The sequence below is a fragment of the Chanodichthys erythropterus genome, chromosome 15, assembly GCF_024489055.1.
Source record: "Chanodichthys erythropterus isolate Z2021 chromosome 15, ASM2448905v1, whole genome shotgun sequence".
NCBI lineage: Eukaryota > Metazoa > Chordata > Actinopteri > Cypriniformes > Xenocyprididae > Chanodichthys > Chanodichthys erythropterus.
This window is the reverse complement of record NC_090235.1, coordinates 37,884,836-38,000,590: the sequence shown is the minus strand read 5'-3', so window position 1 is coordinate 38,000,590 and position 115,755 is coordinate 37,884,836. Positions and strand designations below refer to the sequence as shown.

At 42.6% G+C, this 115,755-nt stretch overlaps 1 protein-coding gene and 1 long non-coding RNA gene across 2 annotated transcripts; both read right to left on the bottom strand.

Moving 5' to 3' along the window:
- Positions 1-21,306: 21,306 nt before the first annotated feature.
- On the bottom strand, positions 21,307-110,729 carry LOC137037183 (SH3 and cysteine-rich domain-containing protein 2-like). The gene is made up of 5 exons (XM_067410995.1): positions 110,718-110,729; positions 105,597-105,676; positions 100,445-100,496; positions 57,166-57,303; positions 21,307-21,405 (listed from the first exon to the last, which is right to left on the bottom strand). Exons 1-5 carry the CDS (start codon positions 110,727-110,729, stop codon positions 21,307-21,309), a joined length of 381 nt encoding a protein of 126 aa, XP_067267096.1.
- Positions 80,815-83,685, bottom strand: LOC137002174 (uncharacterized). Its single transcript, XR_010891782.1, has 3 exons — positions 83,347-83,685; positions 81,383-81,545; positions 80,815-80,839 (listed from the first exon to the last, which is right to left on the bottom strand). It is a non-coding gene; the product is annotated as an uncharacterized lncRNA (long non-coding RNA).
- Positions 110,730-115,755: the final 5,026 nt, after the last annotated feature.

Here is a 115,755-nt window from a genome sequence, read left to right as displayed (position 1 = left end):
TCAGGTCATTTCCTCAGGTCGTGTCCAGTAAAAGACCAAGCCCGGTAGTAAATCAGAGGCTACTATCGGGTGGGATCTCCGCCAAGAAGTCCTCACCATCCACTCTCCTGCCGGTAAGACTGAGATGGGCCACTCACAACATCACCTGCCAGGCACTGATCGACTCCGGGGTAATTTCATGGATACCAGGTTCGCACGTCAGAACAACTTACCCATCATCCCACTCAATCACCTGATCACCGTCGACGCACTCAATGGCCAGCAACTCCCCAACATCTCACACTCCACGGACTACGTCACTCTCGTCACTTCTGGCAATCACAACAAACACATCCAGTTCCTGCTCATGGACTCACCTCTGGCACCCATCATTCTCGGACACCCCTGGCTCACCAAACACAACCCCAAGATTGACTGGCAGCAACATACCATCACCGAGTGGAGCACTCTATGTCACAGGTCTTGTCTATTGTCTGTTTGTCCCATTGTGTCTGCTTCTGTGTTACAGGAAGAGGCGGTGGATTTGTCATACGTGCCGGCGGAGTACTTGGACCTGAAGGAAGTGTTCAGTAAGTTCCGTGTTGCTTCTCTTCCTCCGCATCGTCCCTACAGAGGTTTCTGGGGTTCGCCAATTTTTACCGCCGTTTTATTCGCAATTTCAGCCAACTAGCCGCGCCTCTGACCGCCTTGACCTCCCCCAGAACGACCTTCAGGTGGTCTGATGCAGCGGAAGCTGCATTTGCCAAACTGAAAAGTCGCTTCGTTTCGGCTCCCATTCTCATTGCCCCTGATCCCTCACGTCAGTTCGTGGTGGAGGTTGATGCGTCAGAGGTGGGGGTAGGCGTAGTGCTATCTTAGCGTTCTCCCACAGTCGATAAGATGCACCCTTGCGCATTTGACATTGGTAACAGAGAGTTGTTGGTGGTCAAATTAGCGTTGGAAGAATGGCGACATTGGTTGTAGGGTTTGGGGGTACCCTTTATCGTTTGGACAAATCACAAGAATCTAGAGTATATTCGATCGGCTAAAAGACTTAACTCTAGGCATGCTCGGTGGGCACTTTTTTTCGGACGTTTAGATTTTTCTCTCTTGTACCGCCCGGGCTCCAAAAACATCAAGCCCGACTCTTTATCTCGCATTTTTGGCCCTTCCGAACGCCCATCTACTCCTGAGTGTATTCTTCCCGAGACATTAGTTGTCTCCATTCTTACATGGGAGGTCGAATCGAAGGTCCTGTTGGCCTTAGAAGGGGTAACGCCTCCGCCCGGATGCCCATCGAATCGTTTGTTTGTGCCGGAGAGGTTAAGGTCCTGCGTTATCAAATGGGGTCATTGTTCAACGTAGCTTGTCATCCAGGGGTTAATCGGACCAGGTTTTTGGTTAAGCAATGATTCTGGTGGCCTGCTATGGCTCGTGACATTCGCAGTTTTGTTTTGGCTTGCTCGGTTTGTGCCACTGGTAAGACGTCCAATCGACCTCCAGATGGGTTACTCCAACCGCTGTCTGTCCCTTCGAGACCCTGGTCCCACATTGCGTTAGATTTTGTTACCGCCCTCCCATCCTCCCAGGGGTACACGGTCGTTTTGACCGTTGTGGACCGGTTCTTGAAGGTGACTCATTTCATCCCCTTAACCAAATTACCTTCTGCTAAGGAGACAGCGGTAACTGTCGTGGACCACATCTTTCGGTTACATGGCCTCCCGGTAGATGTGGTGTCCGACAGGGGTCCCCAATTTGTGTGAGTTTTGTAGATTGCTGGGGGCGACTGTCAGTCTTTCTTCTGGGTTCCATCCCCAGACTAATGGACAAACCGAGAGAGCCAACCAGGATTTGGAGAGAATGTTGCGATGTTTGGCTTCCAAGAATCCTTCCTCCTGGAGCCGACAACTCTCTATGATTGAGTATGCACATAATTCGTTACCAGTGTCTACCACGGGCCTCTCTCCATTTGAATGTAGCGTTGGTTACCAGCCACCTGTTTTTCCCAGTCTGGAGTCCGAAGTCGCGGTCCCCTCTGTTCACGCCTTTGTCCAGAGGTGCCACCGCACTTGAAGTAGAGCCCGTGAGACTCTGCTGCAAGTGAGGACGCGCACCAAGGCTAAGACTGATCGCCACCGGTCAAAGCCTCCCGTATATGTCGTGGGTCAAAAAGTGTGGCTTTCTACTAAGAATATTCCACTCCGCTCCGTTTCTAATAAGTTAGCTCCCAAATTCATCGGCCCGTTCCCTGTCACCAAAATCATTAGTCCGGTGGCAGTCCGACTCAAATTACCTCCAGCGTACAGGAGAATTAATTCCGCCTTTCATGTCTCCAAAATTAAACCTGTTTTTCATTCCCATCTTAATCCGCCTACCCCGGTTCCCCCACCACCGCGACTCGTAGATGGGGAGCCTACGTATTCGGTCAACCGTATTCTGGACTCTAGGTGGAGGGGACGCGGATTCCAGTACTTGGTGGACTGTTCCTGCTAGGGACATTCTGGATCACTCCCTTATCGATGATTACAATCGACAGGTAAGGGGTCCTGGGAACGCCGTGAGGCGTTAACTTGATTAACTTGCATCGGCATCCGTCCTTCTTTCCGTGACATATATAGCCTACTGATACAGCAAAGACAACGTCGGCAGTATTGACGGCAAAATAGGCTACAGCATATTTCGTTCTGTATTGACAGGGAGTTTTTTTAAGCAGAATTTGATGAGAATTTGATGCAGTTGCAGATACCATAGAGAGTAACGTAAAAGAAACACTAGGTGGGAGGCACCGAAAAGCGTGCTGTTTTTGCATCCCTGATATCTACAATTTCCCCTAACAACAGCCATGTTATCACATAAGCACAATTTACCCTTGAAAAAAGTCGATCTTTCTTTTTTTTTCTCTTTTTCTCTCCATGTGCAGGATTCTAAATTAAGAAAAATAATATGAGCTTCCTAGATAGCTTAGCAAGCTCTCATGTACTGTACATTCATGCTCAAATCACATTCACTTTAATCAACTCACAGACTTGAATTAAGCCCTGATTTATCTTTCGTAATCCCTGACTGGACAAGTAGGTTGTTGTTAAGCTAGCTTTGAATAACTAGTCTAGCTGCAAGGTCTGCTGTTAGCTGGCAGATCATTTGGCTTCATACACATAAGTTACAGCTAGCAAGAAATGTTGGCAAATGTACTCTTCTAATCATTACACTGGGTATCTAGTTAATGCAACTTGATATAGTAAAATATTAGGAGTTCGAGTTCCTATAAGCAATTATGAAGATATAAACACAATCGAAGCCCTTACAGGATTTTCATTCAGGATTTCACTCTTTGTGATGTCTCGTTTTGCCGCGTTTATCTAGTACATGTCTGCAGGAGCACCACAACAACAATCAGTGACGCTGTACAGGAACTCACTCAGCTAATAGCTGTCCTGATTGCTGCCTCACGCTAGGAAATAAATTAATTACTGTTATAAATACAAAACGTCACTAAAACCTATAATTTTCACAATCATTTTTAATGTTAAAATATATTTGTCAGGGACCCCCCAAAATCCCAAAATGAATTCTTATGGGGGGTCCCTAATGACTTATGGAGGGTCCGGGACCCCCCCAGACCCCCCTCATTTCAAACCCTGGGTTAGATATATGAATATGATAAATCATAAAGCTTTGATTTATGATGATGCATATACCGATCCAAGAAGCTATGTTTGTTCAGCAAAAAGTTAACTTCTCATAGACTATTATAAACGGAGTTATTCTTTGGCCACAAGAATAACTTCCTATTATAGCATCAAAGCATAAAGCGATCGAAAAACGTTAAAGTGACCTGGTTTTGTTGAATGAGCAAAGAACAAAAAAGCATGAATACAATGTGTTTAATATACGAAACGGGTAATACAGAGGTTATATATACTTGTGTAAATTTAGCCGTATAAAGTGAAAGTAAAGGCAGGAGAGAGATGATCAAAGAATGGCAAATTACAACCAGCAGTAAAACCCTTTTGAGAGCCAACGAGGAAACTCAGTATATATAAAATCTTGAAGTTAATACTTGCATTTGGTTCGGTGCGTGGTTTAGAGTTTCAGAGCGCTCAGTTTGGTGATGGTCCTTTGTCAGGAGGTTGTTTCTCCGGCGGGTTTTTCGAACGAGGGTTTAAACTGAGTAATTATGACTGGAAAATAAAGAAGCGAGTTGGACTCCGGGGATGGAGCGTCGAAAGCTTGACGACAGGAAAACTTGTGCAACCAAGAGATGCGTGTCATGGTGTTTTAAAGACAACAGACCAGAACGCCTTCTTGATAACGTCCGCCAATGATAGCGTTGCAATTTTGGTGGTTTTCCACTTTCCTTTGTCCTGTCTCACGGATTAATTTGCATAATTTATGGTATGTCAAATCGGGTGTATTTTCTTCATAATTCTATTAAAAATTGAACGATGCAGCATACAAGAGTGAATGGCTTGGACTCACAGCTTTACGGAGAGTTCAAACTCGACAGGTGTCGCCCATCATCTAAAGAAGATACACTTTATACTCTAGTACTATCGTCTAGCATGAAAACTAACCTACTACAGTCAATTCTACGCTTCTACACTAGTAACACATACATGCAACAACCACTACAATGGCAGATACATTCATATTTGCAGGTACAATCATATTTGTGCATACAGTCTTTATGTAGGTCTTTGTGTGTGTGTCTGTGGGTGCGTGCGTGTATTTTCTCTTTATTGCTGTTTAGAATGCGGGCCTGTCTCGTAGCAACCCGATCCGTGGTGTCCGCATCCCCTTTGAAGTCGTGAAGGAAATGTTCAGGAATCTATCGAAGCAGTCATAAAAGAAGTCTCGTGATCCGTTGGTGTGCGCCAGGCCGGAGCCAAAGTGAGATTTATGGACCAAAGTTTCTTTAATTGAGGCTTAAACACAGTTTATGGGGGGAATATGCTCACTTTCGACACTGTGCAGATGCTACAACAGATAGTCTCTTTCTTTGAGGCCTGATGATACCAGTTCACAAAACTAATGAAATGCATAGCTGAATTATAAAAAAAAAAAAAAATCTGGATGGCTAACAGCTACAACTAACCATATTTGTTGTAGCAACGTTAAGCTCCTGTTTCTAAGTCAGTGCTTAGGACTGCTTGTGTGCATTGGCTGGTCCAGCCTGAAAAATGCTGTGGTTTTTGAAATTTGAGACCATAGTTGTAATTCCATTGGTGATCGCAAATAGGAAATTTAATTGTAAGCTTTGGAGAATTTGGTGTTTCCCCATTCAAAGAGATAGCTGCACTCGCATGACAGAAATGGCTGCCTAAAAGGGACTTCGGAAAAATTCATTTTCCAAACAATCTCTGCTGTAAAATAAAAATTACCTTCTAAATTTATTTGTTCACTTCATGCATTTATTAATAAATCAGCATTTATTCAGTACTACTTTGTACAATTACTAAGCCAATACATTTTGAACATTACCAATTCTTTAAAGGTGCCCTAGAACCAGTTTTTACAAGATGTAATATAAGTCTAAGGTGTCCCCTGAATGTGTCTGTGAAGTTTCAGCTCAAAATACCCCATAAATTTTTTTAAATTAACTGCCTATTTTGGGGCATCATTAACTATGCACCGATTCAGGCTGCGGCCCCTTTAAACCACATGCTCCCTGCCCCCGAGCTCTCGACTATAATACAGTGCATTTACAAAGTTCACACAGTTAATATAACCCTCAAATGGATCTTTACAAGATGTTCATCATGCATACTGCATGCATGCGTCAGATCATGTGAGTAAAGTATTTATTTAGATGTTTACATTTGATTCTGAATGAGTTTGACAGTGCTCTGTGGCTAAAGCTAACATTACACACTGTTGAAGAGATTTTATAAAGAATGAAGATGTGTTTATGCATTATATAGACTGCAAGTGTTTAAAAATGAAAATAGCAACGGCTCTCTTGTCTCCGTGAATACCGTAAGAAACGATGGTAACTATAACCACATTTAACAGTACATTAGCAACATGCTAACGAAACATTTATAAAGACAATTTACAAATATCACTAAAAATATCATGATATCATGGATCATGTCAGTTATTATCGCTCCATCTGCCTTTTTTTGCTATTGTTCATGCTTGCTTACCTAGTCTGATGATTCAGCTGTGCACAGATCCAGACGTTAATATTGCCTGCCCTTGTGTAATGCCTTGAACACGAGCTGGCATATGCAAATATTGGGGTCGTACGTATTAATGATCCTGACTGTTACATAACAGTCGGTGTTATGTTGAGATTCGCCTGTTTTTCGGAGGTCTTTTAAACAAATGAGATTTACACAAGAAGGAGAAAAAAATGGTGTTTGAGACTCACTGTATGTCATTTCCATGTACTGAACTCTTGTTATTCAACTATGCCAAGGTAAATTCAATTTTTGATTCTAGGGCACCTTTAACCATATAAAGTGTTATATAAACCATATAATAGTGTTATATAAAGTCATGAGTTCAGAAAATTGAACATCAAATCATAATTTAAACAATGAAATCAATGAACAATGTAACCAATTAATAAAATGTTTTTATTGAATTATTTTTATTGAAAAAGTCTCATCATTAGGGATGGGTATTAGTGAAATAATGATTTTATCACTGACACTCTTTTTGATTCTACTCTCCATTATTTGGCACAAAAAGTAAAGAAATGACAAAAAGATATGAAAAAAGATATGAAAACATTCATCAGTTATTTTATCGTTACTTTTAAGAGCAGAAATAGGTTGAATTGTTTCCTGAGTGTCCTGTATATGAGTCAACTGCTACAAATGTCTGGGTGAAGATGGGCTTTAACACTGATGCATGGCCAGCACCCTTCTCTGGCAGCTGACCTTGTTAATGTTGCTATTGCTAATCTGTTTTTTAATGCTTTTGAAATAAGTCTCTTCTGCTTACCAAGGCTGCATGATAGAAGACATACAGGTGAGGATTCATCAATGCTTTGTGTTCTTTTATTGGCATTAACTGAATAACCATTGTTTATTTATTTGATATGGCAAGTATGGGTACTGTCAGTTTCAGTATTTATAAAACCAAAACAAAGTAAAATGCAATATGGAATGGAATGGACTATTGTATGTAACTTGATGTACAAACTTTGTAAGTCTCAACTCCAAAGCATCTATAATTTAATTTCCTGACCATGCTACTGAGGCAAGACACTGTAAATATGGTAATAATAGAGCTTAAATAAAATGGCTTTTTACTGAATCACAAAGGGTTCTCTAAATCAAACAGTTGTGACCAGGACTATCTGGGTTTGGCCCAACTCAGTTCTGACAATGTGCAGTTTCTGCCTTTTGCCATTGAAGGTTGTTAAACTTAAATTGATTTTCAATAGTAGGTTACTCTATTGGTACTGTAATGAAGTACAATTACTCAAGAACACCTCTGCCAGACAGAGACTACTTTATCCGACACAGTTTTACAATGGCCACCTTTTCAGGTTATCACTGTCTTTATGCTGAATGCCCCATCAGTGTGCACACCTGGAGGAATTTACAGAAACACATGGCGAGTCACCAAGGTATACCAGTGCAAATATTTGTGTTTAGTTATTGGATGTAAACTTCCAGTAACTTTCAATTTCCCACAAGTGCTATGCATGCTCTTTGTGCCTGCAATAGTTTACACAAAAGCTCTAAAGTCAACTAATATTTACTTAATTTTTTTTTTTATGCCAAATTATGGACATTAAAATTAATTAAGACATGACAAAAAGATATGAAAAGATTCAGCAGTTACTTTATCGTTACTTTTATTTGCAGAAATAGGTTAAATTGTTTCCTGAGTGTCCTGTATATGAGTCAACTGCTACAAATGTCTGGTGGTGATAGGCTTTAATACTGCTGCATGGTCAGCACCCTTCTCTGGCAGCTGACCTCGTTAATGTTGCTAATCTGTTTTTTAATGCTTTTGAAAGAAGTCTATTCTGCTCACCAAGGCTGCATTTATTTGATCAAAAATACAGTAAAAACAGTAATATTGAGAAATAATATTACAATTTTAAAGGGGACATATTATGCCCTTTTAACAAGATGCAATAAATTCTGTTTCCCCAGAATGTGTCTGTGAAGTTTCAATTTAAAATACCCCACAGATCATTTATTATACCATGTTATTCCCATTTTGGAGTGAAAGGAAAAACATGCTGTTTTCGTGCATGTATGTTTAAATATAAATGAGCTGCTGCTCCCCACCCCGCTTTCCAGAAGAGGGTGGAGCATGTAAAACTTCTGCCTCAGCTACTCTGTGAAAAACTTTTTGTTTTGATTATCATCTATATTGCAGTCATGCAGTTCTTCATCACCATGAAACTTAATTATTTGTATGTTTTTAAAGCCATAACAGTTTAAACTTCTGATATGGTTTTCTGAGTGCACACATCCAAAGCACGCAAACAGAAAGCTGGCTGTCAGACGGGGCATCCTGGGTGGGGATTTCTCTTACACGTCTTAATGCACTTAAACTGTCAAATACACACAAAGTTATGTCAAAACACAAAGTTCACAAATACAGTCAGTTATGTTTGTGAACGTAAACAGCAGGGGAAAAAATCACTTGTGTAAATTAGATCATACGCTGTTAATATGAACCAAACAAAAGAAATACAGAAAATAAAAACAGAAAATCACTCACTGCTCTTGATTAAATAACTTTGGAAGATTTAATTACTTGAACGCTGCTCTGGCGAGGTGATAAACATGGCAGACTGTGTACAACTTACTCAGGGAGGAGCTAAGATAATAGGGCAGATTCCATCACTAATAAGATGGGAAGTTTGGGTCATTTTACTGACTCGGATCTTTGAATCTCATTTATCAAAATGAACAAATCTTTTTTTCAAGTCGTTTAATTAATTTCAGCAGAATATAATAAAAAAGGTTACATGATATTAGCCAAATTCCCCAACACATCTACAAGTGATGTTTCAAATAGGAAATTTCAAATAGGAAAAAAAAAAACTATAATGTAGCCAAGGCCAAATTATGATTCAACAGAAATGATTAATTACAGTATAATATATAATTTCTAAAATAATGGGTCTTCAGGCTATGGGTTTGTTTGTCTTTCCCATGGCAGCCCCATAGGCTATAAGGCTATGTAGTCTACCTGAAACCGAAATGCTTAGTTCACCTCATGAAACTTAATTACTTTTGTCTTCTTTTGTCACGTAACTGTTTCACAAATTCACATTTACTTATAATTAAATATAGTAAAGTTATGTGTATTTGGCATGCTCTATGGGCTATGAGCTCTGGATTTTGGAACCCATACTCCCCCAAAAATAGCCGAAATCGGCCAATCTGGAAGGCTCTTGCGACATCCAGTGGGAGACCAAGGCTCACAGCACTCACAGTCCGTACATCGCCGGGCGGATGGGCCCTACCTGCAACATGATGACCTAGCAGAGCTCTGGCCATTTGAGGCCTCAATAAAAAAACTCTCTGTAGCGAGAGGAGGTGTGATGACACTCGCAGTAGATGGCCTAGCTCTGGAAGCGGAGGTCTCAGTATGACAACTCTCCAAAATGAGAGGAGGCTTAACTGCGCCCCACACTTAGGACATCCTGTAAGGAGACTAACAGAGAGTCTACAACTCGCAGATGCTGTCCTGACAGAGCTCTGACGAGTGGAGGCCTCAATAAAGATAAATCTCTGTAGCTAGAGGAGGCCTGACGACGCTCACAAAAGCTCCACTCGAGAGAGGGCAGGACATGCCATGACACAAAGGGCAGCAGCTAAGGAGGCTCAAGATAGCCTATTACCTGGCATACTGTCTGCTATACATAATGCATTCACACCCAGCCTCTAATGCTAAACCATCAGTAAGGCAGATGATGGAAAAATGCATACTACCAAAAACATCATAGGTCCAGCTTCAGGGCCAGATGTAAAAGGAAGGGGAATGTGAGAGGTGGTGCTTGCCTTCTGGTCTGTTTCCAGCCCTCAGACAGGGACAGACCAGCTCCCTTCGTGGTTTGAGGCATAGGCCTGGACCGGCACAGTAATCAGGTTTTAAAAGCTGCAAAGCATGCCTTTGCCTCCCAAAACTTCCTGACCACCATCTCAACAGCTCGGAAGGCAAAACCAGCGCATCGAGGAGAAAGTTTCTCTCTTCCTCCCTGATGTCAGCCAGGTTTACCCAGAGATGCCTTTGTGTAACCACCATGGCCGCCATAGACCAACCGATCGCGATGGCAGTCTGTTTAATGGTATGGAGAGCCAAATCCATGGTACACCACAGCTCCTCAACCACCCCAGGGGGAGCCCCTGGCCCTGGTACAGGTCCTTCAGCAGGTCAGCCTGGTAAGCTTGCAACACCACCATTGTGTGCAAAGCCGATCCTGCCTGACCCGCTGTTACATATGCTCTGCCATTCAAGTGTGATGTAAGATGCGTCTTCAATGTGGATACTTCGCCTACTGAAAGACAGCTCGTGAGCCTCTGTTCGCGAGCCTCTGGCGGCATTGACGCATAACCATATTCCTGCACCCCTTCCATATCAGCATAGTTTGCCTGTGAATGAGCTGGGCGGTTATGTCCCGACAGGAAGCGTTCATCAAGGTGGCTAAGAGGGAGCTTGCACCTCTTTCGCTTCCATGGCAGATCTAATATTTCAGTAGCGTGAGACATAATGTCCAACCGCTCGTCATATGTGGGGCAGGCAGGCTGCGAGTGCTCAGAGACATCCTTGATCTCAACAGCCTCTGCCTGCTCTTCTTGGCTTGAGGCGAGGAGTGCCGGATCAGATGATGTGAGAGATAATACATCATCGCTCTCGCCAGCCACCGACGACAGAGAGATATCCATATCTCTATAAAATTTGTCAGCGAGCCCTGTGAACCCCACGAGTGCAGTTTCCTACTCTCCTCGGTTGCAACAGGTCCTGAACCGCAAAGTGCAGATGCCTGCCCCAATTCCCTCGAGAAAAGGGACAGACGAGAGCGCACCTTATTTAAAGGGAAGCGCACGCAAACAGCCCCCTCAAGGACTAATGCTGCATTCCAGGCAACCCGTAACCCTTGTTTTTCCAACCTTCTACCTGTGAAAGTGTACTGGAACGGCAGTCAAACCTGTGACTTCCCACCCGTAAGATAACAGAAGTTTGCACCATCGTGCTGTTACACGCAGAAGGCGCTTTCTTCTATGCTTTCTTCTATGCCTGCTTTTTTTTACATTTTTTGTCTGTGCCCAGCCCTGAATCCTGATACAGAGACCTGTGTACTTTTTTGCGTTCTTCAGTTAATATTAAACTTTACTTGCCTTTACTTGTAATAATTGCTTTAAGGAGCTCATTGATTCAGCATAAAAATAGTACATGTTAGCTAACTGCATGATTATTATCTTAAACTGTACATTTTTGAAATGGACATTACTTTCACAGTCACATCTGATAACATATTACTCTAAATTGTGTAGACATGTATTTTCTGTAAAGCTGCTTTGAAACAATATGTATTGTGAAAAGCGCTATTCAAATAAATGTGAACGTACACTGTTTTAATGTTTATTTAATATTGAAAAAATGTTTATGCAATAAAGTATGTATATTTTAAAGGGTCAAGCAACACATTTTTTTCATTCGTTATTCAGTAATCTCCATTACAGAATAATATTTCTTCACACTAAAGCATAAAGAAACCAATGGCCACAAATACCACAATCACTATAGGTTCACAGTAGTGATGCATATTTAAGCTTACTGAAAAGAATCAAACAATCAGCAATTTTGTTGTCGAGACCAGGTATGTGGGTGGCACGGAGTGTTAAATGGCGAGTGATGCTTGTCCACATGAGACGTCTCAGAAACCTATTAATAAAGGGGATTGAAGAGCACCCTTTATTGATATACACAGTGGGCTTTTTATCACAGTAGACCATAACATTTTTCTTTGACCATTGATTACCCCATAGCAAGCAGGCTACGATTACTGGATATAATTCTAGCAAAGCTGTTGATGAAATATTTTGAGGTAAATTGAGCAATTTGGAGGGCCAAACATTTGCAAACCATTAATTATTGAAAAAAAAAATGCTGTATCTGACAGAAGGCATGCCTTCTGTATAGAATTTGAGATCAACAGAAGTTTTGATGTAATCATTATAGAAAAAGGAAATGCTGTTCCACTTATCACAAAGAATGGACCAGAAGCGTAGTTCAGACCAGCATCTGGCATCTAATTTAATGAGATCATGTAGTTTATCTCTTGTTTTTGTGAAATTGAGTAACCTTAATATAAATGAGTGACCTTGAGGAATTCGCATGGCAAAATTGAGATGATCTAAAAGAGAAAGCAAGGATTCTCATGCTAAACATGTCCAAAGTTTCAAAACACGAGTTGGATGTATGACGGAGTATTTCTGTGCCAAAAATACTCTTCCAAATCCTCATAAACTTCACTGTCTTTTTTTTTGAGTATGGGGCTGTGTGACATCATAAAGGTCAGATTTCCTTGTACAGGCACTTCTCCTGAAGAGTGTGCATGCACACACGCCGACCAGAGCAAAGAGCAAGAGCATCCCATTGACGCATGTTCGGCTTTACGGAAGTCGTCGGCAGCGCTGCACAGGTCAAAGGACTTCACAAAATCAACAATGTCACCAAGAAGTAGATTATGAAAAATATACAAAATAAATATTAAATTATAAAATACAAGAATAAAAGGGAAAAAAGGAAAACTTCTCTTTGTCTGAATTACGTTTTCTTTTCAATTAAATTTTTCAAAAAGAGAGAAAAATCTTTCATTTCTCTCCCTGGCCTCCCTTTCCTGTCTCTCTTCTGCTTCTCTTTGGTGAGCAATATCTTCTTTAAGCAGTGACAGAAAGGTAATTCTCTGTGCACTTCCCACTTTACGTGTGACTGTGCCCTGGTGACCGATCTTCTCTAAGATAAATCTACTCAAAAATAGTAAAAAAAATATAAATTTGTCTGTCCTATCATGCACCTAAAACAAAGGGCAACAGCCATTCAGAGCAGAGTTTCTTCCCCCTGTGAAGACACTGTCCTTTTCTGCTCTGAAACGTATAAAGGTCTCTGTTTGTTCTTTGGTCCCATGTCAAGTTCATTGTCATGTTTAGACTCATGCTTCAGACAATGGTCTGCCGAAGACGTTCCCCATAGCGCCCTCTAGGGGACGCAGCATGAGTTCCCATTCGAAAGGGAACAGTGACAATCTTCCAGATGCATGTTTTGTATTTCTTCAGTTTGAAGTTGACAATGTTTAATTCAACTTTTTATTTCATTTTGATGAAACTGTTCTACTGTTTTTCGTACAGTATTTTAAATGTTAAATATATTTATTTTAAAATTTGTACTGTATTTCTTCTGACTTATTAAATTTAATAAGTCTTTAACTGACTTATTCAATTTTCAGTTTTACACAGACAGTATTTGTACAGACTTTGTATTTTGTCTTCCAAAATAAAACTGTTAATTTATATTGAGCATGCTTTAACACTTTATTGAAGTTTTTTTTATTGTACTAATCTGTAAAAAAAACTGTAAATAACTGTAAAGTTCTACAGAACTTTTAGCACTGTCATTTTATTGAAGCTGTTCGATCATAATCTAGGAAAAATATATAAAATAAAAGTGTTTCTCTGTAGAACTTTTAGTGCTTTCACTTTATTGAAAGTGTTAGTAATAATCTAGGAAAAATACATAAATAATAAAGTTTTACACTGTAAAAAAATCATTAAAAAAGCGGTCAAATGACTGAGCTGGCTGCCAAACAAAAACCATAACATTGAAGTAAAATATCTTAATTCAAACAAGGAAAAAATCGTAAAATAACAGTGTTTTTTTTTTTTTCTTTTCTAAAACCTTTAACAAAATTTTCAGTAAAATTATTGCTTTTACACTTTATTTGTATTATGATTTTTAGAGTTTTTGTTTGGCAGCCATAGCTGCCAGTCATTTGACCATTTTATTGTTGTTGTTGTTGTTGTTGTTGTTTTACAGTGTTGTTTTTTTTTTGTGCTCCTCCCCAAATGGACAAGGCGTTTCTACTTTTCTTTGAAGTGACAGGGGGCGACTCGGAGTTAACTGTTCTCTAAACCCTCAGTCCTGGACTGCTTTGAAAGGCTATTTTGTCTGCCTACCAAAAGGCAATGAATGTCTTGATATCAGTCAGGCATTTTGGAGAGTGTGGCACTTTCCCAACTGTTTAGGATCCATGGATTGGAAACACATCTTAATCAAGGCACCACCAAAAGTGACTTGTACAATTATAAAGGAACACACTCCATTGTTTCACCATGGTGGAAATTGGCTTGTACATAAAAGTGACAGTTTACATAAAAACTGGTGTCAACTTAATTTTGTATTGTTAAAAAGTGCTATATAAATGAAGATGACTTGACTTGATTTGAACGATGCCTGTATATGCCTTATGCCTCATAGATACTTCCGGGCCAGGCGAGGCATTGGGAACACTTTTAGCATGCTGGGTGACCACTGGAAAAAGCAGTGGATGTTGGGAAGGTTTGTGTGGATGCAGATGATGATCACAGATGCTGCAACATCACCTGTAATAAAGTACACTCCTCCAAATTTTGCAGATGGTATCACAGCATCAGGGGAACACATGCTAGGTGAATGGAGAAGGCTTGTATCTTGGTTGCACAAGGAAAAATGTCAAGTGCATGAGCATCCCAGGCTGCAGATACACTGAGAAATGAGCTAAAGTCATTTTTTCTCACACAACAGGATCTTGTACCTTGGCAGGAGTCTGTCATCAGAAGAGGCTGTCTACATTAGTGCTGCAAACTGGTAAATTACAGCAATTGAACAGTGTTGTTGTTTTGTGTGTCTATGTTTTGTACTTTAAAATATTTTCTTTTATTTTATTGATGTATGAGTTACAAAAACATTTGTAAAAGCAATAAAACTTAAAACACAGTTGTTGTATTTATTCTTGATATATAAAAAGTACCAAAATATGATTAGGTTGTGAGTCAGTTTGGAGGACATTACTTGATGATTATTATTTTTTTATTATTATTAGAGGATTATTACTTGTGACATTAGAACAAAATACATGGATATGAGAATATATATATATATATATATATATATATATATATATATATATATATATATATATATATATATATATATATATATATATATATAACTCAAATGAGCGATCTCAAATAATTATGTGGTCATTTCATTAAACATTTTCATTAATAACATTTTGGTAACGCTTTACAGTGAAGTCTCATTTGTTAATTGACATTAACAGCAATACATTTGTTACAGTATTAATCTTAGCTAATGATAGTTAATGGAAATTGTTCATTGTTAGTTTGTGTTTGTTCACAGTGCATTAATGTTAAGAAATACAACTTTTAAATTTACTAATGGTTAAATAAATGTTGAAATTAATATTACATAAGACATTGTTTATTCTTAGTTCATGTTACCTATGTAGTTAATGATGCCTTATTGTAAATATTTATGTTATTCTAGGCTCATTTTGTAAATGTAAGCAATTTTGACAAATGCAAACTGGGTGCTTTATGCAAATGTAACTGGTCATTCACAAAATAGGTTGATTATGCTCATCCATCTATGCAAATGTATCTCTATGGATAGAGACAAAAGAATGAGGTTATAGTTTTAAGACTGATGCTAGCAAGATGACAGAAGTAATGAACACATATCTAACTGCACTATAGTGTTAAGAACATTTCATCATTTCTGAAATCTGCCCTACTTTAGTGTCCTAATTACAAAATACGCAAGGTCTATCAGAATGAGGGCAGGCAAAAATAGACCTGTGCAGCAGTTATAGTGTAAAATAGGTTGTAGTCTATATAAATCTCTTTCATCTTTATCATTGATTTAGAAGAAATGAAAGCCACCTTTAAAATGAAGATAACCTGTTTATGACTAGAAAGTCACGTGACTTGGGGAAAATAAAGTTCCATTAATATTTATTTTTTTGCTAAGCAAGCCATGTTCTATAACCACATCTTATAAAACAGCAAGCAACTATTTCAGTCCATGTACTAAACTGATGAACATTTTACAGTGTTTTAATAGGTATACAGTGTATTACATGGGACAGATGATTGTTTTTTTTTCTTTCATTTGTAACTGCTTTTAAATGAGGGCATAACATACCCTTTTAAATGAGGGCAAAATCCAACCTCTCACCTTATGCAAGTATATTATTTTAAAAACACAAATTAATTTTTAATTGTATCTCTTTATGTCTCCAGATTGTTTAAGACAGTAAATGTGCTGTAATTTCCTTGTTTTCTTGTTGGCATTTAATTGTTTTAAAGCTGGTGCTTTCAGGTCTTCTAGTGAAGGCACTTGTCTGACACCTCATATGACAGGTTTTACTGTCCTTAGCCCTATTCGGACAGGATTAGTTTTACATGGGGAGGTAGAGTAATATAATTTTACCACAGGACATCTGTAATATTAATAGCCAATTTGCAGTAAAAGGCATCTCAGTAAAACTAGCAGAAGTGGGAGGGGTAACTTAATTTACCCACCACCATCACCTCCCTGTCGTCATGTGGGTATACGTTGCTTCCTGATACCATGTGCACAAACACATATAATTTAAATATATAAACTATATATAACAATTAGTTCTGGTCAAATTATTTATTAATTAAATTCTGATTGGATTCTTATGGTAATAGACAATTAGCTAAAGCTAAAATTAGTTTTGTGCCTCTGACAAGTGTTTTCGATCTTCTTTTTGCTCTGAATGGTATGTTGAAAATACTTGTGTTACAGATCCCGTGTTCCCCTGGACTCCATTTCCCAAGATCCTCCTGTTCTCCACACCTGCACTCACTTCCCTCGTCAGCTCCTCATCGTCACTCATCACCTGCACCTGGACTCTATTGTCAGCACTCCCCATATATTGCACTCACTCCCTTCACTCCTGGTCCGTTCTCTATTGTGTTATGTGTATGTTTGGTGATTCCCTGCCGTTGTTGATTAAAGAGTGTTTATGATTGTGGAAATCTGCATCTGCCTCATCTCTACACCAGTACCGTAACAGAAGAACGGACCAATACCGTTGGATTTCCACAAAAAAGGGATGGAGACTTTCCCCGGCTCCCTGGCTCCAGCTCCTCCAACGCCTCTCACCCTGTCATCCGGCGATCGCCTAATCGGGCTCCTGCAGGTAGGTCTGACTGGCCTGAAGCTTGTTTGATCTCCTTGTTTTTGGATGGACTAGATGATGACACCATCCGTTTTGGTGAACCTGATTACCGATTCTCCTTGAGCGAAACTATAAATTCCATTTTATGGTTAAATGACTCCAAATTCGTAGTTGATTGGGTTCTGGATGGGTGTCTATCTCTAGTCCATCCAGAAACACGGCTGGCCGGGCCAGTCAGACAATCTCCGTCTTCCTCCGCATACACCTTCAGCAAACTCCCTGCCTGCCCCATGCTGGACCCTCATTCCGCTACTGGGCCCAGTAAACGGAGGAAGAGGAAGAAGGGCGAGCGCTCTCCAGTTTCCTGCACTCCAGTGTCTCCAGAGCCCGCTCCAGTGTCTCCAGAGCCCGCTCCAGTGTCTCCAGAGCCCGCTCCAGTGTCTCCAGAGCCCGCTCCAGTGTCTCCAGAGCCCGCTCCAGTGTCTCCAGAGCCCGCTCCAGTGTCTCCAGAGCCCGCTCCAGTGTCTCCAGAGCCCGCTCCAGTGTCTCCAGAGCCCGCTCCAGTGTCTCCAGAGCCCGCTCCAGTGTCTCCAGAGCCCGCTCCAGTGTCTCCAGAGCCCGCTCCAGTGTCTCCAGAGCCCGCTCCAGTGTCTCCAGAGCCAGCTCCAGTATCTCCAGAGCCAGCTCCAGTCCCCACAGAGCCAGCTCCAGTGCCTGTGGGGATTTTAATTGTATATGAGGGGATGGATAGTACCCATCTTCCAGCCTCACACAAGCCGCCCAGTCATGCGGCCTGGCTTATAGACTTTTGGGCCGAGCCAAGTTCTCCAGTCTCCGCCGAGCCAAGTTCTCCAGTCTCCGCCGAGCCAAGTTCTCCAGTCGCCGCCGAGCCAAGTTCTCCAGTCGCCGCCGAGCCAAGTTCTCCAGTCGCCGCCGAGCCAAGTTCTCCAGTCGCCGCCGAGCCAAGTTCTCCAGTCGCCGCCGAGCCAAGTTCTCCAGTCGCCGCCGAGCCAAGTTCTCCAGTCGCCGCCGAGCCAAGTTCTCCAGTCGCCGCCGAGCCAAGTTCTCCAGTCGCCGCCGAGCCAAGTTCTCCAGTCGCCGCCGAGCCAAGTTCTCCAGTCGCCGCCGAGCCAAGTTCTCCAGTCGCCGCCGAGCCAAGTTCTCCAGTCGCCGCCGAGCCAAGTTCTCCAGTCGCCGCCGAGCCAAGTTCTCCAGTCGCCGCCGAGCCAAGTTCTCCAGTCGCCGCCGAGCCAAGTTCTCCAGTCGCCGCCGAGCCAAGTTCTCCAGTCGCCGCCGAGCCAAGTTCTCCAGTCGCCGCCGAGCCAAGTTCTCCAGTCGCCGCCGAGCCAAGTTCTCCAGTCGCCGCCGAGCCAAGTTCTCCAGTCGCCGCCGAGCCAAGTTCTCCAGTCGCCGCCGAGCCAAGTTCTCCAGTCGCCGCCGAGCCAAGTTCTCCAGTCGCCGCCGAGCCAAGTTCTCCAGTCGCCGCCGAGCCAAGTTCTCCAGTCGCCGCCGAGCCAAGTTCTCCAGTCGCCGCCGAGCCAAGTTCTCCAGTCGCCGCCGAGCCAAGTTCTCCAGTCGCCGCCGAGCCAAGTTCTCCAGTCGCCGCCGAGCCAAGTTCTCCAGTCGCCGCCGAGCCAAGTTCTCCAGTCGCCGCCGAGCCAAGTTCTCCAGTCGCCGCCGAGCCAAGTTCTCCAGTCGCCGCCGAGCCAAGTTCTCCAGTCGCCGCCGAGCCAAGTTCTCCAGTCGCCGCCGAGCCAAGTTCTCCAGTCGCCGCCGAGCCAAGTTCTCCAGTCGCCGCCGAGCCAAGTTCTCCAGTCGCCGCCGAGCCAAGTTCTCCAGTCGCCGCCGAGCCAAGTTCTCCAGTCGCCGCCGAGCCAAGTTCTCCAGTCGCCGCCGAGCCAAGTTCTCCAGCCGCCGCCGAGCCAAGTTCTCCAGCCGCCGCCGAGCCAAGTTCTCCAGCCGCCGCCGAGCCAAGTTCTCCAGCCGCCGCCGAGCCAAGTTCTCCAGCCGCCGCCGCCGCCGAGCCAAGTTCTCCAGCCGCCGCCGCCGCCGAGCCAAGTTCTCCAGCCGCCGCCGCCGCCGAGCCAAGTTCTCCAGCCGCCGCCGCCGCCGAGCCAAGTTCTCCAGCCGCCGCCGCCGCCGAGCCAAGTTCTCCAGCCGCCGCCGCCGCCGAGCCAAGTTCTCCAGACGCCGCCGCCGCCGAGCCAAGTTCTCCAGCCGCCGCCGCCGCCGAGCCAAGTTCTCCAGCCGCCGCCGCCGCCGAGCCAAGTTCTCCAGCCGCCGCCGCCGCCGAGCCAAGTTCTCCAGCCGCCGCCGCCGCCGAGCCAAGTTCTCCAGCCGCCGCCGCCGCCGAGCCAAGTTCTCCAGCCGCCGCCGCCGCCGCCGCCGCCGCCGAGCCAAGTTCTCCAGTCTCCGCCGCCGCCGCCGCCGCCGAGCCAAGTTCTCCAGTCTCCGCCGAGCCTGCCGCTCCAGCCGCCGCCGCCGAGCCTGCCGCTCCAGCCGCCGCCGCCGAGCCTGCCGCTCCAGCCAACTTGAGGTTTGCAACAGATTTGTCCCACCACCTACAACACAACTGAATGTTTTTTTCAAGTGCTTCCATGCTTGAAAAACGCACCGAAAACTACTTTTAAACTGATGACGGAATTTTACCATACATAATTACAGCGGGTCTACTCAAATGGGATTAGTACTACCTGAGGTAATTTTTCCAGACCTTTTTACAGAAGGTAAAAGTCACCGTAATCTTTACTGACATTGGCCGTAATGATTACCGAGATGGCACATATGTGTGGGTATGTGTTCATCACATAAAATCACTGAGAAGCTCTGGTAATAATTATTTTACCACACCAACCTATAGCCCTATTTGGATGGGATTAGTTTTACATGGGGAGGTGGGGGTAAAGTAATTATTACCAGAGCTTCTCAGTGATTTTAGTCCCGTCCGAACATGCCATCTCGGTAATCATTGCGGACAATGTCAGTAAAGATTACGGCGACTTTTACCTTCTGTAAAAAGTTCCGGAAAAATTACCTCAGGTAATACTAATCCGTTCAAATAGACCCGCTGTAAATATGTACGGTAAAATTCCGTAATTTCCTGTTTAAAAGTAGTTTTCTGCGCATTTTTCAAGCATGGAATCACTTGAAGAAACATTCATTTGTGTTGTAGGTGGTGGGACAAGTCTGTAGCAAACCTCAAGTTTTTTCTACATACCATTCAGAGCAAAAAGAAGATCGAAGCAATTGTCAGAGGCAGAAAACTAATTTTATCTTTAGCTAAGTGCCTATTACATCATAATCCAATCAGAATTTAATTAATAAATCAGACCTAACTGTTATTTATAGTTTATATATTTAGATTATATGTGTTTTCACACATTGTATCAGGAAACAATGTATACACATGACGACAGGGAGGTGACGGCGGTGCGTAAATCGAGTTACCCCTCCCACTTCTGCTAGTTTTATTGAGATGTCTTGTCCTGTGCGAATTGGCCAATTAATATTACAGACATCCTGAGGTAAAATTACTTTACTCCACCACCCCACGTAAAACGAATCCTGTCCGAATAGGGCTCTTTTGGGGACATTTGTTCCTCACAATGTAGGTTAAACAAGTACACACACATGCATGCATGTAGAGAAGAATTAAGCACATCAGCACATCAGCAAGTGTGTATGAGAAGTGGTCACCCCTGACAAATTCAGGCTGTGTTATTCATTTCTTTTATGGAAGGAAATGCAACCTTTTTGCCTTTCTTTGAAAGGTGTATGTGCTCATTACAACTCTTATAAATCTTAACATCTTATCTGCAGGCATCTTGTAGTATTGTCACATGAGGTAAAGGCCTTTTCTGGGAAGGATCAAACCTTAAACCTTCTCCTTTACATTTCTATGCCATTATGCTCTAGGAATTAAACATGGTACCAGGAAAGAAAATTAAGATGAAGGTCTGTGACATCCAGTATGCTATAGAAACATAAATTGTAAGTATCCAGTGCAGCTTACATAACATTCATGTATACATCTGGCACAATACAAAAGGGTTATGTTATACAATATTACAGCATCATGATCAGTGTTGAGATGCTAAAAGCAACAGCTGTTGTTGACTGGGTTAAACGACCTGTTATACCTCCTCCAGTGAATCAGTCGGCACCAGACCTCTTTTCTTACCGCTGCTTAGCTTCAGAAAGCCATCCGTGTCTTCATTCTTACCAACACAAATCTATGTGAGGTGACAAAAAAAAAAAAAAAAAAAAAGTGGTTTTAAGATGAAAAAGAGAAACCGTAAAATTAATTAAAGCTGTAAGGTTTATATTCTGTTTTGGTAGCGTTATTTTGATTCCATTTTAGTTCTATGTTCTCTATGTTCCTGTGTTTATTTCCTGTCAATCTTAGTTGAACTAGGTTCCTAGTGTGTGCCTGTTTGTTAACATTGCAATGTACTGTGTCCACGTGTCCTTTGTTAATTGACTCATTTAGTCTTTGTATAAATATTCCTTGTTTAGTTTAGTCCGTTGTCCGTTTTTACATCTTTACTATGTTGATTTGCCATTTCCTTTTGCTCCAGAGTGTTTTCTCCAATGTCTATTAGTTTTTGTTTCTTTTTGTAAATAAATACTTTTTGCTGCTGCAAGATCCTGACTCAACCTTTCTTGGCTCCCGTAGCAATCAACACAATGACAAAAAAAACGGGCTGACCATAAAATGTAGATCTAGCAGCAGTTCTTTCACCCGTCACCCCCTCTCTCAAGATAGCTGTACCTTGGAAGACTACATGGAGGTGTTCCTCAAGCTCAGCCACCTAGTGTCCTGGAATGACGGTACCTTGAAGATCTGTTTTTGGAGTGGGCTGTGTAGGGAACAGCACATTCCAGGGCCCAGTTTATGGCCGGGTCCCTCTCTGTCCGTAACAGTGGAGAAAGGTTTACTACATTTTGATTGGGTCTTGGTGGACTAACACAAACAAACTGTCCAACACCATCAGATAAAGATGAAAGGACAACATCCAGACACCTCTTAGAGGGCAAGAGGAGGACCTCTGGTACCAAGCCTAGGAAGGTCAGGACTTCTCATTGGTCCACATGCAGTTTCTGCCCTTCACCCATCTGGAGACTAATTCCTAAGGTTGGCCAGTGACTGCCATACAAATTCCTCAGGACCTCAGCAGCAGTGGGTGAAACAAAGAGGGATCACACTGATCCATCCAAATCCATTCATAACTATGTTTGAAAACCTTAAAACCAATGTAAACTACACACATCCATTTCATACTTATTCACAGAAATAAGTATTCTCAGTGACAGCTATTTGTAATGCAACATCTTACACAAATTCAGCTGTTAATGTACAACTGAATGAATGCATGACAGTTCACTCTTTTTCCATCATGTTTAGTCTCTGTTTGTTTAGAATATTGCCAAAGGTATTCTGGTGGTGGTTTGGAAAGTGAGAAATGCATTGATAAACTTTAAAGACACTTTAAAGACTTCCAACTTTGTGCTTTATGCAAATGAGTTCCACAGGGGAAAGAAGGGTGGGCCACACTGTATGTGTCCCCTCTGATGCCGGCAGCCAATTGCAGCACTCGAATGGAGAAGCACCAAACTGCAATCTCCTCCTCATCGGAAAGGGATAAAGATACCCTTTTTAGCAGACACTCCTTGTTCTGAGTCTCCAGTCTGCGAAGGTGAGACAAAAACAGATCAACACAATTCTGAGTCTCTGGTTGATCCAGTGAGACATAACAGATATGCCTCAGACATAACAGTTCTGAGTCTCCCTTCGGGTGAGACATAATAGATATGCTGTCCTGAGTCCTGGCCTGCAAAGCTGAGACATAACAGATATACCTTTCTGACCCTCTGGTTCGTCCAGAGAGACAACAACAGATCCCATGATCTGAGTCTACAGCTGGTAAGGCAGCAACAGATACGACCATGTTCTGAGCCTCCAGTTTGTGAGGAAAGTGACATTAACAAACACTATGTTCAGAGTTTTCAGATTTTAGGACCCTTTGGTGCTCCAGTAGATCAGCATCCCACAGAGCTTCGTGTTCAAGGCTGTTGAAACAGATTCTGACTCCTCTCTCCACTGCATTGTCACCGAGAACAACGAGTGGAAGACATCACCGTCATCGGACTCAACAACGTGGAACGTAAATATCACTTAACCAAACCTCTTTCTAGAGACCTTGGCATTGTTGTATATTATCAGTATATGATTTTCTAATTCACATTAGTTGTAATATAGCTGATGCTAGTTAATAACAAATAATCTTTTGTTTATTTGTTTAGTGCATAATAAGGTTCTTCACATTATTTTCAGAGAAACAGTTTATCTGTCACAGAGACGAACTCCGTGATTCCCTCCTCTGGTCATCGGAGGGAGCCCTCACCCGAGTACTAACACACACACACACACACACTACATTTCCCATAAACCACCACCTTGGACTAATCAACGGCCAGCTGAAGCTCACTGTACTATAAAAGACTCTCATGCACATCAGTTTAACGCAAAGTCTTGTATTGCCTAGGTGTACATTTCTGAGCGTTCTTCTATTGTCTGACTGCTTACCTGTTGCTGAACCCGCTGATCATCGTTCTCGAACCTCTTCTGCCTACCCCTGACCTGTGCTTTGTATTCTGATCTGTGAGTGTTATCTGCCAGCCCTGACCTCTGCCTGTCCTTTGATTATGATTCTGCATGTCTCTTGCTATTCCTGTTTGCTCCAGAAATACCCTGCCTGTATGACCACGAGAGTGTTTAATAAAGCATGCAAATGGATCACAGCCTCTGTGACGATTCATTACATTATCTTTCCATAAGATAACGTAACTCTTCCATAGCCACACCCAACTTAATCACTTGTATTTTATGTATCTTATGCACTTTATTCCTTTATCATTCATGGTATTCATTCCGGTGTGTTAGTTATACTTGTTTAGCAATCTCACCAGTCTTTAAAATAAATCAGTTGATCATTTTACATTAATTCTAAATTAATGAAAAGCCCCTGTTGAGAGTGTTCTCATACTGACAAGGTAAAAGACCTTGACTGGTGCCCTGAACTAGGAAAAGGGGTGGTCATCTGATGTACTCATAACCACACCATCCAAAAATCACGTCAGCGGTGACGTGAGTACCAATCCCTATTTTATTTAGCGTCCTTGGATGGGCGAAGGTAAAATCACTACAGCTGGATGATCATCTTTTCCATTTGCTGCCAGCAGAAGCTACCTGAATGGCTTACCATTCACTGTCAGTGAGTTGAAAGAGGAGGAACATTTTAAGCATCAATGCTCCTTCATTAGAGCTGGTCCTGCCTAGCCTCAAGCCTCTTTATTCACTACTGTTCCCACCTAGCCTCAAGTCTCCTTCATCGCCGCTGGTCCCACCCAGCCTCCCGCTCCCTCCTCCTCTGACAACTCTACCCAGGTCCTCAGCCCCGTGAAATTGAAAGTCAAATTGAGACCCTTGGGGTAAGATTACCCCCTCGGAATTGGGAAGTATAAATAAAAAGTATCAGGGCCCCAGAAACCCAAGGTATGACCCTGTCTTAAAGGATTAGTTCACTTTCAAATAAAAATTTCCTGATAATTTACTCACCCCCATGTCATCCAAGATGTCCATGTCCTTCTTTTTTCAGTCGAAAAAAAAAAAAAGGTTTTTGATGAAAACATTCAAGGATTATTCTCCTTATAGTGGACTTCAATTGGCCCCAAACGGTTGAAGGTCAAAATTACAGTTTCAGTGCAGCTTCAAAGGGCTTTAAACGATACTAGACGAGGAATAAAGGTCTTATCTAGTGAAACGATCGGTCATCAAAAAGCTTATGCTATATGTCCTACACCTTTCCTATTCAACTTATGAAAAAAATGGAACTGGTGCCGCATTCATTCCGTAAGTTGAATAGGGAAGGTGTAGGATATATAGCGTAAGCTTTCTGAAGAATACGGAAGGAAGTCTGATGGAAGCACTTACGAGGCGATCATTTGTGTTTATAAAGCGTATATATATATATATATTTTTTTTTTTAGAAAATTACCGATTGTTTCGCTAGATAAGACCCTTATTCCTCCTCTGGTATCATTTAAAGCCATTTGAAGCTGCACTGAAACTGTAATTTTGACCTTCAACCATTTGGGGCCAATTGAAGTCCAATATATAGAGACAAATCCTGGAATGTTTTCATCAAAAACCTCAACCCTCATGTGGTGTTCGGGTCAATTTGACCCGGAGAAGATTTTATTTTTCCCGAAAATACTAGTTAATGTTATCGCTTTGGAGTGAAACTTAGTGACTTTGTTCCCAAAGGGTATAACTAAATCCCAGTTTTTTTTTGGAAATTTTCTTACTTTTTTTGTGGGGGTTTTGTTACCTTGTTACACTCGTGGTGTTCCCGGTCAAAAATGACCGGCCCATAAAAAAAAGCTTATAAATCACTCATTATTGTCACGACCGTCAGTGAGAGTGCCCGTATCAGTCACTAGAGGGCACTCCATCCTGGACTCTTGTTTTCACCCCATAAACTACATTACCCATAACGCACTGCCGGACTCATTATCTCATGATCACTTCATTGCACACACCTGTTTTGTATTATGTTATTAGTGTCTGTCTATTTATACTGAGTTGTTTCTGTCCTTGGTGTGGTTCGTTGTCTTCACGTTATGTGTACTTCTGATTCCCTGGTTTTCTTGTTTGGTTTTCTTTGTGTTATTTTTTGTTCTTGTTTGTTTGGACTGTCTACATGGATTTTGACCCTTGCCTGGTTTTGGATTATGTTTCCGGATTTCCCCAATAAATGCGTATGCTGCGATTGGATCTACCATCCTTGTCTTCATGTGTACCGTGACAGAACGAACCACCAGAAAATAGATCCAGCGGCATGGAGTTCCGGATCCCTTTCCCGGTCCACCGTAAGGAGCGGATGGCTCAACTTCGGGCATTGAGGGCCCTACGGCAAGACGGATGGGAGGTAGGCTGCTTTGCCAAGGTCTTTTGGGCGATGGCGGTGGGGCTGGGGTATAATGATGCGGCTTTAAAGGATTTCTTTAATTGCTGCCTTGACGATCCTCTGCCTCAATGTGAGATGGAAGGGCTACGGATTTTAGACTTCTGGAGATTCGCCGCATATCTCCGCCATCGGAGAGAATGGACCTCACCGAGTCGACCAGACAGTGTGCATGCTCCAGCCCAGGAATCCGTTTCAGAAGGCACAGGGGAGGTGGGCACGAAGCCTCAGCTTCACCCCGGTAAAGGGAGGAGGAGAAGGAGGAAGGCGTCCTTCATCATTCAAGGCCCAGAGCCTGCTTCAGTCAGTGAGTCCGCTCCAGCCAGTGGGTCCACTACAGAGTCCACTCCAGCCAGTGGGTCCACTACAGAGTCCGCTCCAGCCAGTAGGTCCACTACAGAGTCCGCTCCAGCCAGTAGGTCCACTACAGAGCCCGCTCCAGCCAGTGGGTCCACTACAGAGCCCGCTCCAGCCAGTAAGTCCACTACAGAGTCCGCTCCAGCCTGTGAGCCCGTTCCAGCCAGTGAGTCCACTCCAGAGCCCGCTCCAGCCAATGAGTCCACACCAGCCAGTGGGTCTGCTCCAGCCAGTGAGTTTGCTCCAGCCAGTGAGTCCACTTCAGAGCCCGCTCCAGTCGGTGAGTCCACTTCAGAGCCCGCTCCAGTCGGTGAGTCCAGTTTGGGTGAGCCACTGCCTCACTCTCGTAAGCGGAGGAGGAGGAAGAGGGCTTCCTCCGATCTGCAAGACCCTCCGACCATAGAGACTGCTCTGGCCTCACCGAAGCGCCTTGCCCTGCCGGCGCCAACGAAGCGCCTTGCCCTGCCGGCGCCAACGAAGCGCCTTGCCCTGCCGGCGCCAACGAAGCGCCTTGCCCTGCCGGCGCCAACGAAGCGCCTTGCCCTGCCGGCGCCAACGAAGCGCCTTGCCCTGCCGGCGCCAACGAAGCGCCTTGCCCTGCCGGCGCCAACGAAGCGCCTTGCCCTGCCGGCGCCCAGGCCGCCAGCCCTGCCGCCGCCGCCCAGACCGCCAGCCCTGCCGCCGCCGCCGCCCAGGCTTCCTGCCCTGCTGCCACTGCCCCGGCTGTTGGAACCGCTGAAACCCGCCTGGTCAGTTCCTCCAGCGCCGCCCTGGCAACCAGCCAGGACTCCAGACCCCAGGGAACCCGCCTGGTCAGTTCCTCCAGTGCCGCCCTGGCATTCAGCCAGGACCCCGATCCTCTTAGAGCCCCCGTGGTCTGTTCCACCGGCTCCCCCCTGGCCTTCGGTTGGGGGCTCTGGTCCTGGCCCACCATCCCTCCCCCTGATCCTCCTCCGGTCCACCTCCCTCCTGAGTTTTGGTGTTTTTTTTTTTTGTTTTTTTTTGGTTGTCTGGTGGAGCGTCTGGTAGCCGCTCCTTTGAGGGGGGGTAATGTCACGACCGTCAGTGAGAGTGCCCGTATCAGTCACTAGAGGGCACTCCATCCTGGACTCTTGTTTTCACCCCATGAACTACATTACCCATAACGCACTGCCGGACTCATTATCTCATGATCACTTCATTGCACACACCTGTTTTGTATTATGTTATTAGTGTCTGTCTATTTATACTGAGTTGTTTCTGTCCTTGGTGTGGTTCGTTGTCTTCACGTTATGTGTACTTCTGATTCCCTGGTTTTCTTGTTTGGTTTTCTTTGTGTTATTTTTTTGTTCTTGTTTGTTTTGCACTGTCTACATGGATTTTGACCCTTGCCTGGTTTTGGATTACGTTTCTGGATTTCCCCAATAAATGCTTAGGCTGCGATTGGATCTACCATCCTTGTCTTCGTGTGTACCGTGACAGATATATCATATTTTCACCCAATCTTGGATTCAATCCTTTTGTCAACTTGTTCTCTTTCAATTAGGACTGGTTTTATATTTCTGTTTGCATCTGATTAATCGTGGGCCTCATTTATCTGAGAGTAGGCATCTAATTTTTTGAGTATTTTTTTTTTTTTAAATTTTTGAATAATTTTGGAAATATTAAATAAAATCTGAAGAAAATTGGTATTGTTGATCACACTAGTCTACTCTAATGTTTCACCAGGAATTTGGTTGTGAAACTTTTGTTTTGTAAAAAATATGGCACATAGTCACACTTGTGGTGTTCCCGGTCAAAAATGACCGGCCTATAAAAAATAGCTTATAAATCACTCATTATACCATATTTTCACCCAATCTTGGATTCAATCTTTTTGTCAACTTGTTCTCTTTCAATTAGGACTGGTTTTATATTTCTTTTTGCTTCTGATTAATCGTGGGCCTCATTTATCTGAGAGTAGGCATGGTCAAAAATGGTCACAATGGCCGACCATTGAAAGTGAATGGGAGAGACTGAAAATAACAGAACAATTTAGTTTTCAGGAGCATGTTCATTATTTTCATGTACACATATGAGCATATGTGCTTGCAAACATCGAGCCCTTGGACCTGTCCATGTATCGATACATTTATACACACGCTACCCAGACACACACACGTTAAAACACAACTTTTTTATACACACACTTTAGTATTACATAATATTTTATAAACTTTAGTATTACATGCATTCTTTTCCACAGAGAGAAATTTGATCCTACCCTAACCTGCATCTAATATACATTTATCCATCTGACATTACCACACACACACACACACACACACAAACAAAAACTGGCCGTGACTGCAGTGACCCGGCTTCAAAAGAATCTTTCTTTCATGTTCCTGTTTCATCACAGCTTCCAGACAAAAAATTATAACATTTTGTTTTGGAACTGTGAGGTTTTCACACAGAACTAGACAATATTTACAAATATACATCATGCGATACCACAGGCATATATAAATGCCTCACAGCACCTTGCTTGTCATTCATTTGAAGCCGGGTCACTGCAGTCACGGCCAGTTTGTGTTTGTGTGTGTGTGTGTGGGGAAATGTCAGATGGATAAATGTATATTACATGCAGGTTAGGGTAGGATCAAATTTCTCTGTGGAAAAGAATGTGTGTAATACTCAAAAAAGTTTGTGTGTTTTAACGTGTTTTAACAAGAACATGAAAGAAAGATTCTTTTGAAGCCGGGTCACTGCAGTCACGGCCAGTTTGTGTTTGTATGTGTGTGTGTGTGTGTGTGTGTGTGTGTGTGGTAATGTCAGATGGATAAATGTATATTAGATGCAGGTTAGGGTAGGGTCAAATTTCTCTCTGTGGAAAAAAATGTGTGTAATACTCAAAAAAGTTTGTGTATTTTAACGTGTGTGTGTCTGGGTAGCGTGTGTATAAATGTATCGATACATGCACAGGTCCAAGGGCTCGATGTTTGCAAGCACATATGCTCATATGTGTACATGAAAATAATGAACATGCTCCTGAAAACTAAATTGTTCTGTTATTTTCAGTCTCTCCCATTCACTTTCAATGGTCGGCCATTGTGACCATTTTTGACCATGCCTACTCTCAGATAAATGAGGCCCACGATTAATCAGATGCAAACAGAAATATAAAACCAGTCCTAATTGAAAGAGAACAAGTTGACAAAAAGATTGAATCCAAGATTGGGTGAAAATATGGTATAATGAGTGATTTATAAGCCATTTTTTATAGGCCGGTCATTTTTGACCGGGAACACCACAAGTGTGACTATGTGCCATATTTTTTACAAAACAAAAGTTTCAAAACAAAATTCCTGGTGAAACATTAGAGTAGACTAGTGTGATCAACAATACCAATTTTCTTCAGATTTTATTTAATATTTCCAAAATTATTCAAAAATTTAAAAAAAAATTACTCAAAAAATTAGATGCCTACTCTCAGATAAATGAGGCCCACGATTAATCAGATGCAAACAGAAATATAAAACCAGTCCTAATTAAAAGAGAACATGTTGACAAAAAGATTGAATCCAAGATTGGGTGAACATATGGTATAATGAGTGATTTATAAGCTTTTTTTTAATGGGCCGGTCATTTTTGACCGGCAACACCACGAGTGTTATAGGGTTTTGAACACCACATGGGGGTTAACACTCTCGGGTCGGCGGTCATGCCGGCGTGATCACCACGTTTTTTTTTTCTAACCAGTGTGAAAGAGACTCAAAATACTCTGTCAATGTTGCACATACAATTAAGAGTTATACACCATTTTAATCTGTGGAATATCTTCTTTTATTTGTGTACACTCAGAGTAACAACAAAATGTTGTGCTTTTTGTAAAATAAAGAAAACTAACATGATGCGTGATCTCTCGTCTCCCTCTGAACGAAGTCCAATCTGATAGTTCTCAGAAAATGAACTGTAACTTAGTGAATACTAATGACAAAAAAATTAGACTTACAGTATGTCTAAAAAAACTTTGAAATGTCAGGTTTTAAATCGTGTAAGTCAAATCGAAAACAAACATTCTGTGTTTATGTAATCTGTATGAAAAGAGATCCATGTCAGAAGTCTGTGATTCAGCTCATTATCCACTAATGCGGCCACGCCCACGGAGCGAGCGCTATTCAGACGCAAATTCTGAGTCAATGCATGCATTCATCGTCTCAATCGTGTATTTATTGTCTTGAAAAGTGTTTTGAATAGCCATAGTTAGCGATCTCTGGCCTCTGTTAGTTCAGTTATTTCCTGGATTGCCTATTCTTCTTTAGTGCTAAGGCATTTGTGGACTAAAGGTGTACAGAGCGCCCTCCGGCTGCAAAGTATGAATTCAAAACACAGTATCCAGCACTCATAGTAATGACTATAAATCCTGAATAAATATTACTCCTCTGTATAGAAAATTGACAAACATATGAGAATCCATCAGTATTTCTCCAAATGTGCATGCTTTTAAGCTAAAAGCCTATATGAAATGCCATAGAGGTAACATAATTGTTCAGAATGTTCAGAAGAATATAATGGAATACCATTATTTTAAATTGTAGTAATATTTCACAGTATTGCTATTTTTTCTGTATGTTTGATTTACACCATGATGAGATTTGAATCATGATTACAGAGGGTTTTTTCACAGCCTACCTGTCTGAAAGAGCTCATTATTTATGCAGCTCATTAGAGCTCTTTATGGAATTCTTTTGTCTTCTCAGGTGAGAATCATCCATTATTCATGATTATTCACGCCTCCACGCATACTGTGTTTCTTGACCAAAGATGTTTTAGAAAATTTAAACCTCTATATTGTTTTATATGAACAAGCAGGCAGCATAATTTTTTTACCTCATTTTGAAGCAAAAACTCTAGTCTACAACCTCAAATACCCAGAAGTCTTGTGAACAAAGATTTAATATATATTTTTTGGCTTTATTTCAGTGACTTTTTCAATAACCACGCATAAACGTTATTCCTTCAAAAACACAAACATGTACATACATGTTCTTTACATATTATTGTAGCCTAGTTTGTGCTGAATACAGTGTAATGCCACTTTTTCCATTAATATGTTTATGAACAACTGAAAAAAGCACAAATGTCAGGGCATGTCAAAACTTCTCCAAGGCCCCCAAAATCCTCAGACCCAGGGTTAATTTCTTTTTGACTGAAGAAAGAAGGGCATGGGCATCTTGGATGACATGGGAGTGAGTAAAGTATCAAGAAATTTTTATTTGAAAGTGGACTAATCCTTTAACAAACTGTTGGGACAAGATGGCCACCTCTAATGGTTTTCAATGCTGTGTTAAAACAAGAAACTTAGCAAATGTTCAATTTATGTCCCCTAAAATATATTGGATGATGCATTATCCTGAATGTGTTAAACTCAAGTTTGGAAAGTATATATATAAAACAGTATAAAACATAATAATAATAATAATAATAATAATAATAATAATTAAAGCTGCAAGCAGCATTTACGGGGCCAAGCACAAAAGCGGCACAACAAGCCAGCCAACACAGCCGTGAGCTTCAGACCAACTGCAACAGTGAGCAATTAAAGACCTATTAAGATAATTTTAGGCAAAAGAGCTGAAAAATCAAAAATACAGTCAATAATAAAGATTTACTGGTTTATCACTTTCCACCAAAAGGTGGTGCTGGGACCAAATTCATGCGGTATGGTCAGAGTGAGGTGACAATGACAATCGCAAAGTTTGGTGTCAATATGTCGAAGCATTGCATAGATACAGCCTCAAGAGTCATTTTGGCATAAAGTCTCTAATTCTTCACTGTGGTATATGAGTACGGTTCCGTCTATCAACACAAAATCTATAACTTTTATTTAACATGGTCTGAAGATGATACGATTTGATTTTGATGAAAATTGGACAAATGGTCTAATGGTGCATTCAAATCATGTCGTAAAGATCGTATTTACGAGCAGAACCGACATGAACGGCACCACAATGTCGTAAATACCAGTGGGAAGCTTGTAATTTTCTTTAAGCTCCGATCTGTACGAGTTGGGGGCGTGTCAGTCAGAAACATGGCGGAATCAATGGATGCCACTTCTGTAGTTGAAGGTAAATTTTTGCTGAAATTTAATGTTTACTCGTCCTAGAAACTGACATTTATCATGTGCTTGTTATATGTAGAAGTTTAATGAAATACAACAAAAAATGCTATCATTTGTGCACCTAGAGGCGAGAAATGGTTTGATTTGCGATGATGCACAGGCATTTTATTAAAATATTTGTACTTTTATAGCATTTCTTGATACTGAAAACCAGTTGCACTGGAATTGCGATCTGACAATACCAGTGACCCAGGTGCTGTACCAAACCGAGGGTTCCCCTTTACTTTATATTTGTCACAGACACGTCAGGTTCCACCTCACTCCCTTACCCACGCACTCAATCACCGGAGTTCTGATCACCGCCACCTGCAACTCATTACCACAATCATAACCACGCTATTTAAACCCCACACTCACACACACACATTGTCCGGTCTCGTTTGTGATACACATGTTGTATACCTACCACAAGGACTCCCAACACGATACTTACCTGTCTCCATACTCTCCATCGTCTCCTGGTTTCCTCGTGTCTCTACCCACCTGTGTGTGTGAGTGTTCCCGTCTGCCAGCTCCAACGTCTTCATCTACCTGCATCTGCAACTTAAACAAAGGACAGTATTACCTCTCTTTCACCTCCAAGTTCATCATATCCATCATTGCACTTACCTGTCGCTCTGCTGATATTTCAAATAAACATCCAAACTGCTTTCACATCTGTCTCCGGTGTCTATACTGTAACAGAAGACCGGACCATAACAGCTACCTATCAGCATGAGCCGCCAAGACCCTTTCCAAGAGCTCGTGGACGCAGTTCATCGAGCACTCACTCCTCAACCACCGTTGCCGTCACCAGCACCAGTCACCGCTGCTGCCACCGCCTCCACTGTCACCTCTCCACCGCCAGTATTCACTGCCAGTCCCATGGCCAAACCGGCGCCCTACTCAGGATCGGCGGAGGATTGCAGCGGATTCCTCCTTCAGTGTGAGTTGGTCCTGGAGATGCAGCCGCACTTCTACCCCACCGACACGGCGAAAATAGCGTTCGTTATATCCCAACTGCAAGGTAAGGCCCTGCAATGGGCAGATTCCCTCTGGACTCAAAACGGATCAGTTGTTAAATCCTACACGGCATTCGTCACCCACTTCAGAGAAGTTTTCGGAAAACCCTTGGCTGATTCTTCAACTGGTGAGAAATTGTACAATTTGAAACAAGGAAATAAGACTGTTAACGATTATGCCTTGCAGTTCAGAACGCTCGCCGCAACCAGCGGATGGAATGAACAAGCCCTCATCACCACCTTCCGACAAGGTCTGGAGCCTAATGTGCGGCTGCATCTCGCTGCATACGAGGACTCCATAGGACTTGAAAGATTCATCCAGCTCGCCATCCGCGTGGGTTCTCGTATGCAGTCGTGTCTCCTCGAGCACCAGGGCCAGCCACAAACCACACCTCTCCTCCGTCGGTCCGAACCCGAACCCATGCAAATGGTTAACTCCCGTTTGTCACCTACAGAAAGACAGAGAAGGCTGACCCTGAATCTGTGCTTATACTGTGGATCGCCTGGGCATGTTACCTCCACATGCCCAACTTGTCCTCCTCGACCCGTGGTGAGTGCTATCATTCCCTCTCTCCAAAAGATGAAACCACTCACCACTGTAGTAAACCTTACTGCTGCTAATGCTTCCATTCCAGTGGTGGCGCTCCTCGATTCAGGGTCAGCAGGAAATTTCATCTCCGGCGCCCTCTGTCGACACCTCGGGATCAAGACCTCGCCTTCTCCGATTAACTACCAGGTCCACTCTATCACGGGCAAACCCCTGAGTCGAAGATGATTCGACGCGTCACTGGACCTCTTCAACTGCACGTGGGTATCTTCCATCTTCCGCTCTCTTAACAAAATAACTGTGAAATTCCGGTATCCACTTCCCCTCGTCCCAGCGGCCCTGGAACATCTCCGCGGTGCCACTGTGTTCACCAAGCTGGACCTCCGCAGCGCGTATAACCTCATCCGGATACGCGAGGGGGACGAGTGGAAGACCGCCTTCGTCACGCCCACCGGCCACTATGAATACCTAGTCATGCCGTATGGCCTGGTCAACGCCCCCTCCGTATTCCAGGATTTCATCCATGAGGTGCTCCGGGAGTTCCTCCACAAGTTCGTTCTCGTGTCTATTGATGACATCCTCATCTACTCCCGGAGCCTGGCCGAACATCGCCACCACGTTGCGGAGGTCCTCAAGCGCTTACGGCAGTTCCATCTCTTCCTAAAAGCAGAGAAGTGCTCATTCCATCAGCCCTCAGTCCACTTCCTGGGATACATGATTGACCACAGTGGCATCCGGATGGACGAGGGGAAGGTTTCTGCCATCCAGAACTGGCCTACTCCAAGTACCATAAAAGAACTCCAACGTTTCCTCGGATTTTCCAATTTCTACCGCCGGTTCATCAAGAATTACAGCACCATTGTCAGTCCACTCACCAACCTCCTCCGTAAGCAGCCCAAGTCTCTGTCCTGGTCCCAGCCTGCCACGGAAGCTTTTGAGATGCTCAAGAAAGCCTTCACCACCGCTCCCCTCCTCGTCCACTCCAATCCAGACCTGCCATTCGTCGTGGAGGTGGACGCCTCCACCACCGGAGTGGGAGCGGTACTATCGCAGCAGCAGGGGAATCCAAGTAGGCTCCATCCATGCGCCTTCTTCTCCCGCAAGCTCAACCCGGCGGAGGTGAACTATGATATCGGGGACCGTGAACTCCTGGCTGTCAAGCTCGCCCTTGAGGAGTGGAGGCATTGGTTGGAGGGAGCAAATCACCCATTCCAAGTTCTAACTGACCATAAGAACCTCGAGTATCTGAAAGCTGCTAAGCGACTCAACCCTCGTCAAGCCCGATGGGCAATGTTCTTCTCACGATTCAACTTCACCATATCATACCGCCCTGGTGCCAAGAACCTCAAAGCCGATGCTCTCTCACGTCTCCACGCTCCCGAGGAAAAGAATGACGAACCTGAACCTATCCTGCCTGAATCTATCTTCGTGAGCCCTATCGAATGGTCAGAAGAGACCTTACCCTCCTCCAATGCCTCCTCACGCACTCCGCCGGGTTGCCCCCAAGGCTTGCACTACATCACCCGGACACGACGCACTCCACTCCTGCACTCCGTTCACTCTTCACTTGGCACTGGTCACCCGGGGGTCAATGAGACCCTCTCGCTGCTGAAACAGCGCTTCTGGTGGCCCAACATGGCCAGCAACGTCAGAAGGTACGTGCAGGGTTGCAGGGAGTGCGCCATCTCCAAGAGCCCACGCCATCTTCCAACCGGCAAGCTCAATCCTCTGCCCGTTCCTGAAAGACCCTGGTCACACCTGGGAGTGGACTTCGTCACCGATCTCCCCGAGTCTGATGGTCACACCTGCATTCTGGTCGTCGTAGACCGTTTCTCCAAAGCCTGCCGTCTAATACCCCTGGAAGGTCTACCGACTGCCATGGCCACAGCGGAATTAATGTTCAACCACGTCTTCCGTCACTATGGAATCCCCGAAGATATTGTCTCTGATAGAGGACCTCAATTTGTCTCTCGAGTCTGGAAGGCGTTCTTCTCCCTCCTCGGTGTGACCGTCAGCCTATCGTCTGGATACCATCCTCAGTCGAACGGGCAGATGGAACGGAAGATCCAGGAGATCGGCCGCTTCCTGCGTACCTTCTGTCACGGCCACCAGGACTCCTGGAACCAGTACCTGGGTTGGGCCGAGTATGCCCAGAACTCCCTCTGTCAAGCCACCACTGGATTAACACCCTTCCAATGCATACTTGGTTTCCAACCCCCACTGTTCCCCTGGGACGGGGAACCCTCCAACGTTCCAGCTGTCGACTACTGGTTCCGGGAGAGCGAGAGGGTATGGGACTCAGCTCACCACCAGCTGCAGAGAGCCCTGCGCAGGCGCAAGACGACAGCCGACCTTCGGCACTCCCACGCTCCAACCTATCAACCGGGGCAGAAGGTCTGGCTGTCCACCAGAGACATCCGGATGCGCCTGCCCTGCAAGAAGCTGAGTCCCCGCTTCATTGGCCCGTTCACCATCCTTCGACAGATCAACCCCGTCACCTACAGACTCCAACTTCCTGCACAGTACAAAAGAATTCATCCCACCTTCCACGTGTCACTATTAAAACCTCACCACCCTTCTGTTCTTCCTTCCACAGAACCTGACGTGGCAGCCGCCGAGCCCCCCTTCCACTCATCCTGGACGACGGAACTGCTTACGTGGTGCGAGAGATCTTGGACTCCCGGCGCCGTGGTGGTCTATTAGAATACCTGGTGGATTGGGAAGGCTATGGCCCCGAGGAACGCTCATGGGTCCCCAAGAATGATATCCTTGATCCTACTCTGTTACAGACTTTCCACACCAACCACCCAGACAGACCTGCCCCACGACCTCGAGGACGACCACCACGACGTCGGGGTCCTCGGCCCTCAGGAGCGGGCCGTGGGAGGGGGGGTACTGTCACAGACACGTCAGGTTCCACCTCACTCCCTTACCCACGCACTCAATCACCGGAGTTCTGATCACCGCCACCTGCAACTCATTACCACAATCATCACCACGCTATTTAAACCCCACACTCACACACACACATTGTCCGGTCTCGTTTGTGATACACATGTTGTATACCAACCTCAAGGACTCCCAACACGATACTTACCTGTCTCCATACTCTCCATCGTCTCCTGGTCTCCTCGTGTCTCTACCCACCTGTGTGTGTGTGTAGCAAATTAGCTCAAAATAAATATGAATAATTAATCATAACTAGTTATAATTAATTATTAATATTTTAATCAGTCAATAAAATTAACTTAATGTAATAAAATTAATATTACAATCAATTAACCTGTTGTTCAATGAACACACAGTGTTAATTGTTTATTAACTAAGAAATGTTCATTTCCAGGTTATGGGAAATAACAATCTTATTCTACTAAAAGCCTGTAGTCAGGACCGACATGAATAGGGACTCCCGTACATGAGCGCAAAACACGGACAACCTTACGTGTGACATGAACAAGACTTTATTAACTAGACTAAACACTTAAACTACTCTAACATTCACACACATACATGCATACAGTTTACCAAGAGAGAGAGAGAAAGCAAAGTACAGGAAGCAAGAAGTTACAGCATTGTTGGACATTCAGCAGATCAACAGCCTTGAGCAAACCATCAGTTTAGTTTTAACAGGCCCTTCTTTAAAAGGGGTAAGGATACTCAATGTATCCGATAATGAGACTAAGTTTGATACTTGCATGTCTCTCCAAGTTGAATTAAAACTGTCCTGATGCAATTTGTGGAGGCTCCCGTTGAATCTTTGCTGATATTTTCTTGACGAAAGAGAACCGGCTGGATTCAGAGGATCTTTGGTGAATGGAAGGTCTAGGCCGAGGCCTGGCACAAGCTTGGGGTTCCTTAGAAGCTTCTAGCTTCTTAAAGCATCATCTTGACGTCAGCATTCATCAGTAAAAGAGAAGAAGAGGAGGAAGAGCAGGAAGAGAGGGGGTTCCTTGTGATCAGTGAATATAAGGGGTGAAGATGTCACACCCTCTTGAGGTGTCTGAGCCAATAAGGAGTTCCCCTTTCAGAGGGAAGTTTTACGAGTCTTTGTTCTGTAGCAAGATATTAGCATAAGACACTGGATTGGATGAATGAGAGAATAACCTTCTAGATTCTTATAATACTAATGTGTCACAGAGTTAGTAACATGTGACATAAATTACCAAATAGGAAATGAAAGTTGGAGTCCGTAGATACCAAGCATGCTGCCAATGTGATCTCAGTTAACTATACATTTGCAACTATGGAACATTAATACCAAAATAGTTCAAAAGAGAGAATTAATACATAGAATAAAGCCTATAAAAGGAAAGTCATGAGATGGGAAACTTGGATACATGTTTATACATTTCCCAAGTGGTTATATAGAGAATACATAGGATTAAGAGAGTTTATTTGTCCTTCTCAGGAAGAATGAGTCACTAGTCTCTCCAGAATTCTTCTGGATCATAAAAGTACCATATAACTGTAACAGGACACCTAGGTTGGCCTGTGTGCTAGCAACATTGGGATGCTGGTTACAGTTTTAGGGGGATGAGTTCAGAGAACTTTGATAGGGAGAGTGAGTTTATGGGTAATTCATTAAATACAATGAATAATTGTGTGGCTGATTGGTCCAGACGTTACATCCCCCATTTCGGTCGTTGTTGTTCTTTCTATGGACACCAGCGAGCGACGTTGAAGGTGTAGAAAGATCAGACACACCACTGGCACACAAGGCTGGAAGGCTGTGATGGGCTCTGGTTGTATGTGTCTCCTGGAGTGGTGGTCGTTCCTTTGCGGTTGATGTAGACAGTAGACAAGCTCAGGTCTCTGAGCTGGTGTTGTGTGAGTGGTCAGAAGCTTGTACTGCTGAGTACTCCTCAGGTAAGAACTGTTCAAGGAGCTATCTTACTAGCGTTAGAAGCTCCTGCAGGTCCGATGCAGGCGTGTCCAGTCGTCCTTGGGCTGCCTGCTGTTGGAGATCCTGCTGTGTCTGCAGGGAGAGGATGCTCCCATCCCTGGCTTCTCCCTGTGGTAGGTCTGGTACCTGGGTCTGTCTGAATTAATCCTTCTCCTTCTGCAGCTGCAGAGGATTTCAGGAAATTGGCTGATAAGGTGTCAAGCAGAAGGCTTTGGCTTCCCCCTCTGTACCTCTGTGCTTGGCTGGGGGAGGTTCTTCTGCTGACTCCATGCAGTGAAGTGAGATGTTTCTCCTGCAGTGGTTCTGTTTGCTGCAGGTAAGAGAGTCTCAGTTCTCTTTTCTTCTGTGTCTCTATTCTGTCAGGGTCCTTGTGTCTGTCCCGAGCCTCCATCTCTAGCTGGTCTATGTGGCTTTTAGCATGCATCAGCTCCTTGTGAGTCTCTGTGATCTGGAGTTTGAGGTTGTCCACCTCCTGTTTCAAAACAGCGAGGATGTGGGCCAAGAAAAAGTTGACTTCAGTCAGATCATTGTGATCACACCTCTGGTTTGAGTCATCTGCCTTTACTTCTCTTCCATCTTTGTCCAGTTGCTTTTGGCTCTGGTGCCGTAATTGCTCAGCAGCACTGGTTAGGAGGGTGTTCCTCACGACACATAGCCAGTCCTTTTGGTCTGCCATCTGGGCAGTTAGGCTGAGCATCTGCAACATTTAGGCACGCTTGTGGTGAGAGTAAGGGCAAGAGACTACTGCAAGATCAAACAGAATTTAGGGCTAAAGGCACAGTGAGCAGCCAGGTGTATAAAATACAGCTAGCTTTAATAAATGACTTAAGATGGTTCTTGTGGTCAGATTATTTCTTAGTATTTCTTACTGATGGCTCACAACAGGCTTGACCTCTGAACAAATGGAAAAGAGAAAGAGAGAGGAAGAGGAGAGCTTTCCTATTAGATTGTGCTTATTAGTGGTGCTCAAAATTATGCCATAGCAATCATTCAGATTCCTTTGTAACTGGCTCATAAAATTGAAGCAACTGTTGTAAATAAACAAAATCAAGAAGGAGAGTATGTCTAGTTGCTTGTGGTTATATTGGGAAATTAAACCACACAATATTAAAAAGGGAGATGTAAATAAATCACAAAGATGAAAGGAATAATACTAGTAAAAATTAATAGCTGACTGCTATTATAATTAAAATCAATAAAAAGATTTAAAGAAGTGACTAAAACAGCAGAATGACCTGGTATTGGGAATAGTCAATAGCACTAGTGATTAACAATTAGATTAGCTTTGGAAATCACTCTATAGTTGGTCACAGCTGCAGCGTGTTCAGGACCACACCATGTGTGTGTCCCTCCCAGAAGTTTAGTCAACGTGTTATTGAAATATCTCAATAAATCCTAGAATTCTTCTTTAGTTAAACAGTTTACATGTAATTAAATTTAGATTTAATCACCCTAGTAACTGCAGATTTAGCTGAACAGTGTTCAGGGAGAAATGCACCTAAGTGCAGGTGAAATTAGCTGAGAAGAATTAAAGGTAAGGAAAGAAAGAAATCAGAAAACCAGGAATGTGGTTAAGGGAAATTGGTTTAGATCAGTTCACACTGCATACACACAAGCTATAGTTAAAGGCTTCACGTAAATGATGCTAACCACTAACTGTAGAAGCTATTAGTTAGCTTAGCCTGAGGTGCAGGGCTGCTAGGTGAGGTTAGCTTAGCCACCTAGCCTGGTTTGTTTACAATATGGCATCACAGGGTGATGAGTTAGCACTTCCTGTGACAAGTCGTTGTCATGGGAACCAATGCACATCAGGGCAATTCAAACAGTTTATTGAGACTGTCTGCTCATTTCAAACAAGTTACGTATAGAGTTACAATGTGACGCTTATACTTTCAGATTTTCAAAAACTTGATATTACATTCAGTAAACTGCAAATATGTTTTGGCATTTGCAAATTTTACTCATGTAAACTCTTCTCTCTACTTTAAACAACGTCTTGTACTTGTTTAAAGGGTAATTACACAGTTTGCTGTAAGTCAAAGCTTGTTTAAGCATATATAGTTAAGTCCGTCTTGTGCATGAATACTGATATTCCTTTCAGCGAGTGAAACACAGTTTTGGTCAAAAGGTAGCTATGCTTGTAGGTGCAGGCAAAGTTTAGATGAATGACATCAATCTTAACTATAACAGGGGAGCATTACCCAAATCTACATTTATATAACACTGTACTGAGATTCATTCATCAGAAACAGGTTAAGCAATACTGCAATTGGTATTTCTCCAACAAAAGCAGAATAATCAATTCTGGTACAGTTTACATGCCGCTGAGCTGAGATTCCTTCGTCAACACAGGCTTACGCTCTAATACTGAGATTAGGATTTCTTCGCTAAAATCAGATTAACTTTACACTGATACTATTTGAACATATGCTAAAATGTGTCAAGAGTAGACTCTTTCAGTTACAGTAGAGATGTCAATTCAGGCCATCACTTTATCAGCATCTAACAAGCCAGCAATTAGTGACCAAAATGTGCATCGTCTGACATATTCTGACTGGAATTATCAAATGCACACTTTTAAGTTGACAGTGGTTTAAGCTCATAACCTTTGTTTATTCATGCCCGCATTCTCCACCATTTGTAGCAAATTAGCTCAAAATAAATATGAATAATTAATCATAACTAGTTATAATTAATTATTAATATTTTAATCAGTCAATAAAATTAACTTAATGTAATAAAATTAATATTACAATCAATTAACCTGTTGTTCAATGAACACACAGTGTTAATTGTTTATTAACTAAGAAATGTTCATTTCCAGGTTATGGGAAATAACAATCTTATTCTACTAAAAGCCTGTAGTCAGGACCGACATGAATAGGGACTCCCGTACATGAGCGCAAAACACGGACAACCTTACGTGTGACATGAACAAGACTTTATTAACTAGACTAAACACTTAAACTACTCTAACATTCACACACATACATGCATACAGTTTACCAAGAGAGAGAGAGAAAGCAAAGTACAGGAAGCAAGAAGTTACAGCATTGTTGGACATTCAGCAGATCAACAGCCTTGAGCAAACCATCAGTTTAGTTTTAACAGGCCCTTCTTTAAAAGGGGTAAGGATACTCAATGTATCCGATAATGAGACTAAGTTTGATACTTGCATGTCTCTCCAAGTTGAATTAAAACTGTCCTGATGCAATTTGTGGAGGCTCCCGTTGAATCTTTGCTGATATTTTCTTGACGAAAGAGAACCGGCTGGATTCAGAGGATCTTTGGTGAATGGAAGGTCTAGGCCGAGGCCTGGCACAAGCTTGGGGTTCCTTAAAAGCTTCTAGCTTCTTAAAGCATCATCTTGACGTCAGCATTCATCAGTAAAAGAGAAGAAGAGGAGGAAGAGCAGGAAGAGAGGGGGTTCCTTGTGATCAGTGAATATAAGGGGTGAAGATGTCACACCCTCTTGAGGTGTCTGAGCCAATAAGGAGTTCCCCTTTCAGAGGGAAGTTTTACGAGTCTTTGTTCTGTAGCAAGATATTAGCATAAGACACTGGATTGGATGAATGAGAGAATAACCTTCTAGATTCTTATAATACTAATGTGTCACAGAGTTAGTAACATGTGACATAAATTACCAAATAGGAAATGAAAGTTGGAGTCCGTAGATACCAAGCATGCTGCCAATGTGATCTCAGTTAACTATACATTTGCAACTATGGAACATTAATACCAAAATAGTTCAAAAGAGAGAATTAATACATAGAATAAAGCCTATAAAAGGAAAGTCATGAGATGGGAAACTTGGATACATGTTTATACATTTCCCAAGTGGTTATATAGAGAATACATAGGATTAAGAGAGTTTATTTGTCCTTCTCAGGAAGAATGAGTCACTAGTCTCTCCAGAATTCTTCTGGATCATAAAAGTACCATATAACTGTAACAGGACACCTAGGTTGGCCTGTGTGCTAGCAACATTGGGATGCTGGTTACAGTTTTAGGGGGATGAGTTCAGAGAACTTTGATAGGGAGAGTGAGTTTATGGGTAATTCATTAAATACAATGAATAATTGTGTGGCTGATTGGTCCAGACGTTACATGTGAGTGTTCCCGTCTGCCAGCTCCAACGTCTTCATCTACCTGCATCTGCAACTTAAACAAAGGACAGTATTACCTCTCTTTCACCTCCAAGTTCATCATATCCATCATTGCACTTAACTGTTGCTCTGCTGATATTTCAAATAAACATCCAAACTGCTTTCACATCTGTCTCCGGTGTCTATACTGTAACAATATTGATTATATTATAATATTGAGGCAATGACAATACGACTCAACATAATCAACACCACAGGTAATTTAGTTTTTGTTATTTGCATCAGTTTACAGTTTCTTTGTCTGAGACACACATTGAATCTATTCATATTGTTGTCAGTTTATCTAAATAAAACATTATAGATTAGTTGTACTTGTTAAAAGTGATTTTGAAAAAAAATTTTTTTGAAAGAAGTCTCTTCTGCTCACCGAGGCTGCATTTATTTGATAAAAAATAGCACACAAAAAAATGCTGTTTTCTATGTGAATATATAGTAAAGTGTAATTTATTTCTGTGATCAAAGCATCATTACTCCAGTCTTCAGTGTCACATGATCCTTCAGAAATCATGATTTGCTGTTCAAGAAACATTTGATGATTATGTATTATTATTATCCGTTGAAAACCATTTTTTGCTGCTTAAAATATTTGTTGAAACAATAATACCATTCAAACATTTGTGGTAAGATTAAACAAGAGAAATTAATACTTTTATTCAGAAAGGATGCATTAAGTTATTGAAAAGACAGATGTTTTACAAAAACATCTGTCGATGTGAACACAATGTTTTACAAAACATTCTATTTAATTAATGATTTAATAAATGTAATAAATACAAATCCATGCTGTTCAGTGAACTATTCATCAAAGAATCCTACAAAATGTATCACCATTTCCATAAAAATATTAGAATGAATGATTTCTGAAGGATCATGTGACAGTGAAGACAGGTACTCTACTTATCTGTACAAATCTGCAAATATCTTGAAGCTGATTCAAAAGCATATTCGTTCATTAAAGTGAAAAAAATAAACTGTACAGCTGATCATTACACATCAGTAAGATAAATTAAAGACACCACTATAAAAAGCCAGTACAATTAACTGAACAAGAATAATTTTCCCATTAATATGTTTTAAATTGTGTCAAATGTCTTTTGAAAACTGCAGTAATGGTTTTTTAACAATTACTTGTATTGTGCAAGTTATCAGTTGGAAAAATGGTAACATAAGAGGTACATAACATGATTCTTGCATTTCTGTTTTTTTCCACACAGATTGCAGCAATGTCTATGCTTTTAGCTCTTAACACATTGCCATCCTGCACTACCTACTCCAACCCTGAACCCTCTGGCTTCAGCTCATCACCTCCTTCTACTTCACCGCCTTCTACTTCAGTACCTTCTTTGTCCACTTATCCCCCACACCACATTTTCACTCGAGAGCAAACTCTGTACCTCATTGACTTGATACGTGCACACCTTACCAGCGCTGAAGGTGAACTACCAAAATCACTGGCTGAGCTGGGTGCTAGGATACCGATGGCTCGTGGACAAAAGAAAATGTTCTGGTCAGAAATAGCCCAGAAACTGACCGAGCAGTTTAATATGCAATTTGATAAGGCAAAAGTGGCAAGAAAGTGGGTTACTCTGGAGGATGCCTTTAAGTAAATTAAAGACAATAACAAATCAACAGGACGAGGTGTCATCAAATTTGAGTTCTACACTGAGATGGAAGAATTGGAAGTAATCACGACGTTGACTTCCCAGTAATCTGTGATGCAATGGGTGTCCAAATAAAGAAACCCGAGGCACTCAAAAAGGATTCTTCAAGGCCCTCTTCTCCCTGGCCGAGTGATGCGTCTCCACAACATTCCTCCAGTAGCAGGCCACCATCTCCTGAAGCTGAAACCCAATCTTCTGATACTTCAGCCATCAATTCTAGTCGCCGCAAGAAGAAAAAGAGTGTTGGTCAGCATGAACTTCTTCATTTTCTCAAGGCATCGGAGGAAGCTACCTAGCGGCGGCATGATGAAATCATGACACAGATGATTGCATCACAGAAAACTTTAGACACACGTCTACAAACAGTTCTGGAAAAGCAGTAGAAAGTCTAACTGTATTGTTCCCTAAAATGCAAATTATTTTACCTGCATTTTAAAAATGCTTAGTGTTTGTGTTTTCTTTTGTTATAAAGGTTTAATGGAGTTGCTCTGTCATTTTGTTCAATTGCACTTCATACAAGAACCTGTTTACAAGTAAATAAGTTCTTAAAATCCAGACATTGCTTGTTTATTGAAGTTTACTTCAATTTCCTTACTTTAAACACAAAATGAAAGGAATTTTTTTGTGTAAAGTACAACAAATGTAGAATTGTACTATTGTTAAAAAAAGTAATAAAATATTTTTTTTCCATTTATCCCAGATTGTTCAATACCTTTCAGCAAAACAACAAATGATAAATATTCTTAGCTAGAAAATTAACAAATTTAAGTAAAAGCCACAGTTCAAAACAACTTAAGATAAAAACACAAAAGCTACACAATAATAAAATAGAGATGTTTTAAAAATGTATTTGTTACTTGTATTTATAAATCTGTAAGGAACACCTACAAAACAAGATTACAAGTTGTCATCCTGGAGTCGTGGGCATCCATGGGGATGCTCTTCACATACATTTGACTGTCCTTCATTTAAACTCATGTTGTGCAGTGTGCATGCTGCCACAATTATTTTCACCAAAATGTCTAGTCTCGTATTTTGGAGATCACGCAGCCTTCTCCACATGCACTTCATCCTCCCAAAGGCCTGCTCGACTGAAACCCTTCCACAGCTGATTTTCAGGTTCCTTTGCAGGTCATCGTCAGAAAGTGCACCATTGTCACGCTTGGGTGTAATGATGAAGGGATAGTCACCAGAGATATATGCTGTATCACCAAGTAGGTATTTTGTACCCATCCTTTGCTGACAGTTTTCAAAAAATGTAGAGGCTCGTAGCATTCTTGAGTCATGTACTTTGCCTGGGACACCAGTAAAAATGTCTAGGAAGTGTATAGGAATATACCGTTGAATTCACAGTTTTTGGAAGTGAAAAATAACAATTCATTGTAAAATTTACAGTGAAAAATCGTAAATTGACATTCCCACAATTCCCTGCATGACACTTCACATTTGATATATTTTCGTTGAAATAACTCTGTTTCTTCTTAGTTTTTCTCATTTTTTTCTAATCAGTTATGTACATTAGGGTTTTATGTTACATCTAATGTTGTTAAATTAATGTTTATTGCATTTTTAAAATTTCATGCATGTTACTATGATGGTGTTTAGTGTGTGTGTGAATGACACTGTGTGCACCTTCACTATATGTTAGTGTTGTCTTTCTCAGATTGTGGAAAATCTGCTTGTGATGAACTTTGATTCATCATGTGACTCTTATCACCACTGTGGTAGGTACAGATACTAATATCTGTTTTGTCCATAAAGGTACAAAACAGATATTAGTACTTCATTAGGTTGGTAAATTAACATTATATCAGTTAATGAAATACGTTATTTTACCGTAAATTTAGCAGATTATTTTTTATGGTAAAGTTCTGGTAACCACAGCTGCCGTTTTTTTACCGTAAATTTTACTGGGATTTTTTTTTTACAGTGTATAACTGCATGTCTGGAACATGACAGAGGGAGAGAAAAAGAAACAAAATTAAATATAAATTGCAATACTTAAGGTATTTAGCAGTGACATTTTCAGGCTTTTTTGTTTACAGCTAAGTAACCTGTCTGCACAAAATATGATAATTGTAATATAACAATTATAACGATATTACCGTGGCTTCACAAATTCATAAAAAAAAATAAATAAATAAAAAAGCAAAACACACCTGATGCACATTCTTTGTTCTTCATTTTCTATTAGCAGAGTTAACAATCCTTGCTGTATTTTCGTGTAATTCATTAAAAGAAGGTACAACGCCATCTTGCGCCGACGAAAGTGACTGGAACACACCTGACGTCATAAACACGACTTCCCACGTCGTCAATACGAACTTCCCAGGAGGACTTGAACGCACCATAAGAACAGTTTGAAAAAGTACATTTTAAAGAAAATCAAAATGGCAGACAGGAAGTTTGGCTGACTGTGGTAAAATTGGCATCAATGTTCTCCGCATGACCCACAGAATCTAATAAGACAAGTCTCATTAATATAGGCCACATCTACATAAAGCTACTAGAATTTTTAATAAATGTTATTACAGCATTTGACCACAAGGTGGATCTGTCTCGAAACCATTTGAGAACCTTCAAAGCCTGCTGCCTATGACATATACTGAGTATCGTAATGGTACACCAATGCATTCATATAATTCATATAATATAACATTTTATATCATAGCGCCACCAAGAAGCAAAATCCCACCACTTTTTTTTATGTGTCCTCTGAAGGAGCCCATACATATGTGTTTCAAATTTGGTGAAAATATCTAATTTTGTTTGGGAGTTATAAAGATTTATAAGTATGAGAACATAAAAAATGACCCATGGATGACTTTGTTTTGATTTTTTTGCCACTTCCGATCAAAAGTTTGACATTTGGGCTGTGACATTTGGTTAACCAGCTTAGGTTCTGTGTTCCCTAAACTGGTTTCATCTTGACTGGACTAACGGTTTTGAAGATATTCACAATCGTCTTTTAAGCGATAAATCACCATGCAACACAAACCACAAGTCAAAACCTAGCATGTTTGATATTGTTGGACTCGGCAAGGATTCAGGAGTCTTTTCACATGAAAATAAGTCAACCAAAGCAAAAGTTATAAGCATATGAATATTTTTTTCTCCACTAGGTGGCGCCGGTCCAAAACTTCTCAGGCTCCTTCAGGGCATTGTGCTGACAACCCATATCAAGTTTTGTAATGATACGCTAATGCATTCATAAAATACAGCATTTTAGCACAAAATTCAAAATGGCTTATATGGGAAAATTGTATATAACAGCACAAAAAACTTTATGGTGATATAGCATCAAGTCTGATTTTGCGAGCTTTTCGTTGAATTCATTTGTGCCATTTTCGAGAATGAGTCTATCAAAAAGCTTTTGATATCTTTTTGCAAGCATTGTCTGAAGATGACCTGGTTACATTTTTGTGAAAATCTGAGTAACGCCCTAGGAGGAGTTCAAAAAAGTAGGTTTTTCAGAAAAATCTAAATGGTGGGAAAAATTTCATGAGGGAAAATGACATCATAGGGTCCAAAAGAATTGTCTTGAGCGAAGGAATGAGGAAAAAAGAATTTTGTTTCTAACCCATATGGTTCAAAAGTTATTAGCATAAACATGAGTGAAACTTTGGACAGGTGGTGGTGATTGAGGGATTGAGTTAGAGACTCCAAATTTGCTATGTCCTCAGTTGAGACTGGCCTCTATCAGTGTGCCAAATTTCACAACTTTCCCACATACGGTTCTATGGGCGGCCAGAGACTTCTATGGTGGAAACGGAAGAATAATAATTAGAACGACACCAACAGATACAATAGGTGCCTATGTACCTTCGGTGCTTGGCCCCTAATAATATGTCATTAATCTGCTCTGAGACTGGAATCAAACTCCGGTCTTCTAGTCAGTTGAACTTCCTCTTTACCACTGAGCTATGGTGGATGACAAATAACAGATGGACCCAAGGGCAGAAAAATAACATGCAGGCTTAGATGACTGAACAAAAAGTGTTTTACTGAGAAAACCAAGTTCAGTAGTACAACAAAAAGGAAGCCATGCTTCCACAGAAAAATACAAGAAACAAAAAAGGAGTAAAAGGCACATCGTTAAACTCAACACACTTCACTTTCATGGCAAGGATAACACATGCATAGTAGGCTCAAGACTGAACACAACTGAAACAAAAAAGCATGCTTAAATAGGCAAACACAAACAAGATAATGACCTACAGGTGGGAGAAATCAAGTCCTATTGAGTAGCAATACAGTGAATTCTACAGAAGCTGGGGCCACCTAGTGGCTAGGAGAGTCATTACACGGCATAAGTGTCAGTGCCAGCTAATGGTTGGGAGAGTCATTACAAGCTGGAGCCTTACAGAGACACATAGGTTGAGGATCCAAACACAATTTATTGGAAGGGCAATCCATAATCAAAGTCCAAAAACAAGCAATAGTGAAAACACAGGGTAAAACAATCCACAAGTCACAGGGCACAGGAACACAGGCAAACAGAGGAAACCAAGAAACCAGCAGTGTTACCAATTGCTTTTAGTTGAAAGTAGCTAAAACTGGTCGCTAAATGTCACTAGATGACGTCATACTGGTGAGTCCACTGATCTATATTAATATAAATATAGATCAGTGGGTGAGTCACGGAATCTGGATAAGGTTTGTCAAAGAAATTGCGAAATTTGTCACTAGGCTTATGAAAAAAGTCTCAAAAGGGGCGGGAAATTAGCTAAATCTAGTGACAAAAACGCTAAATTGGCAGCACTGGAAACCAGGCAAGAAGTCAAAACCATGAAAAAGAGAAACAAAAGACAGAGCATTCAAAAATGCAGTGCAGACACATACAAGACTTCACAGAGATTAGCAGAATGAACCAGGGCCCTCATTTATCAACAGTGCGTAGAAAAGGTTCTATATTTTGTCCAACGAATGAAATTTAGAATGTGCCTAAGTACAAGAAAATCCGCATTTATCAAACGTGCGCAGGCAGTTCTTACACACATGAGTAAGCAATCATTGTTGATAAATCCCACATGTGCGTAAGTGCCATGCTCGTTCACCTTCACGGTCATTAGCATTCGGAAACGCCTCCAATGAACCATATATGGTGACAAAACTTCCCTTTAAAAGTCTCGTTATTGTGTTTTTTTCCACACCGCAATAATAGCAAAGAGAGCTCTTGCCAAGCAGATCAGCATGATCTTGGAAAATGTGCTCTCTGGAGCGCATTGTTTGCAAAGTCTTCCAATAATGCAATATAAAATAAAGATAAAGTTAGTTTTTGCACACATAAACTATTTAAGTAAATTTCAAATATGGGTTTAAGTTACTCTTCTTAGCTAATATAAGTAAAATTATAAGTAACTTTAACTTGATCAGTAAAAAGTTGAGTAATTTCTATTTAGTTTAAAACTCTCTTGCAACACATTTTACACAAAACAATATAACACTGAATGAAACCATGCTGTTGATGTGTATGCTTTTACTTGGAAACACCTAAGCAGATAATACGAAAGATATTGTATAGACATCATATCTACACATTAAAAGTAATGCTATTGTTGAACACAGAGACCTCAATACTTGGTACACAACACACAATGACGGTAACATACGATGGAACATTTTTAAGCGTGATTGTGGTATTTTGAGTAGAAAAATGAGCTCCAAATGTCACAAAATGTTAAGTTACTAAACCTAACCACAAAAGCAATGATAAAACAGTGTAAAAACAGCTGGAAAACAGCAAAAAATTGACCTCATTAATTATTCAAGGCCCAGTGCATTATGGGAACACCAGTATAAAAAAAGTTGAGTAGTTTTACTTAATTTTATAATGTTGATGTTTTCACTGTAATTTCTACAAGCTTAAATTGAGTACTACTAAATAACTTGCATTTGTTTTGTTTTGGGTTTTTTTGTTTTTGTTTTTCTGTATTATTTACTTAACTAAGGGGACTTCCGGTTCAACGCTGCTGCCTGCCAGCTGTCTGATCTACGCTCGGAGCTTCGTGGAGTTTATCCTAAATCCTTCTCTTTATTCCTATTCACATAATATAACTTTCTTATTTTTCACTAGATTACTTAACCTATTGCATAGTATTACTAAACGGAACGATCTATTACTAGCAATCCACCAGCGTAACCACCTAGTGTTAGCCATAGCCTGCTAGCTACCGTCTACTTTCTTTTTTTCCTCTAAACCAACCTTCCTTGTCGATTGAATGGCGGATTTATCCGATGTATGTTATTCTGATCTGTCCTCGCCAGATCGGGAAGCTGTGGAGACGTTGCTGCCCGGCATTCATCGATCCACCGCGAGGTACAGCGTCCCGCACATGACCCTCGCCCCAGGCACCGGCAAGCGACTGAGACATCCAGCCAGCGAGTCCCGTGTGCGTTGCAGTTTTTCGGACGGCGTTCATCAAACACACGGTCAGTCATGTCCGACGATTATCATGTGTAGTAAATGCAACATGTACAGCTTAGCTCTTTCTGTCAGCAGTGAGACTTACACATGTGATAAATGCAGGGATATTGTCAGGCTGACAGAGAGAATCTCAGAATTAGAGACACGCATCCAAACTTTAATTGAGGATAGTGAGAATGAAAGGGCCTTAGATACTGCTTTGGATGCGACTAGCCTAGTAAACACTACACATTCGGTTCCGGTTGTAGAAGCCACGCAGCAGGCTAACTGGGTGACTGTGAGGCGGCATAATGGCAAGATCAAACACCACTCTTCCGTTCCGATTAGAACATCAAACAGGTTCTCCCCACTCAGTGACGCACCCACTGAGAATCCTGTTGAAAGTGCCCTAGTAATTGGCGATTCTATTACACGGAACGTGAAAATAGAGACACCAGCCACCATAGTCACATGTTTGCCGGGGGCCAGAGCACCTGACATCAAAGCAAATTTACAAGTGCTGGCTAATGCTAAACGTAAATATTCTAAAATCATTATCCACGTCGGCACAAATGATGTTCGACTTCGCCAGTCGGAGATCAGTAAAATTAACATTAAAGAGGTGTGTGAACTCGCAAATTCAATGTCAGCAAAAGTAATTTGTTCTGGCCCTCTTCCTTTTCGTCGGAGTGATGAGATAGTTAGCAGGTAATCATCACTCAATGGCTGGCTGTCTAAGTGGTGTGCGCAGAATAATATAGGTTTCATAGACAATTGGAAAAGCTTTTGGGGCAGACCTGATCTGTTGAAAAGAGATGGTATTCATCCCTCCCGGGATGGTGCTGCTCTTCTCTCTAGAAATTTGGCAAATAGTCTTAGAGCTGAAACATGACAAACCAGGGCCCAGATCAGGACGCAGACAAACTGGCTAAACCGACCGTCTGCTAGCCGCCTCACGTCACAGAACTCAGATAATTCACAGCACATAGAAACACTTTCACCTAGATATTATCACATAGAGACTGTGTCTGTACCTCAAACTAGTAAATACAAAAAACTTCCGAAACCTTTTAAGGGTAAAAATTTAATTGATGTTCAAAAAATGAAAATCACAGATAAATCAGATAAACAAATGATAAAGCTTGGGTTACTGAATATTAGATCTATTTCTTCAAAAGCACTTATTGTAAATGAAATTATCACAGACAATAAACTAGACTTGCTGTGTTTGACAGAAACCTGGCTAAAACCAGACGATTACATTACTTTAAATGAATCTAGTCCTCAAGGTTATGATTATCGACACAATCCTCGACAGAAAGGCAAAGGGGGAGGTGTTGCTGTAATTTATAGTAATATATTTAGAATCATTCAAAAGAATTTCAAATATAATTCCTTTGAAGTGATGGTGCTTTATGTAACATTATGTAAGTTGACATTTGTGCTGGCTACTGTATACAGGCCACCAGGGCACCATACTGACTTTATCAAAGAATTTGCTGAGTTTCTATCAGAGTTAGTACTGGCTGCGGATAAAGTCCTTGTTGTTGGTGATTTTAATATCCATGTAGATAATAATAAAGACGCATTTGGATTGGCATTTGCAGATATTTTAAACTCTATTGGAGTTAGACAACACGTGTCAGGACCCACTCATTGTCGTAATCATACCCTAGATCTAATACTGTCGCATGGAATAGATATTGATGCTGTTGAAATTCTACAGCAGAGCGATGATATATCAGATCATTATTTAGTCTCGTGTATAATACAATTAGCCAAGGCTACAAAACCACCACCCAGCCATAAATATTGTAGAACAATCACGTCTGCCACTAAAGATTGCTTTATAAATAATCTCCCCGAGCAGTTTCATCGCCTTAGTATACCTGACAACTTAGAAGAACTCGATGCTGCAACAGAAACTATTGGCTCTCTCTTTTCAAGCACATTAGATGTAGTCGCTCCGTTACGTCTAAAGAAGATTAAGGAAACTAATCCAACGCCGTGGTATGATGAGCACACTCGGGCTCTAAAACGAGCTGTTAGAAAAGCTGAACGTAGTTGGAAGAAAACAAAACTAGAAGTTTTTCGCCTTTCGTGGAACGAAAAAATGATTGAGTACAGAACAGCCATAAGAAATGCCAGATCTACTTATTTTTCAAATCTCTTAATAGAAAACAAACATAATCCTAGGTATTTATTTGACACAGTGGCGAAATTAACTAGAAACAGAGATTCAACTGCTGACGTTTCCATAGAGCACAGCAGTAATGACTTTATGAACTTCTTTACTTGCAAGATTGATAATATTAGAGAGAAAATTATAAACATGCAACCGTCTACAGTTTCGCTTCAGACAGTGCACTGTAGTGTCCCTGAGGTAAAACTAGAATCATTCGCCGCTATAGGAGAGGAAGAATTATCTAAACTTATCAAATCATCAAAATCAACGACATGTATGTTAGACCCTATGCCGACTAAACTACTGAAAGAAATGCTTCCAGAGGTCGTAGGTCCACTTCTTGATATAATTAATTCATCTTTAACACTAGGACACGTGCCAAAAACCTTTAAGCAGGCTATTATCAAACCTCTTATTAAAAAACCTCAACTAGATCCGAGAGATTTAGTAAATTACAGGCCAATCTCGAATCTACCTTTTCTGTCAAAGATACTAGAAAAGGCAGTTTCAACACAACTGTGTTCCTTTTTAGAAAGAAATGGAATCTGTGAGGATTTCCAGTCAGGATTTAGACCATACCATAGTACTGAGACTGCTCTCGTTAGAGTTACAAACGATCTACTCCTATCATCCGATCGTGGCTGTATTTCTCTATTAGTGTTATTAGATCTCAGTGCTGCTTTTGACACTATCGATCATAACATTCTTTTAAAAAGACTTGAAAACTATATTGGCATTAGTGGAATTGCTTTGGCATGGTTCAAATCATACTTATCTGACCGTTATCAGTCTGTGGTAGTTAATGAAGAGATGTCGTATCGATCACAGGTTAAATATGGGGTACCACAAGGCTCAGTATTAGGACCGTTGCTTTTCACTCTGTACATGCTGCCCTTAGGAGAGATAATTAGGAAGCATGGTGTTAGTTTTCACTGCTACGCTGACGATACTCAGCTCTATATTTCCTCGCGCCCTGACGAAACCTACAAATTCACAAAACTAACAGAATGCATAGCTGACATTAAAAACTGGATGACAAGAAATTTCTTATTATTAAATTCAGAAAAAACTGATATCCTAATCTTTGGACCAAAAACTTCCTCACGAAAAAACCTTGAATACTCTCTAACACTTGACGGGTGCTCCATTAAACCTTCGTCCTCAGTTAGGAACCTGGGTGTGCTCTTTGATACCAATCTTTCATTTGAAAGTCATGTTTCTAGTATCTGTAAAACCGCCTTCTTCCATCTAAAAAATATATCTAAATTACGACATATGCTCTCAATGACAAATGCGGAACAGTTGGTTCATGCATTCATGACCTCAAGACTAGATTACTGTAACGCTCTACTGGGTGGTTGTTCTGCTCGGCTTTTAAACAAACTACAGTTGGTCCAAAATGTGGCAGCTAGAGTTCTTACTAGAACCAGAAAGTATGACCATATTAGCCCAGTTCTGTCAACATTACATTGGCTCCCTATTAAACATCGTATAGATTTTAAAATCTTGCTACTTACTTATAAAGCTCTAAATGGTTTAGCTCCCCAGTACCTAAGTGAGCTCTTAATGCATTATAGTCCTTCACGTTTATTGCGATCTCAGAATTTAGGCCAGTTGATAATACCCAGAATATCAAAATCAACTGAAGGCGGCAGATCCTTTTCCTATTTAGCACCTAAACTCTGGAACAATCTTCCTAGCATTGTTCGGGAAGCAGACACACTCTGTCAGTTTAAATCTAGACTAAAAACACATCTCTTTGCTCTTGCATACACATAACACATTATCAATACATTAACATTTTTCAAATCCGTTAAAGGATTGTTACGCTGCAATAATTAGGTCGGCCGGAACCGAGAACATTTCCTATAACACTAGATATACCTGTACATCAGAATAAGAATGGCATCTACGCTAATATCTGTCTCTCTGCTTATCCTGAGGTTTGCCGGGTGCTGGATCCAGGCCGTATCCAGATCAGATGGAGAACCTGCGTCTGGACCTGACTACAACGTAGCCCAGGAGACAATGGGCCTAAAGATCCAATTCTGGCTGCATCTATAATTCAGATTTTTAATCCCCGTATCCGCTTACATATATTTATATATAATCGATTTTTAATCTCTATAATAAAAATGTACAATTCAGATTTTGATCTCCATATACATTTACATATATATATCTTCCAAGGGGTTTTTTCCCTCCTAGGACTTTTTTCCCAGTGCTAGCACGCTGGGTTTTTCTCCTAGGGGGTTTTTTCCACCCCTGGAAGTCAGCCGACATTGGCTTAATGTAGCACCATCTTGTATATGTTACATATTACCACGCTTGTTTGTACAGTTTTAACCACTTCCCTTTTTTTTTTTCTGTGCTTCTAATATGTAAAGCTGCTTTGAAACAATTACCAATTGTAAAAGCGCTATATAAATAAATTTGACTTGACTTGACTACTTAACCATTTTTTTTTTTTTTTTTTTTTTTTTTTTTACAGTGACACCAATTACGCACTGTGTGTAAAACTAGACAATTTATAAATTGAGTGTTTTATAAATAAAGGAAACACAGGACATGTGGATTGCTTAATGCATACTGTGACACTCTTAAATGATTTTTGTGTGTAGTGTCACTATTCTACCACTAGATTATCTGCGTAAGCATGCTCAGAGGTGTGCCTATATTTACACACATTTCTACGTTTAAGTACAAGTTGGTGAATCCCACACTTTGCGTGAAACTGTTCTTACGCACTCACTACGCACAAATCTGTCCGTACGCACCATTGATAAATGAGGGCCCAGGTTTTTATAGGGTAAGCCAGTATTGGGGATCACACATTACAAGTAACTTGAGTTATGTAATCATCACAAGCAAGCCCAGCACAGTTGAGAAAAAGTAACGCAAAAGCAATATAACACATTACTTCTCGTAAAAAGTAACTAACTCAAATAGTTACTTTTTTAGGGAGTAACACAATATTGTAGTGCATTACTTTTACAAGTAACTTTCCCTAACACTGGGTGAGCTAAACAGGTTAATGAGACACAGCTGAAAACAATGAGTGCTGATGAGTCTGGGCAAAGGATTATGGGAAATATAGTCCATGAAAGAGTGGCAAAGGTCTGGGATGGATTGATTGTGACAATATGTAAGATGACAAAATATAAAATAATATGTATAGGCAATAGGTAATAGGCAACTTGGCACTGCAAACATGAGTATTTTATTATGAATTGTCAATGTAATAACAGTAAACATGATAATGCATCATCCAAAGGTCACCAATTGATCCTTGTGGCAAAGTGAAAAGGTTCGTAAATCTCTATCAAATACTGGTAAAAACTGCTAATTTCAAGTATGGGTAGGTTGCTACACTTTCCATGTCATGTGGTACAACTACAGTGTATATAACTATTGTTGTACCAGCTGACATATAAATAGTCAAAAAAAAAAATAAAAGAATTTAAACACTTTGAACTTTTATTTAACAACTTGTTTAAAATTGTTCATGTCTCCAAAATATGCATTACACCCGTTTTGAAAAGATTTAAAAAAAAACCACCTTTTTGAAGCTTTATTCTTCAATGACACTTATACATACCTGAGCCTCTTTAACAGTCGAGTGACCTAGATCTTTGTTGCCAAGGACGCTTTGCGTCACCTTCCAGACACGCTCACCTGGACGCACTCGCTGCACAAAATTAGCAGGGAATAGTCCAATTTTATCACCGCATTTTCCCTGCACACACAACACAGCAGAATGATTATAAAAGCAGGTGTTAATTTAGAGGGAAACCAAGGCATTAATCATCCTTTATACAGTGTCCTTGAAAGACATATACATTTGTTATCATTTTATTGGTACAGTATCTTATATAAAAGTGATTCCATATAGTTAGAAAAGCTCACTAAATTTGGTTGTAAATTGTTTTACAGTATGTGCATTCAAATCTTTAGTCCTTCTTTTGTCTGAATCATGGGCGTAGGTTTGGTCTCAGCTTTGGTGGGGACACACATCACTTTTTCTATTATGAACACTATTTACCCTCCAGTACACTCACGTTAATACCTGGGAATGTGAAATGCTGAACAACCATACGGTTTATTAACAAACAAACATAATTTACTATGTACGTTAGTAGCCTATTTATACTTACAAAAAAAACGCTGTTGCAAGAGGTAGACTTTGAGAACTTTTGGAGCATAATAATATACCAAAAAACAAAGCAAAAAGACATCTTTATTCTACTATTTGGCACTCAAAATTATAACTCCATTATAGCTAATTTCCACATTTTACTTTCCACATAAGAAGCTTGTCCCCTATGCAAATGCAGGGGACAAGCTTCTTATGTGGAAAGTAAAATGTGGAAAGTAGCCATAATGGAGTTATAATTTGTCCCCTTTATGTCCCCTTTCTTCTTCTTGGGTGGCATCTACAAAGTACAAAAAGGGGCAAAAAACGGAATATTAAAATGTTTTTACTCTGGCCTTTGTATGTGGTAGAGAGACAGTAACTTACAGTCGGCGTCGTCAACATGCACGCGCGCGCGAACACACACACACACACACACACACACACACACACACACACACACACACACACACACACACACACACACACACACACACACACACACACACACACCACCCACTCGCTGCTAGTGCAAGCACAAAAGTAGTCCCGGCCCGCGCGTGTAGCCTGTCAGATACCCCGCCGCCAATCAAATTACGGCGTTTCTTGTACTGTTGTCGTCCTGGCCGTTAGAATCGATCCAAATAGCAGTTCAAAGGAGCTTGCTAAATATTGGTGGGGACAAATTTGTCATCTCAAAATATTGATAGGGACTAGTACCTAGCGTCCCCCCCTAAACCTACGCCCATGGTCTGAATGACTACCAGAAGATTTACCTGTTGATGTCATTAAGTGAGTCTCAGAAAGTGAGAGCAGGATCCATGTTCAGAATTTAATGAAACAACAACTACACATATATAATAAGCTATCCACCTTATTCCCACACCCCAATACGCTTTGCGAGAATTATAGGTGTAACTTCCGTTAAGCTGTAAACAATCAGTGAAAGGCTCGATCTATGAATGCAAAATATGTTTTTTTTTTTAAACTGGGTACAATGAGATGACATTATTCTACTCACCCTTCAACCATCAAACATTAAAAGGACATTTAACCCTCATGTACTGTTCAATTTCTGGTTACTGCCTGTATGGTCTGGGTCAATTTGACCCTAATTGGATTCAATACAATTCCCCAAAAATCACAAAGAAAAAAACAAAAACAAACATACAATCATGTACAAATAATTAACTTTTAATATCATTCCTTTTCACACATTACAAAGAATAAATATCTGAATTTATTTTTTATAAAATCACTATTTTTAAGACTGCCCCTCCCCCCACCAATGAGACATATGGCATTATACATTTTATATTAATAATATCTTAGTCTAAACCTAAAGTAATCTTGACAAATTCTATATCATTTGAAAGAATTCAGACTCTAGTTTTCATATTTGGTGACTGATTTTTAAAAGAAATGACAGGGCAATAGTTAAAGAGCAATAGACTCTCCATTTGTGATGTGGTGCCAAACTATAACACACACTCTGATTCTTTCCGTAGTTTTTTTTTTTGTGTGTGTGTTTTAGGGATTTAATTCAAATCAAATATTAACATTATTCCCCAACTTCTTCAAAATAGGATATCTACTTCATAAATATTTTGAAAAGTATGGTAAAATATGGTTCAGATCACTTAAACCATATATGGAAATCGAAGAGTCCTTATATGGTCACCGGTGGAATATGGATGTGGAAAAGTTTGGTAATGAAAATAAAAAATAAAATCTTATTGAAAGTTCTTTTTTAAGATATCAACCTTAAATTTGGCACAGAACTTGTTCATAAATTAGATTTGATTTTCTTTAAGTTGTAATGTTGAACATGTTTTGTAAAATATATATTTTATATAAAATATAAAAGATACCAAACTTAAGTCTGTGCCCTGAAGTATTTAAGATTTATGGTAAGTGTTAAGACAACAGACAATTAACAGGTAAATAACTCTGTAAATTTTATATATTCACAAACTTTGAAAATAAAAAAAAGTTGTTAAACTCAGACAATGGCACTTCAGGAATACAGTTGAAGAGCTCTGACATACAAAAAAGACGAGGTTTGTATTTTGTATTTAAATGGCTGTTTATATGGGTCAAAATGACCCATGAATAGTAAGAACGTATACAATTCCTGTATGCACATTTCACAACACATCAACAACAGTATGTTAAATGCATTTTTGCAACTTTGAATACAACTTTACATGTATTTTCATGACCCTAAATGAGGAAAAGTCACAAAATTTCAAGAAAAACAATGTAGGTTAGATAGTATTTCAGATGAAAAAAGAAATGATAGTTCATTTTTACCATATGTGGCTGACAAAATATTTTTTTGTATTGAAATAAGTGAGGAAATGCTCCTTTATAAGCTTCATAGGATAGTAAACAACTAAAATAACAAAATATAGCCAAGAAATTTTATTATTTTGGGTCTGTACAGTTGCCTTAGAACATTAAAATATGCAAGTCAAATTGACCCACAATCATCACCAATGTAACCATAATTTTATGTGTATGTCATAACACATCAGTGTGTTGAAACTTTGCATGCATGTTCATGACCCTAAATGAGAAAAAGTCACAAAATTTCAAGAAAAATATAGCTGCAAGCAGCGATGACAGGCCAAACATTCTGGCTGACCTCCCAGAGTTAAGGCGACCATTATTTTAGAACGTTTCCCTTTATTGTTTCCATGCCAACAAATCAGAACTTTTTCAGTGGAGGTTGGCAATTTCTCTTCCTCTTCTGTACCATTAACTTGTGGTGTACCGCAGGGATCAATTCTGGGCCCGCTTTTGTTTTCACTCTATTTGCTCCCTCTAGGCTTGATTTTTCGGAAGCATAACATTCCCTATCATTTTTATGCGGATGATACTCAGGTGTACGTCCCTCTGAAACATGAAGATAATTACGATGTTGACGCTTTATTGAACTGTCTCACGGAGGTAAGATGCTGGTTGGCAGCCAATTTTTTAATATTAAATGACTCAAAAACGTCTTGGTTACAAAGGTAACCCTCGTTCCCTGAAGGAGGAAACGGAGACATACGTCGGACAGACCGACGAATAGGAATCTCGCCAGAGAGGCCAATCTACTTCGAGTGTAACTAAACGAGCCAATGCACATTGGCATGCAATCATATGCATCAACTACTTGCCTCGCAGCGCGGGTATATAATGAGCATCAGGTGCGTTGCATCTTCAGGATTTCGCTGAGGAGCTGAACCCAGCAGGCGGCAGCATCAGCAGGACAACGCCTGTGGCGACGGGACGTAAGTCTCCGTTCCCTCCTTCAGGAAATGAGGGTTACCTTTGTAACCGAGACGTTCCCATTCAGTCGGTCACGTTCGACGTACGTGAGGTCCCAAGAGGGTATGGAGGGGGGATGAGGAGGATTTAACCGTCTCGCCCCCCTAAGGAACCTGATGACCAGGTCGTGCTGACCAACAGATTTGCCATCTATGTGGTCGTGGTAACCGGAGATAGCAGCAGTATGGACTTTGAGGGTGGAGGGGGACAGCCTACGCTCCAACCCTTGCTGCAAGAAGGAAAGCACGACTCCGATCGGGCATCTTTGGGGGTCTTCCCGGCGAGAAGAGCACCACTTGACGAACAGGTTCCACTTCGAGGCGTAAGCACGTCTCGTAGACAGTGCACGTGCCGAAGTGATGGTGTTAAGTACCATAGGGGTGGAGTCACCTAGAACCTCCGCGTCCCGTCCAGGGACCAGACATGGAGTTTCCAGAGGGTGCCAAAGAGTGCCCCGTCTCTGAGAAAGCAGGTCCTTCCTCAGAGGAATGGGCCAGGGAGGGGCTGTCGCGAGGAGTGAGAGTTCTGGGAACCAGGTCCGGTTGGGCCAATAGGGCGCAACTAGCAGGACCTGCTCCTCGTCCTCCCTGACTTTGCACAGTGTCTGTGCAAGTAGGCTCACTGGCGGGAACGCATATTTGCGCAGACCCCGGGGCCAGCTGTGAGCCAGTGCATCTGTCCCGAGTGTTCCCTCGGACAGGGAGTAAAACAACTGGCAGTGGGAGGTTTCTGGTGAGGCAAACAGGTCTGCCTGAGCCTCAGCTGGACCACCTGGGGTGGAGTTGCCACTCTCCTGGCAGCGCAGCTCGTGATAGCTTGTCGGCCACATGGTTGAGCACACCAGGAACATGAATGGCGCGAAGCGACCTCGGATGCTTCCGACTCCAGAGGAGGAGATGGCGGGCGAGTTGTGACATGCGACGGGAGCGTAGATCACTTTGACGGTTGATGTACGCAACGGTCGCAGTGTTGTCCGTACAGACCAGTACATGCTTGCCCCGTATCGGCGCTTTGAGGCGGCTCAGAGCAAGGCGTACTGCTAACAACTCGAGGCAATTGATATGCCAATGCAGATGGGGTCCCGTCCAAACCCCTGACACTGCATGCCCATTGTACGTGGCACCCCAGCCGGTGGCAGAGGCATCTATGAATACCACAGCATGCCGGCACACTTGCTCCAGGGGCACTCCTGTCCGGAGAAACAAAGGGTGTGACCACGGACTGAAGGTTTGGTGACACTCCTGAGTGATTGGCACCCGGAACGTACCGCGTTGCCACGCCCATCTCGGGACTCGAGCGGTGTTGGAGCGGTCTCATATGAAGCAGACCGAGCGGTGTTACAGCCGCTGCGGCCGCCATATGCCCCAGGAGCCTCTGAAAATATTTCAGTGGGACCGCTGTCCTGCCGTTGAACGTATTCAGGCAGTTCAACACAGACTGAGCACGTTCAGAGTTCAGAGTTCAGAGAATCTTTATTGTCTATCAACAATGATAGAAATTTTTCTTTGGTTAAAAGGCTCTCATACAATACAACATACTACATACATACAATCCACAACACACAGTTCATTTTAAACCAAAACACCCTAGAATTAAAAAACAACCCACACACAATCACTTAACCTTATTTAAAATGGTTACTGCATTGGGCACAAAAGAATTCCTGTAAGCCTTCTTCCTAGCCAAAGGAATTCTAAACCGGCATCCTGATGGAAGTAACTGAAAAGCCTCATAAAGAGGATGTGTACAATCTGAGATAATATAAACTGCTTTCCTCTTAACTGCCACATAATAAAGATTTGAAAGCTGAAGCTGTGAGACCCCTATAATCTTTGATGCCTGCTTAATAATTCTTGATAATTTTTCCTTATTTCCAGCTGAAAGTAGACTATACCAAGAAACAATATTAAACGTCATGACAGATTCCACAAGTGACTGATACACTGTAGTCATGATATCCTGTCTAACACTAAATTTATTCAGCTGTCTCAAAATAAATAAACGCTGATTAGCTTTCTTATAGACACCATTCACATGTTGTGCAAAAGATAGTTGACTGTCAATCATAGTGCCCAAATACGTGAAGGATTCAACCTGTTCTACTTCCTGCCCCCCTAACCTAAGTGGTTCACAAAGTGAAGAATAAGTTTTGGGAGGACGAACCCCCCCACAGCACAGCTCTTTGGTCTTATTTATGTTCAGTTTTAAGGAACTGTCATGGAACCAGCCAACCATGGAATCAACAATTTGCCTATATATGACCAGGGACTGCTTGTCTGTCATACAGGCCACCAACGCCATGTCATCTGCGTATTTCAAGAGTGATATAACCTTAGTTCCACACATGATTTCATTTGTGTATATAGAAAATAAAATGGGTGATAAAACACAACCTTGTGGAACTCCCGTATTTATAGTAATACTACTAGATTTGTGGTCATACATTCTAACATATTGGGGTCTATTCGTTAAAAAATCCTTAATCCATTGCACAAGAGTCAAATTAACTTGCAATTTTTGAAGGCGGTCCAACAATAAGTTAATATTAACTGTGTTGAAAGCAGATGTAAAATCCATAAATAAAATCCTAACAAGCGAGTTGGGAGCATCCAAATGTCTAGTAACAATATCTAAAAGAGTTAGACAAGCATCTTCAACTCCCCTTTTTGACTTGTAAGCAAACTGAAGCGGGTCTAAACACTGACCTACACTGGCAGAGAGCTCTCCTACTACCACCCTCTCCATGCATTTACCGAGAACCGAGGTGAGTGCCACAGGTCTGAAATTCTCCATCTCTTTAACATTAGATTTTTTAGGAACAGGAATTATCATTGTCTCTTTCCATGCTTTTGGAACATGTCCAGTGTTCAATGACCACTGGAAGAGCTGAGTCACCATTCCTCCTTTTGTATTCCCTCTTGTAAATTTCTCCTCCATTCTATCTTTGTATCGGAGTTTGGCTACCCTTGTTTTAATCTTCAGTTCTTTCCTCAGTTCATTTACCCGCCTTTTGTCACCTTCAATAAATGCCTTTTTTAAAAAATTGATACAGTGTTTCATTTCTTTATCAACCCATGGCTTATTGTTTGGATACAGTTTCACCTCTTTAGTCGGGATAACATTACCAGCACTAAAAGAAATATATGAACAAACTGAGTCATTAAGTAAGTCCAAATTCCCCTCGCTGCTCCGGAAAAACATCTCCCAGTCAGTTGCTTCAAAACACCCCCTCAGAGTTTCCACAGAGTCATTATTCCAAACCTGAATGGTCTTTGTTTGAATCTTATGTGATTTCAATCACTGTCTGTAATTTGGCAATAGTAATATTACATTATGATCTGAGAAGCCAAGGGGAGGAAGGATTTAGAAACGTATGCACCTGGAATATTACCAAAACACAAGTCCAGCGTTCTGTTCAAACGTGTTGCAACTGTAACATCTGTAACATTGTTCTAGTTGCGGAAGAAATGATCCAACATCACAGCTATTATAATCTCCAAGCAAAAAGATAGGCTGGTCAGCTGCTCTGGACATAGCGTTGTTATAACTGTCCGCAATACGTTCAGCTGCAAGGACATTATCAGGGCCAGGAACATAGGCAAGAATAACAGTCACTTGAGTGAACTCACGAGGTAAATAATGAGGTCGAAACGACACGGTCATAATCTCATAGTGTCATGAGAAATCAGTCTCTCGCACCGTGAAATTAGTTGCCCATTTATCATTTTACAGCCATGCAAAGACCGCCTCCGATAGCCTTCCCTGTTTTTACAGTGTCCCGGTCATATCGTATAAAAGTAAATCCATCCAGACTCAATGAAACACCTTCAGACAACCATGATTCAGTGAAGCAAAACAAACTTGTGCTTCATCAAGACAATTCATCTGCTTTATTCCGTAATGAATGCACATTTGATAAAATAAAAGGTAGGCAGGTAAAGGTAGCTTACTTCCACGTCTTCTCACCCGGTTTCTAATACCTCCTCTTGATCCTCTTTTCCGTCAAATTCTTTTCCTTAGCAAATGCTCGGGTATTAAATCCAGAAGTGGCGAAATAGGTATTTTTGACGGAATATGTCGCAGGCTTAGAAGTTCAAGTCAATTGTATGTCATTAACCCTTTCGATCGTGAGTTTAAAATATTCTAACTGTCCCCCCAGAGTGAGTTTTTTTAAGGTGACCGTTATTTTAGAACGTTTGCCTTTAATGTTTCCATGGTGACGCGTCTTGCGTGTCATGAGCGCTGAACGCAGCAACAATAACACTGTATGACAGATGGATCGCTATTATTTAGTTTTTCCTTTTATATTTAAAATATTCGCAAAATTGCTTACCATGTTATCAACTATCTGATATTCCGATCCTCAAATATGTGTAAGTGAGTGTGCTTTGTCGTTTTAAAACCTTTATAAATGATCTTTATCTTGATCTATAATGCGAGTGTAACGAAGGCGGGACTCAGGTAGGGATCCAAATGCAGCGTTTTATTAGAAGTGAGCGTGGTCGTACAGGCAGGGTCAAACAGGAACAAACAGGAGCAATAAGGAACAGGCAGAGTCGTAGTCAGGGTACAGGCAAGGATCGAGGCAGGCAGCAATGGGTCGTAAAACAGGAATCAGGCAAGATCAATCACAGATAGACAAACAGGATACAAGGAAACGCTCAGAAATGTAACACGAGTGAAAACAAGACTTCGCGATCAGGTGATGAGTGTGTGAGTCTTTTATGGTCCAGGTAATGCATGGCAGCTGGATGTGGTGATTAGTGTAGTGATTGGTGGAGTGAGTGCAGGTGATTGGCAGAGAGGATTATGGGGAATGTAGTCCAGGAAGTGACAGGAACTGACTGTGATTGTGACATAACGCCCCCCTCCCGGAAGGCGCGTCCTCGCGGCGTAAAAGGAACAGCTAGGGAGGGAGGGTGGGTGCATTGGAGACCTGCATGCAGACAGGAACGGGGTCCCCAATGCAGGTCCAGGAACTCGGGCAACCATGGCGAGTCCGGAGTGTCGGAAAGCCACGGCGGGTCAGGTGGCTCGGGCGGCCACGGCAGGTAAGGTGGCCTGGGTAGCCATGGCAGGTCAGGCGGCTCGGGTGACCACGGCAGGTCAGGCGGCTTGGGTGACCACGGCAGGTCAGGCGGCTTGGGTGACCACGGCAGGTCAGGCGGCTTGGGTGACCACGGCAGGTCAGGCGGCTTGGGTGACCACGGCAGGTCAGGCGGCTTGGGTGACCACGGCAGGTCAGGCGGCTTGGGTGACCACGGCAGGTCAGGCGGCTTGGGTGACCACGGCAGGTCAGGCGGCTTGGGTGACCACGGCAGGTCAGGGTCCATAAATGGCCAGAATAGTTCAAAGGCCGATGACGGCAGTGGCCGAGCAGGGTCCCCTCCCACAAGCTCCCCACCCCTAGGTATACTGCCCCCCCCAAAAAAGTTCTTGGGGATTTCAGCGGGGTCCGTAGCGGGCTCGTGGGCAAGGAGTTTGGGTGGCGTCGGCAGCAGGGCAGACGTATCAGGGTGAGCGGCCAGCTCGGTGACGGCCTCCGTGGCCGTATCAAGGAGAGCAGACAGCTCCGAGACGGCAGCGGGCTCGGGCTGCTCCGGGACGGCAGCGGGCTCGGGCTGCTCCGGGACGGCAGCGGGCTCGGGCTGCTCCGGGACGGCAGCGGGCTCGGGCTGCTCCGGGACGGCAGCGGGCTAGGGCTGCTCCGGGACGGCAGCGGGCTCGGGCTGCTCCGGGACGGCAATAGAGCTTGAGTTCCTCAAAGCACGTAGGACAGCCAAGACATAAAAGGTGAGAACAGCCCTCTGGGCCAAGACAGGACTGACCAGGAGAGCAGGCTGTGCTGGAGCGGACTCACTGGCTGGAGCGGACTCAATGGCTGAAACAACCCCTGCATCCTTGAGCACCGCAGAGGCGGCCATCTTGCCCGTGGGCACTGGCAAAGCAGCCATTTCGTCCATCGCGTCCAGGGTGCTTAAGTCCACTGCAATAGGCGAACGAGAGTCCATAGCAACCGGCGAGCTTGAGAGCGTTGAAACCGGCGAGCTTGAGAGCGTTGAAACCGGCGAGCTTGAGAGCGCTGAAACCGGCGAGCTTGAGAGCGCTGAAACCGGCGAGCTTGAGAGCGCTGAAACCGGCGAGCTTGAGAGCGCTGAAACCGGCGAGCTTGAGAGCGCTGAAACCGGCGAGCTTGAGAGCGTTGAAACCGGCGAGCTTGAGAGCGTTGAAACCGGCGAGCTTGAGAGCGCTGAAACCGGCGAGCTTGAGAGCGCTGAAACCGGCGAGCTTGAGAGCGTTGCGGCCGGCGGGCTTGAGTGCGAAGCGACCGGCGGGCTTGAGTGCGAAGCGGCCGGCGGGCTTGAGTGCGAAGCGGCCGGCGGGCTTGAGTGCGAAGCGGCCGGCGGGCTTGAGTGCGAAGCGGCCGGCGGGCTTGAGTGCGAAGCGGCCGGCGGGCTTGAGTGCGAAGCGGCCGGCGGGCTTGAGTGCGAAGCGGCCGGCTGGCTTGAGTGCGAAGCGGCCACCGGGTTTGAGAGCGAAGCGGCCACCGGGCTTGAGAGCGAAGCGGCCGACGGAGACTTGGGAATGCCAGCTGCTCGGACTGAAATCAACGGTGGATCGGTCACACTGGAACGCAACACTCTCCGCTCCCGGACTGATCTAGAGACCTGACGTGACTCTGGGTGATCAGCGGCGACGTGACTTTGCTCTGGGCGATCAGCGAAGGCGTGACGTTGCTCTGGGCGATCAGTGAAGGCGTGACGTTGCTCTGGGCGATCAGTGCTGACTTGACTTGGTGTTGTTATTGTGGTGACCGCCATTTTGTGAGTGTCATCTGGCGAGGCGGCCATTACATGATCTACCATGGTGTCGCATTCCTCCGCGACCCCCACAGTAAACAGAGAACCAACAGTCAATAATGCATAATCCAGAAAGCAAGTAAGTGATGAACGCGGTCCCTCTTGTCTAAGTTTATCCTGGAGGGGTTGATTAATGCCATCGCAGAAAAAGTCTATAAGTGCACAGTCAGGCCAGTCTGCATAATAGGCAATATCCAGAAACTTCTGAATGTGGTCCTCCAGGGTACTATTACCTTGACGAAGGCGGATGAGACGTATAGCTGGGTCCATGTTGAGGCTGGAAACGTTTGTGGAAGCTGCTGGATCGTAGATGGCGAAGTCTTCTGTAACGAAGGCGGGACTCAGGTAGGGATCCAAATGCAGCGTTTTATTAGAAGTGAGCGTGGTCGTACAGGCAGGGTCAAACAGGAACAAACAGGAGCAATAAGGAACAGGCAGAGTCGTAGTCAGGGTACAGGCAAGGATCGAGGCAGGCAGCAATGGGTCGTAAAACAGGAATCAGGCAAGATCAATCACAGATAGACAAACAGGATACAAGGAAACGCTCAGAAATGTAACACGAGTGAAAACAAGACTTCGCGATCAGGTGATGAGTGTGTGAGTCTTTTATGGTCCAGGTAATGCATGGCAGCTGGATGTGGTGATTAGTGTAGTGATTGGTGGAGTGAGTGCAGGTGATTGGCAGAGAGGATTATGGGGAATGTAGTCCAGGAAGTGACAGGAACTGACTGTGATTGTGACAGCGAGATGGGCGCCGCCATCTTAGTTTGCGCTGCAGTTCACAGAGTCCTGTCAGTCGGATTTACAGCAGGTGAATTCATCACTTTCTCCCGAAATATATGCAAGTAAGTGGCTGGTGAACTGGAAGAATAATAGAGTAAACTTTATAGTTACTTAGGCCCATTATGTGTGTCTGATATGAATAAATATCGGCAAAATATATTTGTTATTGCTGCTTCCACTGATGTCGGACATCAGTGTGTATTTTATAAAACTCTTAATGTATTGTTTTAATGGTGATTATGCATATTTAAATGTCTGAAACCTTAAAAGAAACATTATGTGGCTGAAAACACTGCATAGCTGTGATATATGACAAGAGCTGCGCGCGTCCGTCTCGTAGCCAGAGCGCGTACGCACAATTTGAATCTGGCAGTTATGTGACGTCGCTGAACGTTCGAAATCCCATATGTGGTACCATACGCCCAGGGGCACAGAAATAAAAATCCCATATGTGGGACCGTACTGCTCAAAGGGTTAAGCCACAGGTCGTTGAATGTGAGTAGGCTCCCACATGCAAAAACAGGTTGAGCGCACAAAAAAGTCCACAATAGCAGTATCCATAATTTAAAAACGGCATACATCGTACAAGAAAAAAAAAATGAAAACTTAAACCAAAACAAAACAAATAAAACAATAAAACAATAAATACACACAAACAGAGCCTTAACCACGAGTCGCTCAATCATAGGAGCGCCCCGCCCCCGTTCCTCTGTGAGGCGTGCTTTTTGCTCGACCGAATCCAACTCCATACAGAGAAAAGAGATCCTCTGCACCGGGGCGAGTTTGCTGTTTTCCCAGTTAACCTGAAGCCACAACTGGCTGAGGAGACTGAGCACCAAGTCCCTGTGTTCGCACAACTGATCCAGAGACTGTGCTAGAATGAGCCAGTCGTCTAGATAGTTGAGAATGCGAACACCCTGTTCTCTCATGGGAACGAGGGCTCCCTCCACGACTTTCGTGAAGACACGGGGAGACAGGGCCAGCCCGAAGGGTAGGACTCTGTACTGATACTCTGTACTGTTGAGCCAGCGGCGGAACAAAAAAAGGCAACAAAGGATTCTCCACCCGGCCCTCCTCCGGGGGAAGGAGCGGTGCGGTCACCATCTCCTGAAGAGCAGTCCCATCCATCTATGGGTCGCCCGTCCTAGGGCCGCTTGGTGGACTTGGCCTTGCCACCCTTCTTCTTAGGGGGTGGCTGGACGGGCTGGGCACCCCGCCCGCGACCGGCTCCATGACGCCGCTTGGATGGAGGCTGCTGCTGCTGCTGGGGCGTGGGAGCGGGGGCGGCTGCAGGGGGCGCCCTCGGCGACGGGCCGTCTGAGGTGCCGTCGGCGGCGGAGGTGCAGCAGCTGACCGCCTCGGCAAGATATGACTGATGGCCTCAGACTGCCTTTGTACAGCCGAGAACTGTTGGGAAAAGTTCTCGACCGCGTCGCCGAAGAGGCCGGTCTGGGACGCGGGGGAATTACGAAAGCTGACTTTGTCGGTATCCCTCATGTCCGCGAGACACAGCCAGAGATGGCGTTCCTGGACCACCATGGTGGACATCGCACGACCCACTGAAACCACCGTAACCTTCATCGCACGAAGCGCGAGGTCCGTCGCGGCACGAAGTTCTTGCAGATCTTGCGGATCATGACCACCCTCGTGCAGTTCCTTCAGTGCCTTGGCCTGATGGACCTGCAACAACGCCATAGCGTGTAGGGCAGAAGCGGTTTCCCCACAGGCCTGATAAGCCTTGCATAGCAACGGCCCGTTCCACAGGGGGTATGCGCGTATAACCCTTCGCCGCTCCGCCATCAAGGGTGGTGAGGGAGGAGGACCCACCGACACGTTTCAGGCAGTAAAAGGTGCCATCCACGTGCCAATGAGTTCTTCATGCACCTCCGGGAAGAAAGGTACTGGGGTGGGGGGCTGAGAACCAGCCCTTGCCACCCCGAGATACCAATCGTCCAACCTCGAGGGCTCGGGACACGGTGGAGGATACCACACGAGCCCGACCCTGTTGGCGGCCCGGGAAAGCATAGCCATCATTTCCGGGTCCGAATCGGGCACAGTTGTCACCCCCGAAGGAGGCAACTGCACCGAATCCTCATCCCCCGAAGCATCAGGCTCACCCTCCGATGCAGCGATTGACATCCGGTCGTCTTGGGGAGCTCCAAAGGATGCGGATGGTACACACCTCTGGGGCGGTCCACCGCGTTCCCCCGGCAGCTCTACTGGCTGCGGAGTGCAAGAGGGGCGAGGGTTCCTAGGGGGTTGGTTCCCCGAAGGAAGCGCGCTCACCGTGATCCTCAAGTCACCGGCCCCGCTGCCCGAAGCAACCCTCTGGGGAGGATTGGAACGAGGCGTCGGGACCGGGACTCCGCCCCTTTGCAGGAACTGGAGTCTCGACCGCAGCTCCATGACGGTCATCTTCCCACAATGGGTACATTACTCGTCCACAAACGCCGCCTCAGCGTGCCTTAAGCCCAAGCACGCGATACAGCGTTGGTGACCATCCCGAGGCGCCAGGTAACGACCGCATCCAGAAACACACAAGTAGAATGACATCTTTAAAAAGACGCAAACTACTTGTGTAAGCTCTTTCAAGGACTGACTCTTTTAGGTGCTGAAGCACGCAGGGGGAAAAGCCGCTGCAACACAGACAGGGAATGTGCAGCCTGTCGTGTGCACTCTCCTTGAAGGCGCTCTCTTACCAGCTGTAATAACAGCTTTTTAGCGCTCTAGGCGCACCGTTTCACCAGCCGTGAGAACGGCCTTCAAGCTGACTACAGCTTTTTTTGCTCAAATAAAAAAGGCAAAAGGAAAAATAAAGGAGAAAATCGGCCCGCTGCTGTGCTGTCCGCCTGCACCGCAACAAAGAGACGTCTCGAGAGCTGACAAGCTCGTTTTCCAACACTCGTGCTTTCAGTAGCTTCCTTCACACTTGTTGCAGAAGTTTGGCTCCGAAGCGAAAAGCTGAAGATGCAACGCACCTGCTGCTCATTATATACCCACGCTGCGAGGCAAGCAGCTGATGCATATGATTGCATGCCAATGTGCATTGGCTCATCTAGTTACACTCGAAGTAGATTGGCCTCTCTGTCGAGATTCCTATTCGTCGGACTGTCCGACGTACGTCGAACGTGACCGACTGAATGGGAACTGAAATTGTGGTTTTTGGACCACCAGCTGCTGTTACATAGATAAATAACCAAATGGGTTCTTTATCTGTGAATTCCCATCCTTATGCAAAAAATTTGGGGTGATTTTTGATAGCAGCCTTAAATTTGACGAACAAATAAATTCAGTGGTGAAGAATAACTTTTACCATTTTAGATCCATCACTAAATTGAAACCATTTTTAACAGTCAAGCACTTGGAGACAGTAATCCATGCTTTTATATCCTCCAGGCTGGATTATTGTAACCCACTATACCTAGGTGTGGCTAAATCTGCTCTGTCCCACCTGCAACTAGTGCAAAACGCTGCCGCCAGACTTCTTACTGGAACCAGAAAGAGGGAACATATCTCGCCTGTCTTGGCTTCACTTCATTGGCTGCCGGTTGAATATTGTGTGAAATTTAGAGTTTTATTTATATGTGTATAAGGGGTTAAATGGCCAGGCTCCACAATATATTACTGATCTCCTCCTCCACCGACAATGTTCTAGACCCTTAAGATCCACAAACAAGTTGATGCTGACTATACCACGGTCTCGTTTGAAGTTAAAAGGTGATTGTGCCTTTTCGGTTGCCGCTCCACATCTGTGGAATGATTTGATGGTTCACATTAAGTTGTCTTTCAATGTTAATGGCTATAAATCCTATAAATGAAGACATATCTTTTTTCTCAGGCTTTTAAATCAATGTAAATGTAATGTTGTGATTTAATGTGTTTTTTTTGTTAGCCTATGTTTTTTATTGTATTGCAGTCTTTTTGTGTTGTTAGATTGTACAGCACTTCGGTCAGCAGAAGCTGTTTTAAATGTGCTTTAGAAATAAAATGTGACACCACAGGATATCGAGTAGGCTGACAGCTCCAGATATTTAGCATGCTAGATATTTGTCTGGCGTCTGCGAGGTGTTGGTAATGCGTCAGCGAGCCACTTTGATGCGTCGTTGAGTAGTTCACACATAAAGATTGGCAAGCGCCGATCACTCGCCGATTTTCCTTTAATCACAGCCCGACCTGTTGCCGAGCTCATTAACTTGCAAATCTGGCTTAAAATCCTGTAGTGTAAACTTGCATAAGAGTGAGATACATGACTAGATTTTTCGGCTCACTTACAGAAGTTTAATATAAACATCCACTTTTATAAAATCATGTGAAATTTACTCAGCACATGACCTTGTGTAAAGACCATGTCTAGAAAACTCACACTCCCTCCGCTGTAAAAAAACACACAGATGTTAGTCCTGTCTTAAGCCCTATTCACACGGGATTAGTATTACCTTATGTAATAGAAATTGATTAGCTGCTTCAGGTGTGTTTGATAGGGTTGGAGCACTGAAGGACAGTGGGTCTCCAAGAAAAGGGTTAAAGTACTGATCAAGATTGTAAAACTGACACACACACACACACACACACACACACACACACATACCTACTTAACTACAATGTGAGGACGTATGACTGGATACCCTACCTTTAGGGACTACCCTTTCTGAAGGGTCTAGAGACTAAAGAAAGACATCACTGCGCTTCTGGAGAAGCCCTTATTACAGATATCACTTGATTTTATCAATAAAACACTTCCTTAAAGACCTGACACTTTACCTTCACATTGGGGACAGTATTTTATATGTCCAATTTGGGGACATACACAAACTCTGATCTAGTCATCCTTTGAGGACTGTGGAGATACACAGACTCTGGTTAAGGTACACTTTCAGGACTTTGTTGTAACTTGTAATTTTGTAAGTTATTTATCCTAAGAAGACACAGAAGTGTAATATTACAATTCAAAGTTTCAATACTGGGTACTGGAATCAAGCTAGAGCAGAGAAACTAGTGTGAGAGACTAAACTGGGCTTTTTAACTTCTTCAAGAGCACTGAAAATGGGTAGCATACATTTTCATTTGATTTGCAGCTTGAGATCGAGTGCCTTTGGATTGCTCAGTTGGGAAATGACAATTAACATTCAGAAATATTATTGATTCGACTGTATTGACTATCAGAGAACAAAAGATGAACTGAATTAAGCTGAATAATGACATTATTGTCTTCTGCAGAACTGTTTTACAACTCAAATATAAGTCATGTCAATTGTTACAATTTGCAACAGTTATTTTAAGGTGTTTTGAAGTTAACTGTATAGTATAACACACTTTAGAAATAAAGTTGTCTTGACTTCAAGGCAGAGAACACTTCCCTGACCACTGCCTGCATCCCTCTAGCTAATTTAGCATTGACTGCAAATAATCATTACCCCAAAAACATCTTAAGATGTTTTCCTCACCAGAGTCATCTCTGGCTACTCACTGGGGCCTTAAGACATTAGGGATGTTTTCTGCAAAATGTAATAATAGTCAAAAAACTATATGAATAAAAATAGTGATACACACACTCCGATAAAATGACTCTTTGGGGACTCTAGTCATACACACACTACGATAAAATGACTCTTTGGGGACTCTAGTGATACACACACTCCGATAAAATGACTCTTTGAGGACTCTAGTCATACACACACTCCGATAAAATGACTCTTTGGGGACTCTAGTGATACACACACTCCGATAAAATGACTCTTTGAGGACTCTAGTCATACACACACTACGATAAAATGACTCTTTGAGGACTCTAGTCATACACACACTCCGATAAAATGACTCTTTGGGGACTCTAGTGATACACACACTCCGATAAAATGACTCTTTGAGGACTCTAGTCATACACACACTCCGATAAAATGACTCTTTGGGGACTCTAGTGATACACACACTCCGATAAAATGACTCTTTGAGGACTCTAGTCATACACACACTACGATAAAATGACTCTTTGAGGACTCTAGTCATACACACACTCCGATAAAATGACTCTTTGGGGACTCTAGTGATACACACACTCCGATAAAATGACTCTTTGAGGACTCTAGTCATACACACACTCCGATAAAATGACTCTTTGGGGACTCTAGTCATACACACACTACGATAAAATGACTCTTTGGGGACTCTAGTGATACACACACTCCGATAAAATGACTCTTTGGGGACTCTAGTGATACACACAATCCGATAAAATGACTCTTTGGGGACTCTAGTGATACACACACTCCGATAAAATGACTCTTTGGGGACTCTAGTGATACACACAATCCGATAAAATGACTCTTTGGGGACTCTAGTGATACACACAATCCCATAAAATGACTCTTTGGGGACTCTAGTGATACACACACTCCGATAAAATGACTCTTTGGGGACTCTAGTGATACACACACTCCGATAAAATGACTCTTTGGGGACTCTAGTGATACACACAATCCGATAAAATGACTCTTTGGGGACTCTAGTGATACACACACTCCGATAAAATGACTCTTTGGGGACTCTAGTGATACACACAATCCGATAAAATGACTCTTTGGGGACTCTAGTGATACACACAATCCCATAAAATGACTCTTTGGGGACTCTAGTGATACACACAATCCCATAAAATGACTCTTTGGGGACTCTAGTGATACACACAGTCCGATAAAATGACTCTTTGGGGACTCTAGTGATACACACACTCCGATAAAATGACTCTTTGGGGACTCTAGTGAGACAAACTGATTAAATGAGTCTTTAATATTAACAATATCAACACATTGTGGAGAATAACAGAAATTCAAAAAGATTAGAAAAAAAAAACAATTTACAAAGGACAACGATGCAAATGCAAAACTGGCACTAACTTGGAGGCTTCCGTACTTCCTCCATTCATCAGTCTTTAAATTCTCTCTAACTTCCTCCTTTACCTTCACCCTCCTCCTTCCCTTTACATTCACTCGCTCTTTTCATCCCCTTTACATTCGCTCCTCCCTCTTTTCATCCCCTTTACATTCGCTCCTCCCTCTTTTCCACAACCTTTACATTCACTCCCTCTTTTCATCCCCTTTACATTCGCTCCTCCCTCTTTTCACAACCTTTACATTCACTCCTCCCTCTTTTCATCCCCTTTACATTCGCTCCTCCCTCTTTTCCACAACCCTTGGGATAAATGGTACAGATTAAAGAAAAGTATTTTTGATTAGTTTATGCAACATCGCAGTACAGTCTTCTGCTAACAACTTTAATGTACAGCATTTTCAATGAGCTGGTCACTAGTTGAGCCACTCTCTTCACACAAATAATACTTTTAACACTTTCCACATCATATTATATTTTTACAGTATTATTATTTTTTTTTATATATATATATTATTTTTTTTTTTTTTTTTTTTTTTTTTACAGTAAAGAAGTTATAAAAGGCACTGAAGTGTTTTTGTGTTTGTGCCTCCTCACAAACCACCCTTTCTTTTAAGAGTCGTGATCCTGTTCCGCACATAATTTTTCACACCAGTCCATGTTCGCTGCTTCAAAGCTTCTGGCTCTGCGTGAATGCATCTTTCACAGTCTTGCTTACCAGGAAATTTGCATGTCTTGATGAACTCCATCATGTGTCTCTCTACTGCTTTTACCTCATTGTCCTCCCATTTCTTTTTTGGAGCATTTGAAGAACCTATGGAATAATTAAAAATGTAATTCTCATAACAACTAAATCAGTGAGTATGACCAAATCATACATATGTCCTAATGTGTAGATTTTTCTGAATTTTGAAAAGCTTTTGGATGGCTATTGCTGCTTGGAGCTAATTTATGGTTATTTGATGATTATTGTGTGTGTAGTTTAGAGATTTTTCTTACCTTGATCCTCTTGTGAAACAGATTGATCAGATTGAACAGGTGGATCAGTCTCTGCTGGTGCTGTTGTCTGAGATACGTCACTGTAATCCTCCTCATCACTTGACATGGAATCACCTTGAGCCTCAAGTTGCTCTAAACAATTGATAAAAAAATCAACAGTTTATTGATTATACTTAGCATCTGTAACATATGATAATGTACAGTTTTTGCAAATATATACAGCACAGACACACACAGACCATTCAAGTATACTCATACCATTTGGGTCAATTTCAATGTTGTCAAGTTTCTTTCCTTTGAAGTCAGACAGTGTTCCTTTCTCCATGGCCATTAGGACTTTACTCATTTTTGCCAACTGCAGTGTCCCCTCTGGTAACCGGTAATACGGTGACGGTGATGAGGTCATCACAGAGGTGGACACAGCACAGGGTGGTGATGAAGAGGATGCATCAGTTGTGGACGTGACTAAGGATGACTGTAACAGTTTGAAAATATAATTTGAATAAAAACAAGGTCTACAAGCAAAAGAACTAAGGAAACTATTAATTAATATTAAAATAATTAGCTGTTAATGGACTGAGGTGTTGATCACAGAGTATTGTGATGATGTTGACATATTACTCACCAAACAATCTTTTTGTGATAGCTGTTTAGCAATCGTATTGCATTCATTTTCAATTTCTGCCCTGTTAAAACGTTCATAGCAATCTTCATGATGTTTTCTTAATTTTGCCAGTCTTGATTGAAACCGCTTCTGTGGATATATAAAGAAGTATTTAGCATAAAGGGTTAGTTCACCCAAAAATGAAAATATTGTCAATAATTACTCACCCTCATGTCGTTCCACACCCGTAAGACCTTTGTTCATCTTCAGAACACAAATTAAGATATTTTAGATTAAATCCGATGGCTCAGTGAGGCCTCTATTCAAAGCAATAACATTTCCTCTTTCAAGATCCATTAATGTACTAAAAAACATATTTATATCAGTTCATGTGAGTTCAGTAGTTCTACTTTAATATTATAAAGCAACGAGAATACTTTTTGTGCGCCAAACAAACAAAATAACGACTTCGGCAATATAGTGATGGGCCGATTTCAAAACACTGCTTCGGAGCTTCACAAATCAAATCAGTGACTCGGCTCTCCTATCAAACGGCTAAACTGTTGAAATCATATGACTTTGGCGCTCCGAGTCACTGATTCAATAGGTTGTTTGCAATCACGTGGTTCTGGTGAAGCGCAAAATTCCGGTGGAGGGCAAGCAGTGAAAATTAGAATGGAAAAGATGGAGAAAAGTCCTTTCTGTGCTGGTTTAGAAAGGTTTAAACAGAAAATCACAACATATGTTGGCGATCCTTGTGTTATGAAGAGGAGAGACTTTTCCACTGAATTGAAAGACTTGATTGCCATCGCGGAGGCAGATATAGAGAATGTGAAGCTGCCGTCACGCCGCGTTCAGTTCTAGTCTGGTTTTTTTATATCGCGCTGCCTTTCTGCTAGTGAAGTCAAGTGCAGTATTTTAATTTTTGATTGTGAAAAATGTCGCCATTGTTGGTCATTTATGCTGAATCGAGAATTGTAATAGGAACTCACAGTATCGTTCGGGGAAAAAAATGGACGGTAATACAATTTTCGCCTTGGTTGAGAAGGTGAGGAAAGACGACTTTTAGCAAATGTAATAATGTCACTAAATAAACCCACTGCCTTTCACTTAAAAAAAAAACAAAAAAAACAAACATACTTTTGAGTTTTGTATTTGGTTTTTGTGCAATAATTAATTAACATTATGTTTGCGAGTATGATCACTCGCTTGTGAATGATTGTAACTTGCACACAGCCACTTCAAAACTGTTCACAAGCTTCTATGGGTTTGATTTTGGTCATTTGTTGAAATAAATACAAAAATACAGCGTGTCGGTGTCCGTCCCCTGATCGTGACCCTCCGATTCTCCTTATGGGGAAAGTGAATATTTACAAAAATAACATTAAAACTAGTTACATTTACACGCTTCCAACAAAGAAATGCATCATCTTCTGTCAGCTTGTTAAATATTTATTTTATTTGGACATTTTCTACCATACGACGGCTGAAAGCAGCAGCGCGTGACACTATTCTCGTGGTAACCAGATCAACATTGTAAACAATTCTACAAAACTGAAGGGAAAACGCCCAATTATAATTAAATAGGATAAAATATCTTCTCCTCCCTGCAAACGATAGCATGTAGAATGTTAATATTTAACCGAGTCAAAAACAAAAGGTAAGTATCCATATTAATTTCAGTATCAGCAGATGCAAAACGCTATAAAAAGGCGACAACTTTTAACGTTAAAAAATGAAAAGTTATAAAAAACGGTATAAGTTATGTAAACGATATAAACACCTTCTGGGTTCTCGATTTTAACGATTTGAGCAACTATAAACAATGCAAAACCTTTTGAGTTTTTGATAGGATTCCTATATAGAAACATCACTCCCTGCCCTCCAGACTCATTCGCGCTGCTGCTGTGACGTCATGTGCAAACAACCCATTCATAAAGCTCCAAAGCAGTGTTTTGAAATCGGCCCATCACTATATTGTTGAAAAGTCGTTATTTTGTTTTTTTGGTGCACAAAAATATTCTCGTCACTTTATAATATTAGGGTTGAATCACTGTACTCACATGAACTGATTTAAATTTGTTTTTAGTACCTTTATGGTTCTTGAGAGAGGAAATGTCATTGCTTTGAATAGAGGCCTCACTGAGCCATCAGATTTAATTAAAAATATCTTAATTTGTGTTCTGAAGATGAATGAAGGTCTTACAGGTGTGGAACGGCATGAGGGTGAGTAATTAATGACATTATTTGAACTAACCTTTTAAACAAACATAAAATGTACATTAACAATATTGAAAATAAAATTGTGACAATAACTAGGTAACTAGCAGAGGTGGGTAGTAAGGCGCTACATTTACATTCCATAACTTTTGGTGCTTGAGCGGTTAATAAACAGAACTGCATGTGTCTAAAGAACACTGTAGCTGGAGCTACTTCTCTCTGTTTATGTCTATGACGAGTCACACAGATACTGTGCTTCTCCGCAGTGGTTCCTTCCAGACCGGGAAGGAACCAATTTAACTTTTACAATTCTGACAGAATATTATTTTGTACCATTTGGAGCGTTTACACAAAGTGTGCTGGATGAAGTGGACACGCACCTACAATCAACTAAAAACAAACCTTCTAATGCATCCCATGGTCTGCCAGCGATAAAGATCTTTTCTAGTTGAACACCTGTGCATCAGCTGTTAGTAGTTGCCTGTGTTGAATAGGGTGTTCAGTATTTTGGGGGCGGAGCAATGAAGGGAGGGGTGTGGTTGTTTGGGTGTCGATTTCAAATATCAACAGTTTTTCCCAGAAATCATCTAATAGTTGCTGCATTATGAGATAGTTACCGTTTTTCTTGATGTTCTTGCTTTGCCTGACTGCTTATGTGGACCACTGCTGTTCACCTCGTCCAATCCTGGTGAAGAAACAGGAGCAGCACAATGAGGCTGGATGCCAGAAAAGGAACCAGTGAATATAAAAATCAGAAATGTTTGTATAGAACAGAAAAACTAGTAATTACTCTAGCTGTCCTACAGTAACTTTATCTATCACTCCTTTCCTTCTGTTAACACCCAGACACACTACTCACAAAAGAGTCAATAATATAGAATAATGATATAGATGTTTTAAAGTGGACTTACCGATCTCTGCGGACCCAAACTGATGGATGGCTTTTTATCAGAGGATTCAGTTGATGCTTGATTCAAAGGCTTGAGAAATATGAGACCACAATCACATGGTAACTAATCAGATAGTAAAAGATTATCCTGAATTACTGATCAATCTTTCTATCATTTTCTTGATAGTACCTTGACTCGCCATGGCCAATCTGAGTATCCGTGATTGAAAGTGATTTCTTCCCCTGGTAGAATGTCTCGCACAGCAAAGAGACACAGGTGAGGTTTCCTGCTCACTTCAAGGGTTCTCATTTTGCAAGTAGGATTTCTGTGTTCGTCATTTACAAGTCTTCCCAAGGAACCGTCTTCTTTAGATCCATCTATGCTATAAAGACATAAAATTATTACTCAATACTTGTAATCTTATATATGCTAGACAAGTAGAGTTATTTTTAAGTGGAAACCCACCGCTCTGCATAAGTTGTATGTCTCGTTTTTAATCTACCCGATTCAGACCATCAGCTGATCATCAGGACACAGCTCTATGAACTCAACCGAGTGTGTCAGGTTAAGGAGACAAACAGAATCTGCAGAGAGGAGGGTCTGAGAACCACGGATCTATCGGATAGTGTATGGCAACATCCTCTCAGCAGACAAATGCATCTAACATTCACCATTTTGTTCTCTTTTGGGAATACGGTTAAAAACGAATATTGATGACTCAAAGAAACTGCACTCAGCACCCTTCAAGTCAGTTCATGGTTGATTTTAAGTATTAAGGGTGTGTTCACACTTGGTATGTTTGTTTAGATTAAAACGAACCCTGGTGCCATTGCTCTTTTATGGCACTTTCTCACTGTGCGGTACGACTCAACTTGGCTCGGTTTGTTCTTCCACTGCAGTTAGTACCGCTTCAAAGTGATTGGGATTATAGTCTGATCATTACAGTTGTGCTGCCACCTCGTCTACTGACCACGATAGAGGCATTTCTTTTTCAAGTTGCATGTGATTGTCATTTAAAACAAGTCAATTAAAAAACACGAGACAGCAAACCCGCTAGAATTAAATCTTGCAGGTTTGCGATACAATATAGTGCCTCTACTACATCAATCCAACAGGTCTGTACTCACCACCAATTTCTGCCACACCACTGAAACTCAAACAGGAACGCGTTCTCGGCCTCAGTGTAGTGTTCAGCTCGGTCAAGACTCTCTTCTGAACTCAGAAGTTCACCTCTGTATTCAAGAGCAAAATCACCTCTGAAAAAAGCTCTAGTGGTGAAAACTCCACGCCCTGAAGAGGAGAAATGCATTAGATTCAGCAGTTTATTAAAAGTCAACTATCATTTTGATCATTACTTAAAGTTCTCTGCCATATGATGTACATTATATGTAAAAGGGAAATTACTGAATGAAAATAGTCAATAGCCAGGCAAATTTCTAAGTATGCTGTGCTTTTTATACATTACATTATACTTTAAAGTCTTAAAATTATATAGTTAAAATTTTTATACTCTTTCATACATAAGCAATATTATCTTGGCTTTATATAGTTTAGAATAGAGTGCTGCAGCGATGACGTATTTTTGCAGGTGATCCGGTAGTTCACACACCCCTGGTTCCCTCAACTAAAACCCTATATGTTGTTTTAACTGGCTTTTGTATTGCTGCAGAAACTAAGCTTAAGTTTGCCTATTAATACACCACAGTTGCAAAACTTCATCGTCCTCATGATTAAGCTTCAAGAAATCATCTAGAACATGTTTTTGTTATATTATTTTTAAAAGAAAATTCTGTGTTTAACATGCATCGCTTCTGGATAGTTTGTCTTTGTGGTGTATGGATGTTTATGGATGGTTTTTGGCTTTAGATAAAGAGTTTTTTTGTTGTTGTTGATAAATGTGCCTCCAGGAACTGTAAAACTTTAAAAATCCATCTCCCTGTGTAATAAGTATAATGTTTTGCATTCTTATAATGTATGTTTGAATGGTTGTGTACAGTGTACATCCCTAAATCTACCTCTAAACACAACGAGGCTGTGAAAGTGACTAGTGAGTAGATGACTTTATCTGTTCAGGTGACGATTTTTAATGTCCCAGACAAACCTCTGTCTCCCATTTAGACACTTGTTAGCAACTGCCTTTAAAGTAAAAGCTTTTTTTTTTTTTTTTTTTTAAATCACAAGAGGGTATTACTGATGTATATTGTGTCTTAGAAAAAAAAAAGTGAAAAAGCAGCCCTTACTTCAGGAATTTAACCAAAACCCAATAATAAAAAAAAAAATTAAAAAAAACATTGATCATGTACATGATCATGCACAACGATATACTGATAGCTGCAAAAAATAATCACCTTATTGAATGTCTAACGGGTATGGAACGGCATGAGGGTGAGTAATAAATGACATTATTTGAACTAACCCTATTATAAAAATGATCCATTGTCCTGGTTTACATACAAACCAATAACCACCTAAAAGTTCAGTTCACCCAAAAATGAATTTCTGTCATTAATTACTCTCCCTCATGTCGTTTCACACCCGTAAGACCTTCATTCATCTTCAGAACACAAATTAAGATATTTTTGATCAAATTCAATGGCTCAGTGAGGCCTGCATTGAGAGCAAAATCATTTCCTTTTTCAGTGTTCAGAAAGCTACTAAAGACATATTTAAAACAGATCATGTGACTACAGCAGTTCAATACTTTTTGTGTGCCCAAAATCACCCATCACTAGATATTATTGAATAAAGTGGTTATTTTGTTTTTCTGTGCACAAAAAAATATTCTCATCACTTCATAACATTAAGGTTGAACCACTGTAGTCACATGACTGTTTTAAATATGTCTTTAGTAGCTTTAGAGGTCTCACCGAGCCATCAGATTTTATCAAAAATATCTTAATTTGTGTTCTGAAGATGAATGAAGGTCTTACAGGTGTGGAACAACATGAGGGTGAGTAATTAATGACAGAAACTTCAATTTTGAGTGAACTAACCCTTTAAACTACAAGACTTTATTTGTAAAGCAGGTTATTCTGCATTAATGACATCAAGACCAAACCATTCGTGTATCTGGTTAGTCATAAATACTTGCCTTTATATTTGCTGATGAACTGCTCTTGAAGCCCAGGCTTATCAGCTCTACGGGTCATGTGATCCTCTGCATCCTGCAGAGGTGTTTTACGCCTTTTGCTTTTCAGCATTATTTCTGGAAAAAAAGAAATAAAAAGAAATATAAGGTGAATGGATTAAATAAGCATTTTAAAAATCTTTTTGATCTTACTGGAATTGTTCACCCAAAAATGTACATAATTATTGTACTAATCCTGTACTAAAATTGTACAAACCTGTGTTGTGTTTTTCTGTGGAACACTAAAGTTTATTTTTAAATGTAATACAGAGCTCTATGCAATGACAGCACATGTGACCAGTCTGAAACAGGCATTTAGATTAAAACAGCAATATCATTGATGCCAAAAACCATTGTGACCAGATGATTGATGTCAATCCATATTCATATTAATTTAAAAGCTACAGATTTTCAGTCAGTAACCTGATAGATTCATATGGACTATTTTGTCTGCTTTGGAGCTTGACACACAGAATAAAAAATACTATAAAGTGTCTATGTACTGTCATTGTGCAAAAAAGCTCTGTGAAGATAAATAAAAAAACATGGATACTTTTGTGTTCCACTAAAAAAAAAAAAGTGTAAATAATGTATTACATAAAATTAAAAATGACATCAAATAATAAAAAATGAAAATTAATTATTTCAAATTACAATGAGAAAAACAGGCTACCACTGATTAAATTGTAGAATCTAAAGAGATATTATATGAAATATAACAAAATTATATTTGCTGATCAATGCCTACAAATAAGCAATAAACTGTTTTTTTCCTTATTGCAAAAAAAAATCAAATGAGAATCAAACTCAAATACAATCGAGAAATAAAACATTAACAGAAAATAATTTAACCACTAAAGTAAACATACATCTTACTAACTTTCATATTTCACAGTGTATTTTAGTTATCATGCATTTTCGGGACAACACTTGATCTCACCTCTCCAGCGTCCATTGATGGGGGTTGTCGTCTTTTTCGCGTCAAGCAATGCCATGTGATTGCATTTCCCGGGAAAACACATCCACAGCTGACGTGCGTGCATGACGTAGTTACGTATTTGGATTTCACGTTGAAATTGTGACTACATTTATTTGACCTAATAAATATTTTGGCAAACACCTAGATCTTTGTTTGATTTATTCACAGTACTGGTTCTTCAAACTTAAATAAAAAAATAAAAAATAAAATAAAAACGGAGGCGTACGTCTTTCTAATGGACAGAGCACATGATCACTTTTAAACGATCTCTTTGGAACACATATCTTAATTTTTACTAATTCTGTTTAATCAAATGTTTGAGTTAAAATCAGGGAGATGTGTGGATTATTTCGAGGCTCTAAAATAAACTTTAACGTGCACTTTATTAACAGCATTTTCTTTCAATTTTTTTTTTTTAATTTATGGTATTTTATATTAAATATAAAGGAAGGAAAAGCTGCTAGATCTTGTAAAAGTGCTTTAAAAACGCATATCCACGACAGATTATTCCATCATTTGAGCAGCACTCGTGATCTCTCCTCAGAGCTCATCTCACTCTGCACTCAAGCTGCTGCGCTGCTGCTGTGGGGGATGGGCGGGAGGCGCGCGCGCGATCAGAAGCCGGTGGGGGAAGGGCGGCGAGTCACTCAGTGTCACTGTCTGCAGCTCTCAGCTAGGGCTAGGGTTAGGGTTAGGGTTAGTGTTAGGGGAGCAGGGGTTTCACATCCAGTGCCTTTTAAAATCAAAGTATGAACAAAATAAATCTGTAAACAAACATGTAAACGTCCCAGCTTGAGTCATGATTCTTTTAAACACTTTTTATACTAAACACTGTAACTGCTCTCTCTCTCTCTCTAAATATAAAACAATGTTTGCTGTAACTGCTCTCCTATTATATATTCTCATTCATATGCATCCTTAAGATGTAAACCAGTATGTGCATTTCTTAAAACAGTTCATACAAATAACAGCACACAATGGATTACATGCAATAGCCTGTAACCAGCTCATAATCCTTATATCAGTGTCATCAAAATGACAAGTCCTTGTATCATTGTTCACAAAGACACTCTGACAGTATTTTCAGAAGTAATATGGATACGATTTTGATGTCAGTGATTGAAAATACACAAGACTGCACTTTATCTGTATGGCGTACATTTCAACAGTATGAACACGTCACTCTAGACTGGATGAGACAGGATTCAGATATACTTTCTGGTGGTCTGTCAAAAAATTACAGTAGCTACAATGTCATGTGATATAATGACAGCCAGTGGCACAGATCCTCACCAAACCATCCATTCCAGCGTGATGAATATGATCCTCAACTGGTTGGAACTGGAATAAGTACTTTGACTGTTGCGATCATCCCAATCGGACTTATGATAGCTGCCTGAATTATGCTCTGTTCACTGTTGGACAGAGGAGAACTGATAACAAAGAAATGTTTCAAGGGTACCCCAAACAAGTGACGAACCTGGCTGGAACATGCTTGTTCAATGAGCACTTGTCAGTGGTGTTGTCGATTACCTGAAAGTTTTCATCATCATTGTATGTGTGTTGTCTGCAGCAAGTTTCTGTATTTGGGTGAATATTTGCAGCAAGTGTGTTGTCAAACTGATCAAGATGTTTTGTTCATTTTTTCTGTTTGCATGTGTTTTCTTCAGTTGTGCGCGGTGATCTCTCTCAGCCACCGTAATATTTACTGTATAATGTAAAATGCAAGTAGACTGCAGTAACATAGCATTACATCAGTCTACAGTTTATGTAGTGAACAGTACATAGTGAACATTATCTGATTTCACACCTGTTCTGTCTACAAACACATCTCCCATCATTCGGCTATTTTGACCCGTCTCGGCCTTAAGGTCATGACTGAGAGCATGATCTACAACAGTGGCTCTTATTTCCATCAGAAACATCTCAGTCTTGGCCTCTTCTTCCTCTTCCTCTGTTCTCCTCCGTACCCTTCCACCACACATCCTTACTCCTTCTTCTGTCTGTTGACTCTGTTTGTGTCCTTGTTGTTCATTCATGTTCAGAGTGTGTAACATTGTGTTGTGCTCTGTCTGTGCCTCCCAAATGAGATGGCATCTGAGATATTTTAGAGAACTGTTGAACATTGCTTGAATTACATTCCCCTTCATTATTGAAATTCAAAATTCATCCCTGAAATTTAATAATTCAGGACAAAAAAAGTCTAAAAGAAATGTATAGAAAATATGCTTGACAGTTTATGACTAGTTCAACCATTTTGCATTTAATGGCTTATGAAAATAAAAACTATTCGACACCTAGTATATTTTGATGAACATGACATAAGCAAGTGATAATGTAGGAAACATCTGACACTTGTACATCAAATGCATGAATGTACCAAAGCATTTACAATTTGTTCAGGAGAATGAGAAACTGCATTTATGATGTGAACAAGAGACTATAATGTGGATGTTGAACAAGTAAGAATTTTAGTTGTGATTGGAGAAATGCACCAAAGTGCGAGAAACTGTTATATATAATATAATATAAAATATAAAATTATGATATTATATATAATATTAATTATTATAAATATCAAATATAAATATAAATTATTATATTATATATAAAATATAAAGAGAATGTTTGCTGTAACTGCTCCTATCTATATAATATTATATTTTTTTCACATATCTTTATTTATTATGTGAACAAGAGACTATAATGTGGATGTTGAACAAGTAAGAATTTTAGTTAACTGTTAACTGCTCCTATCTATATAATATTATAATATATTTTTTTCACATATCTTCATTTATGATGTGAACAAGAGACTATAATGTGGATGTTGAACAAGTAAGAATTTTAGTTGTGATTGGAGAAATGCACCAAAGTGAGAGAAACTGTTATATATAATATAATATAAAATATAAAATTATTATATTATATATAATATTAATTATTATAAATATCATATATAAATATAAATTATTATATTATATATAAAATATAAAGAGAATGTTTGCTGTAACTGCTCCTATCTATATAATATTATAATATTTTTTTCACATATCTTTATTATTTATTTTTTATGTTACTATTTGTGTACTGTACTTGTCTCTTGTCTCTGATACTAATGGAGGAACAGCAGAACGCAAAGTAGGAGAAAACACTTAAAGCAAATAAAATCACTCATAAAAGCAAGCGATTTTGAAGGTTTTCAAATCTTTTTGTTGCTTGTGTATTTTATTAAATAAACTCATATGTATAAATCATCATACTTGACGGATTAAAACAGTTGTCCCTCCGCTTTTGGGAGGAAATATGTATGTTTCATATTCACATGACGTAATGTCTGTCATCCCCGCGTCAAACTCGTTCGTACATTAATAAACTGTAGTTACAGTACGCGGATATAGTCTCCGTTAGGCGGGGGCGGGGCAGCGCGATCTTTATACACACATTGATGCGAGAGCAAAACTCCGAGGATTAAAAGTTAATAATACATGCCAATATAAAGCATGAGAGCTCCTGCAAATGAGTCTATTTTTATTTAAACACAAATTATTGTGAATATTTCTCAAATTAAATGTGGATTATATGTCAATTCATTCATATTCATGATAGTTTTTGCCTCCGCCATCTTTATTGGTGACGTGTTGGTCTCTGATTGGTCAGATCACCAGTCCCGCGCTCGTAGTATCTTCCTGCGCTCTGATTGGTCAGAATCCCAAAAGTGTGTATCTTTCCGGAAGTGCAGTTCTCCTAGAGGGCGCTGTGTTATACACACTTTAGTGGGGGGGGCATACACACTTTAAGTACACAAATCACATAAAAGTGAATTTTTGGGACAAATGAGATTTTAAGCCAGGAAACCATTTTAGAGCATGCTGAATGCCACTATATGGTCAAACAAATGAGGACATACAAAATGTCCCAAGTTTTTTTGGTGGTCCCCAGTTTACTGGTGTGTATCCTGGTGAATGTACCCAAAAGTGACATAAGTAGGTACACACACACACACACACACACACACACACACACACACACACACACACATGTTTGTTTTTGTGAATTGTGGGGACTTTCCATAGGCCGCAATGCATTTTATACTGTACAAACCGTACTTTCTATCCCCCTACCCTACCCCTACTCCTAAACCTACCCATCACAGAAAACTGTGCACATTTTTACTTTCTCCAAAAAAAAAAAAAAAAAAAAAAGGGGACAAGGGGAGTTTTGAGGGAGTGTGCAATTGGCATGCTGACTGCAGGAATGTCCACCGGAGCTGTTGCCTGTGAACTGAATGTTCATTTCTATACCATAAGCTGACTCCATAGGCATTTCAGAGAATTTGGCAGTACATCCAACCGGCCTCACAACCGCAGACCACGTATATCCACAACGGTTGCATTGTATTCGTTTTCTTTATTTTATTAAAATATTTATTTATGCAATGAGTTTGAGATATGTTTTCTCTTGTTTGGTGGGTATGTCAAAAACGTAAGCCCAATCAGCAACAGCATGTATATAAACCACACAGTATTAAAGAGACAGCTCACACAATGTATTAATGTTACATAAAAATACTATACATAATTATATATTTAGCTATATTGTGGAGTGACACTTTAATAAACTTTCATAAACTTTCTATACTTTGATTATATGATTATATATACCTTTGATTATATGATGGTACATATTACAATATCAAAGCACAACAACAGTGATCAGCAATAATGATAAGCCTAACTCACAATAAAAATAATCATATCAAATAATCATAATCAAATAATCATACCTCCATAACAGTCTCGGAGGTAAGAGGTGGATTATCCTTCACCTGAATTGTTTGTCTTTTCATCATGAAATGCAAGGCAAATGTTGGATCACAGTAATTAGGAACCACAGTTTCCACAAATCCCTTCACTCGATTGGGATTTTATCTTTTATTCTGGATGGCAAGGGCAGTGACTATAACATCGAGCATATTTTGCAGTATTAAACATGTTCTTCAAAAAGAACACAAAGAATGGCCTTCTCAGCTGCCATAGTTGCAACTCTTGCGTCATCAGAACAGGGTGTTCAACGCACCACTGTTTCCGTTTAAAAAACGTTTTGCAATGTTTTGTCGGGGCTGAACGCACACTTGGTTTCTACATTCATTTGATAAATGAGGGCCACTGAATCACCTTGTCTCACACCTCTTTCTACACCAAAGAATTTGGAACACTGGCCATTCACCCTTATTCTCAATTTTGATTTTTTGTATAGCAGGTTAACCCAGGCTACTAATTTTTTCTCCAAAACCCATTTCTATTGAATGCTTTCTCAGCATCAAGGCTGAGAATCATTGCATTCCTTTTATTTTTTATTGCTATTGATTGTGAATTTAAAGCCCTTTGTTAGTTCCATGGCGGCCTTGAATAAATCCAGTTTGATCTGAATTTATTACTTTTTTATGTACATTTTTGGATTCTTTTAGCCAATATAGATTCTAATATTTTATAGTCCACACATAGAAGACTGATTGGGTGACAGATATTACATTGCATGGGATCTTTACCTTCTATATGTAAATGTAACGGTTCAACACTCGACATGGGATCCATTTTGCAAGCTTTATTAAAAGTAATCGTAGTAGTACAGACAGGGGTCAGCATCAGCAAACACAACAATGTAGAGCAGGCAGAAACGTGGTCAGAGACAGGCAGAGGATCAGGGCAACAAGCAAGATTCACAGTCCAGAGAGCAGGCACAGGGTCGATGGGCAGGCAGCATAGGGTCAGGAAACGTTAAACAGACAGGAATAGCAACGGGAAAACAAACAGGGTATAAACGCTCAGAAATGACAGCCGGGGCAATAATCAAGACTTCGCGGTGAAGTGGTGTGTGTGACAGTCCTTTATAGTCCTGGTTATGAGCTGCAGCTGGGTGTGGTGATTAGTGTGGTGTGCTAGGGTGGATGTGTCAACAGGTGATTGGTGTGATGTGAACATGTGACAGACAGGGAGGATTGTGGGAAGTGTAGTCCTGGAACTGACAGGAGCAGGCGATGATCGTGACATAACGCCCCCCTCCCGGAAGGCGCGTCCTCGCGCCGTAAAAGGAACAGCTAGGGAGGGGGGGTGGGTGCATTGGAGATCTAACGGCAGGCGGGATCTCCAATGCAGCCCCAGGGACTCAGGCGGCCACGGGGGGTCAGGTGGCTTGGGCGGCCATGGCAGGTCGGGTGGTTCGGGCGGCCACGGCAGGTCAGGCGGCTCGGGCAGCCACGGCGGGTCAGGCGGCTCGGGCAGCCACGACGGGTCAGGCGGCTCGGGCAGCCACGGCGGGTCAGGCGGCTCGGGCAGCCACAGCAGAACAGGGTCTATAGGTGACCCCAGCGGGTCAGAGTCCATTAAAGGCCATAATAATTCGCAGTTCAGAGATGGCCATAACAGTTCAGTGGCCCTTAATGGCCATGGTTGCGCAGGGTCCCCACCCACAAGCTCCCCACCCTCAGGTATACTGCCCCCCCCCCAAAAAGATCTTGGGGATTTCAGCAGGGTCCATAATAGGTTGGTGGACCGAAGGCCTGGATGGCACCAGCAGGGCAGAACGCTTGGGCGGCGGCAGCGGCAGTGCAGGCAGCCTGGCCGGCGGCGGCAGGGCTGACCAAGGGTGTTTAGTGGTCATATCAGGGAGAGCGGACAGCTCGGTGACGGCCTCCGTGGCCATATCAAGGAGAGCGGACAGCTCAGTGATGGCAGCAGGCTCAGGCTGGAGCTGCTCTGGGACGACAGCTGGCGACTCGGGCTGCTCTGGGACGACAGCGGATGGCTCGGGCTGCTCTGGCACGACAGCGGGCGGCTCTGGGACGACAGCGGGCTGCTCGAGCTGGTCTGGGACGACAGCAGACGGCTTGGGCTGGCAGACTGTTACAAAGTCCATAGAGCTCGAGTTCCTCAACGCACGCAGAACAGCCAAGACATAGAAAGTGAGCACGACCCTCTGGGCCAAGACAGGACAGACCAGGAGAGCAGGCTGTGCTGGGGCAGACTCACTGGCTGGATCGGGCTCTGGAGCGTGTTCACTGGCTGGAGCGGACTCACTGGCTGGATCGGCCTCTGGAGCGGGTTCACTGGCTGGAGCGGACTCACTGGCTGGAGCGGACTCACTGGCTGGAGCGGACTCACTGGCTGGAGCGGCCATCTTGCCCGTGGGCACTGGCAACGCAGCCATCTTGTCCATCGCGTCCAAGACGCTTGAATCCATAGCAACCGGCGAACTTGAGAGCGTTGCAACCGGCGAGCTTGAGAGCGTTGCAACCGGCGAGCTTGAGAGCGTTGCAACAGGCGAGCTTGAGAGCGTAGCATCCGGCAGGCTTGAGAACGAAGCGGCAGACTGGCTTGAGAGCGAAGCGGCAGACTGGCTTGAGAACGAAGCGGCAGACTGGCTTGAGAGCGAAGCGGCAGACTGGCTTGAGAGCGAAGCGGCCGGCTGGCTTGAGAGCGAAGCGGCCGGCGGGCTTGAGTGCGAAGCGGCCGGCGGGCTTGAGTGCGAAGCGGCCGGCGGGCTTGAGTGCGAAGCGGCCGGCGGGCTTGAGTGCGAAGCGGCCGGCGGGCTTGAGTGCGAAGCGGCCGGCGGGCTTGAGTGCGATGCGGCCGGCGGGCTTGAGTGCGATGCGGCCGGCGGGCTTGAGTGCGATGCGGCCGGCTGGCTTGAGTGCGAGGCGGCCGGCTGGCTTAAGAGCGAAGAGACCGACTGATGCTTGGGAATTCCAGCCGCACGCGCCGACATCAGCGGTGGATCAGCCACACTGGAACGTAATCCTTGCCGTTCTCTGACTGATCTAGAGACGTGTCGTGGCTCTGGGCGATCAGCGGCGACGTGACATTGCTCTGGGCGATCAGCGAAGGCGTGACGTGGCTCTGGACGATCAGCGAAGACGTGAACTGTTGCTGTTGTGATGGTAGCCGCCATTTTGTGTGTGTTACCTGGCGCGGCGGCCATTACGGGGTTCACCATGGTGTCGCATTCCTCCGCGACACCCACAGTAAACGGAGAGCCAACAGTCAACAATGCATAGTCCATAAAGCTGCTGAGTGACGAACGCGGTCCATCTCGTCTTAATTGATTTTGGAGAGGTTGGTTGACGCCGTCACAGAAAAAGTCAATCAGTGCACAGTCCGGAAGATTAGAGAGGGAAGCAATGTCCAGATATTCCTGCACATAATCCTCTAACGATCGCGTGCCCTGCGTACTCCACAATAACAACTGGTCAATGTCCATACCGTACAACTGAACTCCGGGAAAGCTGCTGGATCGTGGTAGTGGCGAAGTCTTCTGTAACGGTTCAACACTCGACATGGGATCCATTTTGCAAGCTTTATTAAAAGTAATCGTAGTAGTACAGACAGGGGTCAGCATCAGCAAACACAACAATGTAGAGCAGGCAGAAACGTGGTCAGAGACAGGCAGAGGATCAGGGCAACAAGCAAGATTTACAGTCCAGAGAGCAGGCACAGGGTCGATGGGCAGGCAGCAAAGGGTCAGGAAACGTTAAACAGACAGGAATAGCAACGGGAAAACAAACAGGGTATAAACGCTCAGAAATGACAGCCGGGGCAATAATCAAGACTTCGCGGTGAAGTGGTGTGTGTGACAGTCCTTTATAGTCCTGGTTATGAGCTGCAGCTGGGTGTGGTGATTAGTGTGGTGTGCTAGGGTGGATGTGTCAACAGGTGATTGGTGTGATGTGAACATGTGACAGACAGGGAGGATTGTGGGAAGTGTAGTCCTGGAACTGACAGGAGCAGGCGATGATCGTGACAGTAAAACTGAAATGATGGCATCTGACTACGATTTTGGTGGGTCACCTGATTGCAGCACATACATTGCAAAATATTGGAGAAAGGTAATTCATAAAATCTTTATAATACTTTACAGAAAACCCATATGATCCTGGCGCCTTATTATTTTTTAGATCAGTGATTGTTTCTTTAATTGTATCTTCTATTATAGGATCTGATAATTTACTCACTTCCTCCATCAATCATTTTGACAAATAGGTTTCAAAAATGTTATAATTTTTTCTTTTTTAGATTACTGGTTTTGTTTATAATAATCTGCAAAAAAAAAAAAAAAAAAAAAAAAAACAGCTGTTATTGCTTTAAGATGGGTCTTATTTTTTTCGTTCTAATCTTCGAAACTACATGGCTGGCTTGATCTTTTCTGAGTTGAAAAGCCATCAGTCTGCTTTATCTCCCATTTCATAGTATTTTCTTTTTATGTATCTATGGGCTTCTTCTTTTTTGTGTGTTAGAAGTTAAAGATGCCCTCGAATGAAAAATTGAATTTATCTTGGCATAGTCAAATAACAAGAGTTCAGTACATGGAAATGACATACAGTGAGTCTCAAACTCCACTGTTTCCTCCTTCTTATATAAATCTCATTTGTTTTAAAAGACCTCCGAAGAACAGGCGAATCTCAACATAACACCGACTGTTACGTAACAGTCGGGGTATACTCCCCAATATTTGCATATGCCAGCCCATGTTCCCAACATTATGAAAGGCATTAGACAAGGGCAGGCAGTATAGTCTGGATCTGCATAGGTGAATCAACAGACTAGGTAAGCAAACAAGAACAATAGCGAAAAATGGCAGATCGAGCAATAATAACTGACATGATCCATGATATCATGATATTTTTAGTGATATTTGTAAATTGTCTTTCTATATGTTTTGTTAGCATGTTGCTAATGTACTGTTAAATGTGGTTAAAGTTACCATTGTTTCTTACTGTATTCACGGAGACAAGAGCCGTCGCTATTTTCATTTTTAAACACTTGCAGTCTGTATAATGCATAAACACAACTTCATTGTTTATAAATCTCTCCAACAGTGTAGCATTAGCCGTTAGCCATGGAACACAGCCTCAAATTCATTCAGAATCAAATGTAAACAATATAACAGTGTACAATACTCACATAATCCGACGCATGCATGCCGCATGCATGACGAACACTTTGTAAAGATCCATTTGAGGGTTATATTAGCTGTGTAAACTTTGTTTATGCACTGTTCAAGGCAAGTGCGAGCTCCGTGGGGGTGGAGCAAGAGAATTAAAGGGCCAGTAGCCCTGAATCGGCTCATTTATAATGATGCCCCAAAATAGGCAGTTAAAAAATGAATTAAAAAAAAAAAAAAATCTATGGGGTATTTTGAGCTGAAACTTCACAGACACATTCAGGGGACACCTTAGACTTATATTACATCTTTTTTTTTTTTTTTAAGTTCTAGGGCACCTTTAAAAGAAAAAAATAGATGAATTACTAACTTCTTTTAATTCCCTTAGTGTATCTTTTTTGTTTTTTTGTTTTTTTTTGTGCTCACTCTCTAACCTTTTTACTCCATTTTCATTTTCTTGCCAAACATCCATTAAGCCCATTTCGTTCATCAGGTTTGACATTTCCTTGGACATTTTAGATGAAGGTTTCTATTACAGGTGATCTGTCTAGTTTGTAATTCAATATACAATTAAAATCTCCTCTGATAAGCAAAATCCCTTCACTTTTATCTGCCACTAGTGCTGCTTTTTTTTTTTTTTTTTTAGAAAAAGGGGTAATCTTCATTTGGGGTATATATATTTATAATTGTTATCTTTAACCAACCACAATAACATATAGGCCATCCTTGTCTTGAAAGTTTTTTCTTTGTTATAGAACACTGCTTTAATAAACAAAATAGCCATTCCTCTTTTCTTCTTATTTCCAAATGAAGCACTATACACTTGATCTACCCATTCTCTTTTTAGTTTTAAATGTTCTATCTCAGATAAGTGTGTTTCCTGGAGTAATACTACAGAACTTTGCCATTTTTAACTCTCCAAAATGTTCTTCCTTTTTATTGGATTATTAATTATGTTTATATTATAACTAATGAAATTCAAAAATGCCATATTCTCTGAATAGTATTATGATATACACCAATCAGGCATAACATTATGACCACTTTCCTAATATTGTGTTGGTCCCCCTTTTGCTGCCAAAACAGCCCTGACCCATCGAGGCATGGACTCCACTAGACCCCTGAAGGTATGCTGTGGTATCTGGCACCAAGATGTTAGCAGCATCCTTTAAGTCCTGTAAGTTGCGAGGTGGGGCCTCCATGGATCGGACTAGATTGTTCAGCACATCCCACAGATGCTGGATTGAATTGAGATCTGGGATATTTGGAGGCCAAGTCAACACCTCAAACTCGTCGTTGTGCTCATCAAACCATTCTTGAACCATTTTTCTTTGTGGCAGGGCATATTACCCTGCTGAAAGAGGCCACAGCCACCAGGGAATACCGTTTCCATGAAAGGGTGTACATGGTCTGCAACAATGCTTAGGTAGGTGGTTCATGTCAAAGTAACATCTACATGGATGGCAGGACCCAATGTTTCCCAGCAGAACATTGCTCAAAGCATTTCACTGCCTCCGCCGGCTTGCCTTCTTCTAGTGCATCCTGTTGCCATGTGCCTCCCCTGGCAAGCCACGCACACAGCCATCCACGTTATGTAAAAGAAAACATGATTCATCAGACCAGGCCACCTTCTTCCATTGGTCCGTGGGCCAGTTCTGATGCTCATGTGCCCACTGTTGCCGCTTTTGGCGGTGGACAGGGTCAGCATAGGCACCCTGACTGGTCTGCAGCTATGCAGCCCCATACACAACAAAGTGTGATACACTGTGTATTCTGACACCTTTCTATGAGAACCAGCATTAACTTCTTGAGTACTTTGAGCTACAGTAGCTCGTCTGTTGGATTGGACCACAAAGACCAGCCTTCTCTCCCCACGTGCAGCAATGTGCCTTGGCCGCCCATGACCCTGTTGCTGGTTCACTACTGTTCCTTCCTTGGACCACTTTTGATAGATACTTACCATTGCAGACCGGGAACACCCTACAAGAGCTGCAGTTTTGGAGATGCTCTAACCTTGTCATCTAGCCATCACAATTTGGCCCTAGTCAAACTCGCTTAAATCCTTACGCTTGCCCATTTTTCCTGCTTCTAACACAGCAACTTTGAGGACAAAATGTTCACTTGCTGCCTAATATATCTCTCCCACTAACAAGAGCCTTGTTGAAGAGATAATCAGTGTTATTCACTTCACCTGTCAGTGGTCATAATGTTATGCCTGATCGGTGTACATTCCTCCTTTGTATAAATACCTGGAGATAGAAAAAACAAAACAAAACAAAACAAAACAAAAAAATTCCCTCAATAACCATGAACTGAACTTCCATCTGTCCCATTAGACACAGCTTTCATAACATATGAAATATAATAACATAATTGCGATTACATTTTAATGTTCTTTTGGCAAAAGAGGGGAACAATCACAGCATACTTCAATTTTCAGTTCTCTCAGCTGTGTTGTTGCGTCCTTCATTGTTGTGAACGTTTTCTCCCCATTGCTAAGTTTCAGGCTTAGTTGCGCCGGGTATATGCATTTTACCTGCATTCCCTTCTTTTTTAGCTGTTTGATGACTTTGTAGACTTTTGCTCTTTTCTTCTGAAGGATAGGAGAATAATCTTTGTCAAAGAAAATTCGCCTTTCTTGGAAGTGAATCTGACCCTGTCTCCATGATTGTCTGATGATCAAGTCTTTAACTGCTGCATCCAAGAATCTTACAATGATTGACCTAGGGGTTGCTGCTGGGTCCAGTGGTTTTGATGTTAGTGAATGATGTGCCCTCTCGATCTTAATGTCTATTTCAGACGGTAGAATGAACATCATTCAGCAACTTCTTCACAAATCCTGTCATATATTTTCCTTCAATTCCTTCTGGTATCTGGTAGATTCTGATATTATTACGCCTCATTCTGTTTTCAAGTTTACTTTAGTGCCCTCTGGTGTCGCATTGTTGTATCTTCCTCCAAGCTTATTGTCTCTTCCGCCTTTTCCATTCTCTCCTCGCGTTCAATTAATTGACTTTTATATCTTTGTTTGCACCACTCTTTCCAGGGAAGTCTTAGTATTGTTGTGTCCTTCTTGATTTTCTTTATGGAGTTTCTTTAATTCCTCCACCACCCCTTGATCTTTAATGATCAAATTAGCACAGACAGTGCATTACACAGTGGCCGCATTAGTGGATAATGAGCTGACTCACGAATGATTGACATCTCTTTTCTAACAGATTACATAAACAGAATATTTGTTTTCAGTTTGACTTACCTGACATTTCAACATTTCTTTAGATATATGTCTCATGTGAGACTTCATTCAGAAAGACTGTCAGAAAAACATCATGCTAGTTTTCTTTGCAAAAAGCACAACATTTTGTTTTTACTGTGAGTGTACATAAATAAAAGAAGACATTTGATGTATTACTGTAATTGATGTATTACTTTTGTCTGTATGACAAAAAATGACAGAGTATTTTAAGTTGATTTTGCTGCTATGTGGAAAAAAATCCAGCAAAATGCGCTGGCATGTTTCCCGACCTTTGAGTGTTAAGGTGTATGTGGGGCAGCTCTGCCTGTCTCTCGTCCGCTGTTAGACGACAGCTCTTTTGGAAAGCACCATCTTATCACCCTAGACTCGGCATCAAACAAGTGCCTAGCCTTAAAAATGGCATTTTTCTCTCAAAAGAGTTGGAGACCTACAGGCCTTGTCAATTGCTCCTTCCTGTTTGGAATTTGCTCCAGGTGGAGTAAAGGCTATTCTTAGACTGGGTTACATAGCTAAGGTACCCACTAATGTGGCCTGGCCGGTAGTCCTTCAGGCCTAAGAAGGGCTGCCCGGCTACTAAACAGACTCTTAAGTAGGTGGATGGTCAAGGAAATTTCTATGACTTATGAGGTGAATGGGCTGCCTTCACCTCTGCCAATTAGAGCACATTCCACACAAAGTATGGCATCCTTAAAGGCTTTATTGTCTGGGACATCCCTCAAAGATGTATGTAACGGTGGGATGGTCTTCCCCAGATACCTTTGTCAGGTTTTTTATCCTGGACCTTCCAGACACTCCGGGGGCCCAAGCACTCATGTCCTGAGTTGTGCCTTATTTCACACTAGGGCAGGCATTTCATCAGTATGGTGAAGTGAGCATTTCTTTCCCCAAAGTGTCGTCATCGATGTAGCATGAGTTCCCTTGAAAGGGAACATTTCAGGTTAGTCATGTAATCATGGTTCCCTGAGAACGGAACGAGACGCTGTGTCCCTTTGCCATACTTCCTGCATGCCTGGGAGTGGCTTTCTTCAGTTGATCCAGATCTGCCGGCAGGCATCCCGGGATGTTGTTGCACCAATCAGGATTGGACTTCCACATGGCTTCAGATGCAGTCACGCTGAAGGCATTCCCCAAAGTGTCATCATCGATGCAGCATTCCATTCTCGGGGAACCATGGTTACATGACTAACCTGAGACGTTTTCTCAGAATCCTGAAGCCTGATTGGTTCACGTCTGTGCAACTGCACAGACAAATGGCATTTCAGCCTGCCAGAATGGACATCAGGCGCATCTCAGATCGAGGATGGGCCTGATGCCGCCATCCTTCTTGGGCGGCTCCTTTAAAGCGGCTTTAAAAGCCTGACTTGCTGCGTTCCGTGGGAGAGAGATGATTGACACTGTGTCTTTGAGGAGAGAGATGACTTTGGCGCTGAGGATGTGAGAGCTGTCGTCTGAGACCACAGTATGAATCACGCCCCTGAAAAGGGGAGGTCTGCACACAAATTAGAGTTAGTAACCTCATTGTATTATGGCTTGCTGGTGGATGGCTTGCCGGTGGACACTATGACAGTCAGAAGGGGTTTGGTTGCGCAAACTCATGGGCCAGGCCTAGAACAGGCAACAAACAAATCGGACTGGAAGATGGACGCACTTTGAGGGTGGTCCAGCCTCGATAGGTCTTAACCCGTTCCTCTTTCATCCTGAGGCATCAGCACTGCGTTGGCTGCACAGGGTCTAGCTCTAGCTTTAGGGTGAGGACCTTGGGGACCCCCTAAATAGTATTGAATATTGCTAATGTCACATACTATTTAGGATTGATAGTATGCACATTGAGACGGAGACATAGAGTATAATCCGTCATCAGACCCGCCAAACAAGACCATACCACTGGCGCAAGATAAGGGCCATTGATTCTCACGGGTGAAGGGTACAGGGGACTTGCCACGTTGAGGGGGAAGCGAGGCACTTAAAAATTCTGTTAATTTGAAATCCATACCTGCAGCTGTAAAAAATGTATTGCTTACATTTGATCTACTTTTAACACTTGAATTAATATAAACATAAATATAAGCAGTGCAGCTCAGTGGGTAATACTGTCACCTCACAGTGTGGGTTTCCTCCAGGCACTCCAGTTTCCACCACAGTTCCAAGACATGCAGCATAGGTAAATTGGCGATACTAAATTATCTGTGTGTGAGTCCTATAATGGACTGGCCATCAGTCCAGGGTGTTTCCCGTCTGTGGCCCGAGATGGTGGAACAGGCTCGAGCTATAGCGCAATCCGAGAGGATGTGGTGTGAAGAATGGATAGAAGCAATGTTCCTGGGGGAAGGTTTGAAGGATTTTTGCATAACCAAAAAAAAGTTCTCAAAACCTTTAAAAGCATGGATGTTTTGGACATTTTGAATGCTCAGAAAACATTCAGAAATAACATTTTAATAACTTTTTTTAATATGATAGAATGTAATGTTCCTCTAACATTCAAATAAAACAAGAAAGAAAAAAAAAACATTCTTTATACATTAAAAAAACAAATGTTTTGAACATTCAGAAATTACATTTTCATAACTTAATGGGAATGTTAGCAAAACCTGCCACCTGCCTAAGAGAACCTGCCACAAGAGCGAGCTGTGCTGGACTGAGTTTAAACTGCTGATGAGCAGGTGTTTTGATTGATGCTGAAAAAGCCCTCGTGCTAAGTTTATTTTGTGTATTAAGTTGTGAATGATGATTTTTTTGGAGTTTGCACACCCCTTCACACACATTTTTTCATCTGTCTGGAGTTTGCAGATATGATTCATTAAAACAAAGTCTAGTATAGAATTTCTAAAAAGAAACATTAGTATGTGATGCTGCAGAGAATGTAGAGCTCTTTACACATGAGTACCCACCTTCCACCATTCTTCATTAGAGTCATCAATCACCATAAGTCTGTCACCAGGACTAAGATAAAAACAGAGAGAAAGCTAAATGTGATATGTGTCTAAAACTTACTCGGTTACTAACGTAACCTCGGTTCCCTGAGATACGGAACGAGTACTGCATATGGGGGAAAAGTCTCCCTTTTTCCCCGCTACTGAAGCCTTTTCAGTAACGCAGTGCAGCTGCATCGTCATTGGTTCACTCATTGCAAGTCATTGAACCAATGACGGCGCAGTTTTGCTGCGCAGCCTATGGCGACAAAGCGCGTGAACTATCCCGCCGAAAGGGGCAGGGTAAAGCCCTATATAAGTGAGCATTTCGCCATAGGCTACTCAGGCCATATCAACTGAAGCGACGACACTGAGCTGCAGCCTAGTGGCATGGCAAGTTACGCAGTACTCGTTCCGTATCTCAGGGAACCGAGGTTACGTTAGTAACCGAGTAAGTTCCCTTTCGATACTTCACTCGTACTGCGTATGGGGGAACGAATTCAACCACGCCGTGCCACTGCTGGGGAATGACTGGACTTGACTGGACACCGCGAGGGGACCGAGTGTCAAGTGGGAAGGCCGAAGCCGCCGTCACCCAAAACTCCCGGGTTTTGCGTAAAACGCAGAACTAATGGCCGCGTATTTAGGGTCGGAACGTCCAATTGATAAAATTTGGCAAAAGTGGACGGCGAGGACCAGCCGGCCGCCTCACAAATGTCTTTAATGGAAATTCCACTGGACCAGGCCAAAGATGAGGCCATACCCCTAGTGGAGTGGGCTCTTACTCCTATGGGTCAAGGGGTCCCCACCGAGGAATGGCAGAGCGTGATAGCGTCGACAATCCAACGCGAAAGATGTTGCTTTGAGACCGGAAACCCTTTGGTGTGGCCGCCAAAGCAAACAAAGAGCTGATCAGACTGCCGGAGGGGTTGTGATCGCTCAATGTAAATGCGCAGTGCCCTGACAGGGCAAAGTAATTCTTGCTCCCGATCGCCCGGCATAGGGGTAAACGCAGAGAGCGAAATGATCTGCGATCTGAAAGGTGTAGAAAGCACCTTGGGAACGTAGCCCACCTTAGGTTTCAGCACGACTCTAGAGTCGTCTGGCCCGAATTCGAGGCATGCAGGGCTAACAGAAAGGGCCTGCAAATCGCCAACACGCTTGATCGACGCCAGTGCAAGAAGCAGGGCGGTTTTAAGCGTCAGGGGCCTTAAAAGGGGGGGCCCTTTAGAGCTCTGAGGACCAAGTGGAGATCCCAGGAAGGAACCGTAGGGGTCTGTGGTGGATGCAACCGCCTGGAACCCCTTAGAAACCTAACAACGAGGTTGTTTCGACCTACAGACTGCCCAGCATAAGGAGCGTGAAACGCTGCGATGGCCGCTACATACACTTTGAGCGTGGAGGGGGCTCGCCCCGCGTCCAGGCGCTCCTGGAGGAAGGACAGTATATTGGCTACGTCGCATTCCTCAGGGTCTATGCTGCGTGTAGAACACCAGCTAACAAAGACCGCCCATTTCTGAGCATAGAGGAGTCTAGTGGATGGGGCTCTAGCATGTGAAATGGTTTTTAGCATGTTCTCGGGGAGGCCAGAAGGCTCCCGTCGAGAGACCACAGGTGCAGAGCCCACAGCTCCGGCCGTGGGTACCAGATTGTTCCGTTCGCCTGAGAGAGGAGGTCTCGTCTCAGAGGAATCGGCCAGGGGGCTTTCGTGGAAAGCCTGAATAGCTCCGAGGTCCAAACTTGGCACCTCCAGAGTGGGGCCACTAACAGGACTCTGTGTCTGTCTTCCCTGACACGCCTGATCACCTGGGGGATCAGAGCGACCGGGGGAAAAGCGTAGAGAAGGGTGTTGGGCCAGGAGTGGGCCAGCGCATCCTCCTTCTTCGAAAAATAAATTGGGCAATGAGAGCTGTCTTGAGAGGCGAAGAGGTCTACCTCTGCTTTCCAGAATAACTCCCAAAGGGTGTGAACTATCTGGGGATGGAGCGTCCACCCGTCTGAGGGGACGTTGCTCCGGGACAACATGTCTGCTCCCAGGTTGTTCTTTCCGGGAATGTGGGTCGCTCTGAGCGACCGAACCCGTGAAGAAGCCCATTCTAGCAGTCGTTTCGCCAGGGCGCATAGGCGGCTGGATGAAAGACCTCCTTGGCGGTTGATATATGACACCACTGTCATGCTGTCCGATTGGACTAAGACGTGGCGATCCGTCAAATGAGCCTGAAAGGCCTGTAGGGCTCGAATCACTGCCAGCATCTCGAGGCAGTTGATGTGCAGATGGCTTTCCTCGTGGGACCACGAGCCGAAGGCCGGACTGCCCTCGCACAGAGCGCCCCAACCCAGGTTGGACGCATCCGTGGATAGCATCGTCCTCCGTGACACCGCCTGTAGGGGTACTCCAAGACTGAACCAAGAGGGGTTCGTCCAGGGCCTCAGGGCTGCTACGCAGGCCTGATTGACCTTGAGGCGCAAACGGCCGTGCCGCCATGCGTGAGGAGGGACCCGAAATTTCAGCCAGTACTGAAGAGGCCGCATTCGTAGCAGGCCTAGCTGCAGCACCGGGGAGGCGGAAGCCATCAGCCCTAGCAACGTCTGGAACAGCTTCAGAGGGAGGCCGCGAGCTGCTGAATGGTCAGAGCGCGCTCTGACGAGACTACTGCTGTCATACTGACAGAGTCGAGAACTGCACCCAGGAACGAGATACGTTGAGTGGGAAGCAGCAAGCTCTTGGCTAAATTGACCCTGAGACCCAGACACTGCAGGTGGCTGAGAAGCACGGATCTGTGGTGCTCCAACTCCGACCGCGAGCTGGCTAGGATGAGCCAGTCGTCGAGATAGTTCAGAACGCGTATACCCATCTGTCTGAGAGGGGAGAGCGCAGCGTTCATGCACTTCGTGAAAGTGCGAGGAGCTAGGGACAACCCGAAGGGAAGGACCGTATACTGGTAAGCCACACCTTCGAACACGAATCTCAAGAATCGCCTGTGCTTGGGGGCTATCTGGATATGAAAGTAAGCATCTTTCAGGTCCAGCGAGCAGAACCAGTCCCCGTGACATACTTGTGCGAGGATCTGTTTCAGCGTTAGCACTTTGAACTTTCGCTTCATGAGGGAAAGGTTCAGAAGTCTGAGGTCCAGAATTGGTCTGAGACCGCCGTCTTTCTTTGGAACCAGGAAGTAAAGGCTGTAGAAGCCCGACTAATTCTAGGGGGCACTAATTCTATAGCGCCTTTTCTCAGAAGAGTTAAAACATGAGCTTCGTCCGGTTGTACCGTAGTTTGAATCACCCCGCCAAAGTGCGGGGGCCTTCTGGCAAACTGGAGCGAGTAGCCTAGGCTTATGGTTCTCAGAATCCAACTTGATACACCGGGGATGGCTCGCCAAGCCTCGACCCGGGCAGCAAGGGGTAGAATGACATCGGATGGCGACCCGCTTAGAAGGTTTGGGCAGGAAATGTCTCATCGCTTGAGAAGACTTCTGTGTTGCCGTGAAACGCTCTGTAAAACATTCCACTGCCGGTCCAAAGAGTCCTGACGGGGAAACAGGCGCATCGAGGAAGGCCGTCTTGTCCTGATCCTTGATTTCCGTCAGGTTAAGCCATAAATGGCGCTCTAGCACCACCAGGCTGGCCATTGATCTGCCAATGGCTTGAGCCGCTGCCTTTGTGGCCCGCAGGGCTAAATCAGTCGCGCTGCGGAGATCCCTGAAGGCGGTCTCTTCAGTGCCAGACTCGTCCATTGCGCGGAGAAGTTTGGCCTGGAAGACCTGGAAGATGGCCATAGAATGGAGCGCTGAGGCGGCTTGGCCAGCGGAGGCGTACGCTCTTCCTGCAAGGGCAGAAGTGGTCCTGCAGGGTTTAGACGGAAGGGAACGCTTCGTCTTTCAGCCCACGGCCGCGGGCGGACAGAGGTGAGCGGCCACTGCTTCGTCCAGGGGCGGCAGGTGTTCGTAACCCTTCTCCTCCGAACCATCAACTGAGGTGAGGACTGAGCGGTGAGAAGTGTGCAGGCGGGCTGAATAGGGGGCGCGCCATGAGTGAATAGTAAAATGTGCTGTTTCGTGCCATCATGTGGGTAGTAAATAGAGAACATAATCACGTAATCAGTTGAGAATGATGCTCTGCCCTGTGACTATCAGGCGAGACTCATAGAGCGTATTTCACTGTACAAGAGCATATTTTCACTGGTGTTATTTTAAAATGGCATGCCTCTGAGTTTGACGCTTTCCGGGCTCCGCCCATTCCAAGCCGAGTTCATCAAAGGCAGAACACTCTCACTATAAGAGCATGAGTTTCACCTCGCTGCCCACTTCGCTACCTCTGCATTATTTACAATGGTAGCACTTCAGGTTTATTAGGCTAAGCTTCTCCATGACATGAACAGGCCTGGACCTGACCCTGCGATGTTCAAAGAGCTGCACAGTGCCACAAATTTGACCATGCTTGCTGCTAAAGCAACTGCCTAAGCCACTGACTGCAGCTATAACAGGTGCCAGTTTCGACTTGTTGTGCCCCTTAGGAGTAAGTGCCCACTCCACTAGAGGTGTGGCCTCCTCTTGGGCTTGGTCCAGCAGAGTCTTGATTGCAGTCATCTGTGCGGCAGCCAGTTGGTCCTCGCTGTCCACTTTTATCAGATTTTACAACCTAGACACCCCTGCTCTTCAGGCCAGGTGTTGATAGTCTAATTCTGAGCCTTTCCCATGCAGCTGTCAGAGGGGGGCCACATTCAAACACTTCCAAGTTGTCGGCTCACAGAGTGAACGCTCTGGTTCCTCACATAACCTGGTTCCCTGAGATAACAGGAACCAGCATTGCGCAAGCTTGCCATGCCACTACGCTGCCAGTAAATCATGCTAGGCACTGGTCAGTCAAAAGATTCTGATCTGACAGCATCCCAATGTGACTGATGTAGGAAATCAACTCTGCCACTTTTGGCAGGCTGAAACACTATTTGTGCACAGATGTGAACCAATCAGGCTTCAGGATTTGGATAAAACAGGAGTTTTCACCATAAGCATCAGCTAACTGACCAATACTCATTCCCGTTATCTCAGGGAACCAGGGTTACGTGAGTAACCAGTGCGTTATGGTGTGTGGGAGACTTTCTGTCACGCACAAACACGCATACTGGACTTACTGTAATTCTAAATCATTTTTCTCTTGAGGGAGGAACTTGTAAAGTGCCACATAAGTGTGAATGGAGTGAACTTTAGGAGCCTGTGAAGTCAAGTCAAGTCAAGTCAAATTTATTTATATAGCGCTTTTACAATTGGTAATTGTTTCAAAGCAGCTTTACATATTAGAAGCACAGAAAAAAAGGGAAGTGGTTAAAACTGTACAAACAAGCGTGGTAATATGTAACATATACAAGATGGTGCTACATTAAGCCAATGTCGGCTGACTTCCAGGGGTGGAAAAAACCCCCTAGGAGAAAAACCCAGAGTGCTAGCACTGGGAAAAAAGTCCTAGGAGGGAAAAAACCCCTTGGAAGATATATATATGTAAATGTATATGGAGATAGATATAGAGATTAAAAATCGATTATATATAAATATATGTAAGCGGATACGGGGATCCTGGGCTACGTTGTAGTCAGGTCCAGACGCAGGTTCTCCATCTGACCTGGATACGGCCTGGATCCAGCACCCGGCAAACCTCAGGATAAGCAGAGAGACAGATATTAGCGTAGATGCCATTCTTGTTCTGATGTACAGGTATATCTAGTGTTATAGGAAATGTTCTCGGTTCCGGCCGACCTAATTATTGCAGCGTAACAATCCTTTAACGGATTTGAAAAATGTTAATGTATTGATAATGTGTTATGTGTATGCAAGAGCAAAGAGATGTGTTTTTAGTCTAGATTTAAACTGACAGAGTGTGTCTGCTTCCCGAACAATGCTAGGAAGATTGTTCCAGAGTTTAGGTGCTAAATAGGAAAAGGATCTGCCGCCTTCAGTTGATTTTGATATTCTGGGTATTATCAACTGGCCTAAATTCTGAGATCGCAATAAACGTGAAGGACTATAATGCATTAAGAGCTCACTTAGGGACTGGGGAGCTAAACCATTTAGAGCTTTATAAGTAAGTAGCAAGATTTTAAAATCTATACGATGTTTAATAGGGAGCCAATGTAATGTTGACAGAACTGGGCTAATATGGTCATACTTTCTGGTTCTAGTAAGAACTCTAGCTGCCGCATTTTGAACCAACTGTAGTTTGTTTAAAAGCCGAGCAGAACAACCACCCAGTAGAGCGTTACAATAATCTAGTCTTGAGGTCATGAATGCATGAACCAACTGTTCCGCATTTGTCATTGAGAGCATATGTCGTAATTTAGATATATTTTTTAGATGGAAGAAGGCGGTTTTACAGATACTAGAAACATGACTTTCAAATGAAAGATTGGTATCAAAGAGCACACCCAGGTTCCTAACTGAGGACGAAGGTTTAATGGAGCACCCGTCAAGTGTTAGAGAGTATTCAAGGTTTTTTCGTGAGGAAGTTTTTGGTCCAAAGATTAGGAAATCAGTTTTTTCTGAATTTAATAATAAGAAATTTCTTGTCATCCAGTTTTTAATGTCAGCTATGCATTCTGTTAGTTTTGTGAATTTGTAGGTTTCGTCAGGGCGCGAGGAAATATAGAGCTGAGTATCGTCAGCGTAGCAGTGAAAACTAACACCATGCTTCCTAATTATCTCTCCTAAGGGCAGCATGTACAGAGTGAAAAGCAACGGTCCTAATACTGAGCCTTGTGGTACCCCATATTTAACCTGTGATCGATACGACATCTCTTCATTAACTACCACAGACTGATAACGGTCAGATAAGTATGATTTGAACCATGCCAAAGCAATTCCACTAATGCCAATATAGTTTTCAAGTCTTTTTAAAAGAATGTTATGATCGATAGTGTCAAAAGCAGCACTGAGATCTAATAACACTAATAGAGAAATACAGCCACGATCGGATGATAGGAGTAGATCGTTTGTAACTCTAACGAGAGCAGTCTCAGTACTATGGTATGGTCTAAATCCTGACTGGAAATCCTCACAGATTCCATTTCTTTCTAAAAAGGAACACAGTTGTGTTGAAACTGCCTTTTCTAGTATCTTTGACAGAAAAGGTAGATTCGAGATTGGCCTGTAATTTACTAAATCTCTCGGATCTAGTTGAGGTTTTTTAATAAGAGGTTTGATAATAGCCTGCTTAAAGGTTTTTGGCACGTGTCCTAGTGTTAAAGATGAATTAATTATATCAAGAAGTGGACCTACGACCTCTGGAAGCATTTCTTTCAGTAGTTTAGTCGGCATTGGGTCTAACATACATGTCGTTGATTTTGATGATTTGATAAGTTTAGATAATTCTTCCTCTCCTATAGCGGCGAATGATTCTAGTTTTACCTCAGGGACACTACAGTGCACTGTCTGAAGAGAAACTGTAGACGGTTGCATGTTTATAATTTTCTCTCTAATATTATCAATCTTGCAAGTAAAGAAGTTCATAAAGTCATTACTGCTGTGCTCTATGGAAACGTCAGCAGTTGAATCTCTGTTTCTAGTTAATTTAGCCACTGTGTCAAATAAATACCTAGGATTATGTTTGTTTTCTATTAAGAGATTTGAAAAATAAGTAGATCTAGCATTTCTTATGGCTGTTCTGTACTCAATCATTTTTTCTTTCCACGAAAGGCGAAAAACTTCTAGTTTTGTTTTCTTCCAACTACGTTCAGCTTTTCTAACAGCTCGTTTTAGAGCCCGAGTGTGCTCATCATACCACGGCGTTGGATTAGTTTCCTTAATCTTCTTTAGACATAAAGGAGCGACCGCATCTAATGTGCTGGAAAAGAGAGAGCCAATAGTTTCTGTTGCAGCATCGAGTTCTTCTAAGTTGTCAGGTATACTAAGGCGATGAAACTGCTCGGGGAGATTATTTATAAAGCAATCTTTAGTGGCAGACGTGATTGTTCTACAATATTTATGGCTGGGTGGTGGTTTTGTAGCCTTGGCTAATTGTATTATACACGAGACTAAATAATGATCTGATATATCATCGCTCTGCTGTAGAATTTCAACAGCATCAATATCTATTCCATGCGACAGTATTAGATCTAGGGTATGATTACGACAATGAGTGGGTCCTGACACGTGTTGTTTAACTCCAATAGAGTTTAAAATATCTGCAAATGCCAATCCAAATGCGTCTTTATTATTATCTACATGGATATTAAAATCACCAACAACAAGGACTTTATCCGCAGCCAGTACTAACTCTGATAGAAACTCAGCAAATTCTTTGATAAAGTCAGTATGGTGCCCTGGTGGCCTGTATACAGTAGCCAGCACAAATGTCAACTTACATAATGTTACATAAAGCACCATCACTTCAAAGGAATTATATTTGAAATTCTTTTGAATGATTCTGAATATATTACTATAAATTACAGCAACACCTCCCCCTTTGCCTTTCTGTCGAGGATTGTGTCGATAATCATAACCTTGAGGACTAGATTCATTTAAAGTAATGTAATCGTCTGGTTTTAGCCAGGTTTCTGTCAAACACAGCAAGTCTAGTTTATTGTCTGTGATAATTTCATTTACAATAAGTGCTTTTGAAGAAATAGATCTAATATTCAGTAACCCAAGCTTTATCATTTGTTTATCTGATTTATCTGTGATTTTCATTTTTTGAACAATTAAATTTTTACCCTTAAAAGGTTTTGGAAGTTTTTTGTATTTACTAGTTCGAGGTACAGACACAGTCTCTATGTGATAATATCTAGGTGAAAGTGTTTCTATGTGCTGTGAATTATCTGAGTTCTGTGACGTGAGGCGGCTAGCAGACGGTCGGTTTAGCCAGTTTGTCTGCGTCCTGATCTGGGCCCTGGTTTGTCATGTTTCAGCTCTAAGACTATTTGCCAAATTTCTAGAGAGAAGAGCAGCACCATCCCGGGAGGGATGAATACCATCTCTTTTCAACAGATCAGGTCTGCCCCAAAAGCTTTTCCAATTGTCTATGAAACCTATATTATTCTGCGCACACCACTTAGACAGCCAGCCATTGAGTGATGATAACCTGCTAACTATCTCATCACTCCGACGAACAGGAAGAGGGCCAGAACAAATTACTTTTGCTGACATTGAATTTGCGAGTTCACACACCTCTTTAATGTTAATTTTAGTGATCTCCGACTGGCGAAGTCGAACATCATTTGTGCCGACGTGGATAATGATTTTAGAATATTTACGTTTAGCATTAGCCAGCACTTTTAAATTTGCTTTGATGTCAGGTGCTCTGGCCCCCGGCAAACATGTGACTATGGTGGCTGGTGTCTCTATTTTCACGTTCCGTGTAATAGAATCGCCAATTACTAGGGCACTTTCAACAGGATTCTCAGTGGGTGCGTCACTGAGTGGGGAGAACCTGTTTGATGTTCTAATCGGAACGGAAGAGTGGTGTTTGTTCTTGCCATTATGCCGCCTCACAGTCACCCAGTTAGCCTGCTGCGTGGCTTCTACAACCGGAACCGAATCCGAATGTGTAGTGTTTACTAGGCTAGTCGCATCCAAAGCAGTATCTAAGGCCCTTTCATTCTCACTATCCTCAATTAAAGTTTGGATGCGTGTCTCTAATTCTGAGATTCTCTCTGTCAGCCTGACAATATCCCTGCATTTATCACATGTGTAAGTCTCACTGCTGACAGAAAGAGCTAAGCTGTACATGTTGCATTTACTACACATGATAATCGTCGGACATGACTGACCGTGTGTTTGATGAACGCCGTCCGAAAAACTGCAACGCACACGGGACTCGCTGGCTGGATGTCTCGGTCGCTTGCCGGTGCCTGGGGCGAGGGTGATGTGCGGGACGCTGTACCTCGCGGTGGATCGATGAATGCCGGGCAGCAACGTCTCCACAGCTTCCCGATCTGGCGAGGACAGATCAGAATAACATACATCGGATAAATCCGCCATTCAATCGACAAGGAAGGTTGGTTTAGAGGAAAAAAAAGAAAGTAGACGGTAGCTAGCAGGCTATGGCTAACACTAGGTGATTACGCTGGTGGATTGCTAGTAATAAATCGTTCCGTTTAGTAATACTATGCAATAGGTTAAGTAATCTAGTGAAAAATAAGAAAGTTATATTATGCGAATAGGAATAAAGAGAAGGATTTAGGATAATCTCCACGAAGCTCCGAGCGTAGATCAGACAGCTGGCAGGCAGCAGCGTTGAGCAGCGTATGCGTATGTGTAGTGTTTACTAGGCAAGTCATTTGCCCCCAGTCAGAAGTCAGTATCTTTTTCATCTTCAGGGACTGCTTTGTTTGATTGCGATTCTTCAAATCTGGTAAGACATTATGTCTAACAAACGTTTCAGGTAGTGTGTGGATCCGTGTTCCATATTTTTGACACCTGATGACACACACAATCTGTGCGTTTTCTGTCTAGGAGCGGAGCATGCATGGACAGTGCTTGAGGGCGCTGTCTGTGCAAACTGCCTTTTAGGATGCTCCGCTCTCGTTTGGGCCTCTTCTCGAGGGAAGAAGGGCTGGCATCTGTGCCCGGTGATCCTGGTCCTGCCCGTGCTGAGGCAGAGTGGCGACTGAAATCATGGGGCTCACAGATGGAGCTTGCAGAGGAGTTTGAGAGAGGTGTAAATCTCTCTCAACCCCCAGCGGCTGACGGGGGTGAGCTGCTGGATGATGATGATGTTCTTTTTTTGACATCATCGGATCCAGCAGCGAGTGCTCTTCTGGCTTCAAGCCCAAGAGAGCAAGAGATGGCTGTTGAAGAGGAAGAAGGTGAGCCTTCTGAAACTTCAAGGCCTCCCTGCCCCGCGTATGCAAAGCTGCTTGAGGTTATGGAGCGCGCTTCTGGCAGGCTGCAGCTGCCATGGGAGCGCATTAAGAAAGGGAACGCACACGGACGGCTCAATGAACGGTTCCTTTCCGACCATAATCCGGCAGCCACCTTGAGCCTTCCATTCCTTCCTGATCTACCTGTTGAGATCGAAAAGGCATGGAGCAACCTATACTCGGCTCATATTCACCGACATCAGCGAGCTAATTTTGCTGATGTTGAGGGGATGAGCCAGCATAGGTATGTGTAGATGCCTCCTATTGACGAGACGTCTGCAAACTATCTCGTCACAGGGCGGTCACCGACACTGAAAGCTCCGGTCCTGCCTTCAAAGCAACTTAAGATGACATCTCACTTGAATGGCAGGGCATAAACAGCAGCAGGTCAGGCTAGTGCTGCCTTACACACAATGGCAGTGTTACAGGCTTACCAGGCTGATCTGCTGAAGGATCTGGATCAGGGGCAGGGTCTGTCCCCTGAGGCGGTAGAAGAGCTGTGCCACACCAGAGATCTTGCTCTCCGGGCCACTAAACAGACTGCTGCAAATTTTTACCCAGGCGCTTCTTTCAATCAGGCCAAGGGCTGGGCCCATGATGATATTTTTCTGATGTCTTGCCTTCTGGCTTGGTAGTAAAGGGGAACTTTCAGGCTTGAAAGAACCATAGATTCCATCCGTCCTATGATGATGAGTCTCCGGTCTTCGAGCTGCAGGAAGGTGAGCATGGTCTATATTTATGTTATAAAATATATTGATCTTAGTTTCCTGTATAGTTTTTTCCTGGGTGTGTAAAAAAGGAAGGGGAATTAAGGGCACTGAAGTTCCATTAGGTTGACTAGAACGATTTATCTCTTGTGTTGGCAATATGGCCGCCTTTACAGCCACTATATGGTAGAGTAGCTTCGGCCTTCTGGGCCGCCTGACATTTTTGGCTTGGGTTGAGCATCACTCCTCTGAGCTCTTGGTTATGAGTTTATTTCTCAGAGTTTGCCTTCTCTCTATCGAGAGTTTAAATGTTTTTACTACGTATATTGCCTGTTGGAATGCATAGCTCAGGTTGAGTTTGCTTAGTGAACCTCACTTTTCAGTTTGGTTCTGATGTAGCTCCCTTTAGAGTTTGAACATTGCCACAAGATGTTGATTGTTGTTTGGAGTAGAAGGCTCTTGTTTGGGCCTCCTTCTGAGCACAATAGCTTGTTGTATCACAAGTTTTGTTGGTAGATGTTTAGTCAGAGGTTGCTCACTTAATACTAGCACTGCCACAGGTTTATGCCCGTGATCATTTGAAGTAGTAGGCCGTTTTTGGCCTCATTCAGAGCATGATGGCGTAATTTTGTACTCCTATTACTTTAAGAGTAAAAAGTGTTTTAATGAGTACATTGCCTGTTGGAATGTGTGAATAAAATTAAGCTCAGGTTGAGTTAAATGGTTAACCTCACTGGATAGTTTGGTTCTCAAATATGGCTCCCTTAGAGCTTAAACACTGCCACTGGCTGACACCACGTGTCTTTCTGGAGTTGCAGGCCCTGTTTGGGCCTCCTTCAGAGCATGATAGTGTAATTTTTGTACTCCTCTTGCTTAAAGAGTAAAAAGTGTTTTTACTGAGTACACGGCCTGTTGGAATGTGTGAATAAAATTAAGCTCAGGTTGAGTTAAATAGTTAACCTCACTGGATAGTTTGGTTCTCATGTATGGCTCCCTTATAGCTAAGACACTGCCACTAGCTGACACCATGTGTCTTTCTGGAGTTGCAGGCCCTGTTTGGGGCTCCTTCAGAGCATGATGGCATAAGTTTGTACTCCTCTTGTTTAAAGAGTAAAAAGTGTTTTTACTGAGTACACTGCTTGTTGGAATGTGTTGAGGTAGACTGTTATGTGGGCACTTTACAGTCTTATCTGCTAGTTAAACTCGGTTTCAATCAGAACGAGTTCCCATGTTTTGTGGGCTCTTGCATTTTCAGCAATTGAGCTGCTTTTAGGTGTGTGGCCTTCACAGGCCGCCCTGTAAGCAAATCCCCCACATCTGGGTGTCTTTAGCAGATTAAGCATGTAGTTCTCACATGACTGGCCTTTGCAAGGCTGCAGTAATATATTTTACATTGTGTAGTTCATGTTTTAGGCTCTTAGACTCAATTAGTTCATGTTGTAGGCTCTCTAGGAGCCTCCATGATTTTGTGCCTACAGTATAGTTTATCTGTTAGGTTGAGCCTAGTAGTCAAGTCAAGTCAAGTCAAATTTATTTATATAGCGCTTTTTACAATTGGTAATTGTTTCAAAGCAGCTTTAAATATTAGAAGCACAGAAAAAAAAGAGAAGCGGTTAAAAATAAGCTGTACAAGCAAGCGTGGTAATGTGTAACATATACAAGATGGTGCTACATTAAGCCAATGTTGGCTGACTCCCAGGGGTGGAAAAAAACCCCTAGGAGAAAAACCCAGCGTGCTAACACTGGGAAAAAAGTCCTAGGAGGGAAAAAACCCCTTGGAAGATATATATAATATATGTAAATGGATATGGAGATCAAAATCTGAATCATACATTTTTATTATTGAGATTAAAAATAGATTATATATAAATATATGTAAGCGGATACGGGGATTAAAAATCTGAATTATAGATGCAGCCAGAACTGGATCTGTAGGCCCATTGTCTCCTGGGCTATGTTGTAGTCAGGTCCAGACACAGGTTCTCCATCTGATCTGGATACGGCCTGGATCCAGCACCCGGCAAACCTCAGGATAAGCAGAGAGACTGATATTAGCGTAGACGCCATTCTTATTCTGATGTACAAGAATATCTAGTGTTATAGGAAATGTTCTCGGTTCCGGCCGACCTAATTATTGCAGCGTAACAATCCTTTAACGGATTTGAAAAATGTTAATGTATTGATAATGTGTTATGTGTATGCAAGAGCAAAGAGATGTGTTTTTAGTCTAGATTTAAACTGACAGAGTGTGTCTGCTTCCCGAACAATGCTAGGAAGATTGTTCCAGAGTTTACGTGCTAAATAGGAAAAGGATCTGCCGCCTTCAGTTGATTTTGATATTCTGGGTATTATCAACTGGCCTGAATTCTGAGATCACAATAGACGTGAAGGACTATAATGCATTAAGAGCTCACTTAGGTGTACTCCCCACTTAGGTGTACTCCCCTCGTTTAGAGAGTTGTTCTGCAGACAGTACTTAGCTCCCTAAATCTGGTCAGTGGTTGAAGGCCTCTCTGAAGCCTCCCTGTTGAGGATCAGCCCCTAGGCTGGTTGTACTCCCCTGTGTTGGGTTCCTTTAGAGTGCAAAGCCTCCTCAGTGGAAATAATCAAGCGCTGAGTAGATCCTAGGATTGAGCTGAGTTCCCTTTCAATACTTCACTCATACTGCGTATGGGGGAAAAACGTCTCAGGTTACGTATGTAATCACGCTTTGGGGAACGTCAGCGTGACCCGGTGTTTCGAAACCTCATACCAAAACTCCAATCCTATTGGCCGGCGACAGTCATATGGCGCGACCCGGAAGTATAAAGGCGCGCCAATGGAAGTAGTCAGTATTTATCGTCTTTGAGGGTCTCAAAGAGTCTCGTTCCCTGAACTATGGTTACATACGTAACCTGAGACATTCCCTTATGAAAGGGAACTTCTACTCTGCGCTAGAATCGCGCTTTGGGGAACAATATACCCACGCAGCCACGCCATGGGAGTGCATGCCAATCTAACAATGGCTGAGACAAAGGCTCAATCAGTCTACAGGAACTGTAGCAACTCCCCCTTCGGGCCACACCTGACTGTCAGTGACAGCATTCCCTAAGGCCATCTAGCCCTAGCTAGGCCTATAAGAGGTCTTCCTGAAGGAGAGAAGACCTAATAAGGCCGCTAAGAGCTTCTGAGATCCACACTTCCGTAGACAGAGTGGTCTCTTCTAGGGAATGAGGGCAGGGAGCCAAGAAAGGGACCCCCCCCCCTCCTCTGGTCTTATCATAAGACGTGCCATGTGTGAAGCCATCCCTGACGCAATCTCCAAGACGCAACCTCCACTGAAGGGAGCGGGTAAGGGTGACTGCAAAAAGGTAGGAGCACCCCAACTCGTGCGTAGAGACGGGCATCCCAGAGAGCAGAACTCAGCTAGAGTGCTATGAACCCTCATATCTAGGGGAGTGTATTCCGCTCATCTAGGATCTACTTAGTGCCTAATTAATGCACTAAGGAGGCTGTGTGCCAAAACCTGATCCTTCAGGGAAGCACAAACCAGCCTATAGGCTGAAACCCAGTGGGAGGCCTGGAAAAGGCCAACCACCATAATCATCTTAGGGAGCTAAGCACTATTATGTACGCAACCCAAAGGGAAGTACAAAGCTCACCTAACAGGTAGACCAGGCAATGGGCAAATACTCATGGAGGCCAAAGAGGGGCCTACAGCATGACAAATGCATATGAACTAGCAGAATATTCAGAAA

What these genes read in the sequence shown, in the direction of transcription:
- LOC137037183 (XM_067410995.1), bottom strand. An exon ending in AAAAATGATTTAGAATTACA is followed by an intron (nt 100,497 to 105,596) that starts GTAAGTCCAGTA and finishes TTTTTATCTTAG; the next exon opens with TCCTGGTGACAGACTTATGG. An exon ending in CGACTGTTAAAGAGGCTCAG is followed by an intron (nt 21,406 to 57,165) that starts GTATGTATAAGT and finishes CACCTCACATAG; the next exon opens with ATTTGTGTTGGTAAGAATGA.